The sequence below is a fragment of the Zosterops lateralis genome, assembly GCF_965231275.1.
Source record: "Zosterops lateralis genome assembly, chromosome: 11".
NCBI lineage: Eukaryota > Metazoa > Chordata > Aves > Passeriformes > Zosteropidae > Zosterops > Zosterops lateralis.
Genome location: NC_139771.1, coordinates 19,085,004 through 19,229,182, shown reverse-complemented (window position 1 = coordinate 19,229,182; position 144,179 = coordinate 19,085,004). Strand labels below are relative to the sequence as shown.

Genomic DNA, 144,179 nt, shown 5'->3' with positions numbered 1-144,179 from the left:
CTCTGCTCATTAAATCCCTGTAATTCTATCATCTCTATGAGTCCTATTTGATCCCACTCTGCCAATTAAAAATGCATCTTGTTTTTCTGAGCTAATTTATTTTTTGACATCCCTTCCTCAGACCAGCCCCACATTTCATTACAGAAGTGGCTACACTTGTGTGCTGGACATTTCTTCATTATAGACCTGCACAAAAGGAAAAGGAAAGTAAGGACATCTCTTCAGGTCAGGGCTCCTGCACCAAGGCTGGGGCAACAGATGCTGTGTCAAGTCTCTGCTGTCCCCAGAGGAGATGTCATTGTTTCTCAGCCAGCACATTTCAATAATTCATGACACAACTGGACAGAAAGGGAAACGGAGGTGGCAGTGACTTAAATCTTACTTGCTGAAGAGGCAAATTGTTTTTTCCTCACGTCCTTCCTCCTTATGCCGTGACAGCAGAGCATCAGCACCTTGTCCAGAACTCCTCTGTGTACAAAAGGACAGACATCAAGTCCTTTCTCCCTTCTGAGAAGGTCCCAGCACAGGGAGGAGCTGGAGATGCTGGAGAGGGCCCAGAGGAGGCTCCAGGATGGGCAGAGGGATGGAGCAGCTCTGCTGGGAGGAAAGGCTGGCACAGCTGGGATTGTTCAGCCCAGAGAAGTTTTTAGGGTGACCCCACTGTGACCTTCCAGAGCCTCAAGGAGCTACAGGAAAGATGGAGAGAGGCTGTTTATAAAGGTGTGGAGTGACAGGACACAGGGAATGCATCCCACTGCCAGAGGGCAGGGATGGATGGGATATTGGAAATAAATTCCTTCCTGTGAGGGTGGGCAGGCCCTGGCGCAGGGTGCCCAGAGCAGCCCCTGGATCCCTGGCAGTGCCCCAGGCCAGGTTGGACGTTGGGGCTTGGAGCAGCCTGGGACAGTGGGAGGTGTCCCTGCCATGGCAGGGGTGGGTCTGGATGGGATTTAGGGTCCCTCCCAACCCAAACCAGTCTGGGATTCTTCCCTGAAGTGTCCAAGTTGTGGCTGCCCCTGGATCCCTGGATTGTCCAAGGCCAGGCTGGGCATTGGGGTTGGAGCAGCCTGGGATGGTGGAAAGTGTCCCTGCCATGGCAGGGGTGGCACTGGATGGGATTTAATGTCCCTTTCCACCCAAACCATCCTGTGGTGCTGTGACTGACTCTCTCTTACATCAACACTTCACTGTGGCTCTGAAGACAAAAGTCATCCCTGACAAAATTTGATTTCAACTGAGGCACAGGGGAGCTAATGCAGACTTTATTATAACGCACACTCCCCTGTGCTTTGGGACACTGAAAGATAATACAGATTTCAGGAAATTTAGCACTACTTGCTACCAAAGGATAAAAAATAAAGGACTTAAAGGAATTCTGCTCAGCCCTAATCACCGCACACAGCCCTAATGCTGCCATCGGCCAGAGCCACATCCAATAAACCCTCCACCCGGCTCCTACGTGAACCTGCTGACTCTTTCCCTGGGCTTCCAGCCCAGAATCGAGATGGAGTGAGTTTTTATTTAAGCCATAACGCCTCAACTTTCCCCGGCAGCGCCTCCATCCCCCGGGGCGGGGCGGGCGGGTCCAGCGGGGACCAGCGGAGCATCCCCGGCGCCAGCGGGGCCGGAGGGGCTGGGCAGGGCTGGGCAGGGCTGGGCAGCCCCGGGGCGGTGAGGAGCGCTGGGGAAAGGTGGGGATCAGTGAGAATCAGTGAGGAAAGGTGGGGATCGGTGGGCGGGAGATCGCTCCGGGCCCGCCCCGCTCCGCCAGCGCCGCTCCAGAAGATGCTCCGGGAGCCGCAGGATTAACGGCGCCGGCTCCGCGGGGAAAGGCAGCGCTGCAGAGGCTGGGAAAGCTCGGCTGCAGGTGGGGAACTCCGGGGAACTAAGTTGGGTAGCGGGTGAAACCCCCCGCATCCCTCCGGGGAGCGGTACCGGGGACACGGACACGGCGCTGCGGGGGATGCAGCGCCAGGCTCGGTACGAGCCGCTCCCCGCCTGCCTGGTCCCCTCTGGTGGCATCTCCTGCAGGGACCTGCTGTCCCCTCCCCACCCGCCTGTCCCCGGGGCCCGGGTCCCCCCAGGGCGGGGGATGCGCCCCGGTGATGCTGGAGCGAGCGGCTCTGCTGGTTTGAGTGTTTGTGCAGGGTTTGGGCTTTTTTCCTCTCTCCTAGAATTGTTTTGAGTTGCTCAAGTTGTAAAGCTGGGCGGTTTTAATTTGCTTTTAATGAAGCGTTAATTGTGTCGAAGGCGAGGAGGCGCTCACGGGGCTCAGCCCCGGCTCTGGCGGCGGGATTTGGTGTGTTTGGTGTGTTTGGTGTGGAACAGCCCCCGCACCGCGCCAGGGAACGCTGCTGGAAGAGCCTTTTCCCTTCTCCTCTCGAATGAGGGTTTTGCTGTTTGTGCGCATCCCCGGCAGCCGCTGGGGTTTGAGGGAATCCTGGCCATCGGGGAACTTTGCAGACCGAGCTGGGCGGTGAGTTCAGCGGTGGTTCTGCTGAGCAGCCGCTGCCTCCGCTCCCCGAGCAGCCTGGGCAGGGTTTGCCTGTTCTGCTGCTCCTTCCCTACCCATTGCTCCTTCCCTACCCACTGCTCTGCCTCTCCTTCTCTACCCATTGCTTTACTGCTCCTTCTCTTCCCACTGCTCTGCTCCTTCTTTACCCACTGCTTTTCTGCTCCTTCCTTACCCACTGCTCTACTGCTCCTTCTCTACCCATTGCTCCTTCCCTACCCACTGCTTTGCTCCTTATTTACCCACGGCTCTTCTGCTCTTTCTCTACCCACTGCTTTAGTGCTCCTTCCCTGCCCATTGCTCTGCTGCTCCTTCCTTACCCACTGCTCTGCTCCTTCTTTACCCACTGGCTCTGGTCCTTCCCTACTCACTGCCCTTCTGCTCCTTCTTTACCCACTGTTCTGCCTCTCCTTCTCTACCCACTGCTTTACTGCTCCTTTCCTTCCCACTGCTCTTCTGCTCCTTCCTTACCCACTGCTCTACTGCTCCTTCTCTATCCACTGGCTCTGGTCCTTCCCTGCCCACTGCTTCACTGCTCCTTCCTTACCCACTGCTCTACTGGTCCTTCTTTACCCACTGCTCTGCCTCTCCTTCTCTTCCCACTGTTCTGCTCCTTCTTTACCCATTGCTCTACTGCTCCTTCCCTACCCCACTGCTGTGCCTTCCCTACTCACTCCTCTGCTCCTTCCCTACCCACTGTTCTGCCTGTCCTGCCTTACCCACTGCTCTGCTCCTTCTCTACCCACTGCTCTGCCTTTCCCTCTTGCAACTTTATGGTCCATACCTGACTGGCTGTGAGCTGCTGGCATCCCCAGCATGGTGATATGTGTGTGAGTGACCTTGTTGCCAGCCCAGCGTGGTGCTGGCCGTGGTTCACCCAAATCCAAGCACTGTTTTGTTGGAGATCAGCCCGTTCCTGATGGGGAATGATCCAGCAATAGCCTGGGGTGGGATCTGGTTAGTCAGGGTTACCTTACTGATACACACATAGAATCAATCCTGATTTTTTAGCTGTCCTCAACGTGTTTTACACAATACAAATGTCAGTATTTTTATTGTGAGTGCAAAAATCAAAGCCAAGACCTTATGAATGACAAGAAACTTTCCAAAGTATTGACTGCTGTATTTTGCAAGGGAAACTTGGACTCCAGTTTAAGCTGCATGTCAGGCTTGTTCAGTGATGTATTTTTTTAAACATGTGTGAGAAATTATGAACAAAATACTAAAATCAGGAATGGAAATATTGAACTTGTAAGCGCTGAAAGTGTGTTACTACCCCATGTGGAATTGTTCCAGAAAGTTGTTTATTATGCAGGAGACTTCCCATAGTAATCTGGGAAATGCATTTGTGAAAGCATTTGAGGGGAGTGACTGGAGAAGGTGTTTAACTCTTGCCAAAATGCTGCCGGGTTGGTGCTGGGGCTGCAGCTGAAGGCACAGAGCGCTGTGAGCTCTGTCCTGCCACGCTGCCTCTTCCTGCTGCTCCTCAGGGCTCCTGCAGCATCCACGGTCCTTCTGCTTCTCTCTCTCACTCTGGCATTGCCTTGCACTGCAGGGGATGGGTGAAGTGCAGGTTTGGAGCTGGGAGCAGTGGTGTTTTCTGGGAATAAAGCACTGGGAGGTGCTGCTTGGAGCACAGGATATGGCAGTGGCTATGGGGATTTTCCTGAGTGGGGTTTGTGGATGGCACCTCAGTGAATAGAACAGGTAGGGATTGTCGAGCTGATCTGAAGTTTGGGGGTTTTTTTCTGTGTTAAGGGAGTTAAACTGGTGGATTTTGGGGGTTGGGGGTTTGGAGGTGCTGTGGGGTGATTCCTGTAGATCTGTCACTCATTCAGCTCCAGTGCTGGTGAGCAAAGTTGGGGTCTTGTCCAGAAATCCAAGCATTGCATCCAGCTGGCTGCAAATCCTTGAGCTGGATGTGATACGTGGACCTACTTAAAACCTTGCTCTTTAAATTCCTAAAGATCACATCAGTTAAACTACTTGATTTTGGGGAGTTTGGAGCTGCTGTGGGGTGGTGACAAGCTCTGGTTGGTGATTCCTGTAGCTCTGTCACTCCCTCAGCTCCAATGCTGGTGACCTCAGTTGGGGTTTTGTCCAGAAATCCATACATGCATCCTGCACATCCTGCAAATCCTTGAGCTGGACCTGCCTAAAATCTTGTTCTTTAAATTCCTGAAGATCACGTCACCGTAGCTAAGGAGCAGTGCCATATTTCCCTGTCACTTTTTTGCTTCTGTTGGAGTTTCCACCCACAAACAAATGCTTCCAACCACTCCTGCAGGGGCGGTGGTTTGGGTTGTTTGTTTGTTGTTTTTTTTCCTCCTGAGCAAGCCTGGCTGTCTTTGATGTTGTTTATGTTTATGTTGTTGTGGTGTTTCTTGTGGGAATTTTCCCATTGCAATACCACAAGAACATCTTAATGTTGTTGTGGTACAGCAACGGGAGCTTTCTGCAAATTAACTCAATCTTTTTTTTGCTGTTCTTCCTGGAAGAGGCTGAGTCTTACAAGTGACATAAGCCGGTGGTTTTATATGTATGGAAGTGATTATCAGGATTTACTTTGAGACCAGAAGACACAGACTAGCTGCAGTCTGCACACAGGATTTTTTTTTGTGTGAGGAGCCTGCAGGGACAGGGGAGTTATTAGTGATTGGCAATGAGTGGGGCTGGAGGTGAACATCCCTCCTGGCTTTGGGTGACTTGAGAAGTAGTTACAAGCCTGGTCTTGGTTTAGTAGAAAATCAAGGAAAATGGGAAGTTTGTTTATCTGTAAAGTAATTTTTCATCCTTCTTGGTGCTCAGCTTGGGGCTAGATCAGCTCCATAACCTCCCAGTTCCTGTGGGGAAACCAGGGAACATGGATTAGGGTCCTGTGGGATGGATGCATACATTGGACACTACTGGGGATACAAGAAATGACTTTTTCAAGGGATTTGTGTGATGCAAGCATTGCTTAATCTCCTGTCGTGCATGGGCGATGTCAAGATGGATTAAACATAAACAGCAGGATACTCTGAAATTGACTTTTGTTTGCAGAAGCTTAGAAACTTTATGTTTTGGTTCTTCAAAACTGAGCGGGCCACAGGAACTGGCTCTAGAAATGGACTTGCCTTGGTGCTCTGCTGTTGTTGTCCTTAAAACATATCTCCAGTGACAGCAATTCTTTTTTCATGTCTTTTAGTTTGTTTTGTTTTGCAGCTCCACAGCTGAAGTTTCTCTCTCTCAGCCAAACCAGGGATAGTTCAGTCAGTGTTTTTATCCCACTGAAAAAACAACTGGAATGCAGAAAAATGAAACTGGAAGAGCTGCAGTTCCCTCCTGTGCCAACATCTCCACCTTGGATTTATGGAAGCTGTTTAGAATTGTAGCCCAAAGTGTTCAGTGGAGATTTGATGGTGCAGGAAAATGAATTACATGAAAAAATTAAATAATTAGCAGTGACACTTTGTAATGTACCTTAACCAGGAAGGGATTAGGTTTGTGTAAGATGAGAGGGACTTTTCTAATTCAGAGCCCAAAAAGCCACACAGTTCCCTTGTCCACTGAGACAGATGAAAACCAGATCAGAGTTGATGCCCTTTCAAACAGAAATGTATCCAGGAGAGCATTGCTGGGGTAACAAAAGTGGGAAAAAAAACCCAAACCTTTGAGCTTTGACTACAGTCAACTGAAATTTACTGATTTTTTTTTTTTTTAATGTGCTGTCTAATGTAAAGAGAAGTTTTAATACAGAGTGAGGAGAAGTGGCAGGAGTTCAAAAATCTTATGGATTCTCATTCTCCTTGATTGAGTGAAGGTGATGGGCAGCTGATGAAATAATGGAGTTAGTTGGTATTTTTTATTAGTGTAAAGTTGAAATTTGGTATGAGAAAATACCAATTGAAATAGTGTTTATAGCATTGGCTTTAAAGAGCAGTTAATTTTATACCCCTAAAGTTTCACTTTTAAAATGTAATAAAGTATAATAATGTTCATTAAAATAATTAATACTTGCATTTGGCGTAGCTGATGTGCGATTTTTTTCCCCAATTGTAACATCCAGGTTTTTTTTTTTTCTCTTGAAAATTTTACCTGTTAATTAATGTAAAGAATAATTAATTAACTGGCAGAGATGTTGCACTTCCAGCTGGGGGAAGCAGCAGTGGGAACTTCTGAAGTTGTGCTCAGCCCTGGCCAATCCCCCCCTGCTGATGATGCTCTTCTGGAGAAACTCATTTAATGGGAACAGCCAGGATTTGAAACCTGGACGTGTATTTTAGTGTTTTCTTAATCCTGATTGCACACAGGAGGAACTTTACCTGTGTTTGACTGAACCATGGAGTGTTTCTAACAGAGCTGCCAGGCTGGGGGGGCTCCCAGAAAATGAGATTTGGGCTGTAAAAGGCTTTGGAGTGAGTGGAAATAGGAAGAGAAAAGCAGGGATGACCAGACTTCTTTCTGTCAGCTGGTTCTTGGTTGCTGGAAAATCCAAGTGATGCATTTCTGAGCTGCAGTTTGAGGGGGAAGCACTGACTGTGATGGCAAGGAGTGAATAGGTGGGAGCAGGAAGGAGCTGAGAAAAAATAAAAAATCTTTGTGCAAATGAAATCTGACTTACAAGACAGTGGCACCAGCCTCCCTGGGGAACCTTGTGCTCCCTGATCTGCTGCAATTCCTGCAGCTGAGGATGGAGCAGGGCTCCATCACCAGGACTGTGAGCAGCTGTCTCTGCTTTCCTCATCCTGATCAGATTATTTGAGTCCAGAATGGCTCAAGTGGTTCAGCTGTTACAGATCAGGACCTCCACACTGGGTTTAAATGAAAAAAAATTCTAAATAAGCAGTTTTTAGCCCTAGGAAGTCACTTGTAGTGCACAAAGGAGGCTGTGGAGTGCAGAGCTGGGAGAGGTGATGGACACAGCACTGCAAGAGGCACCAGGTATGGGCAGCTCTGTAGATTTATTTCATTCCTGTAGATTTATTCCTATGTCCTGTTACTTTGGTTTTGAGATACATGGCTGAGGAAAGACACGCTTGTACACTGAATTTTAACAGAGAAGTGAGAAATCTTGAATTTGACTCAAGTTTTGAAACAGTGGTTTGAGCCTCGTTGAAAATTTGTGGTTAAATCCCGATTCCTTTTCCACCAACATTATTGAGCTACCCTGGTATTAACTATTCTAAAAACACTCCTCTCACTAGTCCTGGGTTGTGTTTTTTTTGTGACTGACTCTTTAAAAAAAAAAAAGATAAAAATCCTATTGCTTTTCTAGCAGTGCTGAAATCACAGTGCCATGTTCCTGATGTGGGAAGCATATTTCACTTCAATAGGCCTTGACAATTCTGAAGAGTATTACTGCTCAACATGTTCAGGCCTTTTGTGAAATGTAAAATACAATAAATTACAGCTGTTTGTGGCTGTAAACCTCTCACTGGAGCAAACTGGTGAGGAAAATCAACTGGGTTTTCCACAGCCTGGCTTAATGTGAAGCATGTCCAGCCTCCCTTTGGCTTGTGCTGAGGTCAGGACAGTAATTTCCAGTGCACTGCAGTACTTGACTGCATAAGGAGCAATTCCTGTCTAATCCAATCCAGGGTGGATCAGTAAATGATAAATTCTGTTCAGCTCGCAAGCATACAGATTTTCATAGTTCATTTGCAGAAGGATCACGCGTCTCTGCATTTGAAGACATTCCATTTGTTGAGGTTGGCATCTCTGAGCATTCCTGGTGAAAGTGTGCAAGATGAAAAATCCTGTTCTAATGACATGTTACCCTGGAGTGTTTTACAGGGAGGAAGCAGCAAATCCAGCTGGTGGGGTTGTTGCAGAAACCACCAGTTATTTCCCTGAGTATTGCAAAATATTTGGATTTTATCCTGACTTCTTAAAGCAGTCACCTGGATGTGTCTGTCCCACCTGTCCATCTGCTTGGCTTCTAAAAGCCGTGAAAACAGGGTCTGTTTTTGTCAGAGTTGTTTCCAGGGGGAGCTTGATTTTTATGAGGTGCTGGAGCAGGTAATAACCCTTGGTGTGGTCCTGGCTGGTGCATTTTTCACATCAAAAGCTCATGACTAAAATATCAGCATTGCTGTGATGACTTTTCCTTTGTTTAACAGGGGATTTTCGGTGCCTGCTGCTGCGAGTGTGGTGCAGATTGTTGTGTGGGCAAAGCAGAGTGGGAGGAGAGCTCCCTGCAGCACCCTGGGTTATTTATTTAACATCTCAGCCCAGCGTGTTGGTGTAGGTTGTAAATGACAATAAAAAAGCAGAGGCTGTAGATGCACGTTTGCTTTGCCAGGGTAATTTACAAAGCAGGGTGTAATTGGGAACATTTCTGCCAGGTCACTGCTGACCACCAGCTCCTCTTCACCTCTGAAGTTTGTGTGCTCTAAGAACAGGCTGGTGGGCAATTAAATAATAACAGTGACCTTGCTTTCACTTTTTAAAATCAAATGCTCTAAAGGAACAGGATGAAGAACCATTAGCATCTCCTCTGGCATGGATTCATCCCTTTCCACTGCTCAGATCAGTAGAAGACCCCAGGTTTCCATGGTTTGTGCTCCTTCAGCTGCATCAGTTGAGCATTTAAAGTGCATGTTTTTAGCAGTGTGCTCCCCCTTTGGATAAAGATTTCTGGATGCTGCAGAGCTTTGTGTTTGTGTCAGTGGTGTGTGAAAAGCTGTTTGCACACTGAGCTTTCCACCCCACAGAAAATGTTTTGTTGTTTTAGACTCAGGATTGCATTGATCCTGAAAGAAGGAAGATGTTCCTCGATTTGCTTGCCCTAATGTCTTCCTGCTAAAAGTGGTGGAAGTTGCCTGGTAAATTCATGCTGAAAAATTTAGTTTTGTGTTTAGTTGGAGTGGAATTTCTGTTTTCCTGGACCTGTCTTAGCCCAGGGCTGCATTCCCAGCCCCCAGGAGCTGTGTGCCATCCCTGCCTGCCTGCAGGGGAAATGCACTAAAATGGGTTTTTATCCTTCTGGACGAGATGAGGGGCAGCTGCTCATGTGTAACCCTTCCCATTCTTGGGCATTGACTTGTTTGTTTTCTACTCTTGACTAAACAAGAATTGTTAGCTTTTGTCCTAGAAAGAGCTAAATTAATATAAACCAGAGTTTTTTCCCTCTTCTCCCCCATTTTTGAAGGGCTGCATTCTCACCCAGCATTATTCCTCTCATTGACTGTGTCACGTCTTTCCTGGTCTAAAATTCCTGCTGAAATCATAGTGGAAAAAAAGCAAAGAAGCCTCAGAGAGGACTGGCAGAGTGTTTGTAAAATCAAATGCAATCCCTGAAGTCATTGCATACACATGGTAGTTTTCCTTTTATTTGTGGAGCTTAATCTGTTTATAGATCTTGCAGCGTTTCAATTTCTCACTCTAATTTTTGTAGCTGTTTGATTTCTGAATCGCACATTGACTGTTTTTGCTGTTGCTGAAGAAAATAAAAAAATCACTGTGGCCCTGGTGAAGAGCAGTGTTGGTAATGCTTTAAAAGCTGTTTTAGCTGGTTTATAGTCTCCTCGAGCATCTCTTTTCCTCGATAAGCTTCAAATGTAAACAGAGGAGGTGTTACATCTAACAGTGCTGTTCTTCTCTGACTGGTAAATGAAGGATAAGTAGAGTTTCGTGCCCTCTCCTCCAGGAATAAGAGATTTGTGGATTTTGCTCAGTGCTTTTTTTTTCTGTAGAAGATTCTTCCCTGCCACAGAAATCCCGAGATTGGGAAGTTCCAGTGTTTCATCAGGTGCACTTGGGGACTGGGGAGTTGTTCTGCAGGTCTGTCCTCCTACCAAACAGCTGAAATGAGGGTGACCTTGATGAGGAAATGTCCCATCCTCTTCCAAAAAGCCCTGGCTGGGCAGGGGAGTGGTGCCAGCTCCTGTGGTGTTTGCTGAGCCCTGACCTGGTGAGTGACACCACTGGAAATGGTCCTCGTGACATTTGGTGCCTCTCCAGGAGACACTGAGGTGAAAAAAAGGACTTTCCAAACTTTTTTTTATGCATTCTTCAACACCAAGAGGACTGGAGTGTCTCTTTCCTGTTTGTTACTCACTCAATTCCTTGGATGGAACTTAATCAAGCCTCTTGTAAGTCCTTAAGGCTTTGCCCTGTCCCTATCCTGTCCCATAAATACCCTTGTCGAGGCCCATTGTGGGTTGATAGTTTTACTTCCAGGTTTATTTTCCTGGAGAATCTGAACAGCCCTGGGTAGGTGTGAATGGCTGAAGTGTTTACTCTCCTTTCTGAAACTCTTCTTCTTGGAAAAGGGAAATAATCTCTGGCTCAGAAGCTTCTTGCTCTGATTTTTTCAGCCTTCTGATGTTTACATTCTTGTACTGGAGTTTCTCACCATTGTAACATAAACAAAGGGAATTGTTTTCGCATTCCTCTCTGTGATGGACTCCTGGTTTGACCAGTGGGGTCAGAGAGGTGTTGACCTCATGGCCCAATTGCTGCTCAAACCCCAAAACCTGTTTAAACCCTAAACTCAAAATACCCTAAACTCAACTTCTTTCTTGTCTCACAACCCAATGGTGTGAGTGTGATCTTTTTGTGTCCATCTGGCGACAGAAGCTGAGTTTACTGTGCCACTCCCCAAGCCATGCAAGGGAAACATCAAGGAAAACAAACATGGAACTCATCTCCTCTGCTAAACTGTACCTGACTTTTCCTGGACAGTTTTTGGGGGTTTTTTGGGTTTTTTTTTGGGACGAGACTTGGAGTTTTTTCTTCTTTTCTTGGTCAGAGGGCTCAGAATGACTCCTGAAGTGTCTGTCCCAAGTGTAACTCAACCTGAGCACTGTTTGCCATCATTTGCTGGGTGTTCTCCAGAGTTAAGGAAGTTGCATAAGCTCCTTATCTGGAGCTAAGCAGCTTAAGGAAGGTGCAAAGCTCCAGCATCTCATCCTTCCTCCTCTTGAGCTGTTTTTACAGAGTCCTCTCCTCCCCCAGCATCTGAACATCCTGATCTTACAGATTTCCATGACCTGCCCAGGTACCTCCTCCTGCCTCTGTGTCACCCTGAAAGAACAGAAAGCTCCCAGACCTTTCATGGTTGTGGATACAGAATGAAAACACAACAGTAAAATGTGTGAAACTGATAGGAAACAGTGCTGAGGCCTGGGATTAACTCTGATTTCTCCAGCCTGTTCTCATTCTGAGATGGATTCTTGATTAGTTAATGAAGAACAGGCATCAGTTCTGGTCTGGGTCATTGAATCCCTTTAATTCCTCACCTGGAGATACCTGCTGCCTTTTTGGGAACCTTGGGCATTGTCACATTGGGTGTTTCCATGAAAAAAAATTATATCTATGTCTCAGACTTAAAAATCCCTAATGACATCAACATACTTCCCTTTGGTGTCTGAGGATGTTCCCTGTCCAGCAGATCATAGTTTGGAGTGACATTTTTGAGAGAACCAGGCTTGGAATTTTTATTTGAAACATACAACATGTGGAACTTAAAAATTACTTTATTATTATTATTCCAGTGCAGGTAACAGGAAAATCAGGAGAACGAAAATAAATAACCTCCTCTGTCCTGATGCACCTTGATAATATTGGAACAAAGGCCATCTTCTCCCAGGCCTTGGCTCCCTGCAGCAGGAGAGAGGAATCAGCAGTTCCTCTGTATTTTCAGAAAAATTGGAAGTGCATTATTCCCCAGAATAAGCCCTGCAAGACAGTTAAGTGCCTGTAATTCTAATGCAAATTTCTTTTAATTCTAGATTGGTAAAGATCCACATTTTTCTTTTCCAAAAGCCTCAGCAGCTTGTCCAATAAGCCTAATTAAAGGTGCTAATGGACGTTCCATTCTCAGATTGATTTATTCCTATGCAAAGTGATTTGAACTGGTTAAATGGCACCTGTGAAAAGGGGCTGAGATACAGGCAGGGATGGCAGCAGAGAGCTGATGTGGTTTGCTTAACTTTTCACAAAAGAAATGTTAAAGCTGCACTGATGGAAAAGCCATTTTCTCTTTCCTTTTGTCAAGTTTAACTCATAATGAACTTACAGAGAATCCCAGAGTGGAAGAGACCTTGAAGATCATTCCACACCTTGCCATGGGCAGGGACCTTCCACCATCCCAGGCTGTTCCAAGCCCCAAATTCCAACCTGACACTTCCAGGGATCCAGGGGCAGCCTCAGCTGCTCAGGGACTCTCTCCAGATGCAGAAAATTGCAATTCTGGGCACACTTGTTATTTGTTATTTATTTGGTTCCTTGCAAACTCTCCTGAGGAATGCATTATTCTGATAAATTCCACGAGTTGTCTTTGCATTGTGGTGGAGGATTTCTGAAAAAACCCAGCTCTTTGTTTCACTGGGAGATGTTTTACATACCTGAGACTTTCCTGGCTAAAAGGGGTTGGTACTTCTAGAAACAAAATCCCAGCAAGGCTTTATCTTCAGTTGGCAAAGCTCTGTGGTTGTGTTCCTCCTCTCCACAATGTCCAATATATGGAGATCCAATTAACAATACAGGAAAGTGAAAGAAGTCTTGAAAGTCTCCTTTAATATTAGGCTTTGAAAAATCCTGATTCACTGTGGTCAGGTGAATTTAATGGTCTGCTTAGTCAAATAAAAAAAAAAAAAAAAAAAAAAAAAAAAAAAAAGGCAGAAAAAAAAAGCTAAAGGCTCCGAAAGCCTTTGTAGAATTAAAATTCTTTTTTTATGAGTTAAAAACACGCATTGCAGGCACAGCTTCAAGTGCTCTTGTGCAGGGTTTTTTCTGTGGATGAGTTTATACTTTGTTCTTGCATTAATGGCACCACTTCAAGCCAGGCACAATGTGTTCTCCAAGGCTCTGATTTCACTCTCCTGTACAATGGAGGATGCAGAGGTGCCCCAAATATTTCAGCAGAGCTGCAGCATCTTTCAGGCCATGTGCAACAGATGTGGCTGCTCAAATTCTATATTTAGCTTGGAATAACTTTTCCCTGTGAGGAAGATGAGAACCCATCCAACATATGCATTGACACACACAAATATCCATTTTTGAGAGAGCATCTTCCCTCCTGATGATGGTAACTCCAGCAAAATGAAATGCAGGAGGTCTGGAGTTCTCTGGGAACATCTGGAAAGAGTTAAGGGGTGCTGCCCCTAAATCTGAGAGGTTTAAGAAGAAACATTTAGAAGAGAGGTTTGGGTAGGACTGTGCTCCAGCACAGAAAAATACAGATTTAGTGGCAGGTTGAATTTATGTAGCACACCTCTAGTCTCTGTTTATAAAGGACCTCTGGTGTCTCCTGGCCTCTTCCTTCCTTTCCTGGCTCAAAACACAGGGCTGCTGTTAAACCACATAAACACTTTCCACTCTGTGCTTTAAATCAAGGTGCTAGTGGATCTTGCTAAAGGGAATAAAGCAGCTCTGTGTGCCTGGAGCCCACTGCAGAAGGGCTGAGCCTCTCTGGTTCAGTGGGTTTATTGGTTTTTAAAGAATTATGAATTTAGTTTGAGGTCATTTCTGGAAAAGCACTTTCTCTTGGTCTGCAGTCCAGGATTAATGGCGAGAGCAACGCCAAGTGCATTAAGACATGAAGTGAACCTTGGAGATCTGAAAGAAAAACAGCATCTTCTCAGGCCTGGGGCTTGCTGCTGCTTTCCTGTTAGACATGGTGCAAAAGAATTGTTACTCTCTGAAGGAAAGTGATATTTGGAGCTTTTTGGCTGGTAAAGCTCCCAGTGTAGCTTTTCTGGAGTTGTACCTCAAATTCACTTTGGTGCCATAATTAACCTCATGACAATATTATTATCATCATGATGAAATAAAGCTGCTGAACCTCAGAATTTAAGTTTGTGCTTGTTTTTCCATCCCCTTCCATGGGCTCTCTGTGCATCACCCTTGTGCAGATTTGTTTTCCTGCCAGGGCAGGATGCCAGGGCATTTTGTGTCTTGGTACTTTCAGTACAAACCAATTAACCTCTCTCCCCATCTTCTTTTCCTTCCATGTTTTTCAGACCTTGTCAGACAGAGATTTCCTAATTTGAATTTAGTCGCTAAGTCAAGAAATTGATTTTTTTTTTTTTTTTTTTTTTTTTTTTTTTTTTTTTTTTTTTTTAGTTCTTTAGATACTCTTAGGTTCATCACCACTGAATGTCATCTGGGTGTAGCTCTCTGCTCCTTCCAGGTTTGTTTGGGTTTTTGGTGGGTTTTTTTTTTTTTTAAACCAAAGCTGTCAAACTTGGCCAGCAAAGCCAGTGGAGTCGTTATCACATCTAACCTTGTGCTGATATTTAAAGAGATCTTGTTAAGTAATTTAAATACTTGTTTGGTTTGGGTTTTTTTCCTCCCTCAAAGTGACGCCTCATTCCATGGGAAGGATAAAAGAGGTGTTCATTCCACTGTTGTTTGGCTGAAAAATCTGGTTCTTTCTTTACTGCTTTTGGTGGATCAGCCATGTTTGCATGGATTAATCTTGGGATGGGCTGTGACACTCATCTTTTAGTGTCAGTGGAAGAAAACTCAGTGGGATTTAATCTCCAATCTCTGCTTTTTCCAAATTATGGTCTTATGGTGAGACTCATTTTCCTGAAGACACAAGGAACAAAGATACCCAGACCATTGTCGTGGTTTGAAAGCAAAACGAGTGAGAGGCTCCAAGTCAGAGATATAATTTAATAAGAAGAAAGGTAAAAAGGTAAAATTAAAATAAATGCAATAATGCAAAAGAGCAGTGACAGAGTCAGAACACACCCTGAGCAGGGTGGGGGGAGCAGTCCAGGTGAGGGGCTCTTCCTGAAGCAGTGATCCCACAGAAAGGTCTGGGAGCTCTGCTCCTCTGGGAACCCAGTGGCTCAGGGCTGCTTGTCCTGTCCCAAATCCCAGATTCTCTCCAGGTGGGAATGCTTGGCTCCTCCCCCTGGGCATTGGGAGCATCTCCCAATGGGATGAGGAGTCGTGCAGTGGCTCCTTGATGGCCCATTAAACAGAGAGAGCTCCTGGAGGGAGTTCCCTGTGAGTCCTGGGCAAGGCATTGATGGGCCATGAGCAGAAGAGCCCAAAGGAGGGGCCTGGGAAAACACTGCCCCACCTGGTTCCAACAGCTCATGGAGATGGGGATGGGATAAATACTGTGTGCACATCCCACACTGCAACCCAAGACAACCATAATGATTATAATATCTGAATTGTACCAAACTGAGATGAACTTTCCATCACAGGGCTCTGGGTACTGGCCCCCTCCAGCAGTGAGTTAATGAAGCAAATGTGTGTCTAAACTAATGCTGGAATTAGGTGCATTAATGAGGGGGAGGAGGGATGTGGACAGCAAAACACAGAGAAAGTGAGGAGTGGGAGGAGGTGGAGAAATGTTCGTTAAAATGAAAATAATCACTGAAAAGAACAGATTCTGTGTTGTTAATAATACTCATGAAATGGTTTGATTCTCTTGCTCTCTCACAAATCAGCCACACTCATCCCCTGAACATCTCCAGGGGTTTTCTCGTGGTCTCCTGTGGATTTTGTTCTGCCTCCTGGTTGGGTGTTTTTTTTTCTCTTACAATCTCAGTTTTTGATTAATATCTCTGCTACTGGTTGGAAATTTGGCTGAAATGCAGTATTCGAGTTCTCAGGCAATATCTCATCGTTTCCTTTGTTAAAAAGAAAAAAAGAAAAGAAACTTTTTCATAAAAATATTTGAGCATTTTACTCCTATTCATAAGAGAGGAAACTCTCTCAGACTGAAGAACTTTTCAAGTGAAACTTCATAGACATCAATGCAGATTAAGCTGCCTTGGTCTCAAGTAAGAAGTAGAAGGGGAAAAAAAAAGAAAAAAAAGTGCTGAAATGGGTTCAGCTCTAACCATTCAGCTGTGACTTTGAGCTTTTCTTTCCTTTCACATCAGTGCTCTGTGCTGCAGGGGATTATTTTCCTGCATGTGACTGGGAGGGAGATAATCACAGACAGGATAGATTAAGGGTACCTGTGCCCATATCTCCCAAAGCTCAGTTCCTTCCTGAAATTGGTGAATATTTCTATCAAGCTCCTCCATTCCCAGGCTACATATATATATATATATATATATATATATATTTGAAAAGAATAAGAAAAAGCTGGCAAAGCTGTAGATGAAATGTAAATTTCACTCTTTTTTCCCCTCTTATTTGCTTCCCTGCTTGAAGCATCTATCCCATTTTTCTCTCTCTTGCTTTATTGCTGCTTGGGAATTAATTCTTCTTTTGTGATTGAACAGAGATGAAACATCTCCCTTACCTGTTGCATGTTGGGCTGTAAACAAATGTGGTGCTGGAGCATCAATTTTATGTCAGCTTTGGTCTGGGGAGTTCCCCTGATGTTGGTCAGGAGGAAACAAATGTGAAATATAATAATAAAATATCAAATTCACACCATGTGTGGGATCCATTTAGAGGACAATCATCTGCCTTAGTGTCATGTAATACATTTATTTGTTTGAGTTTTTGATGGATTAGGCTCTCTAATGTTCAAAACCCTGAATAAAACCACCTCAGACATCTGCAGGGCAGTGAGGAGAAGCTGTCCTGTCTTGCTCCAAGTAAATTGGCCAGAAAAGTCTGCATTAAAATGCATTATTAAAGAGTTTAAAATCTGCAATCTTGGAGGCTTTTTCCATTTAAAAGCTGATTTGAGGCCAGGGCTTTGTGGGAAGCCCCAGTGGTGGCATTTGGGTGGAAGAGGTGCAGGTTCTCACCTTCATATCTGTCAGGAATTCTTCTGAATTTCTGTTGGGACAAAGAAGTGTCTGTGCTGCTTTTTCTGGAAAATTCCTGCCTAATGCAGCACACAGGTCATGTTTTAAGGTTGGTTTGGGTGTTTTAAAGATGTGGTTGTATGTGCTGGATTTCTTCCTCTGTTGGGTTGGTCATAGGACAAAAACACCATTTAAATGGGATAAATTTTCTTGTGGGCACTTGAGCATTAATGAGACTCGGAAGGAGGAAAGAGAAGGTGAGAAAGAAGAGATTTTTCTGCCATTCTCTCTTTAGTTTTACCTTATCAGACTGATCTCTATATCTCTCTGTAAATACATGTGTGTGCATGTGTAGGTGGCAACACATTTTACTGTTTAACCTAAAAAAAATCTCTGGAGTTTTTCAATCCCAGAGAGTCTGACTGTTTAATTTGTCAGCTCTAAAGGTATTCAGCGCAGAATGATTTTTCTCACGTGTTGCAGTTTAAATTGTCAGTGTAAGGGGAGTTTAGTGAGTTGGAAATATTGTTTCTGCTGCTCTGATGGAGTTTGAGTTTCTCCTGCAGTGAGAGGGACCAGGCACAGGCTGGAGGGCTCATTTTGGTTTTTGGGACTAAGAGCACCAATAAGGAGCTCTGAAAATCAAAATAACTTCTTAGGAGAAGTGAAACCCATGGCCTTGCTGGTGTAAATTTTGGTACATTTGGATGTTGGGAGTATTTTTGTGTTGAATTTTACATTCTTTTTTAAGTTGCAGGGTAATATTGCCAGCACTTTTTAAGTGGAGTGTCTGTGGCGCTGTTTTGTGGTGTTTAATGGGCTGTCTATGGTTGGGTTTTGTTTTTGTTGTTTCATTTTTAATTGGTTTTAAATCTTTGTGTTGGGAGGGAGTTGAGGACAGGCTTCAGGGGTTTTTTTGCTCCCTTTATTCACGTGTTTTCTGGCCTGTTGTCACTTTGCTCCTTGGATGCCTCAGTTCAGGATCTGCCTGAAATTCACTTCCTGAGATTTGTAGCCCATCTCAGATGTAGGATTTTGTCCTACCCTCTGATTTTGAGTAGAGATATGAAGGAGAACGGCACATTCTGGTTAAAAAATAATACTTGATGTAGCCAGTTCTGTAACATCATTGGCAATTCAGCAGCCTGTAAATTTTTGATGAAGAGGGAACTGCTGACAAATTGCTGCAGGTGACCCTTGGAGCTGGGGCAGGCAGTGAGGATCAGCATTCCTGGGGATCCCTGGGGGATGTGGGTGTTAATTCCAGCCAGGACACCACGAGGGGCGTGGATCAACTTTGTTCTGGCCAAAGAATATCAAAGTGGAATTATGTATGCACTGGGGAGTGATGAGGTTTTTATTGGGGAAACCAGGCAGGATGAAAGAGGCTTTTGAAGCTGTGATTTGTAGTGGATGGACCCGAAGGTGCTGGGAGGGAAATGCTGATGGTTGTGCCTCGCCAGGGACGGCTCTGGGTGTGTTGATAAAGGACTTGGGAATGTGAATGGATCATAAAAGTGTCCTGGGCTGATCCCAGCTGGAAATGGGGGATTCTGCCCCTCTCAGGTGAGGCCCCACCTGCAGAGCTGCCCCAGCCCTGGGCCCAGCACAGGGAGCACCTGGAGCTGCTGCAGAGAGCCCAGAGGAGGCTCCAGGATGAGCAGAGGGATGGAGCAGCTCTGCTGGGAGGAAAGGCTGGCACAGCTGGGATTGTTCACCTGGACAGGAGAAGCTTTGGGGTCACCTCAGTGTGGCCTTGCAGGGCCTGAAGGAGCTACAAGAAACGTGGAGAGAGACAACTGACCAGGGATGGAGAAATGGGACAAGGGGGAATGGCTTCAGACTACAGACTTTTCCCAATACCCCATCTAAACCCCACAGAGAGTGTATTGGGGTATTGGGAATAAAACGTTTTCTTTGAAGGCTCTGAGGTGTCCAGAGCAGCTGTGGCTGCCCCTGGATCCCTGGCAGTGTCCAAGGCCAGGTTGGACATTGGGCTTGGAGCAGCCTGGGACAATGGGAGGTGTCCCTGCCCATGGATGGGGTGAAATGAGATGATCTTTAGGGTCCCTTCCAGCCCAAACCATTCTGATTGCAGTGGTCACCCTTCTTTTCAGGGACTAAGAATTGACCCAGCAGCAGCATCTCCTCCATCCCAAGGCTCCCTGTGCTGCTGGCAATGAGCCCTGGCAGCCCTGGAGAGTTTGGAACACAAATCCCAACACTGGAGTCGTTCCTCTTATGGAAATCAAAATCAGCTCTCACCCTTTCCCCCAATGCAGCTTCACAAGCCACAGTTCACTCAACTTCCTATTTGATTTTTTAAAAAATCCAACCACTCTGATTTATTTATCATAATTCTCCAGCCCTACCTTATTTTGAAGTGTTTTGTGACATGTGGGTTCACAGAATTCCTGACCTCTGGAAGTACCTGTCTTGGGCTGCCTGGTTGAAGGTGATGACCCATAAATGTTATCAAAAGGGTGTCTGGAATTGCTGGGTCACAGGGGGAAATAAATTATGACAACAGAGGTCTGAAAATAACAGAGGAAATAATTGACTTGTGACAGGTCACTGTTTTGGAAAAAAAAAAAAAAGAACTTTTTAAGTTGATTATTGGTGTAAAATATTGTTATTCCAAGAAAGGAAGAATTAATGGACAGAGCATCAAGGGTGCATTGCAGTTTTAATGTTTTTGTGTTAATCAGCCTGGGTTTAAATGCACAGGTTTGTGCTGTCATTGGTTGGGAAGGCATTTAATAATTGCTGAAGTATAGAGGAATGGATCTGTACAGAGTAATAAGTGGAAATATTTAAATAGCAGCTGAAGTTGGCTTTTGACAGTGAGTGGTAAATATGAATATCTGGTTTTATTTTTAGTAACACAGAATCTCGAACTTTTTTTTGTGCTAAACATGCAGAATTCTGGGTTACCACAAGTAAATAATTCTTCCCAAGACATTGAAAATATTTGGTTTTTAACAACTTTCCCTCCTGTGTGTTTGGGAAATACAATTTTTTCACAGAATGAAGGTTTTGCTTGGAGCCTGGGAGTGAGTTTGGTGTTAAGCAAGGCTCACAAAGTCTGTGCAGATGAGATAAAGGAGATTTCCACAGCAGTTCAGTGTGTGGATATTTCACTAAGTAAGGCAGAAAAGGGCAATAAAATAATTATTTAATTTAGTAGCTGCATTTTGAATTTGAAAAATTAACCTGCTCTATCAGTGTAACACCTTCACTGCACCAACACCAAAAATAATTTCCAGGAGCTACACCTGGCATGAGGTTTGGGTCTTCAATAAAGAGAATTGGTCTTCAATAAACTCTGTTGAGTTTTGAGTTGCTGTTCCTCCAGACTTAGTAATTTTAAATTTATCTCCTAACTGATGAAATGGCAAAGAGTTTACAGAGATTCTGGTAAACATTTCCCAGAGAACTTTGGGAAGGATGCAGAGCTGGTTCTCCTGTGCAGTGCTCCCAGGGGTGTCCCAGGATTGATGGAGCTGAGCTGTCTCCACTGCAAGATGAAGATGCAAAGAGGCTCTGGAGTGGCTGATGGTCCTAAATCAGTACAGGAATCCTGAGGGCTTCAGGATAAATGTCACTCCTTAATTATTTTCCTTTTGCAGCCGTGCTGCTTTTGTTGAGGTGGAATAACTGCCTGTGGTAAGTGAGCTGAGCTGGAGGATTTTGGTGAGATGGCAGAAGTGCAGGTAGGGAGCTGAGAAAAGGCTGCTGGTGTGTGCAGGGGCTGGGCTGTCGAGAGGAATGAGAGATAAAAAGCAGAAATGTTCTGTGACACTCGGTGTGCAGGGATGAGGATGTGGGGAGAGGGGGGCATTCAATCACTACAAATGCTCTTTGCTGCACTGGGAGAAGAAGGAGGGACTGAAATAAGTTCCAGGCCAGGGAGGATGCTCTGCGGAGCACAGCCACCTGTGTGATCTGTGTTTCAGGGAAAATCACATCAAGTGCAGAGGATGGATGGGCTAGGGAGGCAGGGGACCCTTCCTGACAATCCACAAATGCAGCCAGACAGCAGAAGTTGTAATAAAACTCTCCACAGAACAGTTGCTGCTTCTTCCATATTAAACCGTTGTAAATTAATTTTGTATAAAACGATGCTTTTAACTAAGCCCCTGCTAATGGCACACTGGAGAGAGCTGGAATCCTGCTCGGTGCTGGGTAATGGAGGAGTTTCTGTGTCAGTCCTGGCTGGTTTTGGTGCCTGCAGCTGGGTCAGGAGGATTTGTGTGCTGGCAGTGCCCCTGCAGGGACAGGAGGAGGCTGAGGAACAGCCACAGGCTCCTCATAGGGTTTGCAGCTTCCTAATGAGTGCTGCTGTTTGGAGCAGGGATCTAATGAGACCCCAAAGGAGCTGGAGCAAAATCACATTTTTTTCCCTCGGAGCACCTTTTTAAACTTATCTCAGGAACAGGGCACAGCGTTGCTGAGCAGGTTTTTTAAACTCTGTTCCTTGTCTCACTGCTGTAGCTTTTAGCTGGTCAATCCTTTTTGATTTGCAGCCTTTTCAGGTGTAGTGGATGCATTTGTGTTCCTTTCAGAAGTGCTGCTGCCACTGCTGCCTCTGTGCTGGTCAATATTGCCTCTGTGTTTTGTTTTCCAAAGCCTTTCCAATCTCTAACATGAAATTACTCTGATATCTTACTCTCCATGTCAAATTGAATTAACTCTTCCCTTTCCACTGACAAAAAAAAATAAAAAATAATCCTTTTTAAGTTTTCTTAAACTGGCACCATCTCAGCTTCAGTGCAACAAAAAGCAGATAGCAGTTTGATTAATTAATAATTAATTAGTGGCCAGCTGTGGCATTGGGCAGTCTGACCTTGCCTGGATATTTGCAGGTACCTTTAGCACTTTTGGGTTGGATTAATTTCAGAAAAGCCAGATCCAAGTGTTTTGGTATCAAAGCAAAATCTGGAGATTACCTGGTGTTAGAGAAAGATTGGCTTGATAAATCAGGTACAAATGGAGAACCACCACAGGGGTTTAGTTCTTTTTCTTTTGGGGCTTTCAAAAGCCTGTCGATTGTAGTATTTTTCTAATTATTTTTTTATTGACTGTGGAGAGGTAAGTGTGGAGTTCCTATGCAAAACTTGGAGTATTTTCATCATTTCAGGCTTGGAGGGGAGGGACTGTAGGAGGCACAGGTTTGATTTAAGGTCCCTCTCAATCCAAACCAGTCTGGAATTCTTCCCTGGAAATGTCCAAGCTGTGGCTGCCCCTGGATCCCTGGATTGTCCAAAGCCAGGCTGGACATTGGGGTTTGGAACACCCTGAGATGGTGGAAAGTGTCCCTGCCATGGCAGAATTGGAATTAAATAATCTTTAAGGTCCTTTCCAACCCAAATAATGCCATGATTTTATGAGATTTTAATAATTTCCCCGCCTCAGCAAAGATCTGCTGACCTCTAGTGTCAGGACATCACTTGATTTTCTGTGCTGGGCTTGGTGATCGATACAGAAAAAATAAGTTCAGGGTCTCCACAGCTCTCCTGAGTTCCAGGAGTTTCTGATTAATTTAGACTCGATGACTCTACAAATTCCTCCTGCTCAAACTCCTGAGTTTAAAATGGACTTGCCAGCCAGCCCTGACAAGTTCCAGTTCTATTTATAGAAATAAAAATTCCACCTCTGGGGAACTGCTGCTTTTTATGTTTGACTCTGTGTAGTAAAAATTAAGGTCACTGCATAAAATTACTGACTCTTGAACCTTTCCCAAACTTTTTATTCCTTTCAGACATTCACGGGCATCACTTGCTGTATTATATGATCTGAAAGCTCAGAGGTTATGGAAGGCTAATTTTAAAGGAAAAAAAAAATCAAGCTGATTTTTTTTTTTAATGTGTGTGTGTGCTCCCATCCTACTTAATTTGTTTGGCTGGTAGTTTGTTTGGGTTGTTTTTGGTTTTTTTTTCTGGATAAGCAGTTGTTTCCATCAAAAAAATGATTGGAGCAACTCATGAGAATTAACTTTCCTCTGAAAGCTAAAGAAATAAATAAAAAAGAAATGTAATCCATTAATTTTTCCTGGTGTTTTTTCACACCACTTTACAACTTTGCTTTTTTTTTTTTACTGCCTTGAAATAACTTTGGCTCCTGAAAACAGAGCAATGCCTGATAATAGGGAGCTTTCTGATTTAAAAGATAAATTTCTATTTCCTTTTCCATATTCTGTGGCTGTTACTTTATTTCTTTACAATCTTTCCCAACCACACCAGGTGCTGTTTATCTTTATTTTTTCTGGCCTTTACATACAAAGTGCAGAATTTTGGGGGAGCCAGTTTAAATCTTATTTCCAAACCCCCCCCAGATGACGTTGTGGATCTGCCCCTTTGCTTCTGTAAAGGGGAACATGAAATGACTCTTAATATTGAGAGTAATTTTATTATAATTGATATTTTAATATTATTAATATTAAAATATGGATATTTTAATAATTCTGATTTAGTTTTGTTTTGAAAACAAAATCCAGAGGCAAGGGGCTGGGGACTGTGGAGGTGACAGAGATGCTCAGCCTTGTCCTTTGGATTTGGATCCACTGGCAGTGGATTCCTTTGATGCAGGTTATTTCCATGTGAGGAATAATTGGAGTATTATATTATTATATTATAAAAATTATGTATTATCTATATTCTTGTTATACAGATATAACATATATAAAATTATATATATTATCTATATTATTGTTATATTGATACTGATATTGTTATCAGTAAATTATATATAATATACACTGTATATTATATATTGTATATTATACATTATATACTATACATTATGTATTGTATACTATACATTATGTATTGTATGTTATACATTATATATTATATATTAGATTATAAAATATTAGATATTAGATGATAATAATATTATATATGAGATTATAATAATATATCATTATAAAAAGCAACTCACTGCAGCCTTTCTAATACAATATTTTGGGGATTTTAATACCTTAAATTTTAGATCATTGCAGTAAGAAAGAAAATGTTACAGTGGATCTGAGCTGCTGTGCTGTCCAATATTTGATTTTTTTTCTTTCTTTTTGGAGCAATTTCCAAGGCAGGAGCTTTCTCCAGTGCCAGGCATTGACCAAGGGTCTATAAACAGCCTGATCCCACTGACTTGGCCAGGGGCAGCTTTGCTTTGTAGCCCTTCGTTCACCTCAGTGCAGAGAAAAAGGACTTTGGGCTCCTTTTCTTTATAGGAAAGCAATGAACTGAGGAGGAACTTCAATAAGTTCATGCTTTGGGTGCACGCCTGGGTTTGCATCTTTGTAAAGAGCAGACACTATTGAGGATGCATTTATCTGGCTTGGAGCTGGAAATCTGAGCACTCCTGAGTGTGGGGGGCTTTTTAAAATGAATCAGTGGCGTTCAGGAATAGATCCTGGATTAGCAAAACCTCACAGAACGCAGGGAATATGAAGTGTTTAAAGTCATTTAAGTCTTGCAGTGTTGGCTGGTAGCTACTGTTCTCTAGATATTAAAATTTATTAAAATGTAATGCAGCCAGAGGTTGGGATGTATTTTTATGATTTTATACCCACATACAAAGCTTTCAATTTTAATTTTTTTTTGTTTTAGCTTCTACCAAAGTAGTTTTTTTTTTCTGGCCTGAAATGGATCTATCATGTTCTGCTCTTTGCCCAGAGCACTTAGAGAACAAAACCAAATTAATTTAGCTTCTCCATATTTTCCTTTTTTTTTTCATCCTTGCAAGACTGCAAGAGATCTGACACACAAGAGTGACCTACTTTAATATTCCTGCTTCACCTCCTCCCCTCCCTGCCCCTCTGGCTGCTCTCAGTGCTCCAAGGAGCTGAGGAATTCCTGCATTCCAGGGGCTGGGATGGTGATGCTCCAGCAGATTTATCTCTGCAGCCCCAAGCTGGGCTGTTCTGGGATGTTTTTGTAGTGTCTGGCTGTCTATGGATAATGTTCCCTCTTTTATTTCTTTGCTGGTGCCCCTTGGAAACACAGTTTGAATGACCAACTCTTCAACCAAAAGTGGGGGTTTTTTGTTGTTGTTCTTTGATTTTTTTTTTTTTTTTTTTTTTTTTTTTTTTTTTGTTGTTGTTGTTGTTGTTTCAGTTTCGTGGGGTTTTTGTTTTGGTTTGGTTTTGTTAGTTTGTGATTTTTTTTTTTTTTTTTTTTGGTGGGTTTGCTTTGCTGAGGAAGGAAAAAAGCAAAAACCAAACAGAAAAGGAGGAAAGCAAAGCCTTGAACTGCAGGTCCCACAGAACAGGTTTCTTTGCCATCTCATTTTTTCTGGCTCTAAAGAAAAGTTTGGGGAATGTTCCCAGGCACAGGGTGTGACCCTCAGGGTGTCCCGTGCTGGGATAAGAGTTGGATTTATGATCTTTGTGGGTCCCTTGCAGCTCAGGACATTCTGTGCAGAATTACACCATTGCCAAAGCACTATTCTGATGTTTTTACCATGCAAAATTAACAGAATTTATTGTGCTCCCATCACTCCTTTTGGAAAACATTTTAGTTCCGTGTCACAAACATTTTTCGATGTGAGATCTGTGAGAACCTGGGTGAGGCTCCTAAAATTGTACCCAGGGCTGGGACATTTTCCCCTTATCCCAGGGCTGGGACATTTTCCCCTTATCCCAGGGCTGGGACATTTTCCCCTTATCCCAGGGCTGGGACATTTTCCCCTTATCCCAGGGCTGGGACATTTTCCCCTTATCCCAGGGCTGGGACATTTTCCCCTTATCCCAGGACTGGGATATTTTCCTGTCCCAGGGATGAGATATTCCCTCAAAATTGCCCTGGGGTGGGATATTCCCCTTCCCCTTTGAGGTGCCTGGGGGTTGCTGCATCCCTGCAGTGAGCAGCTCCCTGCTGGGGGATCAATAGCTGTTATTGATAGAGAAGTGAGGGGTTGGGTTTATTTATTTTGTGGTTTATAAGAACGTGGGGACAAAGGAGAAAGCAAAACTTGAGCACTGGATGGAGGATGGCACTGCCAGCCCTGTGTGGAGGTGACAGTGGCTCCCACAGGGACAGCAGGATGAGTAAAAAATACTCACCTTGTGGCAAAGGGTGATGTGTTTTGGAAGAGAATAAATTTTCCTGGCTGATCACAGCTTGGGGATGTATCACAGAGGACCCTCTGTTTGAATTCTTTTTCTGGGGAGCTTAGCTAGAAATTCAAACACTTGTTCGACAGCAATATTAAACCCTTAATTCTAATGTTATTAAAAAAAAAAAAAAAAAAAAGGTAGTTTACATGGAAGCATCAAGGTCAGATCTGGCTCCTCAGAATTAGTAGTTGCTTTCTTGACTTTAATGTTGCCATGCAGTGATCTGTGGACTAATTCCAAAAGGAATCATTCAGTCTGGGCTGTGTCCTGCCTCTCTCCCCTTCCCCTGAAGAAGGAGGCTGCTGTGGGAAGTGACATCCAGGAAATACAAAAGGCAGAGTTGTCCTACAACTAAAGAAAATTATTGTAAAGCTTCTTTAGGGGAAAAAAAAAAAAAAAAAAAAAAAAAAAAAAGGTAAAATAATGTTATAGCCAGGTTGGTGGGCCTTGGCACAGAGTTTATCATCTGGCCAGTGACACAGGTAAAAGTGGCAGTAAATTGGTTCATTGCACCTGGTCCAGAAGTCCAAAGAGGAATTAAAAACTAAAAAAAGCCATCAGGGAGCACATCACACTCCTGTGCATTCAGAAAAGGATGTGTTGGACATGGCTTTAATTAAATCAGTTACTGGTTTGTGCTGCTCCTCCCAGATGTGTCCAGCTGCTGAGCTGTGTATGGTGGCACCTCCTGCACTCCCTTCCTTTAAACTCATTGTATCTCACAAATAAATCTGTGTTGGAGCTCGGTGGGAAGTGGGAACTGCAAAATCAACTGAGCTGTCAGCTCTGCTCCTGCTGGAGAATAAAACTTGCAGCACCTCATGTACATGAGAAAATGTGAAATATGAATGCACACTTCTGTTGGGGGATTAAGTCCTTGGAAAAAAAGAGAGGAACATCAAAAGATCCGTCAACTTTGTATTTATTTAAAAGTGCCTTAACAAGGAAGTCAGTTCTTAAGGACCATCCAGGGGATTCAGTTTTATGTCTGTTCTTTTAACAGGTTAAACCTTGCCCTCTGGAAGAGTTAAACACACAGTTCCTCTGAGACAAGTGGAATTACAGAATTCAGGAGGCTGAAGATGCTGCTGCTGCTGCTGCTGTGGGAGCAGCTGTTCCTGGTGTCGTTTGTTGGCTGCCTTGCAGGTAACAACAATCTCTAACTTCTCTTTCAGGGCTGTGCATAAGTTCCCACAGCCAAGGTTTCAGCTGCACTGGAGGAGGAGAACCCAGAGGCTTTGAAATGCACAAGTGATGTAGAGTTTAGAAACCCAAGTGTGCGATAGACGTGTTAAATAATGCAAAATATCAAAAGTGAGTGAATTAAAAGGAACTTTGCTACGTAGGGATGTGCTTTCCAAGCAAGCAGGAGAGCTTTGAATGCAGTAAGGATGCTGCTGATGGAAGAGCTGCAGTGTGTGTTTGTCTTTAACTGGACATTCCAGAGCCTTGCTGTGGCTGATTGCTGCAGCTTCTCTCAAAACTCTGCTTTAGAATGAGCTTTATTCCTGAGGAGCAGCACTGTCTTGTTGCTGAATTGGTGCAGAGATTTTGCTTTTCTTGCTGTGCCAGGCAGCTCTCAGAGTCTGGAGCTGGTGCTGCTGTTGAGGTCTCCTCTCTGCTGCCACATCAGCTCTGCAGAGTCATTTTTCTTTACCTGGTGGAGCTCAGTGCTCGCTCCCAGCAGCACAGGGCTGTGCTGTGGTGATCCTTTTGCTCAGCTCGCTCTGCTCCAGCATCCCCAGTGCTGCCAGGGCTGTGAGGGGAGAGGAGAAACTCCTGTCCTGTCCTCAGGGCTTGGCTCTGGTGAATTCTGTGCCCCTGGGCTTTGCCAGGCCTGCAAAAGTGGAGCAGTGCCCAAATACTCCCTGTGCATCCTCCCCAGGGTGGTCAGCACAGCTCTGGGGAGGAGGGCAGTGCCTGAACTCCATGGAGTAAGCAAATGGAGTGGGTTTTTTTGTTGTGGATGGATGAGTTTTCTTTCTAAGAACTCCAGTTCAGGAGGGAAGGAGGGAAATGCTGTGGCTGCCCTGGGCAGTCCCCTGGCTGTGATTTCCTCCTGGTCCTGTGCTGTGCCAGCCTCTCCTTCCATCCCCTTCCTCCTGTGCCCAGTGTTTGTGTCCTGGCTGTGCTCAGGGGGGCTGGAGTGCTGCACGCAGCTCCAAGGTGGATGGATTTAGCTTTTCACGGAGGCTCAGGAGGTCAGGATTTGTTTGTGGCTTAGTCAGGAGCTGTAAAGAAAGGGAGGTGACATTGTTAAACCGGTTTCCATCCTCCCAATCCTCCTTTGCACCTATTTCAGGTCCCTCCCTGCAGCTGGGCACTTGCCAAATGTCACTTTTGTGGCCACAGGGAGTTGGTAGATTGGAGGGACCAGCAAGAACTCAAGCAAAAAAATGCTTTTCCTATTTCCAAATCCAGCTGGTCTGGTGTGGCAGAGCTGCTGGGGAGCTTGGAGCACCCACCACAGCTGTGCAGCCCTGATTGAATGTGGAATTGCTGGCACTGAGGAGATTGTGGGGAGTCCCAGTCAGCACCTGTAGAGACCAGAGTTGAGCCAGATACAATTTGAGCATTTCCAGCTGCCTGACCCATCTCCCTCCAAACTCTGCAAGAAGGGCTGACATCAATCCTGACATTAAAATCTGCTCTTTGGGGCCTGGGTGTGTGTTCCAGTCTAACATTTACCTGTTTGCTTCCATTGTCTGACTCTTCAGTGGACTTTTGGAACAGCAGGCTGCCAAAATCCACTTGGGAATCCTGGAGCTGAATTGATTTCAAAGCAGATTTTTAGTAAGAGCCCGCTGTAAATGTAAAAAACAAGTTGTCAAACAGTTGGGAGAATGTTATTTTAACCTCTTATTAAGACAGATCAGCAGGTATTCTGCCTCCCCATAGAAAACCATTTTTCTTTTGCTTTGCCTATAAGCAAAAAGACAGTTCCTGCAAGAGCTGTCTGCAGTTCAGTGTATGAAATAACATCAGAGCTGCAGAAAAGGAGATGATGCTGATCTTGGCTTATAAACCCTGACATTCTCTGTCTTTGCAGATAATGTATTTCAAACTGGGCCCCTTATTGCAGTGTCCTGTATTGAATTGCTTTTCCTTTATCCCTTGTGAATCTTCAGAGTTCATCAAAGAGGGGAATGTGAGAGGATCTAATGAAAGAAAGCAAGTGGCCCTTGGGGTTTTTGTTTATTGAAGTGTGATTACAGCTGTGTGACTAATGATCCCGTGGTCCTTTTGTCCATTTACCTTGGGGAGCAAAAAGCTGATTACTGAGTATTAAATATATATATTTATATGTGTGGGGTTTCCAAATGTCTGTCTTGTTAGGAGAGGGATTTCAAAACACACATTTTTTAGCATTATTTTGCTTAAATTACTCCAAAGAGCGACTTCAGAGATAAAAATTAGTAAAATACTCAAAACAGCATCAAGAAAAAGTGCCAAACTGAGCTGTGGTGAAGTCATGAATTAATTCCAGGTGTAACTTCTGACTCTTGCAGGGCCTTCACCCCTCCTGAGTGCCCTGACTGCACTTGGCCCTTTGGGGAACTGGGGTGGCAATTCCTGTCTGGAATGTCTGGGGACCAATTTGCTGAACAATTTGATGAATTTGTGAACCCCCATCACACAAATGTGTAAAAACTCCCTGCAGTTCCATTTTCTGGTGGCTTTTGGGCATTTTAGCTTCATTTTCCTGCAGCACTGTTGAGCAGGAGAAGGTTCCTTGGAGCCCTGCAGAGCACAGGCTCTTCTTCCCTTTCTCAGAACGTTCTGCTGTTTTCTGCTGCTCAGATCAGCTGCTCCCTCCTCCCCAGAAAGATTTGTCCTTAAAGCATCACCTGAGAATTAACAGGGAAAAACAACTTTTGAAGGATGGTTGAAGGGGAAGGAAAGCTGTGAATGGAAAGAGTTCAGAGAAATGAAACAAGGAGGGCTCTGTGTGTAAATGCATAAAAATTTTTTCTCCTTCAGGATATGAAAGGGCACATTTCAAACACCGTGTCCAGGGTGAGACCTGGAGACGCCACTTGGATTAAAAATCCTAAAATTCTGACTCCTTTGCCATCACAAACACTGTGTCCTAACACTGTCTTTGCTGCACTTTATTTAAATTGAGAAAGCCAAAAATAATTTTTAGGTTTTTTTCCTCCAACCATTGCGAGCTTGGCAGAAAACCCAACAAAACAAAACAAAAACCACTACAAAACCAAAAAAACCACACCAAAACCACAAAGCCACAAACAAAAAAACCATCCAATGGACTCCTGTAATATGTAGAAACTATTTAGACATTTAAGCCTGGTTCCTGTTCTGTCACTTTATACTAAAATTTGCCAATAGGGAAGTTTTTCTTCTAATTCCTTATTCAGCAGTCTATTTGAGTTTAAAACTAGATCATATTCTGTGTATTTCTTTATGTCAATTCAGGTGTTTTTATTGCTTTCATTTTCATTTTTTTTCCATTTTGTTTTCTCAGTCTAATACAGAAATAAACTGTTAAACCCTCAGGCACATCAGTGTCATGTATCAGATTCACAGTTCTCCTCTTTTTTAGCATCAATTTTAGGAGACTTATGAAATTGCAAAGCATGATTCTTTCTTTATTTTCCAAAGAGCAGGAAAGCAAACTTTGTGTGTTCTTACTGCTCTGATGTTGTGATTAAATCATGCCACAAGGAAAGCAGAAATAAATCCAGATTTACTCTTTGGTGGGGAGTGTCTTTATGGGTAAGAGTCCATTTGTAAGAGGTAAAAAAAAAAAAAAATAGCATCATTCACTACTCTTGTTCAAATTCAGTTTTCATTAAGAGTTACAGCCTTCAGACAGAGCCAGCCTGGCTTTTGATGCATAATGCTTTTGAATATTAATAGTAATCTTCCTTTTTGTGCATTATACATGTCCAGCCATCGTGTTCAAGTGCAGCAATGCCAGCAGTGACTGTCAGAATTGTTTAGCTGGGATTGTGCAGCACTGCCAGCATTCATTGCACTGGCAGAGAGTTTAGGTTCAGTCAGTTACAGAATGAGAAACCAGTCCTTGGGAGTTCTGCTTTTTTTCTGAAGTTTGGGGAGCAAAAAGTGATTAATGAGCATTAAATATATATATATAAATATATATATATATATGTGTGTGTGTGTGTGTGAGAGTGTATATATATATGTGCATGTGTATATATATGTGTGTATATATATTTATATGGAGTTTCTGCCTGCCTTGTTCAATATTTCAAAGCACACACTTCAGCAGCATTATTGTGTTTAAATTACTCTGAAGAGCAACTTCAAGGTTGGAAAGGAGTAGAATACACAGAATAACATCCACAGGGGAAGGTGCAGAACTCGTCTGTGAGCTGTGGTGAAGGGATGAGTTAATTCCAGGTGTAAGTTCTTGTAGGGTCTTCACCCTGATTGCACTTTGGGGAATGGGGTGATTTTTGCCAGATGGACACAAAAAGATCACACTCACACCATCAGGCTGTGAGACAAGAAAGAAGTTGTTTGTTTTGGGTTTAAATAGGTTTGGGGTTTAATCAGCAATTGGGCCATGAGGTTGACACCTCTGTGACCCCACTGATCAAACCAGGAGTCCATCACAGAGAGGAATGTGAAGACAATTCACTTTGTTTATGTTACAATGGTGAGAAACTCCAGTACAAGAATGTGAACATCAGAAGGCTGAAAAAATCAGAGTGACAGGGTGGCAGCTCCTGCCTGGAGCTCCAGGATGTGGTGACACCAAATGGGATGGATGCTGTAAATCCTGTGCTGGATTGCCCTTGGCACTGAGCCCTGACCTCATCCTGTGGTGGGCACAGGAGCCAGGCTGGTGTCCAGGCTCAGGAGGGAGGGATTTATCCTGCTGGGGGTGTTTGTGATCTGGCAGACGGTGGGAGCTCAGAGCAGACCCAGTTTCACCTCTTGCTGTGCCCCAGGGTAAATCTTGCCTTCCTCTGCAGCTCCTTTATTCCTCCTGGGGCAGCCTTGGGCATCCTGGGTGAGGTGACCACATTTAATCCATTCACTCAGAATTAGGTGAGGGGAAACAAGAGTTTCCTTTTCTGGTCAGCTATAAATATAAATAGTTTATATTTATAAACATAAACTTGGGCCTGGATATAAACTGAAGTCCAAAGCCCATGAAAAGACCTTTGTTGAGATCCCAACCTTTCTCCAAGTTCCTGGATTTCCAGCAGTCTGGATTTCCGTGGTGAGCAGCTCTTACCGGTTAGAATATTTAATTCCATAAGTGCAGAAAATGCTGTTCTATTCAAATTCTTTTTGGAGAGAGCCCTTTAATAGCTTTTGAAGAGTCTCCTTGGTTTCTGCTTTATCTTTCAAGCTGGAGAAAGGCTCCTCTTGAAAAGCAGCTCCCTGGTGCTGCAGATACTGTCTAACCTTACAGCTGAATCCTCACCTTCAGACAATTAATGCTTCATTCCAGCAAGACAAATGCTGCCTTTATCTTCATTAATTAAGCTGACTGCAGGTTTGATGGCATTTGAATGGAGAAATTTTGGCTCGTGGCAATTCTGATTTTCACATAAATTACCGAGAAGGAATTTCGGAGCGGTTTATCCCGCAATAAAATTTTGTTACTGCAAACGTTACTGAGCATGAAGTGAAGGCTGTACATTTGTACTTCTGCAGTTTCTTCTGCCTGCTGCAGTTTGAAGTGCAGTACAATAGAGCAAGTAATTCCAATATATTTCTTGTAAAATGTTATGGGCACTTTGAATAGCAATCCCTACTGGAATTACTTACTCCAATCCACCCAGCTAAATATTGATTTAATAGGAATTGTGGTAAATCCCAGTGCCTTAGGACTTCTATATGTTGATACTTTTTTTTTTTTTTTTTTTTTTTTTTTTTTTTTTTTTGTAGATAGATCACTGCCTGGTATTTTGTTTATGGCTACTTATTTGCTGTGTGACTTCAGCCTTTTTTTCCCAGACCCCTTGGAAGAAATGACTTCTGAAAATTCCCTGATTTCTCTGATTTCCCTTAGTGTGAAGCCAGCCTGCTCCTCGGCTGTTTTTGGGTTTTAGTGTGGCCCAACACTGTCAAAGTTTCATAAGAAGTGAAGCCCTAGAAGTTGTTGCAAGACCCTTGGCTTCCAATCCTTCCACCCTCTCACTTGAGAAGCTCAGGACACATTGGAGTTAAAAAAATCAGATTAAAGAGGCTGTGCCTGACAGTTGAAAAACAGGGAAGGTACACTGGGTTGAAATCTAAAGCTGAATAATTTGGCAGATGTTCAGCAAAACAGCAGAACTGAGAAAAAAAAATGCAGTTTGGATTTGGAAAAAAAAGCACTTCAGCAGAAACTGTTCTGATTTTTCTTGTTGTTCTTAATGATGATGTTCAAAATGAATGCTTTAGGTTTTTAATTTTTTTGGTGATTTGAAATATGGGGCTGTTGGTGCCTTGGACAAAAGCTGTATTTGTGCCATAATTAACCTCTCAGTTTTTTGTGTAATAACAAATGTGTTAATAGTAGCCTTTAGCTCCCTCAATACAGGATGTACATATCAGCAGTGGGATTTCAGGGCTCAGTGTTTGTCAGGGATTAGAACACAATTTACACACTGTTTTTTTTCAGTGACAAAACAACACAACATTGCAAAGTTATAAAGCTTAACCTCAGCCATATTTACCAAACGTGTGTGAAAACCTAAGCGAATAAAAGCTCATTTATATTCCTGTCTGATTAGCACAATCAGAACTTATTGATGCTAAAACCAGCCAAATTTCCATAACTATAAACAGAATATTAAAATACAGTTGTCTGGCAGAGCAGGCTGTTTTTCCCCTCCTTGGATGGAACACAGAGTTACGACTTTCTTGGTGACTTTTTTTAGGGATCTTTCAAGGAAATCAAAGACATTTCAAAGCCAGGCCTTTGGGGCAGGGGAGCAGAAATTTTTGTAGGCAAGTGTTTTCTGTCTTGGAATAGAAAGCAGAAGTTGACATGTAGGTAAATGTGTTTGTGCTTGGCTGTTCTTTATTTCTGCATTTAGGGGTCAGGAATATTTGTAGAAACTACTTTATTTGAAGCAGCCACTACAAATATTTGTATATTCACTCAGTAGATGGGACCAGAAAACCTTAGTGAAGAAGAGGAGGTACAGAGTTTATGCAGTGATATAAATGAAGGAATTCCATACTGGGTGTTTCCCTGTGGTGTTAAATGAGAGTGACAGGATGGTTTGGGGTGGAAGAGACCTAAAAGATTATTTAGTTGCACCTCCTGTCACAGGGATATGGAATAACAGCGCAATGTAAAGAGTTTTGAGGAGACCTGGGTTTGAGTGTGATGGCTGTGAGCTTGTGCAGGTCACCCAAGTCTCCATTCAAATTGCCAGGGAAAAGCTTTAATGACACTCTGGAAGTTTTTGTGTGGTCTCAAAGGTCTTGGTGAAAAGAGTCCCAAAGCTGAGACTTGCCACATTTATCCTAAACACACATCAGGGTTTGTTCTTGTCTCTGCAGTATCATTTTGTTAAAAGTACCATGAGAGGAGTGAGCATCACTTTTATCCAGCAGAGACAGCAGAGTGTGTCAGGATCCTGTCTGAAACAATCAGGAAATTTTGCATCTCTAGTGCTGCCACTGCACCCTCACAGGCTGTGCCCCAGTGAGCTGCAGAGTCACACCCTGCATTGCACCTGCTTTGCAAAATAATCTGGTGCAACTCGAGGTGCTCTGCAGGCAGCAAGAGGCAGAGGGCTGCAAAGGGAAGTGCAGCATCCCCTTGCCTTTGGCTGTTGTTGTGCAATGGAAATGGTTTAAACCTGAATTAAAAATAGCTCCATTTGCATAGTCAAGGGTAATTCGTGTATTTTTTTTTTTATCCTGATTCCTTGTCTGGCTATTTATAACTCTGAAAGCAATAAAGAGAATCCTCAGGTAAGTTTGATGTTTGATTCAGTGGAGGATTCTCCTGTAGCTCAGAGGTGGCACATGAAGATCTCACTGTTGGTAAACAGCTGAATGGCAAATTTTCATATTGGAGATAACAGGTATAACTTGGGGAGAGATAAAGTGTGAATAAGAATTCCCCTTCCAAAGCTGTGCTACATGTCCAGGAAAAGTTTTTAGCTTGATTATTCCAGATTATTCCCAGTCTTTATGTTGCCAGAGATCATCTACTCACTGGAAGAGACTTTATGAATTGGGTGTTTTAAGGTTTCATCCCGTTTCTCATTTTTAAGGTCTGCTGTGTGGGGAGCTCATATGGCCCTGGATTTATTGAGCCAGGGCAGCTCTGGGGGTATGGGATGGAAGGAAAAAACACATTTTCCCTGCGCTTCTCAAAAGGAGAAGAAACATTTGTCCTGTATCAACAACTTGAAAATAGGACAGATTCATTCCTTGCCAGGATGTTTTGTGCTGGCTGGGCAGCGATTCCAGCCAGCACTGATAAGAGATAGTGTTTGCTGAGATAAGCTGCTGGCAGTAATGGTGCCTTGACTTTTTGGGGAGAGGGGGGTGTGTGTGACAGTTCTTTCTGCCTTCAGAGTTTGTAAGAATTGCCTTTGATTGCAGCTGTAGAAAAACCCTAAATCTGAATCTACTCGCTAGCCTGTGTAAAACTTTATTGTAGGCCACAGACTGTAGTTAAAAGTAAGACAATTGCATGGCTGGATCTGTGTTTTATACATAATTTATATATAAAATCTGAAGATTCATCTCCAATTTCCCATCTCCGTCCGTAGCATTGCTGCAGAGGGGACATATTTCAGGTCTTGCCAGAGTTTGCCTGGTGAGTGACAGCAGTGAGCAACACATTGGAAAATATTACTTCTAATTCATTTTTTAAAGTTTTTTAGAATCTGAACATGAAATACTGTATTCTGCAAAGAGATTCTGACGAGAAAATGAAATTACATGAAAGCATAGAGGAAATGAGGGAGAAAAGGCAGTTGTTTCAGATCATAACCTCATTGGTTGAGGTGACAGTTTCAATTCCATCTGAGTTCTCTCCAGTTCTCATCCTTTTTATGTTGGATTAAGTAACAGTTTTTGTCTTCTTATTCCCATAGCAACCTTATCTCTCTTTATTTTTTTTGATGTAAATCTGCTTGTCTCTTACTATCTTTCAAAGCTTGTGCATGAATAGCTTGTGAAGGAGAGGAGTGTGGCAAGGAGAAAGCAGAGACTTTCTGGCATAGAAAAATAAGGGAAAGAATATTTTGCAGCAAGAAACAGAGAGCTAAAAGATGTTTTTCTTTCCTCCCAAAGCTATTTATTCCATCATTTTCCCCGTGTTGTTTTTTTCACCAAGGCTGAAGCTTTAGTGCTGTTTTAGGATGTTGCATGAGCTTAACTCCTCCAAAAAGTTTAGACCAGCCAAAAATACAGATTTAATGATGTGTAGTGTTATGGTTTCTATAACTTGGGAAAAATGCCACCACTCTGAGCAAAGATAATCTTGCCTTGCCATGATTTTGCTGCTGATGGAACTTGGAATTTCTCAGGAGAAGGTTGAGTTTTGGAGCCCCAGTTTTGTGTCCAGCCCTTCTCCCTGTTGGTCCATACTGAGAGAATCCTGGTGCTTGAATGTTTAGAATCCCTGGGATGAGGCTCCAAATCATAAATAAAACCTGTTCAGGCAAAAGGCTGCACATCCTCAGTGAGGGGCAGCTGCTGGTTGGTCTCAGGCATTAAATGAAGTTGGAAAATGCAGCTGTTGCTTTGTCTCCCTGCATCTTTTTCCCATATTAAATACTTCCCTTGTTGGACTGGCTTAATGTGTGTCTGAAGTGCAAGGGAGACAATGGACACCAATATGATTTTAGGTTTTTAGATTTTATGCCTAAAATCTGATTTTATTTTTTTCAACAGGAGCCTTTTGAAATGTTGTCTTCATTTCTGTAAAAAATATCTCTAAATAACTAAAAATTTCAGCATTTCCTGCACAGCTCCCCTCACCTGGTAAAGCTCTACAACAGCAATACTTTAATTCTTTTCTGTGTGTGTGCTTGGTTTCTTTGCTTAAGAAAACCAGTGACATTCCTCAGGATTTTTGCATTGCAGGACTGTTCTTAAAAATTCTGAAACGTGGATTATTTTGGGAAAACAGAGCTTATATTCACTGAAAAAAATCAAAGCAACTCCTTGCTAAGGAAAGTATTTCAGCTCTTGATTTGTTTGTCAGAATTACCTTAATGGGGTCTTGTTAGCCCATTTAACATGTTACTGATAATATTAAGATAATGCTTAAAAATGTTTACATTACATTAATACCCCATTAAGGCCCTGATCTAAAGCCCATTGAAGTTAATAGGAACGTTCAGTAGGAATTGAAAGCTTTGATCTTTCAACTGTAGTTTTTTGCAAGTTTAAAGAAAAAAATTAAAAAAAATCAAACATGAAAATTGTTCCAGTCAACAGAAACACGACTGCGCTGTGACCTACCCCACCCTTCATGGCTCATAAAGCTGTTGGACAAACTGAAATAAAGATTTAGAATGTCCATTTGGAATGGGTTTTTTACAGCACTGAGCTGTGATGTAGGAAAAAAAGGGTGTTGCTAAAAGGCTTTTGATGAGGATTTGAAATAAGGGGAAGCTTGGCTTGGGTGGTTCAGAGGGTTTGACTTCATCATTTAGTAGATGGAGGGATTGGTTTGTTTATTTTTTTGTTTTGTTGTGGGTCTTTTTGTTTGGGTTTTGGGTTTTTTGTGATTTTGGGGGGGGGTTTGTTTGTTTGGGGTTTTTGGGAGGTTTTTTTTAGGGGACTTTTCCATGGTCTGTCTCCTAGAGATAAAGTTCTAATTTTCATTTTTGCATTTTTTATGTGAATTGGGCAAATTATTATTGGGGTTTTTTTGGTGGTTTTGTGGAGTTTTTTTTTGGGGGGGGGGGTTTGAGATGTAGAGTGTCCTGGCTTGGTTTTAGACAACATTATCTTATTGAAGGTGTTCTTCAAATAGAGCAGATGTCCTTTTCTTCAGGTCACCTGAAGAGGTGTAGAGGGGGATTTAGGGATGTGGTTTAGTGGGACTCGGCAGTGCTGGGGGATGGTTGGACCGAGAGGATCTTGGAGGTCTTTCCCACCCCAAATGATGCTGTCATCCTGTAACATCTTGTGTTTTGTGGTGTACAGGATCACTCTGACATCCAGTGAATTTATAAGACATTCACAGTAAAGTTGGACTGAATTAACCCCTGGCTGCAGCCCAATAAATGTGGACAGGTTGCAAAAATCAAATTCAGAGCCTTCACTGGGTATCACTTTACTTCAAATATACTTTCTCAGAGCTCCAGTTTGCTGCCAACCTGTGTATTTTCCTTTCTGATGTTCATTGCAAAGTAAAGCAGGCGTCTCAAAACTGAGGCAATGGAAGTTAGAGAGCTGCTCCTATTTCACTGCATTGCTTGTGTCTTTATTCTTGTATTGATTATGTATTTATGTCTTGTTCCTCATCCAGTGTGGCACTGAGTAGTTACAGAGAGCACAGGCTGGGGCTTGTGGGGAGTCTCATTTAATAACCAAGGAAATTCTCTGTGCTTTATGAGAAGAGATGCAGTACCTGATTTTATTTTCCTGTTATTGCCTCTCTCAGCCCTGTGCAGCGAGACGTCTTCTCTCTTTTTTCTTTTTTTTTTCTTTTTTTTTCTTTTTTTTTTTTTTTTTTTTATGAAACTGTGTTTTTTCAGCCCATGACTTTTTATTAAATTGCAGTTAATGATATATTTGTGAGGATTACATCACCCTGCAAGGAGCAATTTGGCTGAGGCTGGGGGATCAGCCTGCACACGGAACATCTGTTATAGAACCATTCTGCTCGGATCCCAGCAAAAAAACATTTGAGGTCCCCCTGTGTTTTGGGGGGTTTTCTCCTTATGTGCATGTCTCAATCTATTCAACTCTCCTCAGCAACACTGGAATTGTATTTGTTTCTATAATCAGAGTAGCAGAACTCAGCTATTTCTCAGGAGTTGTTTGGGGTTTTTTTTCCCACGCCTGCAGCCTCTGTTGTTGAATTTATTAATCTATGCCGTTGCTTGCTCAGGTGTAATCCCTTGTTCAGCCACATTTATTCATCCACTGAAGGATGTGCACATTGGTCCATCATGGCATATTAAAGGTTTGCCTCCTCCTGCCACAGCTGTCATCTCTTTGACCCCTCAGTAAACTAACAGTCTTCCACATAATTTTGCTTTCATTCAAGTGTAATGCCATTACTGTGGAGGCAGACAGAATGCAATTCTCTAAAGATCTTGTCTCATTCCCTTCTCTTCCAGGGAGGTTAATGTGCTCAGATGATTCCTGCATTTTCTTCTTGCTCTCTTGCTGCAAGAAGAGCAAAAAAAAAAAAAAAAAATAGAGTGTTCCTGGATAATCTGTTTGGACTGGCTTTTGGGGGATGGAGAGACTGGGAAGATGAACTCACCAGCTGGGTAGAAGCCTCTCTTCACCACTTGTGCTTCAAATGCCTTCATTTGTTCCCTTAGCACTTTATATTTCTACAGCTTTTTACAGAAATGTTAACACAGATGTTTTCCTGAAAGGGAAGTAACTGAGTCAAAACCTCTTTACCCCAAACAAGCTAAGCCAGGTTTAAATATTAATGATGCTGGGAATCGCTTCAGTCTGAAGTTGAAAGCCGTGTTTTGTCCACAGCCATTTGTCACTTACAAGTGGTGAATTCCAGAAAAGCATCCCAGAAAACCCTCAGCCTGCAGGGGATGTCTGCAGTGTCGTGGCCACAGTGATTCCTGATTTTGGGAATTCCAGCTGGGAGAGGATGGTCAGCAATGAGCTTGGGGACATCAATTCCAGCCCCAGCAGGAATCCTGTCCCTGAGTGCAGGATCCCTGGATGAACTTACTGTCATTGTCACATCTAATGACTTGGGATTGCATTGATTGCCCCTACTGTACACGCTGCTGTTTTACCCACTAATTAAGTTAAAAAATCAAATGAGGCAGTGAGTTGTTGAGTGTAGGGGCTGGTTCTGCTCTGCCACAGCTTCTCCTCTGCTGGCTGAACTCGAGTGTGATTTGCCAGAGGTTTCCCTGGGCGTGTGATATGATGCTTTTGGTTTTTAATAATCTGATATTAATAGTGGTATTTTGTGTTTCCTTATCTGTTGTTAATATTCCTTTGCATTCAGCTGCTTTGGAGCCTCTGATTTCTTACTGCATCTCTCTTCCTGATTTTATTTCAGATTCTTTTCAGAAGAGTTTTTATGCTGCTTTGGTTAGCAAAATGTACCATTTTTCTCCTTGATGTTTTGTAACTTCAGCTCTTAATAACACATGTCTTACTTAGTCTTTCATTTTTTTGTGTATCTTTTTTTGCTTCCATTTAAAAGTCACTTTAGCATCTCTTTTAAGCCAACTGCATCTTATCCATCCCTTATTTTTCTCCTGTCTTTCCTGATGGGGATTCAGTGGAATTACTGTCTTATTTCTTCAAGAAACCTTATTGCCTCATAATAAATCCTTCTTTAGTGAAGGAAAAAAAAAATAAAATCAACTTGTCTTGTGATGGCAGGTTTGAGCTTTGCATCTAAACTTGTGGGACCTTAACATCCTTCCAGGTCCTGGTGTTTACTGACTCCATGGCAAGGGTAGAATTGGTTTCTCACATCCTGGAGGCTGGGAAAGGGCTGCTCTTGGTGCCTTGGGAAGGCTGAGCTGGAACAGAGACTGGACAGAGCAGGAGAATAAAGTAGAGATTTATTCAAATAAATCCAGGCTCCACCTTGGGCAGGACAAGAGCCTGGCCAGGGCTACACCCAAGGTGGACCCAAAATGGGCACAAAATGGACAAACAGTCACCAGGTCTCACACTTTGATAAGTTTTGGTCCATTTGCACCTTGGGGTTGAATTGTCCAATCCCAGCTCCAGGCTGGGAGGTCCCATCCTTCTTGTTCCTCCCTCCAGCCCAGCCTTGTTTGTGCTTTTGGGGCTGAGAGTTGTCCTTGGTGTGCAGCAGGAAAAGGATTTGTTTTGTGAAAGGAGCTTACTAGCACTTAATATGAGGCTCAGAACTACATCCTTATGTAGCACAGAACCTGCAAATATGAAAGCTCAAGCTTTAAGGCATCACTGTGGTCCCAGCTGAAGGCAGACATGTGGGCACAGCGAGGTCCTGGGGTGCCACACATTGATCTGTCACTGTAGAAGGTGACTGAGTAGGTCAAGGCTCTGAGTCCTCACCACAAAACCTTTGTGTGATGAACTTAATTTATTCCAAGCCACGCTTGCAAGGGTCTCCTGCTCTTCCTGCAGACACTGCAGGTCCCAGTTCAGTCTGAGCCAGGCCAAGTGCAGTTTTGTCATCTGTTTGCCCCTTTGTTTAATTGTGTAACGATTATCGTTGCTGCCTCCATAAAGCAGAACATGGGATTTGTTATCTGCGTGGGGATTACTCTGATTGGGTTTTCAACGTGTCTCTGTTACATCTGGGTCAGAGCAATGATTAATATTGAAAGGGAGGTTTTGTAACCAGGCTGAAAAGGCTGCTGTGATTTTGAGAGAGGTGGATGTGTGGCAGAGCAAGTGGAGTTTGGGCTTTAATTCCAGGCAGGTGGAATTTGTCACCCTCCTTGGGCTGCTCAGCCTGGGCTTGTCCCTGGCAGGAGGAGCAGAGCTCTGCTGGGATGGCAGGGAGTGCTTGCAGCACTTAGAGTGGAGAAAAGCTGTGCCAGGGGTTATTCCTGTCTCTCTCTGCTGAGAGATCAGAGCTGTGGTGTGTCTGTGCTGCTCTCACAGCCATCACAGCACATCACTATTTTACTGTGTGACCCCTGTGTTAGCCCTTCCCTGCTCTGCAGCCACTGACCTGGGGCTGGCATTCTGACTTCAATTTGTCTGGCTGCAGCCTTGGGCTCTGTCCTGCCTCAGAAATGCCACCAGGATCAAGTGCTTTGACCTTGTGATGGGCAGGGGAGCAGGAACATCCTGCAAAGAGCCGCTCTGGGCGTCTCCTGGAGTTCTCACCCCACACCAAGGAGCCTTTGCTGCCTGCTGGGAGCTGCTGATGGGAAGTTACAAGCCTGACAAAGTTGCTTACACAGCTCCAGCTCAGTAGAACAGCAGCCACAGGCCCAGCTCTGTGTTTTGGAGCAGCCACAGGTGGTCACTGCTCCTCTGGTGTCCCCAAACATCCCACCAGGAGCACAGAGCTGGTACCCAGCCAGAGCTCAGTGCCTGCTGCAGCTCAACAACTTCACACCTTCCACTGAGCACTCAGGCTCTTGAAAACTAATTAAACACACTCAGCAGCACTGAAGAGGTTTGCAGGTAAGACAGAAAAGTGGCTGCTTGAATAGCAGGAGGCTCTGGTGTGAGCATCAGTGAAATCACACTTATGGGGCTTTTGGTTTGTTCCTCTGCCAATATTTGTGGTCTTGGCCAACCTTAATTCTGGGATTTTTTGCCTCCAAATAATTGAGTTTGCAGCCTCAGTGTTTTCTTTTAATTTTATTAGGGACTAGAGAGCAATGGGTTTGCACAGGACTGAATTAGGTTATGCAGTGGTTTTCTGCTTTTCATTAAATAATTAATTAGCAGCTCGTGCTTGTGCACAGGTTGGAGATGTGACTTCACTGGGAATCTTCACCATTTGACTTTCACCTTCAGCACTGAAGAAATGATTCTGCCTCATGGACTCTTCCATGGTCTGTCTCCTAGAGATAAAGTTCTAATTTTCATTTTTGCATTTTTGCATGAATCAGGCAAATTATTATTGTTTTGAACCTCTCTGCTGTCCACATCACAGTAACACGGGGTTTCTTTCCATTTTTCTGCCTTATCTGCCACAGAAAATACCTGTTTGCTTGTCAGCTGCAAATGACATCAGGGTAAGAAATGCCTTTCCCTGCATTCCCTGAAGTCTGTGAGGAAATCACTCCAGACCTTCAGCTTTAGCCACTTTTTGCTGCTGCGAAGGAAGTGAACAAAATCTCTTCTGGTTTGCTTTGATGTGCTCCTGAACATCCATTAAGGTACAACTCCAGTGTTGCTGTAAGGTGCTGGGATAGAAATAGATCATTTTTCTTATCTCTGCTGTCCTTCTGAGCCTGTTAATGTAGTCTAATCCCAGCAAGATTTATAGTCAGGAATGTTTGCAGCAATTTCGCAGAAACCTGTTTTGTGCTGTGGTGACACCTTGGTGCTCACTGAGAATCCTGCAGGGCTCGGAGTGGAGCTCAGGGAAGAGCAGCACATCATATCCCTGATTCAGAAATGGAGGGTTTGAACTTCACAGGAACAATTAATGTCACTGCCAAGTGCTGCATTCAGGATACTGACTCTGAGGTGCTGCGTTTGTCAAACGTGGAAATTCGCCCACCTCTTCCTTCAAATGGTGATGTGAATGGTTAATACAGTGAAATAACTGTTCTCCCTCTGCATGAGCCAGGCAAATGTGCTCTGAAAATGTCTTAGTTTTATTGCTGCCTCTTCTTCATCTTCAGGAACAGAATTAAAAGTTGTAATTTCTCCTAAATTCCTCTGCAAATATTATTTTTGTTACAGTGTGAAACTATCCTTGCCAGCCTATCCTCTCTACAGCTTGGCTCAAGTGGGTTATTGAATTCCGTTATGAGGGAAGGGAAGAGAAGAGAAGAGAAGAGAAGAGAAGAGAAGAGAAGAGAAGAGAAGAGAAGAGAAGAGAAGAGAGAAGAGAACCTTCTCCAGGTTCCCTTGTATTTCTTTCATTAAAGAGTTGAGGCATAACATACCTGAAGTTGAGAACAACTAAACAGGAGAATTATTAAAATAAATATAAAAAATATAAAAGTCTATTAGTGTTTAACATGTCCAGTTGAAAATACTGAACAGCAGCTGGGACTGGAAATAAAACCCAGCTGATTTTGGAACAGAAAATGGCCCAGGTGATTCTGGCAGGGTAAATAATGGGTTAAGGTTGGATCTCTTACTGTTGGCACATTATTTCACTGTTGTGGCCGATGGATGGGGAGATGATTTGTTTTAAAACAAAATATCTCATATTATTTTGCTCATCCCAGGTAAGGCCACACGTTTGGATGAGAACACACCTGTGAATGTTGGGTTTTTCTGCTGACTCCCAGGTTGGTGGTTTGGAGGTGTGGAAAGCAGCTGGGGTGAGACATCTATGGGCAGGACACTTCTCCATCTGTCTTTTGTCACTGTCACATCTGCCCTGGCCCAGGTGGCCCCATCAAAGCTGGGATCTATTTCTGGTGCTCCACAGGAAATGACAGATCCTGCTTACCCAGATCCCAGGAATCCTTTCTGGTGATGAAATATTTGATAATACTTGGGACAGAATCTGTCCATTTATGGAAAGGTGACATCTCTGCAAACATAAAGGACTGAAGTCAATGGCAGGAAAAAAAAAATAAATAAAATCCCACTGTCATCAGCATGTTCCCTGTGCTTTAAAACTGAGCTGTGGTAGGATGGTTTTCATTGGTTTATTTATTGAGGAAAGGCTTTTTTGGGAGCACTGCTGCATATTTAATAAATAAACAAACCTTCAGATAATTAGAGCTCGATCTGGCAGGGCTTTAACCATCTGTTTAACTATTAAAATGTGAATAGCCTGGTGTTCTTCAGCACTAAACCTGCTTTGTGCTTACCAGGGCTGGTGCTTAGTAGGGTGTCAGGATCTTCTTAGGGCTTGTTTTGGGAAAGTGTTTGAGGGGAAAAAAAAATAAAATCTGTGTTGCTTCTGAGAAGTCGACTGTAGGATAATTTCCTTGAGCAAACATCCTTGCCTCCTGAGATATTCCTCAAATTGCCTGAATTGCTTTGTTCAGTGCCGTGTTTGCCTGGAGTTGAGTGGTAATTCCCAGATAATAGGAATTTATGAAAGGCATATTTTTGGAAATACCTATTGGAGAACATTTTTTCTTTCAAAACATGCATTTCCCTAGTAACGCTGTGAGGGTTTGCTTTGGGTTTTTTTCCAGTTCTTGCAGTTCTTTCTTATTTTTTTTTTTTTTTGCCAGTGCAAAGCATGTTTTTAAAAAAAATACTCCCTGCTTATCGGATGTTGACTCAACTTTTATGCTATTAATATTCTTTTACTGCATTTTTTTTTTTTTAATCTCTGCAGTCTCTGGTCCCTTCCTGCAGTTCCACAGAGCCCATAAATCACCTCATCCCTCTCTCTGTCCATTTTTCCCCTCATTATTGCAAATTCTTCCATCTCTTCCCATGGTGGCATCTCCTGTTCACTACACTCTGATACATCTGTGCCAATTTATTTTTTTTAGCTTTTTTTGGGTTTCTATCACACGGACTTTTGGATTATTCTCCTTTAATTGGTGTAAGAGCATTTAATTTTTCTCTTGTTTTGTATTTTCTTGGCACCTTGAGTTGATTCAAGGGAAGGGGAAGAGTTTCTAAGATTTGTAAGGTTGTTTTTTGGGTTTTTTTTTTTTTTTTTGCTGTTGGGAAGTTGTTTTTTGCTTGCCCTGCAGTGCAGTTTTCAGGGTGTCGCCCTAAATTTTCTTGGTTTTGAGTCTTTGAATCCCTGCAGTGAAAATTCTCATGCAACTTAATGTAAAGTATGTGTATTTTTAGAACTTATCTGTTTGTTTGCATATTTCTTCTCTGAGAGAAGAAATGTGATTGCTGGTAACGTTCACCAACAAGGTCAAAGAAGTGGCAACCTGTGGTAGCCAATCCTTTACCCTCTGACCAAAGTATATATAAAAGGAAGTCAAAAAATAAAAATAAAACTTTCCTACTTAGCTTTCTAGCACCTGCCTCATTCATTGTGTGTTCCTTCAGTTTTGGGTGCCTGTGTAAAGAAATACAAAATTGATGACCACAGAAATGTCCTGGTAGAGCAAATTTTGGGGTATAGGGTGGTACGTATAGGGTGGGGAAGAGGGTTTATTCATGCACCAAATATCCTGGTAGAAATTAATTATGTAAAATGTACTTTCAGGTTTGGGTGCCCGTGTAAAGAAATACAAAATTGATGACCACAGAAATGCCCGAGTATAACAAATTTTGGGGTATAGGGTAGTGGGGAAGAGGGTTCGTTCATGCACCAAATATCCTGGTGGAAATTAATTATGCAAAATGCACTTTCAGTTTTGGGTGCCTGTCTAAAGAAATAGGAGGTTCATGACCACAGAATTGCCCTGGTATAGCAAATTTGGGGTTATAGAGTGTTGGAGAAGAGGGTTTGTCCATGCACACAGGTAAGTCAGGGCCTGGTGGTGAAGTTTGTTTGCTTTTGTTGTTGTTTGTTTTTTGTTTTTTTCTTTTTAAATACACAAATTGGCGTTAGTGTGTTTTCTCCGGCAGTTCTCATTACCAACACAGCTATTACAACGTGCTGAGACTGTTATTTGCCCTCGAGAGCTGAGAGAGTGGAATTTCCGATCTTCTTAATAATGTGACTTTTTTAGCAGGGCGAGTGGGCTGTGAATTAGTGCTTCATTATGGGCTGACATCAAACAGAGTCCTCACTTCAGAATTACCCACTCAAGAAAACAGCTTAGGTTTGGTTGTCTGACTCATTTAGGCACTTGAACATCCTACCAATGCAGAATTATACCTAAAGTACATTGAACAAGTTCTGCTCCTTTGGAAAACAGTGAGTCTGATGCAGCAATACAATAAATACTTTCATGGCTATTAAGGGACAATTATGTTTGTAGAGTTCAAATCCTTGTTCTGCAGTTTTCAAAACGGGGTGGAATTGCTGATAAACAAGTGTTGACAATAAAGAGCAATTGATACGAGTGTGGTGAGATGCTTGGGTGATGCTGGACTTGGAGCTGGAAACCTGAATTAAAAAAAAAAAAAAAAAGAAAAAAAAAATTGGAAAGCTGAATCCTGCTCCTCTCACAGTGAATGTGTTCTGTGTATGACTTAAAAAAAAAATAATAATAAATAGGATTTGGTGTAAGTTCTAGCAGTGCCTGCAAATCTTACAGAGTTCCTGTGTACAGAATTGGTGTCTGGGGGTGAAATATCACACAGGTTTCTTGACAAAATACGGCATAACTCAGCCCTGGCACACGCCAGCAGTTGTGTGTGTGGAGCAGCTTTGTCATCAGAAACGCTCTGAATTTTTCATGGCAGGATTGCTCTGTGTCTTTTCAAAGCGTGGCTGTGGTGTTTGATGTGACCTTGCCCCATTCCTCTGCTTCCCTTCCTGGTTACAGGTACCAGGAACATCTCGGAGTGTGGTCAGCCAGCTCTGCAGATGAGTTCTGATTTTTTCTTTTATAGAAATGTCACTGTTTTCAGTCTCATTGACCTTACAGAGATGCTCCAGGTTGTGTTTCCCCCGCCATGAATCCACAAATCCATATTTTTTAATTGTCCTGGGTATCACAGGAGTGTTCAAATGCAGCTGTTGCAGGTTTGATGCTCACATTACTGTCGCTCCACATTTTGGAATCTTTCTCAGCAACTTTGGGTCTCAGTGCTCGAGACTGAAAACTTGCCTTGTCAAACAGAGGGAGAGAACCCAGTGGAATTTGCAGTTTTCACATCCTTTTGTATGGGCAGGAACTCGTTTTGTTGTTCTCACTTTGGGCAGAATCAAAGACTTCTCAACAAAGCTGAATTGCAGATTTTTTTTCTTCCGTTTTATTGCAATGGCATGTGGATTTCAGTTGGTACAACTTTATGGACTGGGTGCTAAAGCAGTGAGGCAAATACGTATATTATTAGCAGAGGAAAGGAGGAGAAAATGCTGTTTCAGGAGTCAGAAAGCCTCAGTTGCTAATTTTAAATTTCCTTCTATATGGCAAACTATAAACAGGCAATAAAGGCATTTAATTCGCAAATTACAGTTCTAGCTTGGTTTTTACGTTGGATTTCTTTTTCCCTTGTCGTCAGGATTTTTGTAACATTTTTCCCAAAATATTGTCAGTGTCAGGATTAGAGCCTTTGCCTGGTAGGGTTGAATAATTAACTTGTTAATTTTGTCCATGAATAGTTGCATTTCAGATGAAAGGAGATTAGAAGTGAGGTCTAATAAATGCAAGGAAGAAGTGAAAAGATTAAGGCAAGAACAAATAATGAAAGCACTTCAATTTGGTGACAAGTTTGGGAGAGTTTTAAAAATCTGCTGGTGAATAAACCAGCCTTTAGTCCAGCAGATAAAACGCAGAAATACTTCAGGTGTTTCTGGCTTTTTCTTTCACTGAACAGGGGGAAATTGTCGTCCCATGGGTGCTGAAGAGTGAGTCCTGTTGTGACTCAGCACTCCTCAAAACCATCTTCTGTCCTGATCTCTGCTCTTTGCTTCCAGTTACGTTTTATCTATTGAGACATTTCAGCGAGAAAAGAGCCTCAGATTTCAGGGATACAATTCAATCTGTAAAAATAAACAAGCTTTGCCATTATTAGTCCACCTTTTAAAGCGTTTTATTTACCCTGAGGACATTAAGTCCCTTCCCAATGAGTTCATGTAATAATAAGTTTTGTTAGAAGACACAGCTCTGCTCCCTTGTGTTATTGTGCTTGGAATAGTGACTTTATTAAAAAAACCAAACAAAAACCTAACAAAGAAGCTCAAGGATATAAACAATCACTCTTGATGTACTTCCAAACATGCCTGGATTTGACCTTCAGTCCTCTGAATCTGCTGCAGCAACACCTGGAAATCAGAGCAGCCTCGTGTTGAGGAGCAGCCAGAGCTCTCCAAGGCCAGAGGTTGGGACTTCACTGTGGGATGCTAATAAAGATCCTGCTCCTGGTTTGCACGTTGATTTTTCATGATGCTCAAAGCCGTGCCAGACAAGAGAAATACAGGAGTTTGTAGGGAAATGAAGGGTGATGGTGTTTTGGCAGTCTGGTGGTTGAGCTGCTCTGGGAGGTGGATGAGGAACTTCCTGCTAATTTGTGGGAAATGATTCTTTTATTGTAGCACAGCTCATATTCTCCATTTTTGGATGGATGTGCGTTGCTTCTTGTTCCCCCAAAAGCTCTTTTTCTGGGACAACAGTCTTCACCTGCCATCAGTGATGAATAATTCCAATTTTTACAGCATTGGTGGGTCCCCTCTGGGTACCTCTGGGATGATTTGCCTCCCCAATCCTCATGTCCAACATCCTTCCCAAGGTGCTCCCAGCCCAATCCCACCCTGCCCATAGGATTTGTTGGACAACACAAAGACAAAGAATGTTCTGAAGGTGTGCAGTTGCAATAAACAAACACAAGGGCTTAAAAACCCATTTCAGGTATGGAAATTGTATTATTTAAGATTTAAAACTTGTGGTGGTTGTGATGTAAGAGGGAAAAATGTGGTCTAAATTAATTTTACATGTAAAGTGATAATTTTTTGGGTGTGATTCATCCTGAAACAGAGCAGTGTGTGTTCTCTGTCAGCTCCTGGTTTTTCCTTCCATTGCTCTGGGGAATGGTGCTGGGGCAGCTGATGAATGGATCATGTTATGGAAGAAAGACCTGAAATAATAATTTAAAGCTGTGCTGGTTTGATCCTTGAGTGAAATCAGTTTGGCTGGGGTTGGGTGTGACTTCCACATCACGTCCAGCAAAAGGATCTGAGTTTATTCTGAGCATACACCTGCGTGGAGATTCACTTGGAAAGCTGAGCACAGCCCTTCTGAGAAACATCCCTGTGAACTTCACGTGCACTAACAAAGGATTGTACAACACTCTCCTACTGCAGCGTTTTTTAAAGGCAGCATTGAAATTCTAATGGCTCTTATTCAGTGTTCTCACTGTAACAGCTGTTGCTTTGCAGTAATAAAAAACACTGTATTTTGGGGAAATAGCTACTGTTGGTCAACTCACTGCTCCTATTATGCTTGGTTGTAAAGACAGCCTTATTTAAAGACTGTGTTAGTTTAGTATCCTATACAAGGTTATAAACAGAATTTTTTTTATTATTTTTTTAAAATCGCCTGCTTTTCTGTTATGGAAAAATACATGGTTTATTTATGGAGATGCATTTGTTAGTGTGGGACTTTGATTTTGGTGTGTATTACATGTTGTATTTAGCTTAGTTTAAGGGTATAATGAGGCCCAGCTTTCTTGGGTCTTGATTTATCAGATAGAGGGAAAGCCAATCTAAATTTATGATAAAATATTTACATTTATGGAAACTGAAGCGTTTACTTCCCCCCACCCCAAGAAATGCTGGGCAACGCTGTGTGTGATTTTTGGGGTGTCCTGTGCAAGGCCAGGAGATGGACTCAATAATCCTTGTGGATCATTTCCACCTCAGGGTGTCCTGCGGTCCTTACACAGCTTAAAATAATCCCAGAGAGCCCAGGCCAGGCAGAGCAGAGCCCTGGGTCAGCACAGCCAGGTGCAAAGCTCTGGCATAGCCATGCTCCAGGGCATTCTCCTGCAGGAATATGGTCCAGGAGGTCCCTTTCTCTTGGGAAGGATCCATATCTGTTTTCTGAAGAGCTGTTATTAGTGTGATTTTACATTGGACACGGGAGCTTAGCAGGATCTCGATGCTGAGTTCATCATTGCCTTCATTTCCAAAGAAACAGTGGCTTAAGAACCTATTTTTAAGCCATTGGCTCCTTTTTGGTTATCAAAGCCAGGCACAGGGACAAAATTAGCCACAGGATCTGTTCAATTACCTCTCTGCAGATTATTCCTTTCAGCCCTAATTCTGCCATCATCCTTTGTGCTGAGTATTTCCTTCTTCAGCTGCTGCCCTGAGTCTGCTGGATTAATCACAGCCCAGGAGCTGTGAGGTCGGGATCTCAGGGTGTCACTCTCCTGTCTGTTGGTGTTCCTGATGTCCTGCTCTCTGTTGTTCCCCTGGCAGATGTGGAGAGCTCCAGGACGAAGATGAGGAGCGCGGTGTCGGTGCGCGAGGGCCAGGGGGTCGTGCTGCTCTGCGGGACCCCGCCCCGGGCTGGAGGTGAGGGGGGACCCTCAGGGCTGGGAAACATCCCTGGGAATGCTAAACAACAGAATTAGAACAAAATAGGACTGCTGGAGTAAATGCAAGGAGAGAGAAACCAAAAACAAGGGAGGAGGGGGGGGAGGTATTTAAGAGGATTTACTTTTATCTTGAAATGCCTTTGCGGTTCCCGGTAATTTCTGTGCACTTAATGTGTCTGATTTTTATGAGATTTCCTGTAATTAATGGAGTATCTTCTGGAGTTGCATTCTGCCCAATTTCACAATTGCTGAGCCTCCATGAATCCAGTTTTCCCTGCGAGCAGAGAATTGCAGAGAGGAGATGGTTGTCATTAACCATACTGGTGTAGCCGTGGGTTTGTGCCTGAGATGTTTTGGTTTTCTGAAATGCTTTTCCCAGGGAATTTTCTGTAAACAAGAGAAATGTTTTTGTAAACTGTACTTGGTTTTCATTCATTTTCCTAAGAGGGACTTCTCTGTGTCCCTCTGCTCTGACCAATGGGAGTGAAGAGGTTTGTCTCTGTTTCACCAATCAAATTGGTCTGTGTAGAATAGTATAAAAGGGAGACACATCCCAAAAATAAAGGAGACATTTTCAGCCTTCTGAAGTCAGTGTTGTTGTAGTGTAAAACAGAGTCACCTGTGTTTTTGCAATCAAGACATCCTGTGGTGGGAAGGGATGATGCTGTGTAATTTAAACCACTGCTGCACTGAGGGGGTGAGAAAAGTGGATTCTTGGTGGACCAAAAGTTGAAAGTGCATTTCATCCCTCACTCTGCACCTTCAGTCTTTGACTAATTGCTATTGAGCCTCTAGTAATATCTGAGAGGAACTGGTTTTATTGTTTTTAATTGATACGGGGTGTCGTTATTGAAGGGCTGGGATGTTAAACATTGGATTTGATTGCAAAGACAAGGTAATAGAAGCTAGACATTATATTCAATAATATAGGTGTTGTGGCCTCATAAATTTGGCAGAGTCCAAGCAGACACAGCCATAAAGTGGCAATTTTACAACTGTCTGAGCTTGCAGAATTTTTTCCCCCTCTAAACTGATACATACCCTTAAATCATCTTTATAGCCTTGCAACAGCTTTGTCTTTCAGCAGCTGAGAAAATGGGTCATTCTCCCAGCTATCTGTAAGAATTAGAATGATTAAATTTTCCTTCTAGACGCAATCCAAAGTCTGAACTGCCCCAGCTGCTGTTACAGCTGTGTCCTTGTGTGTGGGTTTGCACCCAGAGGTGATGGCCAAGCTGAGACAACTCTGCCCGACTCTGGCAAGGTTTAAGTTTGAGGTGTGGAACAGGAGGTGATGCCAGACGTGCTCATGGTGCTGAGAACTGGGGTTGGAAGAGGTGAGAACTCCTCTTGCAGTCAGCAGATGGGAGATGATTGACACCCCCACACTAATTGTGGTATTCGTGCAAAAAAACAGAGCTGAGCGCTCCCAGAGTTACCAAATGGGGTGGAGAACTGCTACCAGGATTATTTCAGACCCTTAAATCTGTCTGAGAGATGGAGGATTCACTGCTAAAGTATTCAGGAGATGTGGAGCAAGGTGGAAAAAAAATCCTCCCTGAAATGAAGCTGTAGCAAGGTGACATCAGCCACGCAGTGCCCCTGACTGGGGGGGATGCAGGGCAGGAAGTCTGGGATAAAACATCCAGCCAGGAAGCAGAAGTGGTTTGTTAGGAAAAGCAAGGATGGTTTAGGACCAGCTAACCTGGCCTGAGGGATGTTCAGCCCTTTCCAGATCAGTGAGCTGACTTTTATTTTTTACTTGGAGTCTGTATTTATTGCGCTGAGCTATCAAATAATTCCAGACAACACTAATTCTAAAAACCTTCTCCACCAGCTTGTTTCCTCTCCCCCTGTAGCCCCCAAAATACTCTGCTTTTGTTTTCTGGCGTGTTGTGCAGTTTCTGAGAGCTCGCTAAACTTAATTGCACTTATTTCTTGCATTCTCTGTAAAGAGTTTGCAAGAAGAGACTTGATTAAATAGTGATTATTCCTCCATGTACAGCATCCCAGTTACAATAGGAACCAACGTTCCTCCCCAAAGAAATGCCAGTTCGTAGTGTGGAAAAAGAAAATTGCTTCCCTTCTACAATTCATCATATTTTTCTCCTTGCTTATCTGAGGCACAGATATTTACATAAGTCATACGAAAGTTCCTTTTCAGCGGGGAGGAAATTATTCCTGCAGTTAGCAGTGGTTTTGTCCTTTTGAGTGTGCAGTTCCAGCTCCACTGGGGTGTGGACATCCAGCACTAAACCAACAATGAAACTCCATTTACGAGTCACAAACCGCTCCAATACTTTCCTTAGAGTTACCACATTTCCCCTTCCTGGAAATTAAATCAAATTCCCATTTTTAGCAGTCTTGTTTGGGATTTACTGAGTGGGGAAGATTTGGTAAATGACTGGTTTGAGTGTGAAAATTTTCCCTCCCCAAATATTTTTCTGATCCAGGCTGGTTTTATGTTAAATACTCTGAGCTGTATCATAATTGAGCAGTGATGTTTGGATAATTAAGATGCTCATCTGTCATCATTCTCACGGCCATACTTCTTGATCTTTGAATTCTATTGAAGGGAACCTGTTAAAATACCCTTTTTTTTTGCCACCAAAAATCAGTAAATCACCTCACCCACATCCTCAACATCAAAAATGGATTTGTGTGCCTCTCCTGCTACTTTTCCAGTTGTTGCAACCTTTAAATTGCACTGAAATCTTCACAGCTATTTTGACTTTTTTTTTCCTGTGTTATGTCTTTAATGGTTTTAAAGGGCTGTCAATCCAACAAACATCTCAATATCCCAAACTTAATGTTGGACGCAGTTAACGTGCAGCTGGCTAAAAAACATTTGTGTGATGCTAATTTCTGCCCCTTCTGCCAAGAAAGGGAAAAGCTAGACATATGGAGATCTAAAAATGATTTTTCTCTGCTATTGATTTTGTTCCAGAATTGGTATCTAACGAGTGACAAAGCCCTCAGTTAAAGCAAATCTGAGTTCCTGCAGGGTTTTACCTCCTGTTACTACTCTACTGTATTGTGATCGTTGTGTTATTTCTGTTTCTGTATATTGTGATTTATATTTGTTTAGTACAGTTTTCCTAACGTGACGTTGATTTTGGATTTTTGAGGTATTCCTGCTCTTAGGGAGAGGAGGAAATGATGATTTTTAATGGTAGAAGTGAGGATTTGCTCGATGGTTATTTGAACATTTCAACAAATTTTAGTTTGTCTGGAAAAACTAAAATTAGTTTTATATTGGTGTGCTGCATTATTCCCATGGGGAATGTGACCATATTCCATTTATTTATTCCATAAATAAATAAGAATTTTGTGGAGAATTTTTTTTTCCAAGCTATTGCTTGGAAGGAAAGGATTTGGAAAGGAAAGGGTTTGTCCTCCCTCTTCATATAACTCCCTGATAAATGTAGATTTAATCCATAAATGAGGCTGGATGTGAAGGACAGGGATCAATTCAGCTCACGGCATATTGTGGCAGAGCTGTGACATGTTGGTAGGAAATAATATTAGATCATGGAAAAATAGATCCCAATTTATTGCTCAGTGTTTGCTGTGACAAATCCTTCACTGAATAATGTCATGTCTGTTCCAAATGAGTGTTTAGACTTGCAAATTTTTTTGTTCGTGTCTCTTGTGTTGCCATTTGGAGACCTGCAAGTTCCAGCAGGGCTCTGCTTCATGAATAACATGGCATGGAAGGAGTCTCAGATGCCAGAAATATTTGGATGCTCTGATGGTTTCTCTCCTGCAACTCCTGAATAGCAATGTGCTGTTTTTCGGGGAACTATAAGTTGAATTAATTTTACATATTTGGCTTTGGAAATGTTTTATACCTTCAAAGCAAAGTCAGACAGGTGGAAGTCCAGAATATGATTTCTTCCCTGGTGCACATCAGTGTTTTGTGGGAAGGTTTGGGTTGGAAGAGACCTGAAAAGATCTGATTCCACCTTCCAAAATCCCAATGTCCAACCTTGGACACTTCCAGGGATCCAGGGGCAGCCACAGCTGCTCTGGGAATTCCATCTCAGGGTCTCCCACCCTCATGGGGAACAATTCCTGCCCAATATCCCACCTAAACTCCCCTTTCACCATCCTGGTTTTGCACCTTTGCTTCCCTTGCAGGTTGTGGATGACTCACGTCTGGGCATCAGCCATAAATCACACTTGCAGAGCTTCTTGCACAAAAAATATATTTTAGGGAGAGCGGTGCCTTGAATATTGTAAGAGCATTGGCCTTACAAACGGCTCCACAGTGTTCCTGCGCTCTTTCAATCTGCCAAGGAAGAATGGCATTTTTATTTAAAAACATATTTTTCCAATAGTCCTGCTGGTGTCATCATCATCATCATCTGCACAAATTTCAGCTGACAGTTTGAAATCAAATGGTACCTGAGAGACACTTGTGTTTGTCCATGTGAGGGGGAATAATGCATGTTCACAGCTGGATCTTCCAATGATTTCTGTCTGCCAGAGCATTATTTTCATCACCAGCACCAAACCAACACTCTGCTCTGCACTTTGTCAAATTCAGTCTTCCTGAGGCACTTTTTTTTTTTCTTTTGATAAACCTGTGCTCCAGGCTGAAATTAATATCTCTTATTTATGTATTTGTGCACCATTCTCACCAGTTGCTTTTCAGCTGACACAGAGGTGTTTTTTAAGGAGTTTTTTAGCAGTTTCTTACCCCAAAATCTTACAGAACTCTTTAACTCCACGTTCCATTGTGGGAAGAATGGGGAGGTGGAAAGAAAAAGGAAGAAGTAGATTAGGAAGAACCAAATTTCAAGAAAAAAATTCAGGTTTGAACCTTTTCAGTTACCCAGTCCCAAATATCTCAGTTGTGCCTTGGGGAAAAGAGGAGAAAAGTGGAGACAATAACTGCATTTGGCTCTCCAGCAAGTTTATTTTTATCCCTAAATTGTGACTGTGGGGGGTTTGTCCTCCGGCTCTTCATTATCTTCTCAACTCAAATATTTGGGTTTTTCTTTGGAAACAGGGTAATTGATTAGGAAGAGGCAGGAGGGAGGTGGCTGCAGTCCCAGCACACAGTCCCAGCTGCTCCAGCACTCAGAACAAGAATGCTGAAAGGAATTTTTTGCTTTTCACAAGGGTTTTATCAAGTACCTTCTCCTAAAAGACTGCACGAGTACCAAATGAAAGTGTCACTAATTACTGCTTCCACATATAAATATTGGTGCTTTGCTTTGAAAGTTGACTCCTGGGTATTTCCATTAGCTTCCCTTGGTTTATGCCCCTAATATTTAACATTCACAAGAAATCAGATTTATTTTAGTTCAGCAATAAACTAAACTATCGCCTTTTTTATCCACAAAATTATTATAGGCAGGAAGCAATTTAAAATACTTCCAGCTATTGAAAAAAAAAAGCACAACAGAGTTCTGGAAATGCTCTCAGCAATTAAATGTAAAGTTCTGGGGAGGTGATTAAGAGAACAATTTGTCACTTGAAATGGATATGGCTAATGGGGATGTATTTACATATTGCTTCCTCAAGCACTTTCTGACTTTTCTGCCTGTTTCCAGAGTGGGAGCAGTGTGTGCTGAGAGCCAGGGCTCTGGGAATGGCACAGCCAGTCTGGAACAATTAGTGCAGAAAAGTGATGAAGAGAGACCAATCCGTCTCCTGCACCGCTCCAGGGGAAGGGAAATGGGTTGGGGTTTTTTTATTATTATTATTTTATTCAGCACTGGAACCCAAGTGCAGCAGAGCTGTTCTGTCAGGCTCTCATTAACATCTGGGCTTCCCTGGGAGCTGGCAGGGATGTTTGAACCTGGCTGTGAGGAGCACTTGGGGATGGAAAAGGAAAAGGCGTGTTCAGGCTCCTGGCTAATGGTGCCTGTCCAGCAGAAAGGGCCGCGTGCTGAGCCCTTCTCCAGGGAATGTGCTCTCTGCACTTGGGCTCACCAGGAGCTGGTGTTAATAAAGAAATCAGCTGCCAGTCTGGAACATCTGTTTCCCAAGGAGGAGCTGGGAAATGTTGGTGCTTTAATTACGGTGGTGAGCGTTGCTTGTGACGCTGCTTTGACTGAGGCAGAAAAGCTCCAGGAATTATTAAAGTGTAGGGAACAAAGGACCTTTAGTGACTGTTTGATGTCCCTGAGCACAGGGGACCTCTTGGGCACTTCTGTGGCTGTGCTCTAGGCTGGGGGACAGCAGGAAAAAAAAGTACATTTTACTATTTTTGAAGAATTGCATCTGTTTTTACATCAAACTAAAGCTCATTCCAGAATCGAAAAAACAAGTGGACTCTTACCTTGTTTCATTTAGAAATGAAAATCAGCTTTTAGCCCCAAGTAGGAACCTTGCAACTCCAGCTGAAACATTTCAATGTTCTCATTAAAGGAGGAGATTGGAATTGCAGGATATTTTGTGTGTGTGGTGTCTCAGTGCTCCCATTGTTCTGGGCTGTTCCATACACACAAGTTGCATGCCTGATTACCTGCACAGCAGGCTGAAAATTGATCTGGTATATTTTAGCTATAAAATAATTCACCTTCTATGCCAAAACAATTAATGTTATACATTAGTCTCAAACCAGAGTGCTGCCATTATACTCTGGAATAAAACTAATTTCTGGAGATACGTTCTTCACTTTTTGTAGCTGGACTTGCATTCCCATCACGCAGTTTATATTTTGCATTAAAAAAAAAATTAAGCCAAAAGAGTTCCTGTGCAGAGTTCAGGTGAAATTTCAGTGTTTGGGAAAACTCTGCAGCTGTTTGAGGCAGATCTCACTGTCTCGTGTCACTCCTGGAGGCCACAATTCAAGCCCTGCTCTAGAGGTTTTGTAATTGTCATTATTTTTGTACAGAGAACATGAACAAAAAGTAAATCACCAACCCAGGTTGTTCTCTGAAGTGTGACTGCAGCTAAAGACTTTTTCATTATCAGTGACAGAGCTACTTGAATGCCATCAGCCCAAGATCCCCCTTGGAATTGAACTCTGAGCGTTGGTTTGGTTTGTTTTTCCCAGCTGGACACACCTAGGCTAGTTTTTAATTACTGGGCATTGAATGTGTGCAAGAATAGCCCCTAAACCTTTGAAATTGTGCACAATTTTTAATTTTTAATTAGTTTTTAGGCTAGTTTTTAATTACTGGGCATTGCATTTGTTCAAGAATATCCCCTAAACCTTTGAAATTGTGCACAATTTTTAATTTTTAATTAGTTTTTAGGCTCATTTTTAATTACTAGGCATTGAATTTGTGCAAGAATTGCCCCTAAACCCTTGAAATTGTGCACAATTTTTAATTCGTTTTTAGGCTAGTTTTTAATTACTGGGCATTGAACGTGTGCAAGAATAGCCCCTAAACCCTTGAAATTGTGCACGATTTTTAATTTTTAATTAGTTTTTAGGCTCATTTTTAATTACTGGGCATTGCATTTGTTCAAGAATATCCCCTAAACCTTTGAAATTGTGCACAATTTTTAATTTTGGGCTCGTTTTTAATTACTGGACATTGCATTTGTTCAAGAATATCCCCTAAACCTTTGAAATTGTGCACAATTGATCTCCAACAATATTCCAAACTGTTTTATCATTGCCAAAATGCTGCCGTTTCTGACGGTGGCACCTCGTGGCATTTTAAGCTCCAGTTTACACATATGTGACGGGAGCACATAAACACCTTGTCCCACGCCTCCAGTGCAGGAGGTTTTTTATTTGGAGAGCAACCTTTAACGTTTGCCAGGAGAAACGAGGGAGATGTCACTTGTTTTATGGCACAGAGAGAGAATCACCAAGAGCAGCTGCTGGTGGGGAGCTCAAGGTGGTGAACTAAGAACAGGAAAATTGGCCCCAGTGAGAAAAGGAAAAGTATTAAGAAGTTTTAGTAATTGATGTAAAATCAAACAAATGATAGCCCTGGGAGCACTCACATTCCAGAATCCCAATCCCACAGCAAGGACTTGCCTGCAGGGAGCTGAGGACAGTTTGCACCCAAGAGCATCCTCTGGGACCTTAATGCACTTTTACCTTATTAATTTATTTCCCATTTTTAAATAATTTGTTTGCACTGTCCCAGGAGTTCCTGTGCAGGCAACCAGGGTACAGCAGTGCTGATAAATGGACTTTTTTGTGGGTGGTTGTCCACAAAACCCAACCTGAGTGCTCAATGTGGGTGGTGGTGGAGGGCATGGGGTGCTCAAGGTGATGAACTAAATGCAGGAAAATTGGCCCAAGTGAGAAGAAAAGTGTTAAGGAGAAGTTTGGAGTAATTGATGTAAAATAAAACAAATTGGGAGCATCACATTCCAGAATCCCAATCCCTCAGCAGTGCAATCCAAGGATTTGCCTGCAGGGAGGTGAGGACAATTTGCACCCAAGAGCGTCCTCTGGGACCTTAATGCACTTTTACCTCATTAATTCATTTCCTGTTATTAAATAATCTGTTTGCACTGTCCCAGGGGTTCCTGTGCAGGCAACCAGGGTTCAGCAGTACTGATAAATGGACTTTTTGTGGGTGGTTGTCCCACAAAACCCAACCTGAGTGCTCAATGTGGGTGGTGGTGGAGGGCATGGGGTGCTCAAGGTGATGAAATAAGAGCAGGAAAATTGACCCAAGTGAGAAAAGGGAAAAGTATTGAGAAGTTGGAAGTAATTGATGTAAAAACAAACAAATGATAGCCCTGGGAGCATTCATATTCCAGAATCCCAATCCCACAGCAAGGATTTGCCTGCAGGGAGGTGAGAACAGTTTGCACCCAAGAGCGTCCTCTGGAACCTTCATGCACTTTTACCTCATTAATTAATTTCCTGGTTTTAAATAATCTGTTTCCACTGTCCCAGGGGTTCCTGTGCAGGCAACCAGGGTTCAGCAGTGCTGATAAATGTGATTTTTGTGGGTGGTTGTCCACAAAACCCAACCTGAGTGCTCAATGTGGGTGATAGTGGGGAGCGTGGGGTGCTCAAGGTGGTGAACTAAGGGCAGGAAAATTGACCCAAGTGACAAAGGAAAAGTACTAAGGAGAAGTTTGAAGTAATTGATGTAAAATCAAACTAATGATAGCCCTGGGAGCACTCACATTCCAGAATCCCAATCCCACAGCAAGGATTTTCTTGCAGAGAGGTGAGAACAGTTTGCACCCAAGAGCGTCCTCTGGGACCTTAATGCACTTTTACCTCATTAATTGATTTCTTGTTTTTAATAATTTGTTTGCACTGTCCAAGCCAGAGTGCAGCAGTGCTGATAAATGGACTTTTTTGTGAGTGGTTGTCCCACGAAACCCAACCTGAGTGCTCAATGTGAGTTCTGGGAGCTCCTCCCTCCTCAGTAGGTGATGCTCACCCACAAACAATAGATTTTGCTCCCTTTTCTGCCATTTCATCACACTTTGAGCTGAAATGGGGCCAAATGATGAACTAATTGCTTTCTGCTTTAATTAGAGAGTCTGTTATTATCCTCTCAAAATCAGTGTTACTTTTGCATTTTTTTTTTTTTTTAACCTGAGGTAGATCATTCAAAAATCGCTGTTTGCTGCAGATTCCCATCAGTTTAATTGCAGTTTCTGCCAGTGCTAAATTCTTGAAGTATTGTTCAGTCATCTCCATTCTCCCCAAAAATCAAGAATTTTAATTTCTTACCACCTTTATTTCTGGAAACACCCACTTGGCTAATTCATATCCAGTCAGTTTGAAATTTTTAAAATCTGTTTCAGAAGATTGTTCACATCACTCACTCCTGGCTATTTTAGAAGTCTCAATTAGGTGTGAATTATGGGGCTGGCAGGTAAATATTGAGCAGGTGCAAAGCAGTGATGTCCCAGAAGAGAAGGAGTAAGAGCTGACATTATCTATGCAAATAGTGGATAAATGAACTTTATGAATTATCCTTCTCCTTTTGATCATAGCTCTGTGTGCCTTTTTTTTTTTTTTTTTTTTTTTTCTGTCCCCCCTAAACTTCTACTTTTCCAACTTCCTGAATTTAATTAATTACAGTTTGGGATTTCCACCACTGCTGTTGTCACTTAAATTCTGTTTACAAGAAGTAAAATCACTCTGGTTCTGTAAATTACTTCCCAGTGAAGTCTTCCAGTCTCACTTAAATGTGTCATTTCTTTAAATTCTGTATTTCTAGAATTCTATAAATATAATTTAAAGCCATATTTTTACAAGGATGTTCATAAACTTAAGGCTTGACTTTGAACATAGTTAAAAACCAATAAATATATGGGGTTTACCCCATTATGTTCCTTTAGTAACAATAATTTGGGGTTTTTTAAGGTTCATAAATAGCAGGAAATGACCCTGGCAAACCTCAAAGGCCTTGGTGATTTAATTGTTGAATTTCATAAAGAATTCGGGTTTAAAAATGACAGGTAAATTTATAAGTATTTTTTTAATTGAGCACTTAGGTGCACAAAAAGGAACAGCGTGAACATGCTGAGTGTGTTGGAGACTGCAGAGTAAATAATAATCAAATAATGCAAAATAAAGAGAAGCCGCCAAGCAAGATGTAGTAAACAAATAAAAATTGAGTAATAACTGTAATTTCCAATACCTCATCCATGTATGGTCACCAAATAAGGGAAAAAATGCATTGGAAAGCAAAGGCTCCAAACTCAGGGGAAGCCCAGGAGAGACATATTACTCCCATTTATAACAGAAAATCAACTGAAAACTTGTAATTGACAGAACGGGAGTGAGTTTGTGTCCCTGGAGGTGCCCCAAGATCAGCAACAGACAAATGGTGTAAACATAATAAATCACACACAAGTTGTTTAATATGATTTTTTTTTTTCCTGGGGTTTTCATTTATTTATTTATTTATGTTGTAAAATAAGAATGCAATTTTTTCAAGGACAATAAATATAAAATGAGGTGGTGGTGGGGGCGGGGCATGAGGATAGAAATGCCCCAGCCTTTTTTAACAGAGTCAGTGAAAATATGTGTTGAATGGGGAATTAGTTTTCCTGGGTGTTTTTTCATAATTCCAATTAAACTGGGATCCACTTTGCATGGCTGCCATAATCTCAGTGACTGATTTCACTGGGTTTACTCTTGGCTTAACCCAATATCATAGGAATGAAATGAAAATTCTGCTTTTCCTGCTGCATCTCCAGATCTCTCACACTGCTCTGGACATCTTTTTTTTTATTATTATTTTTATTTTCTCCTGTTTTTAAAGCATGAAATAATATTTTGAGCAAAGAGACACAAGTGGTTCACCAAATACCAGAACCAGTCGAGCCTGGTGTCACCCACTGCTGCCTTGTTGGTGTCTGAGCTTGGTGTGGGGCTGAAAATGGGATTTTTTGGTCCCTGACTTGGTGTCCCTCAGCCTTGTGAGGCCCAACTCTTCAGTAGAAAGAGTTTTCCTCTATTTTCTGCCTTTCCCATTTAGAAAGACCACTCATCCTTGCTACCTAAGACCACGTAGTCCCCTCCAAACTCCTCAGTTATATTCTCTCTCTCTTTTTTTTTTTTTTTTTTTTTTTTTTTTTTAAATAATTTAATACTTCCCACTTCGCTCATTCTCCCTGCTTTTTTCCTGACAAATCCTTGCTGCCTTCCTTTCCATGAATGAATTTCACCTCTGGAGTTCTGGAGGAGGGAATTGTGCTGAGATCCACTGTTGCTCCTGAGTAGATGCTGCAGGTCCACAGGGGTGATGGTCTCACAGGTCTTTTTCCTCCTTATGGTGCTGGTTTTGACCATGGATATTTCTAAATATGACAAAAGTTTAACTCCCGAGCCTGTTAAAGGTTGGCACACGCTGCTGCTGCAAAATTATCATAAATGGGAGAGGTTTAAATATTGATGGAAGAAAATGAAATGCAGTTTAATGATCAACCCTTCCATTTGATGCCTTTTTTTTTTAGCATTAAGCAGCCCATAAATATCTTAATAATTTCATTTATTGAGTGGGGTTTTTCACCTGCAGAGTTTTACCTTGTGTTGAATTGTCCTTTTGGCTTTGGCAGCCTGGGGGAGGCATTGAGGGTTCAGGATGTGCCAAATTCTCATTCCATAGTGCACCCAAATTTGTGCACCTTGAAATTAAACCTGTGCAGGAAAGGGCTGATCTCCATTTCTTGGGGGCAGTGCCAACGCTGCAGACACAGCAGCACCAGGAGAGGTCAATCAAGCTGTAATCATTGCTAATTAGCCCTTCCAGAAGCTGTAATCTTTGTGTAAGTGGCACATGGGTGAAAAAAAAAATATATATTCCTTGCCTGGAACGCCATTAAAAATTTATTTTCCTTTTAATCCTGTAGGAAATGAACGAGACAAACACGTGGCCTTGCACAAGAAGGGGATTTTGCCAATTAAAATTGGGCACACAAAGCTCAGAAATGATGCTCAGAAAAGTGAACAGATTCAGTGGATTTTTTTGCCAAATCTCTTAGTTTATCTTTTGGCATGTGAGGTTTATTTTTTTTCCTTTCAAATAATCATAATGAATGGTAGAGAAGGCTACTTTGCCACGTCATACAGGAATGGTTTTAATGGAGTTTTTATGGATTTTTATATGAAAAAAAGATAGTTCTGCTGTGTGATGAGCCCCACTGGGAATTGAGGATTCTTCTGACATTCTTCTCACGTGGATACTCCTGTCCTGTCTCTACCTGCCAAATATCTGCCTGAGGAGTTAAGTAGCTACTGAATGAATAATCTTCCCGTTTTAGCAAAGTTTGCTCTCGTTTTTGCTGTCTGCTCCTATTTCCTTGAATATTAAATTAAAAAAAAAAAAAAAAAAAAAAAGATTTAAACAAACCCCCTGACATCCTGGATTACTTCTGCCTTTTTTTTTTTTTCCTTCTACTGGAGGAGATGAGGAGAAAAAAGAAGTAGGGGCTTGCTAGTTTCTAGGTACTAGTTGCTAGTCCTTTTTAAAGTGTGTACTAGTACTAGTACATTTTTAAATGTGTACTTGTGCTTTTTAAAAATTTAAAATTTTTCTCTGTCATTGGCTGTGTTTGTTACACAGTAAAGTGCTGTAAATAATGAAAATTATTTACAGTAAATAATTTACTGTAAATACGGTGATGCTGTTTTACTCCACAATGACACAGACTCTGACTTCAGAAGGCTGAAAATGACTCCTTTATTTTTGGGATGTGTCTCCCTTTTATACCATTTTATACAGACCAATTTGTTTGGTGACACAAAGACAAACCTCTTCACTCCCATTGGTCAGAGCAGAGGGACATCAAGAAATCCCTCCTAGGAAAAGAATTAATAACAATTTGCAGTTACAAAAGCATTTCTCTTGTTTACAGAAAATTCTTTGAGAAAGGAATTCCAGAAAACCAAAACTCTCAGGCACAAACCAGGGCTACAATAAGACTGTCAAATACAGTAATAAAGTAGGAAAAAAAGGAAAAAGTGGAAAAAATCCAATCAAACATCTTGACTTGTGTTTTTTTTATCCCCACCCAGACTTATCCTTTGCCTGGATCTTCAACGAGTACCCGTCCTTTGTGCAGGAGGACAGTCGGCGCTTCGTGTCCCAGGAGACGGGACACCTGTACATCGCCAAGGTGGAGCCCTCAGACGTGGGCAACTACAGCTGTGTGGTGACCACCAAGGCCACCAAGAGCCCCGTGCTGGGCTCCCCCACGCCCCTGGTGCTGCGCACGGACGGTACGGCCACACCCCTGCTGCCTGCAGGTTTATCTCTCATGTATTTCATGTTCTGTGGTGCCCAGGGCTGCAGCTCTGAGCTCACAGTCAGTGTCACTCAGCTCTGCACACAGCAGGGACACAAAACAAACCCTTTTCCTGCTGCACACCAAGGACAACTCTCAGCCCCAAAAGCACAAACAAGGCTGGGCTGGAGGGAGGAACAAGAAGGATGGGACCTCCCAGCCTGGAGCTGGGATTGGACAATTCAACCCCAAGGTGCAAATGGACCAAAACTTATCAAAGTGTGAGACCTGGTGACTGTTTGTCCATTTTGTGACCATTTTGGGTCCACCTTGGGTGTAGCCCTGGCCAGGCTCTTGTCCCACCCAAGGTACATCCTTAAAGGCCCTTTAATAAATCTCTACTTTATTCTCCAGCTCTGTCCAGTCTCTGTTCCAGCTCAGCCTCCCCTGGCCATCGCCACAATCAGGGAATCACCAGAAATCCAGGAAAATTCCCAGCACCTCTCAGAGCTTTTGGCTATTGCTCCAGGCTAAAAGGCTTTTGATGAGGACTTGAAATAAGGGGAAGCTTGGCTGGGTGGCTGAGAGAATTTGGCTTCATTATTTAGTAGATGTAGAGTTTGGTTTGGGGTTTTTTGGGTTTTGTTGGGGGTTTTTTTGGGGGGGTGGGGGTGTTGTTTGAGTGGTGTCGTTGTTTGGGGGGTTTTTTTGATATGTAGAGTACCCTGACATGGTTTTAGACAATATTATGTTATTGAAGATGTTCAATAACGTAGAGCAGATGTCCTTTTCTTTTGAGGTCACCTGGAAGATGTGTAGAGGGGGATTTAGGAATGTGGTTTAGTGGGACTTGGCAGTGCTGGGGAATGGTTTGATCCCAGGATCTTGAGGATCTTGCAGGTCTTTCCCAACCTAAATGATGCTGTCACAAATTCTCATGTGCTGTCCCAACATTGGTTGCTTTCTGCAGTGATAAACTCTGTTACACCCTAACTGTGTCCCTGATCTCATGTTACACCCTAACTCTGTCCCTGATCTCACTGTTCTTCCCTTTCTAAGAAGATTGTCATAGAAATAAACTTGATTTTGAATTGCAAGACAGAGAAAGAAAGTCCTTCAAAAATCACCTTAGAAAATTGACTTTCTCCATTGTCTCCCCCAGGTGTGATGGGAGAATACGAGCCCAAAATAGAAGTTCAGTTCCCTGAGACTCTGGCTGCAGCCAAAGGCTCCACTGTGAAGCTGGAGTGCTTTGCACTAGGAAAGTAAGTTTTCATCCTCACTGAGAATTGAAGAATCTTGGGGTTCACCTGCACAAGGGGTGAGGGGTTCTGGCACTTGCTCTTATGTTCTTGTTGTTCTTGTTCTTCTCCTGCCTTGAAATCAGAGGGCAAAGACTCCTGGAGTGTATTTGGATTTTGTTTAGAATTAAGATGTGTTTGTTGGCAGCACAGGAATTTAGATTTCATTTCAAATTAACTTAAGTAGACTTAGTGTGGCTTTGCATATGGCCTTTGAACTGAGTCTCTCTTCCCCGTGCAAGGAAATGGTGCTGAAGTCTGTGAGAATGTTGTCTGAATTTTCCCCTTAAATGTACTTGATGCTTTCATAATATTGTTCTTTCTTTACAGCCAAAATAAAGATTGAAATGCATTTCTCCTCTGAATGATACTTCACTCACAGCTGATCCCTCTCCTCTTTCACAGATGATCTGAGAATGCATTTATGTTTCTGGGGATGTATTTACTCACCAGTGTGGGGTTTGTTTGCAGGCAGCTTTGTCAGGTGTGCCCTTATCAAATTGATAACTTGATCACACACTATTGCTTTGCCTCCCCAGAGAGGGGAGGGAAAGTTTGCAAATCAGAGAATAAAAAAAAGGCTCTTAGAGGATGGAAATTCCAAAAGACTTGTCTGAATTCTTCCTCCACTGGTAAATCTCACCCGTCCTCAGGGGAGGCCAGTGCTGATTTACAATAAATGTTGCAATTATTGGGCATTCCTGACAAATTTGGTACCAGGAATGCAGCGTAGGAATCAGCAGTGAATGCAAATCAGGTGCCAGAGTGTCTGACCATCTGTCATGTACAGTGTGCTTGCAGCTTTTAACGCAGCCTGTAAGTCACTGCTGAATTTAGTTTGCTTTAAGTATCTCATTATGACAATCAAGGACTTCAAGCAAAACTGTTTAAAATCTCATTACTCTCTCTTTAGCCCTGTGCCTCAGATTAACTGGAGAAGAACTGACGGGCTGCCGTTTCCAAGTAAAATAAAGCTGAGGAAATCCAATGGCATGATTGAAATCCCTAATTTCCAGCAGGAGGATGCAGGGCTCTACGAATGCATTACTGAAAACTCCAGAGGCAAAAACATTGCAAGAGGACGTCTCACTTACTATGGTAGGAAACCTCAGTTCTGCCTCCCTTCCACTTTTTTTTACTCACGAAACACAGGCTGCTCTGGGGTGCCCTGGAATTTCCACTTTCTGCAGTTCCATCAGGCATTTGGGCTTAAAAACCCGAGGTATTTTAAGTGCTCCCACAAAATGAGAACTTCTGCAGCAGTTTCTTGCAAAGATCTCCAAGAAATGGCTTAAAAGCTCACAAGGATTGCTGAGAGTGAAGCAGAGTGTGCTTGTGCTTGGGTTTTTTTGATTTTTTTCTATGATGGAAAGACTTTTTTTAAAAAACCCATTTCTTCTTGGTCCATTGGTGAAACCTTCAATTTTCAGTCAATTGGATTTATTTGGGGGATCATTTAGGCCTCCCGTTTATGTGAAGTACAAATTTTGTCTCGCTTTGTGAAAAGATTACTGGCGGATATTCTCAATCCTGTGCTTTCAAAACAGCCAATTTTTATTTTAAAATGAGTAAATAAATGGGAGGATATAATCCAGTATAGGAAATGAAATAATATGAAATTTTATAGCTGGAAAAAAGGCAGTCTCTTGTGCTTTTAGGGCTATAGAGTGAAATGAGTATCAGCAAAGCACACTGGTGGTGGTGTAAAGCAAGAGTGATTTGCAACAAAGTGGTAATTGACAATTTTTGTTAAAGCCAGATCTCAGCAAATATAATTTTCTTTACTTCAATGGCAATTTAAACAGTGCTTCTGACTCTGCCTTGGAATGTTTCCCTCATGGAGGAATATTTGAGCAAAGAGATGGGTTTTTAGTGGGATAAAGGCTCAGAGCACAGCTCCTCTGCCACTGGGAGCAAATTCTTTACTGCCTCTTCATGGGGAGCTGCTGGATGGTAGAGCACACAGATTTTGGTCCATGAAGATTTTAGTTTAAGGCACGATAGATTTTATAAGGAGGAAGGAAAAGAGATTTCTCTCCTTTCCAGCTTCCAAATTAATCTTTGCATGGAATGAGTTGTTGGGAATGTTCAAGGTCAGGTTGGACAGGGGAATTGAGGCAACACAGATTTTCCATGCACTGATTGTAATTATGACTTTTTGAGAAATTCTGTGATTAACAGAGGGCAATAAATCCAACCTGCTTCACCTGCCAGTGTCCTCTGCCATTCCAAACATGGCACTGTGTATTTGGTTTTATTAAATGACCTTATTTGCTGTTTGAAAGTTCCACAGTTATGGTTCATACATTGTTTTGGCTCAGCATTCCTGTGGCAGTGTTAAATCAGGACAGTTGTGAGATATATCAGTGTAAATTAAATATAAAATAGAGTAGATTTGTTCATCAGTCCTGGTAATCCCAGCAGTGGCCATTCCTGGGGAACCTGCCCTGGTGCCTTGGGAAGGCTGAGCTGGAACAGAGACTGGAGAACAAAGTAGAGATTTATTGAAAGGCTTTTAAGGACACATCTTGGGCAGGACAAGAGCCTGGCCAGGGCTACACCCAAGGTGGACCCAAAATGGGCACAAAATGGACAAACAGTCACCAGGTCTCACACTTTGATAAGTTTTGGTCCATTTGCACCTTGGGGTTGAATTGTCCAATCCCAGCTCCAGGCTGGGAGGTCCCATCCTTCTTGTTCCTCCCTCCAGCCCAGCCTTGTTTGTGCTTTTGGGGCTGAGAGTTGTCCTTGGTGTGCAGCAGGAAAAGGATTTGTTTTGTGTCCCTGCTGTGTGCAGAGCTGAGTGACACTGACTGTGAGCTCAGAGCTGCAGCCCTGGGCACCACAGAACCTGAAATACAGGAAAGATAAAACTCAAGGTATCATCTCTGCTTCCCAAATTCTTCTTTGCTCATTAAAAGGCCACAGAGCTGAAATAAAGGATGTTGCTAATGAACAAAAGCAGCCCAGCTGCAGTCCTGTAACAATTGAATCAGAGTGAACGTTTTCATTGCAGATCTAGACAGGGATTTGAACCCTCAGATGGAGTTCATATTCCAGTAGGAATGGCTGCCCATGGTAAGACTCATCCTTGATGTGGATGTTTATCTTAAAAAGAATAATGAGAGCTGTAATGGCAGTAATGGCACTCCAACTGTTTCATTTCATTTGTTCTGCTTCATGGAACCCATTCTGCAGAATTAAATAGATTTAAGTAATCTTTCTTATTTTGGTACTTGCTTTGTTGTTGCAGTTAGAATTCCAACAAGGCTGGGTTCAAGATAAGAGCATTTAACTATTTTTGATAATTGGAAGTTTTGTTGCTAAAGATAATATCTTCTGATGGATTGCCACCTCAGCTGGTGCCAAAGCCCAGAAATCTGTCTGGTGAGGAAATCTAACCACATCCCACTCAGCCTTCCAATAAAAGATCATTATTTAAAGAAGTTATTCTAAAAGGAGATGAGGATTTGGGAGAAATTAATGCCATGAACAGAAGACATGGATTAAAAAATTACCCATCTGCCAGAAAGTAGCAACGTTGTCAAAAATCCACAAATCTGGTGTTTTTAGGGAGTGGTGGCTGCTCTTAAAACAACTTCACTGGTAGAAGTTTAGGGCATGTCTGCTTATCAAACACAAAAAAAAATGAACATTACAAAAGTAAAAATGTTTTTTTATTTCAATGGTGACAACATTGATTTTCCTCTTGGCAGAACAAAGCACGTTCCTGCCTGACCCAAAAATACCAGTGTGAGAAGCATTGGGGTTAACATTTTGCAAGTCCTCGTAGTGAAATAATGTGAGAAAGAAATCTTTAGGATGAAAAAGTATTGATAAAAATCTTTCATGTTCCGGAAAAATAGAAAAAATAGCTTTTCCTTTCTTTTGCAAACTTTAAGGATTCTTTGGAAGTGTAACATAAAGCTGGTCCTAAACAAAAGCTCTGCCATGAGGAGAAACCCTCCTATTCTGATTTGTTTCATGAGCTGAAACTAGAAAGTTTAAAATCTGGAAATCAGGTTTTCCAGTGCATAAATAGTTTGGTCAAAGCTTTACTTTTTCATCCAGTAATGAATTTTAGCCTTGAAAAGCCACAAAGCCCTTGAACAGAGGCTCAACTTTATTCCTGTCCATAGAATTCCTGTAAATCTGTCACAGCTGTAACTGTCCTGAAAAATCTCCAGAAAAATTCTCCTGAAAAATTTCTCCTGAAAAAAATTAAATTAGTTTGTTTTGTATTATCATTATGGTGTGTTTTAAATATAGCTCTCAAGCCATAGTTGGCGTTGATAATTAAAATAGATACTCCAAACCAGATAGTCTGGGTTCATTACAATACTCACAGACTATTAATCTTCCTTTTTTCTCCTGAAGGATTTTATCAAGAAAAGCCTGACATCAAATGTTCAGGGGGGTTTTTTTGTCCTTTTTACAGTTCCAACATTTGTTAAATGCCAGTTTTCTACTCAGGGGAGTACAGATTGTGCTAAAAATAGGACAAGATTATCCAACTTTGATTGAATGTGGAACCTGAATATATAAATAATTTGCTTTTCCTTTATTAGCATGTTCATTTGTCGTCGCTTTTAGCTTCCCCATAAAGAGATAAGAGGAAAAAAAAAAAATAAAGAATCCACGGTGATGTTTCATGGCAGAGAAAAAATGAGAGGAGATGAAACAATTACATTTTTGTGTTGTAGGGCGCAATTAAACATGAAGCGCGGTAAAGATACGTAAAGCAATTAATTTAAAGTATAATTGAAGAAAATATATTCTTAATTAGCCCATGCTGATAGACCAGAAGTCCTGCTTTGGCAGTACCAAGGTAAAATGTTTGACAGGGAGAAAAAAATTATTCTTTTCTCTTTTTGCTCTGCAAAATTCTGGGCCGTGATAACAAAGGCAAAATCCCGCAGGAATTAATAGAATCTACATTATTTTTTTGATGTATTAAAAAATATTGGTATTAAAAAATGTATTAAAAAATGCTGGTATATTTTGTTGGGTTTTGAGGTGGTTTTTTTGGTGGTTTTTTTTTTGTTTGTTTGTTTTTTTGGGTTTGTGTTTTGGGTTTTTTGGGATTTTTTTGGGGGGGGTTTTGGGTAGATTTTTTTTTTAATAATCTACCAGCAAAACTAAACTGAAACTGTGTTATTTGCGTCTGTGGAAGAACATCTCTGTTTAAGGTTTTATCTCAGAGCTTCACTCTGTCTTGTGCATGGAAACGTCTTGAAAACATCAACAACAAAGCTGTAAATGCCTAAATAATATCAATGAGTTGCTGAGTTTGATCAACCTAAAGTTAAATTGTTAATGCTGCCTAAAAATATGATTTTCTTGCTGTCCAGACAAACAGTTTGAGTTTTTTTCACATCCTAAAGCTTTTCCCAATGGTTTGGAATTACCTGTTGCTTGAGGATGTTGTTATTTTCGAATGGAAGCCCAAAAATGGGCATTTTCAGGGATGTATCAGCTGTTTGAGCAGAACAAAAGTGATTCATGCTTGAAGTCCCTTGGAGTTTGGAGATGAAATGAGGGTTCATCCCTGCTGCAGGCATCAGTGTGAGTGTCAGACTTTGGAACAGACTGCCTGGAAAACTGCAGGGTGCACTTTTGGGGTGGGTTTTTTCCTCCCTCTTTGCTCCACAGCTGCTTCCTCTTGTGCCCTGGGAAGTTCTTTCTGCTCTGATTTCAAACACACCCCAAAGGTGTTTGAGAGGTTTCCAGCCCAGGTGGAAATGTCAGAGTGTTAGAAGGAAATATCTTGTGTGAATTCCTGTTCTGGAGGAGTTTCCCAGAGGTTTTGGCTCCCAGGAGAGCACAGAACCCCCTGGAAGAGTCATGGCCCTGAAGTTCTGCCTTTCCTTCGCTCTATTCCCCTGGCCTAGAGAATTAAAAACAGATTTTTGGTTGGATTCTCTTACTCTGAAGGAAATGATACATAAAAATGTGTGTTTTGATGCATCATGTGAGGTTAGCCTGCAAATAATCTACAAATCCCTTTTCTTCAGCTCTTCTTCAGCCATTACTTCACTGCAGTTGGTCTTCCTTCAAATCAACCTCCAGAATGCCCCAAAGGATTTTGTAAAATCTGGAAAATTTTTGTAAAATCTGGGGGGGAAAAAATGCTTCTTCCTTCCCTTTGTGCCTACAGGGAAGGCCTGGAGTGTAATGAAGCAACAGTTGTTTCCTGCAGGCCCAACTGCCTGGAAGAGAAGGGTCATCATAACCACCAGAAATAAAATAAAAGAGATGAGAGAGGCCTCTCACTGGGATATTTTTTATGAAGTTACACACTTGTTCTCTCCTTGCCTCTGGGACCACGAGCACTGTGAGGAATATTTTAGGCTAAAAGAGCTGAAAGCAAAAATCCAGGCTGGTGCTTTTTCCAAGTGACTGGCCATGGAGCTGACGGCCAACCTGCTTTAGAAAATCACTTACCTACAAGCATCTCGTCCTGGGGGAGCTCCAGATGAATCTTTCATGAAGATTGCACAGCAAGTTCTGAAAAATTCTTAATGTTATCCCAAAATATGGATTCCTGTCACAGTCTCAAGCCCTGCACTGTGAACTCCTTTAAAATTAACTTCCAACTTCTCAGCTTACAGGACAATGTTATTTTTTTATTATTATTCTCAGCGAGGATGTGCTGCCTGCTTGCCTGTTCCTTGCTTTAGGAAGAAGTGGCTCCTTCCTCTCTCCTCAGGAAGATCCAGGTTTTGAAATAACTCTGCAGCAATTCCAGGTGAAAATGAGGCTTTGTTACCAAGCCTCCCCTTCAGTGGTGGTGGGATCAGATATTTTGGGCAATAAAATTTGCCTGGCAGTGACTAAACCTGGAGAGGAATGAAGCTGTTTATTCAGAGTCTTTCAGGTATCCTCAGGCAGAGCTAAACAAAAAGGGGAGTCTGGGCTTGGTGAGTCCTTCTCGTGTTTTGAGAGGATGTCAAAGTATCAGAGCTACTGATACCTGACTTCATTTACTGATACCTGAATTCATTTCTGCACATGAAGCACCTTTATCCTGGCCAGGAGTCAGAGTATTCCCAGCTGGGATTGCCCCTGTTGAGCTGCTTTTTCAATTCTGAGCTGGTTGGTTGAATTGTTCTCTTTCAAAGAATTCTCCACTTTCAAGTGGGTCTTTCCTTCCTGCTCAACTGCTCCATCAGTAACTGGAAGAGAACTGGAGCCTTCCTGCAGGAAATCACTGGAGTCTTCATCAGAATTCTCTTGTGGATGGACAAGCATTGGGAATTTCTCACCCTGTGCCTTGAGAAGCTGTTCTGTGCATTTCAGCTTTATTGTATCCTGTGGGAATTTGGGAAACCCTCCTATGGAGACTGCCTGACACAGATTAGCCAGACAATGTTTTGGGTTTTTTTTAATTGGTATAATTGAATCCAAGATCTTTAGACTTGAAAATAGATTATATTTAACCCACTTTCAAGTGGAGACAGGCAGCAGGTGTTAAATATTCCACGTGTATGGATCCATCAGTAATTCAGGCACTGCTGAACGTTGCATAAATATTTAGGTGTGCAAAGTGCAGGGAGCTCATTCCCTGGAGCCCTGAGCTTTCACTCCCTTGGCAAGTGGGGCAAGTGATAATGTGAGATGAAGCAAGGGCTGAACTCCAGCGTTGTGATGTGAACTTTGAAGATTTAACCCCAGTTCATAGCAGTGAAATTGCACATCCATGTCACACAAAGATCAGGTCACCCTGTCTTTTGTAGCTGGCCTTGATAAAGAGGGTGCAAAAAATGAAATTATCCCCAAATCAGTGGAAGGTGTTAATCCTCATGGGGATATGGGGGGGAAAAAAGTAATATTCAGAGGGTTTCACTGCCAGCAAATATTGGTTGAATTCCAGTATTTATTAGTAGTTAAAACCTCAAGTGAATGCATTTTAGGAAGTTCCTCTGTAAGAAGTTAACCCTAAATACGGATACATAAATCATAACTAGATCAATAATCATTATCATAAAAGCCTGGTGCTGCACCATGGTCGTGTTGAGGTCTTTTCTCACTGCATTGCAGAACCTGGGTTTGAGAGGAAATTTCCATGCTGGGAAACAAGGAATCTTTAAAAATTAAATTAGTGCCAACCCTCATCTAGATCTGGCTTGGCTGGTGCTGTGCCCGTGGCAGTGGAAGGTTCAGCTCTCAGCTCTGCCCATGGGCACATCATTAATCACCCTGGCCCCAGTTAATTGCTGCTGGAGCTCCATTGTAGTGGGAAGTTCAGTGGGAATTCATCTGACCTTCTGTGCTTCCTAAACTCGTGTATTTAATAATGTTTTCCTGCATCACCAGGGATTTGTTTTCTCATAGTTGTTTTCATACCAGGGTGGTATGAGATTTTTCCTGAATTACTGATTTAAGATAAGCAAATTGAGTCTGGAAATTTCTTTGCCCATAGCTAAGAGTTTGCAGCCAAGTTTCATCCTGCTCTGTCATCTGTTCTTTCCATAAGCAATGTCCAGAATTTTTATTTTCTTGGGGAAATAGCATAGGCAGAGATTATGAACTTCCTGGTAACTTAAATAAAGTCAAAGAAAATTCACAAATTACCTATGAAACAGTGTTGAAGTGATGTGTGAAACAGCACTAAAGGAATAAAAATAAATTACTGCTGTCTTTCATGCCTTGGTGTTCATTTGCCAAGTGAGCCTTCTCCTTCCTGTGAAATCTGTTACAGATGTTTTAAATATCTTCACAGTTTTAACTGTATTTTGGGTAATTCTGAAGGATGTATGGTATTACTGCATCAAATTCTGGCTTAAAAAATAGCGATTTTTATGGACTTCATTCTACTGGTTTGCGTTACCCAAATTCTGTGCCAAGACTTCTGCTTTCAAAAACAATCTCATATATCCATGTTTTCATCCAGTTAAGTGCTGCCTTGCATTAGAAAACAATTTAAATGGTATTTAGCACTAAGGCTGGCATACCATTATTTTTTTTTTTACGACTTAAAGGATTCTCTTCAGCATTAATTTGATGATTTAGCCACATCACTTATTTAATTTCAGTCTTGCCATTAATGTCTTTCTCTTACATTTGCCTTGATTGCAAAATGATGTTGTTTAATCATTAGTGATTTTAATATTGGTTTCACTAGTCCGGCTTTAGTGATCTGCACTCTCAATTTTCTTCTGGTTTAGTGCTCATAATAAAAATGTGTAAGAGGAATAATAAGTTAATTTTTTTATCTGGGGGCTTGGAGCAGGAGCAGTGAAAGGCTTTGTTGGTACAGATGGGTCTGGGCAGAAAATTCATGAGTTCTCTGCCTATTAACCCTTTGATTCTGCTCTGGAGCAATAACCTGGGAGGGTTTTGTTGTGTTTTTTATCTGCAGCAAAGCCTCACTGGGTCCAGACCATAAAGGATGTGGAAGTTGCTGTGGAGGACACCTTGTACTGGGACTGCAGAGCGAGTGGGAAACCCAAACCATCCTACAGGTGGCTGAAGAACGGAGAGCAGCTGGCAATAGAGGTAACATTCTGCTTGGGAAAAGTGGTGCTGTGTGAAATTAATAATATCCCTGCCAAACTGGAGAATCCAAAAGTTCCTGGTGTTAATCAAAAGAAATTTTTGATATTGGGTTTGTGTTTTTTGAGGGCATCCTGATGAAGCCTCAAAAGCTGCAAAGACAAATTACGTTGTACAAAAATATTCCAGCTAAAAGCAGATTCAAAAGCAATAGAACCAGAGAAAGAAACGTGTAAGGAATGACTGGAAAAGGAAGCTTGAGACTAGAAAAGGAAGTTTAATAATGTTCTAAATAAAGAACTATAAATAAGGGATGGAGAGCTCGAATTATTTTACTGTATTTGCAGCTGGCATTTCATTAAAGGTAGTAGGAAAAGATTTTCCAACTTCTTGAAAAAACCCTTGAAGATTCCTGGGTTTACCACTAGTTGTTCCAAAGAACAGAATACAAACAGCAACATAATACAGATATTTGCTTTAATGCAGTTATCATAGTAAATTAATTGGAAGTCTTGCGTTTGGTGACAGGGAAAAGAGGTTGAACTTAGAAGGTGAAAGATCAGAAATGCAGAACAGGATGTGATACCCCTTATTTATTGATTTTTAATCTCACTGCTTCATTGGAAAGCAGTTCAGGTTGTCAGGAATATGAACTCCAGGCACTTTTGCCCTTGGCCAGTCCTTGTGTCAGCCCTGGCTTTTGGGGAAGAAAGGGATTGCTCAGGTGAATTCCCTGGATGGTTCTGAGAAAGGAGCAGAGCACTGGAAAGCATTTCTTCCATCCGTGCTGGCTGAAAGGAATGGTGGTGTTTGTGGACAGGTTAAATGAGGGAGCACAGAATCTCCCCTGGGTGATTTAAGAGCATTGCTGCTGTGTCATACAGAGTCACTGAGGTAATGGGCTTTTTTCACCTCAGGAAGGACAAAAATACCTTGGAATTGTTCAGTCTCCCAATTTCTCCACTTTGGAGTGTCCCTGTCCAGCCTTTTGATGTGATGTCAGGGCAGGAATGTGACTTCTCTGGAAATAGTGAAGGAACTCTTGGAGAACCAGCCCTGAGGAGACCCCAGAGGAGTTCTCTGTGTGCAGGGATCAGGGGTCTTCTGCTCCTTGACTGCAGTAATTCCTTGTGCTGGGATTCCTCCTTCACAAACCTCTCTTGGGCTTGTTCCACTCAGCTCTCCCCTGCTCCATGAACAAATCTTTTCTACAAGCAGCAGCTTGGGATGCTGGAGAGGAGACCAGGACATGGAGACTCAGCTTTTTTCCTCTTTGGGGTTGTTTTCTGTGTGTCTGGATGAGCCCCTCTCACTCAGCTGGGACAGGACCTGGCAGGGAAGGAGCTGAGCTGTCCTGGAGTCTCCCTGTGCTGCCCTTGGCACGAGGCAGGAGGGGAGTGATTGCACTGGGCTTCCTAAGCCGGGTCCAGATCCAAAAAACAGCCCTTAGCAAACACTTTTGGGCAGGTTTTGGGGTTTTGTCCCTTACTGTGTCTCTGGTTTTCCCCAAAGCTGTTGCTCCTTTGGTTTTGTCTTTCTCCCTGGTTCCTTTTCTCGCCGGTTCTGCCACTCAGATTAGTCACATTTGGCTGTAATTGAGTTTTCCAAGAATAAGCAAGGTGAGGAGACCCAGTGCCTTGCTGGCTCCAAGGCACTTCAGTTTGTGCCTTTGGTTTAATGGCTGATGGAGTTTTTTCTGCACAGTGTTAGGAGAGAGCTCATTAGCAATGGCACATGCAAAATCTCTAAATAGTGTGAAATGCCAATGCCATCTGCACAGTTTGGATACTCTGGTCTGTCTGAGGGGGCTGGTAGGGAGAAATAAAAGGGCATTTGGGATTGCAACTGGGCAAATTTGAAGAATGACTTCATACCCTGCATTGATCTCCATATCTGATCACCATTGCTGTGCCATGATGCAGTCATGTCACTTCTTTCAGAGCTGTTTTCATGATGATGATTTTGCATTTTCCCTATTCATTGTGTTTATGCTGTCCTGTCTCTGTTCCTTACTTATTTTAAATTTTTCACAGGAAATATATCATCAATAAAGATATTTTTCTTAATATTCAGGGAAGGATCCAAATTGAAAATGGTGCACTTACAATATCAAATCTAAATCTGACAGATTCTGGCAGATACCAGTGCATAGCTGAAAATAAACATGGTGTCATCTCTTCGAGTGCAGAGCTCAGGGTTGTAGGTAAGATGTTCCTTTTTTCACTAAAACATAAACCTCATTATCTCTCTCCACACCCCCTCAGGTTTAACTCACTCATCTGCTGTCACTGAAATAAAACGGTTTTTTTGTCAACCTGATGTCTTTATCTGCAGAGCTGAGGAGTTGAGTCATCTGCTGCCAGAGGATTTACAGGCCAATCATTCATTTAAAGCAGAGCAGGATAAATTATTCACGAGGGGAAGAGCAGGGATGGGGTTTGGGCAGAAGGATTGAAACCTCTTGAGGGGCATCAGCTGATCTCAGCTCTGTGTGGGGCTCAGGACACCATGGGGTTAAAAACCTCTGTGTGAGGCTCAGGACACCATGGGGTTAGAAACCTCTGTGTGGGGCTCAGGACACCATGGGGTTAGAAACCTCTGTGTGGGGCTCAGGACACCAAGGAGTTAAAAACTTCTGTGTGCAGCCCTTCAGGAGCCAGGGACAGCAGTGACATTCAGCCCTCCACCCAACCTGCCTGTGCTGAGGGCTGACACACTCACACTTGTGCAGTTTCTCCCTCCAGCACAGTCCAGACTAAGCTGTAACACTTCTGTGTGTTGGGACACAGGTTTTTCCCTTTGTGGTGTTGATTAGCACACTCTCCTTCAGCCCTGCTCTCCTCAAACACTGAACTTCCTTTCCAAGTTCAGTGTTACTGCAGGGAGAAGCCACCAGCCTTTTCCAAACTTAGTTCATGAAAACTTCACTCAGAGTGTGCTGCACTGTCATTTCCTGTTGTCTGACATGCATTGGCACATGAAACTGGGAACCTTGAAGTTCCCTGAGGTTCAGTGAGACTCCTGGTGTGGTGTTGATGAGATTGATGAGATAAATCTGCTGCTTTCAGCAGAGCATCCTCTTGGGCAGGTGCTGAGCACTCATTGAATCCATTGGGCTTCTGTCACTGGGATCTTCTGTGCTTGGTTGTTGGGTGCTCACCTGCACAGCTGAATCCTCTGGTAGCAGGATGAGGTACAAAAAAGGAGGAGAAAATGCCTAATTGCCCAATAAAGGATCTGTCTGCACTAATTAATGGTGTTAATTATGTTTGGAGTCTGAGAAGTGCTCCTGTAAGTGCTGAGTAGTAGCATCATTAATATCCTTAAAAGTGCTTTATTTCACTGCTGCTGCCCCTTCTGTTTTAGCTTCTGCTCCAGATTTTTCCAAGAGTCCAATGAAGAGGCTGATCCAGGTTCAGATAGGCAGCACAGTTGACTTTGAGTGCAAACCCAAGGCTTTCCCTAAGGCCAAATGCTCCTGGAAGAAGGGAGGTGAGCAGCTGCGCGAAAACGAAAGGTATCACGTCACCTTGGTTTATTTGTTTTAATCTTACAAGAAGCTTTTGTGTGTCATTTTATGCAGCAATGTCAGCTGAAGACCCAAACACTTGTAAAGTCTCTCTGAAGTCTGGCTGGGGATTTTTTTGCTTGTTGTTGTTGTGGGTTTTTTTGGTTTTTTTTTTTTTTTTTTTTTTTTTTTTTTTTTTTTTTTTTTTTTTTTTGTGATGGTATGAGAGCACTGAGAGTGCAAGTGTGGTGTTTTCTCTAAGATCAAGGGTCAGATTTTGTTTTTCAGTTTCATGCAGAGTTGGGCCTGATTTAGACAGAGCCAGGTACTGATAGAAAACTGGGAATGCAAAGCCTGTACCAAAGCATTAAAAGGCTTCAGCAAAATGCTCTGAAAATGTTGGCGAAGGAGCAGCTGAGGTGTGTTACAGCCATGGGGATGATACAGCTGAGAAAAGAAAGAAAAGTTAATTGGGAGGTCAGGAATAGCAGGTGGAAACATGAAAAGAATAAGAAAAAGGCACTTCCAGGTTCTTTTCAAGCAGCCATGATCCTACCAGGGATAACAGATGTCATCATTGTTTACGTGGCAGTGGATGTGTTTGGGGATTGTAATTCCCTGGGGAGAGTTTGTGATTCACCCAGGCCCCCAGCTCTTGATTTCCAACAACATGCAAATGGGTTTTTTTCCCAGCAATACCCATTAAAGCATTATTGAATTAGTCATAAACTGAGACTGCACACGTGTGCTGATTAAATTGTATAAAAAGGGAATGCAGGGCTGTCCCTCTGTGCTCTGGAGCAGCTTTTGGGTTTGCATCTCTCCCACTGTGGGCATTGCTGACATTCCAGCCTTTGTTCTCCATTTCAGTATTTACACAAACTGGGAGTTGGGGGTAAACTGGGGCAGCAGAGAAGCTCCTTGGAGGAAAGGTGTGATGGAGATGGTTACAGGTCTGATTTGGCATGGATACAGTCAGTGAGCACACTTCAGTGCTCAGGACAGGCTCAGAGGAGCCTCAGCTGGTTTTTGGGGAGTTCACTCTGGCCCCAGGTCAGCTCCTCTGTCTGAGCTAGACCCAGCAGCAGCTCTGGAGGCTCCCAGTGTTTGCTGGGAGCAGTGGGGCAGGCTGTGCCTGTTCCTCATGGAACACTCTGGGGTCACATCACATCATTCATGGACAGAGAATGTCCAGAAGGTCAGACATGAGACTGGGGAAACAACAATGTGTGTTGTGAGTGAGGATTGCCAGGGCACTGTGGGGTGGTTTAAGGGTTGTGTCCCTGCTCCTCTAGGACTGGGTGCTGATTTGTACAAAGCTTAGCCTGGCATCAGGAACCTGCTTCCAAATCAGACAAAATTCTGGTCCTATTCTTGTAAAACACCACATTGTGATTTTCTTTGTAATTTCTATACACAGAAGTTTCTCCCAGATAGATAAAACCTGGAGAGAGTGCAGTGGAGACTTTTATTTGTCCCATCATGAGGCTGGAGCTGTCTCCTTGTACCCAGAATCTCTGGGCAGTCACCTTTGCCCTTTGCTCACAGGGGTTTTCATGTGTTCTGGTGTTAAGTGTTGTCAAATGTGACAATTTGGCACAAGTTGGGGCATCTGTTGTTGCAGGGCTGGACATGGTGCCACAGCCTCCCTGGCTGCAAGCAGGCGAGCAAAATCCCTTTCAAAACAGCACCACTTGGTTATTGAATGCTTCCAGCCTTTAATTAAACAATACTAATGTATTAAATTAAATTACGACCTCTAAAATTTATGTGAAACTTGTTGCCTTTTGATGGATCTCAATCTTTTTTTTTTTTTATTTCATGATTGCTTTTTATGAAGCTCCTGATTTTATCCATTTAGGAAAATTCCTAAATAATTTTGTCCCTGTTCCATTTCCATAAAAAGCAGAATGGTGCCAGTTTCATTTGGGGTGATAGTACCAGGCTGAAGAGATTGAAATGAAAAATCCCAAAAATGAATTGAATGTGATGCTGCCTGCTTAGGTTTATGAACATAAATTACAGCTGTGACTTCTGCCAAGTGCAGGTAATTCCAAAATATGACCCAGAGTGTGTATTTTTGACAACATGCTGTAAATGGCTTCCAGAGGAAGCACAATAAGCAGGCAGTAATCCTGAATTAATCTGAGTGAAGTGAAGTTGCCTTCGGAGAAGAGCAGAGTGTGTCTCTCTGCAGAAAACCCCGGAGTTCATTACTGTCTGCTGTGAATAATTGCAATCCGTGGATTTCATGCAGCTCCTCAATTCCTGCAATTCAGGAAAGGGTTTTAAATTAGCAGCACATTTTTTTTTCTCAGCCATTAACTAACTCCCTTTCCAGTGGAGAAATCTGGTGGGGAGGATTTTCTCTTTTTTAATTGCAGCAGAGAGGAAGAACAAGTTCCTCCCACAAGGAAAGTCCAGCATGGACAACACCTGGGAGAGGTGGTGGGGAGGCAGAAGTTTTAATTTTAATTACATTTCTTAATGTCTTAAGAAAACTCCTATTCGAATAATGAAAATAAAGCAAAAATACATGAATTTCTTGTCATCAGAGCACTGACCACAATGCTTTAGTGAAGCCTCAGAGAGTTTCATTTTGATGGCACTGTTGCTCGTGTTCTTAATTTATTTTTAAATGCTGCTGCTTTTTCCTTATGTAGAAGATTTGGATAATGACTCAGTAAATTTTAATTAAATGAGCTGAATATAGTGTGTCTCGTGGAGGGGAGGAAATATAATTCAAAATGGATTCATGAGCTCTGGGCTGAGAAATCGCTCAGCATTGAAGAAAGCAATCTTGTTTCTTGTTAATTTTGCAAAATACGTGATTCATTTTTTATTTTTTTTTCCCCTGGAATATCTTTAATAAAGAGAACTAAACATTAAAGAGCAATGGAGTGCAGAGAGAAGGGAAAGCATAGGCCAACATGCAGAGGGAAAGACAGAAAATGGGAATTAAATTTATTGGGTGCCTGAGACAGCTCCAACCTCCAGCTGGATGAATTTTTGTTGTCTTTTTATCCTCCAGAAAAGGAGGATTAGATGTTTTCACCAAGGTTAAATGCTCCTGATGCTGGTTTAACTCACCAAAACCAGAATAAATACTAAAATAGCTGCGACCCAGACATCACCCCTCCCAAGATTTCCCTAATGTTTTATATATGAACATGACTTTTAATTTTCAATTCCTACTTGACAGTCGCTGCCTGTGGGCTCTGGTGGGTCTGAACTCCTCAATACCTGACCAGAAGAGGGTTAAAAAACCAGGATTTTGTGAAAATGCAGAGCAGAATTTCACCTTTAAACAAACTCACCTTTATACCAAGATGTTTCTAAATTTACCAAGACTGGAAAAAGATGAGAAGTTGCTGTAAAAACTTGACTAAAAGACTTCCCAGTGCAATTCCCTCAGGAAAACTCCAGTTTTAGCAGCTTTTCCTTGTGGCCAAGTGATGGCAAATTAAAGGAGGAAGGAAATAATTCCTGACAAAAAATTGCACTGTGCTTAGAAGAATTAGTTAATGATTTTAGCTTCCCTGCAGTTTGAATTAGATATTTTTATTCATTTTATGTAACAATTTGAAATGCTGTGATGTGAAAAGTAATGCATTTACTTACCAGGACTTGCATAGGATTTCTTTTTTTTTTTTTTTTTTGCTGACTTGCCTGTTAATTAATCTGCTTTAATTGAGTTGGAGTTTGATTGATACATTAAAAGGCAGTTTTGACCCACTTTTCCACCGTTCCTTTTGCACTGAAGTGTTATGGACTGGAAAGGAACATGTTTGTGTTTATTACCATATCAATAGGGCTCTAAAATAGTTGCTTTTTTTATAAATTCTGAATAATCTGACAAATGGATCAGGCAGTGATTCCTGAGTTTGGTGATGTCTGATAATTCAGTAATAAAGCTCTGCCTTGGGAGGATGGAGAGTTTGCGGTCGTTAACAGCTGCATTAATGATTTCAGTGGATCCTGAGGCACGTTCTGTGTTCCCTCTCCAAATATCAATATATAAAGAGGTGTCATTTTTAAATAAGTCCATAAAGAGGTAAAATTTCTTTCACTCCAATCAGGAACCCCAAAGTCCTGAAGTTGTTTAATCTTTGTCCCCATCCTGCTGAGCTCAGTGTCAGGGTGTGGATGGGAGTCAAGGGGGTTTTATTTGACTGTAGAGAAAAAAAATTCTCCCCAAACACCAATTTCCCCCCAGTTTTGCTCAGGAATTAGTGAGAGATGATGAGTTTGGCAATGATACTTTGAGCTGATGACCAAACAGATCCTAAATTCATCCCCAGCTGGAATTGAGGTGGATTTAGGACCATCACTCCCCCCATGGTTATTTTAAGGGGATAAAGGTTTTGTGCCATTCAGGATGTCAGAAAGGTGCAGAAAATGGAATTTCCATGGAAAATTGCTGGCCTTCATCAAAATATTTTGGAGAAGCAGCTGTAGGGGATGGCAAAGGCTGGATTGTTATTTTTGTGTGTCACAGGTCTGGGTCTCTCCCTGGCAGAGTTCCAGCACCGTGTGTGAATGATGAATAATTCTAAAATATAAATAGAAATAAACTAAAAGCAGAGCTAATTTGGGGTTTAGGTTTATCCATAGGCTCTTGAGCTGCATTTACTGTTTTGTAATTGGAAAAAGCGGAGCATTGCTCTTTTTCTAATTTACCAGTAAAGATTTTATTTCGACTATAATATTTTTCTGAAATTTATTTTTATTTTTGGTGTATTGTTTGCTTTTTGTTTTTAATTCTAGAAAAAAAAAAAAAAGAGATTCTTAATTATATCTGGGTTTTAATAAGCTTTCTGTTTAATTATTTCAGGCAAGCCAGGCTTGCAGGTAGCTCAGAGCACTCTAAAAGTGATTCATTTTAATTAAACAATAGACATTTTCAGGTTTATTCCCTGATCCTGCTTTTTCCTTTGTTTGATCTTCGCCTTTGTCGACACTTGGGGTTTCTTTAGTTTTCTATTTTTTTCTGTTGGAAACTGCATCAAAGTAGATGAAGCCTCATCCAGAAAGTGCAACAGCACTTGCTTGTAACCATAATTGATATATTTTAACACCCTTTTTTGATGTCATCCTAATTACCTATAAAATGTATCACTCATGTCTTTAACACATTTAAAATACCTATAAACCATATGGCGCGGTTTAATTAATTTTAAATGTTCCCTCTAACATGAAGTGCAGCCAAATATGACTTTAGGAATTTTTTTTTGCAAAAACAAGTTAATGAACCTCAGGGAAGTCACTGGTGAGGCACATCCTCCCTTGAAAAAAATAATAAATAACAGCCTGAAATGCCACCACATCAGCTGAGGTACCTGAGGATGCTGTTGTGGTTATAAATGGATTAAACTGCCTGTTTACAGCTCTCTTTTCTCACCCCAATAAGGTGCTTTTGTCTGTTGTTCTAACAGGGTGACTTGTTATCTCTGGTAATTTGCATCTGCTAATTTTATTATTGCAGCACCTATGCCCAGAGGAAGAGCAGCTCAGCTGCAGCACCGAGAGCTGGAACACCCTTTTTAAGGAAATACAAAATGCAATTTGAGCTAATTAAGGGAAAAAAGCGTTTAAGAGTTGTGTATACATTTCTGTACTGTAATTCCAAAAACTCTGTTTCCTTGTACAGAGCAGTGCAGGAGTCCAGATTCCTCCTTCCACAGGTTCAGAACAGCCTCCATGGGGCTTTGAGGATGAATTTGCTGTCCAGGGAGTGGGGCAGTGCAATTCCAGAGCCCTGGGGGACTCCCACTGCTGGGGTTTGCATTTAGGGAATGTGGGTTTGGGTGTGCAGGGTAAGATCTCTGAACCCTTGATGCCCATTTCATGAAGAAGTTTTCTCCAAAATCCAATCTGAGCCTCCCTGGCTTTTCCTCTGGTCCTTGTCACTTGTCACCTGGAGAGGACACTGAGCCACCCCAGCCTGGGGTCAGGGTTGTGCAGAGTTTATCCCAACACAGCAGAATTCAGAGCTCAGCTGGGATGAGTGACAGGGATCCAGTGACATCATTTTGCCTCGAAAGAACATTGAAAATAGAGCAGCAGAGGTGTGTAATGAATTCATTCCTTTTATACTGAATAAAGCAGCAGGTTAATAACGAGGCAGGTGCAAGTGGGCAGGAAAAACCCTCCCAGCTCTTCTCAGGGAGGGGAGGTGGCAGTGATGCCACTGAGGGTGAAGTTTGATGACATTTTCTGCCTTTTCAGCTGGTTTTTCCCCTGAAAACCGAGCAAGACTCCAGCTGGTGCAGGCACAGCTTGGCCTGGAGAGGGTTTTGTTTGCTGCTCTGTTCATCCTGTAGCTCAGTTCAGGGCATTTCCAAACCACCACCCAGCCAAGGTGCTGTGCTCCAGCTTGGGGCCTCTCAGATGGGTTAATGGGATGTGAGAGAAAAGCTCTGAAGCTCTTTTGACTTGGGCATTATCAGAAAAATCAACTTTTTGTTAATTACTGGGGACGTTTTTGTGTATATTCAGTTATTTTGCTGCTGCAGGTTGTCTTGGGGTCGAAATCCCTGCAGCTGTGGATAGAACAGATGGGAGGACAAGAAATAGGGAAAGAGGGAGTCAAATCCACCTTAGATCCCCCCAGAGCTGCTGTCTGGGATGTCACCTCTGCTGTGGGGACATTCTCTGTCCTCTGTCCCTGTCACTGCTGTGGGTTTTCTTCTGTCCCCATCTCTTATAAGCACCTTCCTGCTTTTCCATGCTCTGAAAACTTGTGTGAGGTGAAGGGAATTTTCTGTCCTGGAGGTCCTTCCACAAAGGAAGTTGATGAACAATCCCATGGAGTTGTCATGGTAATCACAGTTATTTCAAAGTTGCTCCGCAAGATTGCTTGAGGTAAACAACAAAGGAGCTGAAAATTATTCCAGTTTCAATTGGAGCAGCTAAAAATGATGGAGCTCATGTGGGATTTCTCTCTTTCACACACACACACATGTGCCCACATCTCTTAAAAAAACTGGTTCTGCTGGTGTCCAAAATGATATGTCTGAATAAGTGGTTGTGTTCAGGTTTGTTGTGTGTTGTCAGTGGATGATCACACAATTTCCAAATTTTGGTTGTCCTGGTTTCAGCTGGGGTAGAGCTCACTTTCCTCTTAATTGTCAATACAGTTTAACATATCTGAGATAACAGTAAAGCATTGAAACATTCTGTCTGTAAATTCTGCCACTTTTAAAACCTCCTGGTGACTTTTTTTTAGGATCACACTGTTGAAGGATGGAGGACTGAGGATCGCCAACGTCACCAAGGGGGACGCTGGCAGCTACACCTGCCTGGCCACAAACCAGTTTGGAACAGCCAAGGGCTCCACCAGCTTGATAGTCACAGGTGGGTGAGCTGGGACACAGGAGCTGGAATTGCAGCCTCAGGAGTGACGTGGTAAAACATAAAGACTATGAGGAGTTATTTATTTAATGTATAAAGATAAAAGGATAGCTGTTACAGCTCTTTTTTATTAGTTGAAAAGACGCTGAGGGAGTTTTCTGTCTTTGACAAAGATATTTCTCAGATGTGAGGGAGTTCTGAATGTTTCCCTCCCTCCTCTCACTTCTCCAAACACTAAATAGTGCAATTATGCTTTTAAGTTCGTGGGGGTTTTTAATTTGTTATGAAAAAAACATGTCAATCAAAAAAAAAAAAAAAAAATCTTCGAGGTAATTTTATATGCCAGTTGAAAATCTGTTTTGCCCAAAAGAGGTTTAAATGCTGTTTGCTTATGGAAAAAGATGTGGTGGAAATTCCAGCTGCAGGGGAGCATTCAGAGACTCCATGGGCAGCAGAGCACAGCCTTTCAAAAGCAAATTTTATACAGAAGTGTTGTTCAGAGGGATCCTTCCTCCAAGTCATCCATTCCTGGCTGCTGGTTGAGATACTGGATTAAAAGAGCCAGGAGTTTGTGAAGTTTATCTGAAAAAATGTCTTCTCTCATCATGTTTTTTTTTTTTTCAAACATTTTAATACCTGAAAGATTTCCCAAACTCAGAATTATCTAATCTCCCAGTGCATTACAGATCCTGTATATCTCATAGGTCCAAACAGAATTATTTTGTTCAGTGAATTAACAGCTTCATGTTTCCAGCCAGTGCTCCTAAATGATTCATGTCCCTTTATATACAAATAATAGAATTATAGACAGAGAATTCCTAGAATTAAATTTTATTTTAAAAATATTTACAGTAGCTGAAATTTTTCCTCCGTTAATGTGATTCTGGAATAACAAACAGCTGCTCTTAATGACACTATTTATGTTCTGTGTGATGCATGGACCCAGATAATCCAGTGTGCTCTTCCTTAAGGGGATTTCCTCCAGTTTCTGGGGTTTATTAGGGGATTATTTCTGGGGGCTTTCTCTTACTCCCACCCCTTCATCTGCCCAGTGGCTGCTGCTGCTTCAAAGCACAGTGGGATTGCTGAGAGCCACCTGACGTTGTTTTACACCACAACGACACAAACTCCAATTTCAGAAGGCTGAAAATGACTCCTTTATTTTTGGGATGTGTCTCCCTTTTATACTATTTCACACAGACCAATCTGATTGGTGACACAAAGACAAACCTCTTCACTCCCATTGGTCAGAGCAGAGGGACAGCAAGAAGTCCCTCCTACGGACAGAATGTAAACACAGTTACATTTACAAAAACACTTCTCTTGTTTACAGAAAACCCTTTGGGAAAAGAATTTCAGAAAACTAAAACATTTCAGGCACAGAACCAGGGCTACACCCCCAGCTGTGGGATGGCAATTCCTGCCTGTGGGTTCAGCTGCTGGAGTGACTTGGCTGCACCCAGAAGGCTCAAATTCACCTTCCCAGTGCCCAGCAGCTCCTGCTGGGAAATGCAAGGACACAAAGCTCCAGGCAGCATTCCCAGCCCTGGGAATGCATCTTTGCTGTCACTGATCCCATCCCAGGAATACAGGGGGGGGGATATCAGGGGCAGGCAAAGTTCAGCAATGCAGAAAAACCCAATAACCCATGTCTGTGCTCCCTGCAGAGCCCACCAGGATCACCATGGCACCTTCCAACATGGATGTGATGGTGGGGGAGAGCGTGGTGCTGCCCTGCCAGGTACAGCACGATCCCCTGCTGGACATCAGCTTCACCTGGTACTTCAACGGGACCCGCACAGACTTCCAGAGGGACGCCTCGCACTTCGAGAGGGTTGGAGGGGTGAGCTGCAAACCTTCCCTTCCCTTCCCTTCCCTTCCCTTCCCTTCCCTTCCCTTCCCTTCCCTTCCCTTCCCTTCCCTTGCCTTCCCTTCCCTTCCCTTCCCTTCCCTTCCCTTCCCTTCCCTTCCCTTCCCTTCCCTTCCCTTCCCTTCCCTTCCCTTCCCTTCCCTTCCCTTCCCTTCCCTTCCCTTCCCTTCCCTTCCCTTCCCTTCCCTTCCCTTCCCTTCCCTTCCCTTCCCTTCCCTTCCCTTCCCTTCCCTTCCCTTCCCTTCCCTTCCCTTCCCTTCCCTTCCCTTCCCTTCCCTTCCCTTCCCTTCCCTTCCCTTCCCTTCCCTGTCAACATTTTCCTGGGGTTTATTTCAAGTCAAACTGTTCTGTTTGGAGCCCCCCTCCCCTCTGTTGAGACGTCTCAAATTGAGTTTGCTGAAATCACTTTGTGTAGGACGTGATTTGCTCGGTGTTGGGCATTCCCGGAATATCCACTTCCAATCAAGGAGATGGATTTTAGATTGCTTTTGACTCAACTTTTTAATTTATTGTAAGCAATCAGCGCTGAATTGTCCTGCAAACAACTTCCATCTGTGCTTTCACAGAAGACCAGGCACACACACATGGAAGGGAGTCAGGCAGAATTGGCTTCAGCTCGTGTTGAATAAAGAACTGAGACATTGTAATGCTGAAACAAAGAAAAATTAACCAAATGTTTTGAAAGGTTCATGGTTTTTTCCAAGACTAAAATAAACTTTGTGTCTTTGCCTCTGTCCTAAAATACTGTTTGCCCATCAAATCAGTGAATCAGTGGCCAAAGTAGCTGAAAAACCCCACAAATTAGAGTTCTGCCCTTGAAGGAAATGCTGCTTCTCCAGAAAATTAAAATTTAAAAATTAAAATCTGACCGAGGCGTTTTTCACCTGGAAAATTCAACTGGAACTGAGTTAAGGCAGTAATTCAGCTGACACAAAGAGGAGATTTTTTTTTTTTTTAAGGGAAAGTATCTAGCAAAGATTTAATATCAAGTTCTCTGTTCAGTGGAGTAGAAAACAAACAGTGCACGAGGAGCCCTAATGTGATAGGAAGTTACAGTTTTATTCAAGTTTTATTTCTGTTTCCCATGATCTAGGAAATAACCAAATGCTGCGATCTGAGGGGGAACAACAGGAAAAAAAGACTAAAGATAAAATACTCAGTGAATAGCAAAGAATAGAACTTGGGCTTGTAAAATGGGAAATTCAGCCTAGAATATACAACTTTTAAATGAAAGTGCTCACAATAACCTGGAGAATGGACCGAATTCAGTTTTGTCTTTGACACACTTGAACTCCTTAAAAATCTGTCATGACTTGACTTAAAACTTTTAGATAAAAACTCCATGAATTCTGTCTAGAAATCAAATTGGTAATTACCATCAAAACCACATTTTTCTCTTTTTAGGGCTTTGAGACAAATGGGCCCTGGGATTACTGGGGGTTCCAGGCAGGAGATGCCTTCTCAGTATGAGCTCTCCATGCTGGAGCTCATTTCTCCCCAAAAAGGAACATCACCTCATGTTTTTTGGGAAAACACTCCCAGACAAGAAGCATGGAGCTGCAGATGGACAGTAATTTGCTGCCCTACAACGTGGTTTTTGAGCAACTTCACGTTTTTGGTGGATTTCTTTTCCCTCTGCAAAGAGAACATTAGACTTTGGGGAGGGGTATTTGCACTAATGAGTGCTGTGTGTTCCGCCAGAGTGCCTCGGGGGATTTGATGATCAGGAACATCCAGCTGAAGCACAGTGGGAAATACGTGTGCATGGTGAAGACAGAGGTGGACAGCGTGGCCTCTGCTGCTGATCTCATCGTCAGAGGTACAGCCCAACCCCAGCATCACATTTTCCACCTTATTTTATATTTCAGGCTCTAGAAATAACTGGAGTTTGATGTTCCAGAACCAATCCATTGGCTTGAAGAGTGTGATGAATGGCTGGGAGTTGGATGGTGTCATTCTGACTCGCAGCTAGGGAGGATTGCAGCTCAGGTTTTGGGTGAAGTCTGATTTTTCCCGGAGAAACGAGGAGCTGGAGGTTGTAATAGTGACTGTGCATCTTTTTTCACTGCCAGTTCTTCAGGTCACTGCCAAGAGGGAGCTCACTGGCAGCTCTGAGGCAGTGGGAGTTGCTGCAGGCTGAAGTTTAGGGACTCCAGAATCCTTCCTGTGAAATGGGCAATTCTGCCAGAGCCCAGGAGAGGCTTTGTCCTGGGGTTTAAAGCCTATAATGGAGGATTATTCCTTTTCATTCCAAGCTGGAATGTTCACAGTTGAGCCAGAATTGTGGCTTTCTTTGCTGATGTTACAGCTACATTTATTGCAAGGTAAAAAAGCTTTGATCTAGAAAAGCACATTATGTGATCAGCACTTACTCAGTGTATTTTAAAATATGTCAGATATTTTCTCACTGTTAATGCACTGTTACTCATTTCAACCCCCTTTGCTGGTGCAGGTGAGACAAACCCCAACATTCTGGGCAGGAAATGCCCAAAATGAGGATTTTTCCAGGAGGCAGCAGGAAGTTTGTCTGAGTGAATTGCTGCTTGGGGTGCTGAAAAATTGTTCCAGTGCCTTATATATTAAAGAAGTTGTAGGTAAAAAAAAAAATCCAGACTACAGAGATGTATCTGTAGATTAAAGAGGGCATTTAGGACTAAAGGAAAAGACATTGGAAAGACAGAGGGATGTGCTGAACAAAGGTTCTTGGTGTAAAAACCAAAACCCTGTTCTGCCCTTGAGAATATTTCAGGTTGAAATTATCAGTTAAGTTTAGTGGATGTAAAACCAGAATTACAAGTGGTTCTTATTCCAGTCTGAATTGTTTTCCTCCTCCCTGAGGAAATAAAAAGGGGAATCCATCCTGCTGGAAGTGATTCCCAGGCTGCTTCAGGGCTTTACCTGGTTTCCCATCTGTTTCCAGGCTCTCCTGGGCCCCCTGAGCACGTGAAGGTGGACGAGATCACGGACACCACTGCCCAGATCTCCTGGCAGGAGGGCACAGACAACCACAGCCCCGTGACCACCTACACCATCCAGGCCAGGACCCCCTTCTCCGTGGGCTGGCAGAGAGCCACCACCGGTGAGCACAATTCCCAGCCCAGGGAGTGTTTCCGTGTCTTGGTTTGGAAAGAGGTGTCTGCAAGGGAAAGCTGGAGCTTCCCTTGGAATGGAGAATGTAAACACTCTCCCTCTGAATTATTGTAATTTTGTAGTTAAGGGGCTTTCGGGCAAAGATATGGGAACAGGAATAACAGTTCTTTACTGGGAATATTAGAAATAAAAATGTAATAGTACAAAAAAAACAACGAACAAAAGAAAAAACAACTGACAGAGTCAGAACATGACCTAACACCCTGTTGGTCAGGATGTCGGGAGCAGTCTAAATAAATTCTCCTGCAGTGCCAGATGTGGTTCTGTTGGAGCAGAGATGATCCTGTAGAAGGGTCCAGTGGTGGTGGGATGGTCTGGTTTTCCTCTGAGAATCCAGTGCAAACAGGCTGTGCTGGGGTTCTGAATTCCAGGTTTGATCCAGGTGGGAATTCCGGGCTCCTCCCCCTGGGTGGAGCATCTCCCCATGGGCTGATGGAATTGTCTCAGCCCTGCAGTGAGCCTGGATGGCCCATGGACAGCAGAGAGAGGATGGGGCCTGGAAGGGATAAAAAACTCTGCCCCACCTGGTTTAACAGCTGGCCCAGTAACAGAAAGACACCCACCCCCTCTCCCCCTGGAGTTATGAGGAATGGGTTGTAGAAGAAGAAAAAAAACACTTCCCCAACCAGTTTGAAGAAATGATATTATAATACCTACTTTTCGTTACGTTTTGCATATGGCACCATATTCCTGAGTTTCCTTTCCCCTTTCTCTTCCCCAGTTCCGGATGTGATCGACGGGAAAACCTTCACAAGCACAGTAGTGGATTTAAATCCTTGGGTTGAATATGAATTTCGTGTAGTTGCCACTAACAAAATAGGAGGTGGAGAGCCTAGTTTGCCCTCAGAAAAAGTAAGAACTGAAGAGGCAGGTTAGTGGGTCCTTCTATTTGTTTTTAATTCAAGAATCTTGAATATTAACAAAGAAAAGGAGTGTTCGTATCTTTAGCTCTTGGCAAACAAACTTGGAATTGCCATTGGGTATAAAAGCCTGTCACAAGTTTGTTCATATTTTTCCATTTAGCTGTGGGATAGTTTGTGTTGCATTACTGAACATCACAAAAGCATAGCATCTAAATCCATTTAAACTGCATTTACTGTGCCAAAATCTGCCAGTTCAGGCAGAACTGCAGAGTCTGAAGGTTTTGATGGATGGAAAGAAGTTAATTTTGACAGGGATTTTTCATTCCTGGTGTTTGATCAGTGAAACCCTTCCATGTAACAAGCACGTGGCTCAGAAGAGCACATCAATTATAACCCCAGGTCTCTTGGAATGAGGCCATTTCCCAATTTATCTGCATAACATCCCTGGAAGTGTCCAAGGACATGGAATTCTGAGCAACATGGTCTACTGGAAGATGTCCTGGAACAAGATGATCTTTGGGGTCTCTTCCAATGCAGGTCATCCACTTGAGTTCACTCTAGAAAAAGTAAACAGTTGTCTCCAGTTTTCTGGAGTTCCTAAACCCAGCAGACATGGTGTGACCTGTGAGCTGCTGAGGTTCTCCAGGTGCTCAGAGAAACCCCAGCCTGGCCCAGGGAGAGATCAATGTGGGTCAGGGCTGGGGCTTTCCAGTTCTGCCTCTCCTACTCCAAAAAACATTTATTTTACCCTGATTGCAAAAGGAGTGTGAATGTGGGTTAAACTCAGAGCGTGAGGGTGATGTGGTGTGTTCTCTTGTCTCTACTCTGTGCAGACATCTCTGCCTTTCCTTCCCACAGTTCCCGAAATTCCCCCGTCTGAGGTCAGCGGGGGAGGAGGCAGCAGATCTGAGCTGGTCATAACGTGGGATGTAAGTTTGCTGGGGACAGCTTTTCTTTACAGAAACTTCTTTCTCTCTTTTCTCTCTGCTCTCTCTGAGTGTCCCTGGCTGCAGCAGCTCCTCCCCTGGGATGTGCCCGTGCTCTGTAGGGCTGTGTGTGGTGTCAGCCCTGCACACTGGCCTTGGTCTTTCACTCCCTGTGCTGGATGGAAATCCCCTGGGAGTTCAGATTGGCTGGGATTGCTGCTCTTCTCAAACAAATGTTAATGCTGAAAAGGAGTCAGGATGACAGGGCAAGAGGGATGGTAAAGCCAAAGAATTGGGCTTTGCAGTGCAGATCTGCAGTTCTTGCTTTCCCACCATTAAATCTGGATGCTAACCAATACACTTTATATGATGTATCCCTTTTTTAATGATTTAAAGAACTGTTAATATTCTCTTCCTAGCATTGACTGCTCTGTGTGGTTATCTAATCATAATCACATCAGAAGGAGGTTTAAGCCACTGTATGAAGCTGGTATTGGATTCTCTAATAGCTGACCAAGCAATTATTCATTTTTTATGAACTGTGGATTGATGAAAGAAAAGTTGTATTTACTGAAGAGTGTCTTGAAGCAGAATACTTAGTGAAAACCAGAGATCATACTTGAAAGTTGCTCTCTTCTCAAAATACAAACCTTAAAAAAGGTTGAAGGGAGCACATTTTGCTCTGCTGTGCTGTGGGATTATACCTTTTTCAGACCCAGAGATGGGGCAGCTGAGAGGCAATTTAAAAACTTTTATTCCATTTTCAGACTCATATGAAGGGTGAGACAGTACAGATGTTACAATTCACTCCATAAGAATCAGAAGCTAAACTGTTTCCTAATTAAAATACATTATAAGCATTTTTTGGCCTATCAGCTTTTGCCACACAATGCTGTAAATACCTTAAGGTAAATCATCTAAAATTATCCCTGGTGGGTCCTACAACAACGCACCTTTCACAGTTCTACTTCTCCAAAGTATCCAGTCTTGTTTCCTTTGAGAATCCTCTCCAAATCCATTTCCCACATTGTACCAGAGATTCGGGTTTGATGATAGGGGTTGATGACAGGGTTGAGCTGAGGGTTTGATGCCAAGCTCACTGCCGACATCACGCCCATGAGTCACATCCATGAGTTTCTCCCTGCCCAGTGTCCTGACAGCCCTGTGCTGTTGTGTCCCAGCCCGTCCCTGAGGAGCTGCAGAACGGGGAAGGGTTTGGGTACGTGGTTGCCTTCCGGCCCTCGGGCACCACGACGTGGATCCAGACGGTGGTGACGTCCCCCGACACGCCCAGATACGTCTTCAGGAACGAGAGCATCCTGCCCTTCTCGCCCTACGAGGTCAAGGTCGGCGTCTACAACAACAAGGGAGAGGGGCCCTTCAGCGCCGTCACCACCGTGTTCTCGGCTGAGGAAGGTACAGCCTCCAGCCTCTGGGGTTTTTGTCTTCTTTTCTTCCTGTCAGAGCTGGGATTGACACATGGGAGATGCAGTGTTGGTGTTTGGGCTCGGTGTTTATTAGTTCTTACCTATAGCACAGTCATGAGTTGTGAGCTCTAACTAACAAGGTAGAAAATGGAGGAATGGATGGCTCTAATTCTTTCCAAAGTCTTCACAAGCCTAAACTATCCAATAATGAGGTGATAACTATATTATTTATACTTCTAACCCAATAACTGACCATCTGAGGTCTGCTATATTGACGCTTTCACCCAATTAGAAAAACCTACATAAACCCATGAAAAAAAAGGTGAAAAAAGGACTTAGCCAAAGCTCTAAATCCTCCATATTGCTTTATATAAATTACTGTGTATTAAAATCTTAAACTCTTAAGTTTTTCACCCTGTGGTATCACACAATTCTGTTTAAACCATACACCCACAACCCCAGTGCTGTCACTCAATTTTGGGAGCCTGTTCCACGACCTCAAGTCAAATGCAGTGTTTGCTTGAGGGTCAGTGCCTTTTAGCCCAGAAAGCCTGAAATTCTCAGCCTCCAGGGTTCCAACAGAGCCACCCCAAACCCTTCCAGCAGCAGCTCAGGGGGGTGAGGTGGGTTGGGATGAGGAGCCAGGTTCAGTCCCACAGTCACCCCAAACCCTTCCAGCAGCTGCTCAGGGGGGTGAGGTGGGTTGGGATGAGGACACAGGTTCAGTCCCACAGTCACCCCAAACCCTTCCAGCAGCTGCTCAGGGGGGTGAGGTGGGTTGGGATGAGGAGCCAGGTTCAGTCCCACAGTCACCCCAAACCCTTCCAGCAGCTGCTCAGGGGGGTGAGGTGGGTTGGGATGAGGAGCCAGGTTCAGTCCCACAGTCACCCCAAACCCTTCCAGCAGCAGCTCAGGGGGGTGAGGTGGGTTGGGATGAGGAGCCAGGTTCATTCCCACAGTCACCTCTCCCTGGTTGTTTTCCCCACGCAGAGCCCAGCACGGCCCCCTCAGGAGTGTCTGCCACCAGCCTGTCCTCCTCGGCCATCCAGGTCTCCTGGACAGCCATTCCCTGGAAGATGAGCAATGGAAGGCTGCTGGGCTATGAGGTGAGTCTGTGGAAATCAAAATGTTTTGATGAATCAACCCTGTTTGTTAACTAAAACCCCACTCCTCTTTGTAAAGGGCCATGGGGCAGGAGGGTTGTTCAGTCTGCAGCACAACCACAGAGAATCTCCCCAAATTTTGCTCTTCCTGTCCCACCTACAGCCAGAAGGAAAATTTTTTTCTTTGTTAAGAAAACCCCACAGAACAAAATTATTTTTTGCTTCTTATGCTGATAGATAGTCATGTGCCTGATGTAACTCTAAACTGACAGTTTTTCAGAATTGCATTTACTTTCAGAGAAACTTCTTTGTAAGGTACATTTTTTCTGAGCTTAGCTTGTTTCCTTCTTAATGAAGTAATGGTTTTCCTCTTGTCATTCTTCAGTTCAAGCAAGGTCTAATATTTCAATTGCCTTTTTCCTGCAGTCACACTGAAAAGAGCAGCAAGCGTGAGAAGCAGATGGATAAGAATAATTTATTTTTGCACAGTAAACATATTCCTGAAACTTTAATGTATTTCTACCTTTCTCAGCTGAAGTAAAAAAAAAAAAAAAAAAAAAAATGCACTTAAAAGAGTTGAGTGGGTCAACAGCCCATTCCAGGCAAGATTTAAATGGTTTTGGTTTTTATCTCCTAGGTCAGGTACTGGAATAACGGCCAGAAAGAAGAATCTTCAAACAGAGTAAAAGCAGCAGGGAATGAAACATCAATAAAAATCACGGGGTTGAGGAGCAACTTGGCTTATTTCACAGCTGTGCGTGCCTACAACAGCGCCGGGGCTGGGCCCTTCAGTGCCACTGTCAATGCCACCACCAAAAAGCCACGTGAGTACCTGTCGTGGTTTGAAAGCAAAACGAGTGAGAAGCTCTAACTCAGAAATACAATTTAATAAGAAGAAAGGTAAAAAGGTAAAAATAAAATCAATGCAATAACACAAAAGAGCACTGACAGAGTCAGAACACACCCTGAGCAGGGTGGGGGGAGCAGTCCAGGTGAGGGGCTCTTCCTGAAGCAGTGATCCCACAGAAAGGTCTGGGAGCTCTGCTCCTCTGGGAATCCAGTGGCTCAGGGCTGCTTGTCCTGTCCCAAATCCCAGATTCTCTCCAGGTGGGAATGCTTGGCTCCTCCCCCTGGGCATTGGGAGCATCTCCCAATGGGATGAGGAGTCGTGCAGTGGCTCCTTGATGGCCCATTAAACAGAGAGAGCTCCTGGAGGGAGTTCCCTGTGAGTCCTGGGCAAGGCATTGATGGGCCATGAGCAGAAGAGCCCAAAGGAGGGGCCTGGGAAAACACTGCCCCACCTGGTTCCAACAGCTCATGGGGATGGGGATGGAATAAATACTGTGTGCACATCCTACACTGCAACCCAGGACAGTACCTCAGTTTGAAGTGGGGACAGCCACAAATGGGTGGCAGCACTTTGGAGGGGAGAGAAAAAAACAAAAACCAGTGGCATTCCTGGGAGTCACAGTTTTGAGTGGCATGAATTTTTATGTGGTCAGATAAATCAAGCACAGAGCTTCAGCAGGGTGAGTAAAACACAGCCATTCCAGGGGAGCCCAGGGAAGGTCTGTAATTTCTGCACAGAGAATTTCTGATGCTGCTAATGACTGGGAGAAATTGAAAAGAAAAATCTCCATTTAGAAGGGAAAAAAAAAAAGGAGAGAGACTTGTTGAATTTTTCAGTGTTCCATAACATATTTATAACCTCTCTGGGGCATGGCTTTTGAAATGCAATGAACCTCATGGAGTTCATGCAAAACAATCCTTCATGTCCACTGTTTCCCCCTGAACAAATTGCACACGAGGCCACTCTGCTGCTGCAGAGGAGAAATTAAGCTGGAGAACTGATTGTCAGAGGCTGCACTAATTTCTCTACAAGTGGAAATATTTTTAGTGTGCTCCTCCATTGTAGTGCAGCTTGGAAATCAGGGTCATCAGTCTTGAAGTGTTTCTGTCAGAGGCACAAGAACAGACAATTAAATCTGTCTGAAGGGTCAAATTCCTTGCAATAGTCATTAACATCCCCTGAGCAGACGGAGTTGCAGCATTAATATTATGAAAGGAGCTAGTTTATCAGAAATTATTGTATGCAAAAATGAATGTCAGTCTGCCACTGAGGACTAAACCAACTCAGATTTGCCAGGGTTTAAATGTATTATGTGCACAATTACCATGAACTGGCTGATCTGGAGTGACTCACTGCCTGCAGCCTGGACAGGACATGGGAAAAGGAATTTTTTTTCTAATTAATCAATTTTGTGGCTGCTCCATCAAAGGTGGTGGTGCCAGGCTGGTCAGCTCAGGGATTTTCTGTCCTTTTTTAGTGTGCCCCCCACTTTTGGGGTGTGTGACAGAGAGCTGGACAAGCCCCTGATGTGTGAACAGGATCTGCATCAGGCCCTTGGGCAAGTCACTGCTATTTGGAATAATTAAAAAGGAAAATTAAATGCATTATGTCCATAGATCTTTCTGCTGAATATGGAGAGCAAAACCATGTAATGTCAGTCTGAAGATTTTGATAAATTAGTTGAATGGCTGAGAGAAATAATTCTCCGTACTACCGCAGCAGAAAGTGATTTTTCATTCAAATGTGTGATTTTTAATCAATCCCGATTTGTAATTTAATTTGAGTATTTGTGATTGGTGTGAAGGATTTGCATTCCCCCACAGGACCTGCCAGGTACATCTCAGAAACTCTTGCCATATCAAGAAATACAAATAGTTCGGTTCAACTGGCAGGGTATTTCAAAATGGAAATTGAGCCTTTGACAATTAAAATATCTTTACTTTTAAATTTGAAATATGCATGTTTACAGCCCAGAATAACAAGTGGAGGTTTAAATATTGCTATGCAAAACGCCAGGTGGGTGGGGAAGACTTGCCTAAGTCGTTACAATTATTTCATCTTTAGGAAGTCTTGAAATAAAACCCAGAGTTGTGTCCATCAGCTGTTAATTCTGAGCAGTGCTGCAGTGTGAGAGCAGCTTTAGCACCTGAGAAATCCCTGCAGCTCCTTGGACGTGACTCAACGGATCAGGACCTGCCACAAATGAAGTCCTGAGCACTGATTGCTGGAGATTTTGGTGTCTGCAGCAAACTGAGCCTTCTGAATCCCACAGACAAAGGCTTAGAATTTTTATAGATAATTACTCTTCTTTTTTTTTTTTTTTTTTTTTTTTTTTTTTTTTTTTTTTTTTTTTTTTTTTTCTATGTCATCTTAATATTTTGTTGTGGATTTCAGGGATGACTCATTTCCTTTGAAATTCAGCTGTAATATCCCAGTGTGAAAACGATTCATACATGCTGTAACACTTCATTCTCAGGAGTGAAACTCTTTCCTCTTGCATTTACAAGAAGTGGTTATTATTAGAACATCAGGTTAAATCTTCCTCAGTACATAGAACAAGACAAATAGTGGGGGAAAAAAAATAGCTGTGGGTGGTTGGTTGACTTTAGAATATATATTTTTTTAAGTCTCACAGGGTTTTTTTTTCTATTTTTTGAGTATAACCAGGTGGATTTTGATCTGACTGCTTATGGGAAGAAGGCAGGGAACTTCTTGTGTAAAATAATTGAAAAAAAGGAGGAAAAAAACCCTCATAAGCACATGGAAACAAGTGTTCAAAACCACTCTCAGTGCTAAAAGCTGGAGCCTCCAGTCTCAAAGCACAGCTCAGTCCACCTAAGCAGCAGTTGCCTCCACTAGGTGACAGCAACAGTAAATTGTTTTCCTTAACTCATTTAGAAAAGATTTTAATCATTGATTTGTGTCACTGCAGGACCCATTTTCTGGGAAACCAACCTGAGGTATTTGAAGAGGTTTGTACTTCCCTGAAAGCTTGGCAGCTCCAAGGTCCAGGAGCAGGGCAGAGCCCAAAGTGTGCAGCTGCTTTGCAAATAACAGCCTTGGGTTGCTAAATGAACAAAAAAATCCTTGGCCGAAGCCCACTTTTGGCACAGGCTCAGCTCAGAGCCACAACTCAAGTTGGAGGAACCAACAAAAAAAAACACCCTTAAAATATTTTGCATAACAAACATCTTAAAGTAAATCAATATAGTGGGTAAATTTGAACATTCGCTGAGACTAAATTTGTCTAACGATCTATTGTGAAGAATTTTCTTGTTCTTGGCACTGTACTAAAACTAGAAATTGTCTGTTACCATCATTAGAGTTTGTTCTAATTAATCACCCGTGTCCTAAGGCACATGCTTCTGTCTGCCTGTATTGAGTGAAGGACCAGCAACAGATATTTCAGCTTCAGAAACAACATTTCTGTGCCATTCTGGCTTTTTCCTTCCTTCTGTTTCTCGAATTTAGCCTCTGAACCATGATGCGCACAGAGAGGAGCTGCCTGTGCATCCCCAATGTAATGGCAGGCAATTACCTGAGCTGCTGAATCAATCACCAGTGCCAATGAAATTAAAGTCGTGCTTTTGTTGGTGTGTTTGCAGCGCCCAGCCAACCTCCGGGAAACGTGGTGTGGAATGTCACAGACTCCAGGGTGATCCTGAGCTGGGAGGAGGTCAGAGCCATGGACAACGAGTCCGAGGTCACGGGCTACAAGGTCAGTGGGGGCAGAGCTGGGAACAGTCCACAGCTGGTATTTCTTTGTCTCTTTGCAGTGTCAGCCCTAAACCATTTCACTGGGGTCTCCTTTTTAGGGATTTTAAATTATATTCTAACAGTGTCTCACCATTAGCATCCCCTAATCCCTTTTCCTCCCCATGCTGGGCTTGCTCAGCTCTTGGGATCCCACCCACACCTGGAATTTAGAACTTAACCACATCCATAACACTTATTTTAAATGTGTAACAACCCAAATGGATAAAACTTTGAAATAAACCAAAAATATTTAGCCTGGTGGATGTAGCTTCCATTGCTGGCCAGGTGTGTTTATTATATTTATTATATCTATTATGTATAATATTATATATATATATGTGTGTGTGTGTGTGTGTATGTGTGCATATATATATATAATGTATAATATATATAATTTTTATATATATTATATATATAAATAATATAATTGTATCTATATATTATACAATAACAATATATTATTATTATTATATTATATATGATCACACCTATTAAACTGATATTTTTAAGCCTTTTCTCCTCTTGCCTGCTGTGGGACATGCTCATTTCCCTGATAGAAATTACACTGCTGCATCTGCTCTAAATCTGATCAGCACATGAATATAGAAGTGTTTAAATATAAGTGTGTATAAAAGAATAGCTGGGGATGGTCCTGATAAGCTCTGTACTGCTGGATCCCACATGATATATTCCTGAGTAAAAGATTTAGGGTGATAAAATGATTATTCACTGAGTTATATTGGCAAGAAGTACATGTTTGGAGCTTGTTCCAGTGTCCCACCACACATTATTTCATATTACTACAGTAAAAATAATATATAATATGCATTATCATCCATTGTGCCATTTTAAATTAAATCTGGAATAAAAGGCGTTGACTGATCAGAATAACCAGGTTGGACGAGACCTCCAGGATCATTGAGTCCAACCCAACCCAAACTTCAACTAAACCCTGACACCGAGTGCCACATCCAGTCTGTCCTTAAACACATCCAGGGATGGTGACTCCACCACCTCCCTGGGCAGACCATTCCAATACTTTATCACCCTTTTTGTGAAAAGCTTTTCCCTGATTCCCAGCCTATATTTCCCTTGGTGCAGCCTAAGGCTGTGTCCTCTCCTTCTGTCAGGGCTGCCTGGAGAAAGAGACCAACCCCACCTGAGCACAGGCACCTTTCAGGAGTTGTAGAGAGTGATCAGGTCACCCCTGAGTCTCCTTTTCTCCAGGATAAACAACCCCAGCTCCCTCAGCTGTTCCTCACAGGGTTTGTGTTCCCAGCCCCTCACCAGCCTCGTTCCCTCCTCTGGATGGACTCAAGCTTGATGTTTCCTTCTTCCTTTAAATGTAATTCCACCCTGGAATATTAACCAAAAATCAGCTCTTTTATCCCATCACTTCTAAAAGCTGGAACCTCGTGTGTTAGAGGCAGAGCAAGGGCAGGGCAGGTGCTGAAATCAAAAATCAACTCCTATCTCTCATCTCATCACTTTGAAAAAGCTGAAACCTGGTGTGTTTGAGACAGAGCAGTGGCAGGGCAGGTGAGGAAACCAAAAATCAGCTCTTTTCTTTAATCCCATCACTTTAAAAAGCTGGAACCTCATGTGTTGGAGGCAGAGCAGTGCAGGGCAGGTACTGGATCCAAAAATCAACTCTTCTCTCTCATCCCATCAGTTTAAAATAGCTGAAACCTGGAGTGTCAGACACAGAACACAGTGGCAGGGCAGGTAGGAAACCAAAAATCAGCTCTTTTCTTTAATCCCATCACTTCTAACAGCTGAAATCCAGTGTGTTGGAGGCAGAGCAGTGCAGGGCAGGTGCTGATATCAAAAATCAACTCTTATCTCATCCCATCACTTCTAAAAGCCAGAACCTCGTGTGTCAGAGACAGAGCAGTGCAGGGCAGGTGCGAGAACCAAAAATCAGCTCTTTTCTTTAATCCCATCACTTTAAAAAGCTGGAACCTCATATGTTGGATGCAGAGCAGTGCAGGGCAGGTGCTGAGGTGTGCTGTGTTGCAGGTGCTGTACAGGACCAGCAGGCAGAGCAGGATGGACGTGCTGACCACGGCGGGCACCACGGCCGAGCTGTGGCTGCGCCTGCAGGACGATTATCTCATCGAGGTCAGGGCCACCACCGAGGGGGGAGATGGCAGCAGCAGCGAGCAGATCCTCATTCCCAGGCTAGCCAGTAAGTCCAGACACTTTGTTTTCTCCCAGCTTGGCTTTGCTGCCTTTGTTGGTGCGGGGAAAAAAGCTAAAATTAATGGTTAGATGTTGTGTAATAATGTAATAAAAGGGAAAGCAATTAAAAGTCTTCATGCCCTTATGCATGGCAAGCTCCATTCTACTGAACTGGTAAATTACCATGTGAGTTGGTATTAAAAATGTTAAGTTTTTTACTTTTTTTCTCCTGTTATTTTATTTTTTTTAAACCATTACCTTGAAAGTAGACTCACAAGATCATTGAGGTTGAAAAAGACCTCTAAGATCATTGAGCCCAACCTTTGATCAAACACCACCTTATCAGCTAAACCAGAGCACTAAAACCATCCACGATCACTGCATTTTGCAAGACATCTCTGTAATTTTTAAATATTGCCTGTATTTTTTTTGTAGATCTCTAGATGCTTGTAAGAAAAAGAAATTACAGTAATTTTTTGCTTAGCATCTGGGAAGAGTAATAATGTAGCACAGCACATACTTATGCTTTCATTTAATCCTGAATTCATTTTTTTTCCTTTGTTACAGGTATGGATGCAAGAGGTTCTGGCCCATCAGTCTTGAGTACCTTCACTGTCTCCAGCTTCTTAGCAACAATATTTTCCTTGACCCTTAATTCCATGTTGTGCTGATACATTTGCGTTTGCTGGGGGAAGAGAAAAAAAAAAAAAAAAACTGGTTACTAAAGTGCTTTTTTTAAAAAGAAAACTGCAGTGGTTAATGCATGTTTTTTTCTTCTATCCTGACGTGTTTTTAAATTCTTTCTATTTCACTGTAAGTTGAAGTAAAAATACCATGTAAAGTTTAGCAAATCCTTTAAAAAGGAATCTAAAAATGCCTTAATACTTGAACCAAAGGAGTTTACATGTTCCATACTTCAGATACAGTGTAAGGGAGAGGGGGAAGGATGGCGCTGTGAGGTCAGGGCTGTGAGGGAGAGGGAAAAACTCCCATTTTTGCAGCAACCCTGAGTTGTTCTGGATCTGTTAAAAATCACATTTGGCAGGGGCAGGATGATATCAGAGCTGTGGCTGTTCCCAGTCCGAGGGTGACACAAGCACCCTGTGGCTGTTCCCAAGGCAGTGCCATCACCCAGGACTTGGGGTCATTTTCCTGCTGCCCTTTGTGGGAGTTGCTCTAAATGGAAAGAAAATCTCAAAATAAATCACAGAAATCCCATCTGGAGCAGGGCAGAGGCAGGGCCTCCACTGGTGCTCCTCCCAGCTGTGTTTGGAGGAGCTGAATTCTGGAATTCATTTCCTCATCTCCCCACCTCACCTTTCCTCACTAGATTCTCTGCTCATAACCAAACTCTCCCACCCCTGAGGCTGATGGGGTTTGCCCTCCTGCCAGTGTTCCAGGAGCTGCAGCCCCAAATTCTCCTGCTCATCTCTGCCACACTGCCCTGCAAACACCCTGAATTCAGACTGACAGTCAGACCTCTCCTTCCTGCTGCTCTTGAACCAGTTCGGAACTCTCCCACCTGCACCTCACTGCTGTCACACGAGGCTGGGAACTTCATGGCAATATTAGGATATAAAAAAATGATTCAACACCACTTCAGACTTGCTGTTGCAGAGAAATCTGTGCATTCCATTGTAGTAAAGATATATAAAGCCTGGTCCATTTGACTTCCAGGTGTGGCTTCAGTCAAATCAGCCTTTCAGAGACCTTTTAGAGCATCCCAGCACATGTTCACTTGACAAAGCATCTCCTCTTCAAAACTGGGTTTTCTTTAATTCCACAATACTTATACAACACATAGAACTACAAAGGGAGAACCAGGATTAACAAAATTATGGTGGCACTGTAGAAAAAAAAAAATACCTTGATATGCATTCAGCTGGCAGATGAGCTGCTGAACTCCAGGTGAGACAACGTGCTGCTGAGGAAAGCAGGAGCTGTATATACTGTACATAGAGAGCTATAAATGAGTTAAAAATTAGTTGCTTTTCCATGTGGCTGACCAGTGTTGTTTTCAGACACTTGCAAACAATGGTGGGGGGGGGGGGGTGGGTCATGGCAATCCAGGTGTTCCTAGTGAGTAAATAGTTAATATTTCATGCAACAAAGGGTGACTCTTTTCTCTTGTTTCACAAAATTCTAGTCCAGGTTCCTGTACTGCCCGTTTTTCATGCGCTCACGTTGTATTATCACTTGATTTCTAGTTCTATATCTCCATGAGATATGTACCCAGTACTTTGTTTCATATTGAAAAGGTTGAAATTTATCCTTGAACTTCCAGTTGTGTGTGTATCCTATGGTTATCTGTATGCATTCTTTTCTATGGCTCTAATAAAATATTTATTACATTGAGGGATAATAGAATATCTCCAAGTGTTATTGCTTGTTCCTGTCATATATTTGCACACGTTGGGGGTTTAATACACCTAAAAAATGGTTGTGCTCAAGCTCCTGAGCTCCACCTCTGCCTGCAGCAGGATGGGAAAAAATCCACCTCCATTTCTCTTGTTTCATTTCCCAGTCAGGCTGTTTCCTCTTCCCTAAAGTGAGAAAAAAACCCTCAATGTATTTATACTAAAGAAGAGTTAGGTTTTTTTATAATAAAATTTTAGTTTAGTTTTTTGGGGGGTTTTTATAATAATTTATTCAGTGTATCACTATTTAGCATTAAATTGCAAGTCCTGATGGCTGCTGGAGCTGCCTATTCCTTACCTGCTGCAGCTTCCCATAAAACCTGAGATTTTCCAGCTCTAAAACCTTTTCCTTGGGAGCAAAGGCACAGCACAATATTTATTTTAAAGTTCTTAAAGTGTGGATTCTACCTGCCTAATGGGGAGCTGATCCAGGTGCTGCAGGAAGAGTTAATAATGCTCCCAAAAAAATCACAAGTGTGTACACAAGACTGAAAGTATTTTTTTCTTGAGTAAATGAGGGTTTTTTTCTCTTTCAGATGGTTGTAGGTGGGCACTCCTGCCTTACTCTGCCACCCCCAGTGTCCAGATTAGTCTTCCTTTAAACTGATCTCTCTTTCTTCCTCATATGTTAATTCAGCTCAGAGTTATCTGCATTAATAGAAGTGTCCTGGTTCTCCAGTGAGTTGATAAAAACAAGCTGGCACTGGGAAAGTGCAGGAGGAAAAGGTGGAGAAGCAGTAAGGGATAATCCTACCTCTTGCAGCCATTTCCTGTGACCATCCAAAATTAGCAACTTAGTCCTGGGGTGAAAAAAAAAATAAATTAGTAACAATAATAATGAAAAATGTGAATAGAATTGCTTATAAAACAAGAACTGCAGGTGGTGGGGAAGGTGGTTCTGCCATTCCATTGGACCTGGACTTCTCCAAAATAACCAGCACATTGTCACAACTAATATTTGAAATCTCATAAGGAGAGGCTTCAATTACATTTTTAAAAATTGCATTATTTTCAATTCCCTGCCCAACACCAGAGCTGTATTCTAAAGCCTGAATTTCTCAGAGGTACTTGGAGTAAAAATCTCTTTTAAAACCCCAACTTCTCCTTTGAACAGTTTACTGTGGGATATTTTACAAAACATGCAGGATCCTTTATGAATACAAAACGAGTTAAAAAACCTAATATCACTTCAGGCCAAAGAAATATTGGAGATCTCCATTTTTCCACTTAATTTGCCTTTCAGTGGTGGCAGGCAGACGTGGGCAGTGCCTGCCAGGTTCTATCTGTTATGTCTTAATAACAGGCAATAAAGCAAGCTGTCCAGCATGAGGGAGTGCATTCATCTGACAGCTCTGAGATAAACAACAATGGAAATATTGTGAAAATAAAATGAGTTTGTAAACAGGGCCCGGGCTCTCTTAGGGGAAACAACCGCCTGGATTGTTTAATGCTAATGCTGTGAACTCCTGCAGAGCAATAAAAAGGGATGTGTTTAGCAGAGACAGCCCTGAGTGCACCTTGCTGCTGCTTTATCAGGGCTGATGGATAAAAAGAGGCACCTGAAACCTGGGAGCCGCCAGGGGTGGGGGATGTGGGGCACCTGCAGCAGCTCTGGGATCAGCCTTGTCCTCTGAGAAAAGGGATTTCCTGACAGTCCCACAGGTATTTGGGTCTCTGAGGAGGAGAGAGCAGCCTAGGGAAGAAACCAGGATGTCTCTTTCTTCAGGCTGAACCCCCACTCAGCTCTATTATAGTTATTAAAGCCTTACCTTGGTTTTGGAAGTTTTTCCCGAGGTGGCTGAGTGTTGTGGTTTGAAAGCAAAACGAGTGAGAGGCTCCATGTCAGAAATACAATTTCATAAGAAGAGAGGAAAAAAAGTAAAATAAAATAAAAATGCAATAACACAAAGGAGCACTGACAGAGTCAGAACACACCCTGAGCAGGGTGGGGGGAGCAGTCCAGGGGAGGGGCTCTTCCTGAAGCAGTGATCCCACAGAAAGGTCTGGGAGCTCTGCTCCTCTGGGAATCCAGTGGCTCAGGGCTGCTTGTCCTGTCCCAAATCCCAGATTCTCTCCAGGTGGGAATGCTTGGCTCCTCCCCCTGGGCATTGGGAGCATCTCCCAATGGGATGAGGAGTCGTGCAGTGGCTCCTTGATGGCCCATTAAACAGAGAGAGCTCCTGGAGGGAGTTCCCTGTGAGTCCTGGGCAAGGCATTGATGGGCCATGAGCAGAAGAGCCCAAAGGAGGGGCCTGGGAAAACACTGCCCCACCTGGTTCCAACAGCTCATGGGGATGGGGATGGAATAAATACTTTGTGCACATCCTACACTGCAACCCAGGACACTGAGGGTGTGAGCACCTTGTGGGCATCCCCTCCAGGACAGTCCTGTGCCAGCTCTGCCACTCTCTCCTGCTGGCAGGTGGTGCCAAACAGGCTCCTGTGCCCAGGATTTGCCCTCAGAGGGCACCAGTGTGTCTGTGCACAAGTTCTTCATCACAAACACAGCCCACTGTCCCTCTCAAACAACCCTGGCACTATCCTGGGATCTATTTCCCTCTTTGTGCCAGTAGCTGTGACTGCCTGTCCTCTGTCCTGCCTCCCAGATACACCACAGAGCTGCCCCCAGAAGTTTGGTGTTTGAATAAACACTCACCTTTCCTTCTGTTCCTCTTGCAGAGGCTGAGCTGCCACGTTGGAGCGTCTGCTCTGCCCTCGTTGGAATTCACACCCTGCTCTTGCTTTGGGTTTGAACTCTCTGTTTGCAGCCTTCACAGTTTGTGCGTGAGAGTGTTTTAGTATTAGAATTTCACAGGACCTTCATGTGCATCCTTCCTTTGCTTTTTCCATCCTTAAGGGTCGGGAAAACTTGATAAACTCGCTTGGAATTAAATTTCTTTTCTTGAACTGCTCACTGATCTTTCTGAGGTCAAGAAGAGTCTTTGAAACTCCATATTTTTTTTTTTTCCCTCAGATGCACAAATAGAGGAGACGTGCCTGTAACCCCGTGCAGCATTACTGAGACACTTTCTTCCCAATGTACCCGAGATTATTTTCTTCCCCTTTAAGACATAATTAGTCCTGTGAGGTCTGGACCATGCCTGCTCTCTGTGCTGTGCTCTTCATCCCTTCCCAGCCATTAATTCCCTTTGGGGGAGACAACATCAAGGCGCTGGCAGAGGCTGAGAGAGGAAGAATCAAAAGCATCCCATTAGGAGCCTGTGAAAGGATGCAACTCCGGGATGTTCATTAACTCAGCCCATGATAATTTAAACTCAAAACAGCTCCTAGGATGGTGGGACAGCTAAAATTGTCCATCAGGGAAGAGAAAGTTTTGAGGGCTCCTTGCTGCCTGCTCAGCCCTGATCCTCCCAAATCCTGCAGAGCTGCATGGAGAGGGACAGGGATTGATTCCTGGCTCCATTATGAGCCAAGGGTGCAGTGCTGGACTCTCCAGCAGCACACAGGGAGGGGTTGTGCTGGATTTTAAATATTTCTAAATAATGGGAGAGGACTGTTGGGAGACATTCCTTAAGCTTTAATTGCAACATCAGCTTCAGTACAGGGTGAGACAATTGAGAGATGCCAACAGCAGCCAGAATTCTGTGTTACAAGAGAGAATTCTCTGTATTCCAAGGCCTTTTAAAAGTTTTCTAACCAACAGCAAATTGTTAAGAGCTTAGAGGCATCTACATAAACCAATCATTAAAACTACACTTATACCTTGTATCTAACAATAGGTGCTTGTTTCATGTTTTTTGCTATTCAGGAACTTTTCATACCCTTCTATAAACAAAGCACAGAGCCTCATTATTGAACTTTTCTATTATATTGCTTAGCATATTTTTCTACTTGCTAAGGCCTACTCTGCACAGCACAAAAACACTCTTATTGTTCTATTGTCCTTATTCTTGTATGCTTTTAACTCTAGGACTTACATCTGCACTGCAGGGAAAGCTTTCTGCTTTTTCTGTTTCCCACAGGTGTGCATGCCCTTGGTCAAAGGTGGGACCTAAACCCGCTGCCAGAGTGTGTGGCCATTAATGAAAATGCACAATATAAGTGATTCCTTTGAACAAAAGCCATGGGCAGCTCCAGAAGGACTCCCTGCTTTCACAACATCCTCCTGCTCAGGGACACGAGGCCTTGGGAGTCTCCTTGATGCCCTGGGAAGGCTGAGCTGGAACAGAGCTGGAGAATAAAGTAGAGATTTATGGAAAGGCCACCAGGATCCACCTTGGGCGGGACAAGAGCCTGGCCAGGGCTACACCCAAGGTGGACCCAAAATGGGCACAAAATGGACAAACAGTCACCAGGTCTCACACTTTGATAAGTTTTGGTCCATTTGCACCTTGGGGTTGAATTGTCCAATCCCAGCTCCAGGCTGGGAGGTCCCATCCTTCTTGTTCCTCCCTCCAGCCCAGCCTTGTTTGTGCTTTTGGGGCTGAAAGTTGTCCTTGGTGTGCAGCAGGAAAAGGATTTGTTTTGTGTCCCTGCTGTGTGCAGAGCTGAGTGACACTGACTGTGAGCTCAGAGCTGCAGCCCTGGGCACCACAGAACATGAAATACAGGAAAGATAAAACTGAAGGCACCACCCTGATCCTGCAAAGTGAGGCAGGGACTTCCAGGAACTCGTGGGGACAACCCTGAATGCTGCAGCCCCAGAGAGAACCACAGGTGGATTTTTGTCACCTCCAGGGAAGGTGCTGTGAATGTTCCCCCGAGACTGGAGCACCCAAAGGCTCTCCCTGGGCTAATTCCTTCTAAGGATGGGATATGGATGGGCATAAAACGTTTCCTTTAGGATTGCTGTCCCTGGGGGGGGGATCTCTCTCTGTGCTGGAACACCAGCAATGGTCTGTCACATCAGGTACAAACACAAAAAAGAGTCAGAGAAAACCTGGGAAAGCCCTGTCTTTGCTGCCTCTGATGATACAAAGAATAAATCATTTTCCCAGGACCTGTAAAGGAGTCAGAACAGGACACGTGTTTAACAAGAGTTTCCCTCATTAGCAATCCAAGGAGGGCCACGCTTAAGGCAGACAAATAATTTAATTTTTGTCACACTTCCTAACGTTGCCACCAAACGGAGGCATTTACAGTCACCCTTGTCACAACACTAATTATCTATTTGAATAGCAGAGCTCTCTGCTGATTGAATGAGTTCTGCACTGAGAGCAGATCATTCCAGCAGCACCATCTGATCACCATTACTTTTTGGATATAGGATGTAAATAGACTATAATGACAAAAAAAAATGGCTTTGGTACCTTTTCAGCAGCTCCAGACGAGATGGGGGAGATTCTGCAGCAGCCAAAAGCATCAGCCCATGGTCTGGAAAAAAACGTCTTGGGGGTTTGTGTTGCCTTGGAAACGTGAAAAATAAAGCACCATTAATTACCTATTTTGGAGCAAGCAGTGTATCCAGTGCTGAGGGCCTGATCCCAGGCTAATGAATCCCTCACCCCAATTCCAGCAGCCCTGGGCTGATCAATCAGCCCTGCTGAACCAGGGGAGGGATGAGGCTCAGCAAAGCCCTGCCAGGTTTTCCTGCTGGCCGTGATTCCAGAGGGGCACCAGGAGGCTCCAGGCACACACTCTCAGGGCACTGGATCCTCTTCCCTTCACATACATGACCTCGATAACACCTTCAGTTGGTTGGTTTTTATAATAAATGGACTTTTTCTTTGAGGAGGTACCAGCAGCTGACCTGATAAACGTCCAGGAAAACACAAGTGCAAGGCCTATATAAATCCCACAAATATATATCTATATGTGTGTGTGTATATATATTTATATATGTATATTTTATATTTTTTATATTTATTTTATATTACATATATATCTTTATATATTATATATCTATATCTATTATATATCTACATCTATTTTATATCATATATATATATTTATATGCATATCTCTATATTCTGTAGCTATTTATATATATTTATATCTATATCTGTTTATATATTTTAATATTAATATATTTTGGGTTTTTAGATAGATATTATTTATTTATTTTAATTTTTTTCCCTCCAGATAGAAACCATTCTGGTAGTCCTGGCCGCTGGCACAGAACCAGGAGTTTAGCCAGACCTTTTGCTATCATTCTACCCAAAATACTGCCAAAATCTTTACTGGTTTTTCCTCAGTATAATAACTTTTCAAGTGTAATCAAACATTTTTATCTACAGGCTGCACGGGCTGGTTTTCCTCCCTCCAGTACAGGAGCTTTGGTGCCAATTTTGCAATGAGGAAATAGAACTCTATGTGATAACTCTGTGAAATAACTCTAATAATAAGTAACGCTGTGAAATCAGTTAAACTGGAATCAGCTTCTTGTAGGAGTTTGAAATTGTCATAAAAGTTTCTTTTGGGAATGTTACCCACACACCCCCCTGCCAGCACAGCCTAAAGCCATCAGTGAAAATTTCAGACACAAAAAGTTATGGAAGGATAAAAATAACTCCAGTAATTCTGAGATCTTGCCCAGAGCACAAGTCTGGGGCACAGCCACCTCCTGGGCTGCTGGAGACCAGCACCACTTTCATCTTGGATCACACCAAGAAAATGCTATTTTTATATTGGTCCCAGCTATTTTAAGTGAAAATTTGCTTAAAAAGGATACTGAAAGACAACTTTTCCCTTTGGTGAGCATCCACTTCTAAATGAGCTGTTTACAGGCAGTAATTGGGAGTTTTCTTTTCTCTCTCCAGTTTTCCTCAGGACTGATGCCAGTGGCAATCTCTGTGAATCTCCTGCCTCTTTCTGGAGGTTAAACTGGCTACAAGAGAAAGCCAGATCAAAGGGAAAGAAAAACTTTGTTTGGGAAGCACAAAAAATATTTACATAACACAAGGATAAGCCAGAACTCCTCATTTCTACCATGTGGACACGCTTGTAAAAAGGATGTTGAAAAAATTGCCCATTTTTAGTTCAGCTGGGGAGGAGAGAAGGGATTTTATAGCTCATGTAAGAGAAGAGAGACAAAGCTGGAAATCAGTTTGTGATGCAGCTAATTGAAAAGATCCAGAGCTTCCAGGGTTTCCTGCCTGGAGGAGAAGAATCTCTTGAAGCCATTTTTGATGCACAGGAGGAAAAGAGAATAAAGTTTCCTACCACAGACAATGGACAGGGAAATGGCAGCCAGAAACAACTGGGCTGGAGCAGGAAAGCAAGAAAAGGACTTTGTTTCTACCTCCTCTGAGCTCCTCAGCTGAAACCACCAATTCTGGCAGCAGATTATTAATAGAATTTAAGAGAGATATCAGAGATTGAATTGGGGTTGGCCACTGCAGTGAAAAAATCAGAGATTTTTTTTTTCCCCACAAGATATTTCTCAATAATTCACCTCTTCCTGGCCAGCTCTGGGAAACAGACAAAATGGGGAGTTCCAAACACTTATTGGTATTTATTCTAACGAGTTCATCACCTCTCCTCAGTGATGTGCTGGAAACAAACCAAACCATAAATGTTTTGATATCAGACACCCAACTTTTGTGCCTGCCCTGGGAGGAGCAGAGCTGTCCATTCTGCACTTCATTAGCAGAAGGGACATTGCTCATTTCTTCTCTGGGAAGAAATGAGAAAGGCCATGCTTGAAGTGGGACCCATTTGGGGAAGGCTTTCCTCAGAAGGTGAGAGTTCTGTGATGTTCTGGAGCTGGCAGAGGGTACCTGTCCTGGGTGAACTCAGGAGAGGTCCCTGATGGTTGTTTAGATGGAAAAGGTGACTGAGGGGTCAGAGTGCTGCCATCTGAACATGAACACTGTGGTGGAACCTGAGAAAAGCCCAGATGAGAGCCAGGAATTGCTTCCAGCACCTCCTTTTCCTACAAGGAAGTCACTCCTGGCTCCTGGAGTCCAAGCAAAGAGATTCTGCTGCTTGGGGATTCCCTTCTTCATTAGAGTTTGTGCTAGAAAATGTGGGTGAGGCCTCTTCTCAAGGGGTTTTAACCAAATATCTCTTGGTTTTCTTGAAGCCGATCAAACTTCTCCCTTCCGCCTGGGGAGCACAAACACCCACCTGCATGTTTGGGATGAAAGCCCAGATTTTAAATCAATAGTTTGATTTCCAGGCCTAGATCATCTGCTGTTGGCCTCTGTTCCACACAGCCACAACTTCAAGACTGAATTGCCAAAAATCAGGTTTAAATCTCATTTTTTACCTCAGTTCTATGAAGTTTCAATTAATTTCCAGTATTCCATGAGCTCTTTTTTCTGGTCCAACCCAGCTGAGGTGCAGCTGATGTGAGTCCTGCCATTCCCAAAGCTGCTCCTGACTCCCTGCTCTTATTGGGGCAGCAGAGGGCTGGCACCAGCTCCCAAGGAGGGGAATTGCTGATGGAATTCATGATGTCTCCTGTGGCCAAAATAACCAGACATATATGAGCAATATAAGACATAAATATAAGCAGAGATATATATATATATAAGATATAAATATAAGTTGACACTATGAAGGACAATATGCTTAAAATGTTGGATTATATGGGAGTGGCATAGAATGGGGAAAAAATTGAAATTAAAAGAGAATAAAAAGCAAATTAGAGAAACATCAAACATTTTGTCTATTTCACCTGTCAATAATGCCTCGTGTGTTGCTTTAAGGATTCAAGGAAGGTTCAGGGGAGATTTTTGAAGTGCCAAGAAAACATTATTTGTTGGTGAGTGGCACCTGCCCAGCAGCTGCTGTACCTGGGCTTGAGGGGCATTTTTCATTGGTGATAAGGAAAAAAAAGCATTTGAACAGAGAACCACAGAATCATTTAGGGTAGAAAAGACTTTTAAGATCACCAAGTCCAACCATTAACCCAGCACTGCCAAGGTCACCACTAAACCAGGTCCCCAAGCACCACGTCTACCCCTCCTTAAATCCCTCCACACTTGGTGACCCCACCACTGCCCTGGGCAGTTCCAGAGCTTAACAACCCTTTCAGGGAAGAAATTCTTGGTAATATCCAATCTAAACCTCCCCTGGCACTACTTGAGGCCATTTTCTCCTCTCTTAGGGCTCATTACCTGGGACAAGAGACATCCATTTCCCTCTCTGTGTCAGATTTTGTGAGCACAGGAACTCGGCCGCAGAGATGCTCAGATGAACCCACCAAAGGGCACTGGAGCATCACTGCTCCAGGGGGAAAACCTTCCCCTGCACACCTGTGGCTCACAAATTCAGCACTTCCTCACTTAAACATGAGGACAAATATATAAAATACACACCCAGAAAGCTGAGGCAGTGAGGGGCTGGTTCCATCCCACTCCAGCAGCAGAGACATTTCTGATTGCCAGGCTGCAGATGGACGCTGCATTTAGAAATTAAACTACAAGCGACTGCTCGTCAGGGCTTTTTTTTTTCAGGATTTGGAGTCTGTGGGAAACTTTTCCTCAGAGAGGCTCTTTTCACAGACACAGCAGGGATGGAGGTAACAGCATGAAATGAGAGAGCTTGAAAAGCAGCGGCGTGCTGCAGGAAGCCCAGCATTTGCATGTTAAGCTACATCTATTCCCTGAATGCTCAGACACATGAAAGCAAGCCTGGGTTTTTTTGGTTAGCAGCAGCAGATCTGTTCGCTGCAGCCTGAATTTAAAGGTCAGGGATGTTTAGAGCTGGGGTTGGGTTGTTTTTTTCTTTTTTCACTTAGCTGGAGCAGAGTTGCAGGGCTCTGCTGGGGAGGAGACACTGTGCTGGGACAGCAGGTCACAGTCTGGTCTGCAGCACAGTGCCTCGACATCAGTCCCTGTCCCCCAGTGCCAGCGGCCCTGATTCACTGGGATGTTGTAGGAGAGACACTACTCTGATACCAGTGACCTTAACAAGAGCTTTTCAGCACTTGTCAGCCTGTGACAGCTGAATCCTTTCAGGCACGTAAACGCCGCCTGAGCGGAAAGCGGCGGAACGAAACCTTTTTTCCCCAAAAAACGCAGCCCTGAGGGAAGGACGAGACGTTCAAACTCAATTCAAACCTGTCTCATCTTCAGGAATTACACTGATTTTTGACCAGGCTGAAGATTTCCTACCTGACAGGGCAATTCTGCCCTTTGGCTGAAGGGGCTGGCACCATCATCTCCCTCCCACCTGAGCATCCAGGGCTGCGGGTAGGGATGCTCAGCTCTGCCTCCCGCTGCTCCTCATCCTCCTGTCACAGCCTGATGAACAGCCAGGCATGGCAGGGTTGTCATCCACACCCCCGAGCTCCCCGGGATGCTGTTCCCTGCCTTGCTTTGGCATTCAGGAGCAGGTGAAGCGGGAGATAAAGAATGAAATGATGACCCTTGTCATCGCCTTCCAAACGAGCAGCACTGATGTGGCTGCGTGTTTGAACAGTCAGGGCAGGGGCAGACACACATGCTGGATTTACTGAGATAAATGTTGGTCTCAGCTGTTGAATTCCTGCTGCTGATGAAGCTGCAGAAAAATTGTGTGTATGCAGAGTGGATAAGAGATGAGGGCTTTGCTGTTGCTTGCCAATAGATAAAGGACTCGAGTGACTGCTGCTTTGTTTGGGTTTGTGATTAGGTTGATACTGCTCATGTCTGCTGATACAGGTGAGCAATTACACAGCAATACAAGCCAAGATCCTTGGATTCACCTGAAATGCACTGGGGAGCTGGTAGGGAAAGGCTCCTGGAGGGACTGATCTGACCCCAAAAGCCATGCATACCCTGCAGGGGGTTTCATTTCAGCTCTTCTGGACTGGTCATTTATCTCATGCTGGGGAGGTGGCACAGGGTTCCATCTCCTCTGGAGAGGGAGTGCATGGTTTCATCTCCTCGGGAGAGAGGACACAATTTCAGAAGCCACAAGGGAGGGCGAGGTGGGGACAGATTTGTCTCACATACACCCAGGTAGTGCCACTCCAGCATTGAGAGCGGAGGCAAAACCCTCTCAGATTTCCCAGCACAACTGCACATGGTGGAATTTAAAAAGACCAATTTCAAGTTTCCTGCCTTCCCATCCCAGCAGAGAGACAATTTCCCACAGAACTGAGGGAAAGCAGCAAGCCCAGCAGCATCCCTGGAAAGATGAGCTTGCCTTTCTCAGAAACCCTCTTGGCTGGCTGTGAGCTCGGGTGTGACAGTCACAGCTCTCGGGTGCCACCAGTGCCACAGGGACAGTGGGGACAGGCAGCTGCTGCCACCGAGCCACCAGGCTGCCTCAGCAAGGCAGAACACCCACCTGAGGCTCTGCCAGACTTGGGTTCATACCCGAATATGGTATTTTCAAATACAGAAAAAAAAAAATCTGAAATTGCTATGAATGAAAATATTGGTTATGTTTAAATGCATTATTCCATGAAAAATGGGGTCATACTCCATTTAAACCTGTGACTATCTCAGGATTTAGTGCATCTGCTGAAGTTTTCATTGCAAAAACAACAAAAAAATATATAAAGGCTTTTAATCATAGTTGCTCACCTGTAACACCCTCTTTTGGGCTGTGCTCAGGATCTCAGGCACCAACAGCTCCATGTCCTCCAACACTTGAACACGACGACAGGGAAGGTTTCCTTTGGGAAGAGTTGAGAGGAACAAGCTGAACCACAGGCATGGTTGGGTTAGGAGCTCTAATGTCTGCTTGAATTTGGGCACATTTGTAATTCATGTTCAGAATTCAATTATTTACATAAATGACAGAGATGTAAAAACAAATAAGATAATGGAGTGAAAATATTTGTGGTTTCTTATGACAGTAAAAGACAACTTCAAAACAGCTTTAAAAGTGAAGGCCAACATTGTTTCCAGATTTGGAGCTTTTAATGGTCTCTAAAACACACACTCACAACTAAATCAATGATAAGGGAGTGTTGGAGGTACAACACATAACAGACATGCAGGACCACAGTCTGAACTGGGAATTCTTGCCCTGACACCACGTTGCCTCTGGGTGGTCACAAGAGGTAAGAAAATGTGTCTGACTCCTTTCCCAACACCTGCCACAGGCCATGGAAACCCCAGCCCACACAGGGCCCTGCAGTGATGTCGTGGTTTGAAAGCAAAACGAGCGAGAAGCTCTAACTCAGAAATACAATTTAATAAGAAGAAAGGAAAAAAAAGTAAAGTAAAATAAAATCAATGCAATAACACAAAGGAGCACTGACAGAGTCAGAACACACCCTGAGCAGGGGGGTGGGAGCAGTCCAGGTGAGGGGCTCTTCCTGAAGCAGTGATCCCACAGAAAGGTCTGGGAGCTCTGCTCCTCTGGGAATCCAGTGGCTCAGGGCTGCTTGTCCTGTCCCAAATCCCAGATTCTCTCCGGGTGGGAATGCTTGGCTCCTCCCCCTGGGCATTGGGAGCATCTCCCAATGGGATGAGGAGTCGTGCAGTGGCTCCTTGATGGCCCATTAAACAGAGAGAGCTCCTGGAGGGAGTTCCCTGTGAGTCCTGGGCAAGGCATTGATGGGCCATGAGCAGAAGAGCCCAAAGGAGGGGCCTGGGAAAACACTGCCCCACCTGGTTCCAACAGCTCATGGGGATGGGGATGGAATAAATACTTTGTGCACATCCTACACTGCAACCAGGACAGTGACCACCCATATGGTCCTTTTCTCAAAGATACAAGGAGCAGGGCAAACAAAAGCCAGGACGGGAGGCTGATGTGTGCTCTGTTTCCTGTTTCAGTGTTACCTCAGTCCTCCCTGCTCTGGTGAATGGAGGAGCGTGTGGGGCTGAGAATCACCAAGCAGGTGTTTAAAAGACATCTGTAAGCAGTTCTGCTATAGCCTAATTAGTTCTCTAATACATATTACAGTGCACAGTCATCATTATTTCCTCTTCATTAGCTGCTGAAATTTAATGCATCTTTAAAAAATAAAAAAAAACCAACCCAACACGTTTTCCTTTTTTTTTAATTAAAAAAAACCCAAGAGCCTGTTTCTGCCATTACCATAACAAAGGCAATAGGAATATGATTAATGCATCCATTCAGGCTGTGTGCATTGTACATTAAACACTGAGGCACCACCTCAGCCTGATGTGAGCTCCCACACTCAAAGACACACTCAGAAATATTCACACTCACACCAAAGGAAATGTTTGGCAAGGAAAACAACAGGAGAATGACTCTTTTTCTCCTGGCAAATGCAGAATCCTGTTCTTTGCAAAGAGGGAAGCCACAAGCCCAGCAGAATGCACCCAGATTATTCAAGCTTTGGTCTGAGACAGGAGATCTCTGTGCTGTGGTCACACCTGTGAGGGTGATGGGTCCCAGCTCTGCAGAGTTTGGGATGGTTTTGACTGGTGATGGCTCTGTCTCTGCCCCAGCAGGCAGCTGCAGGAGGCAGAAATTGCTGAAATGTTATTATTGCTCCTCAGAGGGACTCTGCAAGAGCTGCAGGATCCTGGCCAGTCCCACACATCCCAACCCCAGCAGCACAGACACAGCCTGGGAACTGCTCTGCCCAAATCCTCAGGATCTCCTCCTTCCTTGGGCCATTCCTGACACAGATCCCCACTGGGATCACCAGGAAAGGCACTTCGCCAAGCCCATGGGCCAGGATTTCATTAGTGGAGCAGCAGATTTTGTTCTAATCAGACAGCTGGGGGACAGCACATTCCCTGCAGAGCCTTTGGGATAATTTGGGGGATTGGTTGGTAGAACAGGGACCCAGCCCCTTCCCTCCATGCCTGTGCACACTGGACACCCTCATGAGCAGCATCCCAAAGGTGAGACATTCCCTCTTCCACTTCCCAGTTCAGTTCTCCACCAAAGGTTGGATGAGCTCACCAAGGGCACAGCAGCTGAGGACAGAACATTTCCCTGCCTGCCTGGCCTCTGACAGCAGCCCTTTAATTACAGCACATGCCAAGTCTCCAGCAAGTCCCTGATCATGCCCAATCCCCCAAATTCAACTTAAAGCTTCTCTGCAGCTCCACTCTCCACCTTGTGTGACAGAGCAGTGACAGATGTTCCCAAACTGATCCCTCATGAAGCATCACACCACGTCTATAATGAGGCTTTACTGCAACAACAGATTTTACTCTTCCTCTAGAGATCTACAGAAATCTGGCCAACTTTTGGACTAATTCAAGCTCTGGGGAGCAGGAAAACCCCAAAGTCGATGCTGCTCATGAAGCTGATGGAGCAGCAGAGACATCAGTGCTGTGGGGCAGTGCCCTGTGAGCTGCCAGGCAGGTGGGGATTCACACCTTCAGCTAAAGGGACTGAATTTGTTAGCCGAGGGAAGAACACACAATCACAAAATTGTATGTGGTGCTTTATTTCAGAGCTCTGGGAGCCAAGCATCCAGTTCGGACGACCCAAAATTTCAGCTCACCAACATGCTAAAATGAATACAATTTTATACCTTTCTTGTTACGTAAGGATTCATGTTAATCATTAAACCTCATTGTTCCATTTTTTCTATCCCAAGGAAAAATGGTCTGTGTGATTCTTGCTCAAGATTCTGGTTGGAGAAAATAATCATATTTAATTACCAAACTGATATTATAATTGACAATTCTAACATGCACCATACTAATGATTATATCGGCACAGATCCTCCTGACCTAACTTTATTCTTCTTAGAGCTTGTGTGTTCTACCAGGGTTCCCCCTTTCTCTCCCCCCACCATCTGAGCAAAGTTTTATACTTGGTTTAGTTAAAACAATAGCATGGAATAACATCCTGGTTACAGGTGGAGCCGATCCCTGTTCTTGGGCCCTTGCTATTTCAGAAATCAATTTAACCCTGTGCTATCAAATTCACACCCAGCTGGGGCTCAGGGAGGTCTCACCTGTGCCTTGGCACTGTGGGGACACACAGCCTGATCCCTGTCACATCCATCACCAGCTGGATGAAATTCCAAAAGCCCCCAAACAAAAATCCAACACCCCCAGTGATGGATGCCAGGGCAGGGAAACTTTCATGGGCTTTCACTTTAAAGACAGGCCAGCAGCAGCAGCAGCAAACAGGTGAAACAATTTAGCCCAGGTTGTTCAATCAGTGCTTTGCAGAGCCTGGCCTGGGATCTGGAGATCTTGTCTCCTGTTATCGACTTGATTTAACATTGCTGGGAACACCTTAATTATTGTGTTTTGTTGTTCCAAAGAGCTGAGCATAGGAAATGGTCTAAAGCCTGTTCAGGGCTGAAAAGAAAGCTTGATGAGATTTTGTTTCTTTTGCCAAGAATACAAAGAGCAAAAGGTTGAAAGTAGATGGGCCACTGAGTTCCGCTGGTTTGCTTTTTACAGGTTGTTTTTCCTTATTTTCATTATTAATCAAGGCCACTCTGAAGTTTCCTCAGGAAAAGGGTAATGGTGTCAAGAAAATTTAACATGTGCTCGAGATGAATTCAATGCAGCTCTATTACCTGTAGGTCAGCTTGGTTTTTTTTTTTTTTTCTTTTAGAGACAAGTTTACATCTCAGCTTAAGGAAACTATTGAACCACACACAACAGGAGCTCCGTGCTGCTCCTGCAGCCCCGTTAGAGCAGCACAGGAGTTTGATAATGTTTTAATGCAGAGCATTTGATTTCATATATTGATCACTCTCTATGCAATTAGTGGAGGATAGTGCAAGTTTACAGCTGGTGCAGCTCCTTGCTCTTGTTTTTTGGAGTGAATAAAACTGGCTGGAGCTGAAGGGAGGGGAAGAAATCACATTTCCCTGACCTCAGCAGCAGTCACAAAGCATAAAGGCTTTTTAAAATCATGCAGGAGCTCCAAGTCCCTTGGAGTTATGCTGACAGCTCTCTCACCTGTGATTTAAAATTGTTTTAAAGAGATGCTTAAAAAAACATGATTTTAAAATATTTTTTTTAATTGAGGTTAACCTCCAGCTTTAAAAAGCCAGAGGAAGAGGACTACTTGCTGAATTTCAGTTCCAGGCACTTTTATATTTGACAGGTAAAAATTGCAAAAAAAAAATATTTCACACATTTAAAAGCTTTTCTTCCTCTTGCTCAGATGAAAATGTTCAGATATTTATATTGTATTCTAATTGCTGATTACTCAACACACAGAGGTAAATGTCTTTCACCCCTGAGACTTTTGAAGATGTTATTTTGACACGTCCACGCAGACCAACACCCACTCAGCACATCAGGATGTAACTGCAAAATCAATTAATTCAACAGCTATTTCTGCAGCCTGAAGTGTAATTACCCATGAAATGTTGATGGCTTTCAGGATAGCAGAAATTCATCATTTATGCTTAACCTGGGTTGTTTTCCCCTCCCTCCGTGCCAGAAGCAGCGCTTGGGTGTTCAGGGAGGAGTGATGGATGCAGGTGAGTTGGGTCTCACCCACTCTGGACCAATTCAAGCCTTTTTAACCCCTCAGGAGAGTGAGGTGGAGCACGGGCAGCTCCTCCAAACCCAAACTGCACCAACTCCCAGGAAAACACTTTGACAAATCCTTCTCCTTTCCTCTCTGCTTCTCCTGCCACTGCTGAGGGCTCTGCCTGTGGATGAGGAGTTTCCTGATTCTGATGACTTCAGTTTTACCTTTCATATTTTCAGGTTCTGTGGTGCCCAGGGCTGCAGCTCTGAGCTCACAGTCAGTGTCACTCAGCTCTGCACACAGCAGGGACACAAAACAAATCCTTTTCCTGCTGCACACCAAGGACAACTCTCAACCCCAAAAGCACAAACAAGGCTGGGCTGGAGGGAGGAACAAGAAGGATGGGACCTCCCAGCCTGGAGCTGGGATTGGACAATTCAACCCCAAGGTGCAAATGGACCAAAACTTATCAAAGTGTGAGACCTGGTGACTGTTTGTCCATTTTGTGACCATTTTGGGTCCACCTTGGGTGTAGCCCTGGCCAGGCTCTTGTCCTGCCCAAGGTGGATCCTAAAGGCCTTTGAATAAATCTCTACTTTATTCTCCAGCTCTGTCCAGTCTCTGTTCCAGCTCAGCCTTCCAAGGCTCAGTTCCCCTGCAGAGCCCTCTCCTCCTCCATGAACACATCCCTGCCCAGCAGCAGCTCCAGCACTGCCACTTCCCACCTGCAGCACTTCAAGGGCACAGCCTGGGATGAGCCTTTCAAAATTCCTGCATGGAGCTGCAGCAAGGACTTGGCTCCTGTTATGGATGCTGGATATTCACAGCAACTCTAAACACAATAATTAATTCATTTATCTCCAACTTACAGTAGCCTTCATGGGAAAAAAGTGTTTTAGGGTTGAATAATTTTAATTTTTTTTTTTAGCTCTATGTAAAACAGGCATCATCAGTATAATCCTTACAATCTAATAATGATTCCATCAGTGTAAAATCATTATCCTTAGGCAAGAAGGGAACCAATTCAATTACGATGTTGGTTGAAAAATGGAGGGTGAGAAGTTGTAGTACATATTAAACTTGAGGCTGGAAAAGTTGTAGTACATATTAAAACGGTTACTACAAAATTTGTGCATCCAGGCTAACAAATGCTAATATGTTCTTTTGTTACCTCCTAATTTATATGATTCATGTGAGCCCGCAGCAAGGGAAACTTGTTTTAAAATTCATCTACATTAAAAAATAGCAATGCAATGAATTGTAAAGTTATTAGCATTCACGTCTAGTTGTGTTATTAAGCTGTACACATCAAATCGGGTACTACAAGTACAGAAATGTCATAATGAAGTAGAACAGCATTTAATCAGAAGAATTTCTAAAGGTCATCAGAGCATCATATAAATTCATCCATGCATGACAGCAATAGGAAATAAATAACTGCAAGAACACTGTAAGAATAAACTTCATTCTGGGAGCTTTGTTTCCAACAGTAGAAGAATTAGCTGAATTTCATGCTGAGAGAACAGCTAACAAAAAAAAAAAAAAAAAAAAAAAAAAAAAAAAAAAAAAAAAACCTCAGAATTCTGGAGCTTTAATTAATGAAAGACTAATAAGAGGCAGCTAAGGAGTTTTCCAGGAGGGAACTAACGAGGTGTTGGCTCCCTGATCGTTTCCTACCACAGCTGATCTCAGACATCTCCCTACAACTCAGAGCAAGTGTTCAGCTCTGCTTTTTCTTCCTCATTAGCCAGATGAGCCCGAAATGATTCCCTTTAAATAACCGACTTTTTGTTAATATTTCTGCACTCATGACAACACTTTAACTGCTTTAGGACGTGTATCACAGGCCTGGCAGGTGGCAGCTCCAAGAAATTGGAGCAGTTTTGATGTTCTGTGGCACTGCAGTGACTGGGATGCTCCAGCATGGTCAGGGCAGATGCTGTGCTCACCCAGAGCCAGCTCAGCTACCTGAAATCGTGTTCAGGTGCACCTTGATCTGCACAAAACCTGATGGATTTCACTGGGAACCATCCCAGAACAAAGCTCAACCCTCAGGGGTGAAAGGCACTGGGCTCTGGCTTGGAAGGTGCATTTCCACAGTCCTGAGAGGTGATTCCATGCAGGGGCAGTTTCAGCCCTGAACAGGGCTTTAGACCATTTCCTATGCTCAGCTCTTTGGAACAACAAAACACAATAATTAAGGTGTTCCCAGCAATGTTAAATCAAGTCGATAACAGGAGACAAGATCTCCAGATCCCAATCCAGGCTCTGCAAAGCACTGATGGAACAACCTGGGCTAAATTGTTTCACCTGTTTGTGGTTCTGCTGCTGGCCTGTCTTTAAAGTAAAAGCCCATGAAAGTTTCCCTGCCCTGGCATCCATCACTGGGGGTGTTGGATTTTTTTTTTTTTTGGGAGCTTTTGGAAGTCCAGGGCCAGAAACATCCCTGCAAAATCTCAGGGCTGTTTCCATCTGCTGATGGAGCTGACAAGGAGCAGGCTGTGTGTCCCCACAGTGCCAAGGCATAGGTGAGACCTCCCTGAGCCTCAGCTGGGTGTGAATTCAGTCCCTTTAGCTGGAGGTGTAAATCCCCAGCTGCCTGGCTGCTGGGAGCAGAGCAGCTCACAGGTGTGATGAGACAGGCTCAATAATAATTCATCAAAGGCAGTTTCTAGGCCCTGCATGGATCAGTGGCTTTCACCTCATTAGGTGGCCTGGCAGAAGAAGGAGCCCTGTGTTTCCTGCTGCTCCCAAGCCCTGGGGGATGAGGAACTTCCCTTCTTGCAGTGGCCACTCCTGGGCAGGACCAGGAGCCCTGCACATGGGACCCCATCCTTTATTCTGTTTGAACAGGATCCCCTGTACTTTTTGAAGATAAGGATTGGGGAGAGTTATAATTTTAGTTCTGTGTTAGGATTCAAGCAAACTCTCTTGCTCCTGCTGCAGTATCTGTGCTGCCGAGGAGAGAAAACAGATAAAACACTTTTCTACTTCATGGATTTCAGCTGCACAAGGCCCCAAGCACAGAGCAGCCCTTAAAATGGATGTCTCAGCTTTCCCAGGCTAATTGCAAATGGGAATTTCTCACAGAGCAGCCACTCCTCTCCTGCTGGGCCTGCTGGTCCTCCGAGTTCCTGTGCGTGCCTGGATCTGTTGTTGGCCCTTTCCCTCTGAAAGGAGCTCTGCAGCCATGGAGGAGAGAAAAAAACCACAGTGTCCATGTATTTCAAACCAGCTGGACTGTCTGTGTGATTTAGTGCAGCACCAAGAGGAAGAAGGAACATGCTTTTCTGCATGTCAAACTGATTTGGAGAATCTGCCACTGTCCCTGCAGAGAAGTGCTTGTTTGTTCCTGAGATCACAGAGAACGAGCTCGTTCAGCACTCCCTGCCCTCCTCCCTCCTCCCCATCTCTCCTGGTGCCCTGAACCCACAGCCCCAGATTGGAATTCCCTTCACCAGAGCAGTCCCTCCTCAGTTTCCTACCCAAACCTCACACCCTGAGTCATAACCTGCTAAGGCTCATGACACACACACAATTCCACTTTTCATCTCCTTATTTCACATCCTCCATCAAGAGAATAATTTCTTTTCATTCTACCAGATTACTGCAAAAAGCAACAGACAACTCCAGAGGCTGAGCACAAGCTCATGCATCATTTTCATATCTTTTTTTAATTCATTAATGTCTGCACTGAATGAAAGAATTTATGACCACGCTCAGGTTTCCCAAGAAATCATCCCAGCAGCGTGTTTACTGAATCAGCAGGAAAAACGAATAAACAAAATGAAATCAGAAAAGAAAAGCAGTTTCTAAATTAAAGCCAGAGGAGTTGAAAAGAACCATGAGATTATAATCTTAAATTAAAGCCTCAGAGAGGGCAATATAAAAGATATTCTAATCACTACATCCAATTAAATGGAGTAAATCACCAAAGCATGTTAAGTGCCTTAACTATTATAATAATTAAGAATCAAACCGAAATCAAGCATCTCTGGAAGACTGATGATGCACATTAGTGCACAGGGAATGCTCTTTCCATTTGAATGCAGAGCAGGAAACAGATTTCCTGGTGCCTCAGGCCAGCAAGGGTGAGGGTCCAGTGTGGGAATTCCCAGTGGGAGAGGGGGTGTCCCCAAGGGCAACAGCACCAGGATCCATCTCTCCTCCCTCAGGAGACAAACCGACAGGAATCTGATGAGAACTTCCACAAAAAACATTTTACTGAGACCTCAAGGCTGTGGGCAAACAGAGCTTTGTACCTTTTGTGTCTCACTGCTAGCAGCTCACAAATCAGAGAATCATTGAGTGGTTTGGGTTGGGAAGGAATTTAGAGGTGATTTAGTCCAATCTCCGTGCCATGGGCTGGGACAGCTTCAAGCAGATGAGGTTGCCCTATTCAACCTCATCTTCAACATCTCAGGGATGGGGCAGCTACCCCTGACAGAGGAGATGTGACTGACACCAAAGAAGGCTCCAAACAGCAGCATCTCATTGTCCAAAATTTTCTCATACCTTTTCTCTGTAGCCTCCCATGGGCAGCTCCACACAGCTCTGGCTCTTTCTCTCCTTCTCCATTCCTTCTGCAGTTCCAGTTCCTTCCTGTCCCTGGCTCAGCCATCTCACCCTGTCTTGTCCCTTACACAACACCTGACCCTTTCTGTCCCTCTCACACCCTCCTGTCCCTTCCCCTTCTTCCTCACAGCAGGATTAGCAGACCCCAACTGAATCCCATCCCAGGTAACTCACTCTTTATCACACCCAGAGCTGGGAGGGCAAGGCTGCTCCCACTCTGATAATTAACACAGCTGCAATATATTGGAGAGAAGGTTGCCATCAGTAATATCTCTGTCTGTCTTCCTACACAGCACCATTCTGGAAAACTGTCCCTATGCCTCACAACCCTCCTGGCAAAACAATTCTTCCTCAAACCCAGTTTAACCCTACCTTCTTTTAATTTAAAGCCATTATTACCCTTGTGCTGTTGCCATTGGTCCCTCCAGTGTAGAGCTGTGGCTTGGGGGTGACATCACCAAACCCTTCCATGAAAATGTGGATTATTGTCCAAACCCACCCAGCACACGTTCCACATCCTCAGCACAGGGATAAATTCCAGCCCAGGCAAGGATCATGTACAGCTCCTCATTAACTTACAGACAGTGATGCTCCTGTTTTAAATCCGTCTGAGGCCGTGCAGGGGTGATAGATATTTTAATTAGCAAAATTAGCAAGCAAGAAGTACAATTTAGACAAAAGATTTATCTGCAAGTGGTAATTCCCCAACTTTTTTTCTGCAGTAGCTGGGGCTGAGCCTTCTGAATGCAAAATGGAGACAGTGAACACACCACACAAACCTCATTGATGACTCCCCTACTTCATATTTTTTTTATTTTTCTTTTTCAATTCAGATCATCCCTGCTTAAACAAGAGCCATTTTAACTAAATCACACATAGCTGGGATTCCCCAGCCTTCAGAAAGACAGGCTTAATATTGCAGGGTAGCTGAAATTGGGTGAACTCTAATTTTAGAGTCAGAAGTGAGCTTTGTCTAGACAAAATGTACTCATATTTGGGGAGAATATGAATATAAATATGAATATATTGGGAGACACGATCCAGGGAGGAAAAATGGTCCTGCTGGAGTTCTCTGCTGCATGAAGGGACCCTGAAGGGCAGCAGGAGGTGTTCAGGGGATGCAGTGAGCACACCTAGGAGGGATCATTGCTCTATATTTTATCCTTTTTTCCTAATAATCTGGAGAGTTAATTCAGCCCCTTTGCCCTGCACTTCAGGGAGGAGGAACAGTATTTGAAGGCTCAAGACATGCTGAATTTTATTTTTAAACAGTTCTCTCTCTGCTTGCACTTTGCACACCCCTTTTGCTTGGTGAAAGTCAGTAGGTGAAAAACTCACCAAGAAAACGCAAAATCGAACAACTGGAACATGAATTTCTTTTTTACATTCTTCATATTTGTTTTCTCTGTAAGAAAAACACCTTGAAGAGCTCAGGGTGGGATTTCATGTCTATGTCTATGTCATTGTATGGGAGGGAAGAGAATCCAGCAGCAGTGGAGAGTTGCTCATTCCAATGTATTGCTGGCAAGGAAATAACAACTGCACATTGAGCACAACAATCTATACTAAAAACTATAAAATATCTGCAGTATATCTTAGTCTGTCTGAGAAAGAAAAGGGAAACTTGTCAGGGAGGGTTCCAGGCTGTTCTGGGAAGGGTTTGGAGAGGAATATGAACAACCTGCAGCCTGCAAAGACCAGGGCACCCTTTAGCCAGGACCAGAAGTTTAATTAACAGGTGTGACACTCCCAACTCTGCAGTTCTGTTTGCAATATCACTTTTAAAAAGCTCATTTTCCCCAAGTCTGGCTCATAATCACTTCTGTGTCTTCAACCATAGAACTATTAAAATCTCACAGTATTGGACCAAGTGCAGGTAATTTCGTTGGCAAAACTGGTGTTTGAATCCTTCCTGTACTCCCTGGATATTTCCTGTACTCCCCGGATACTTCCTGTACTCCCAAAGCATATTTGAAATAAATAAATGACAAATAAATATATTATAAAATATTTGAATACTTCCTGTATTCCCAAAGCATATCCTGCTCCAGTCCTGGTGCTGAGACATCCTGGCAACCTTCAGCTCTCTCAGAATTCAGAGGATTCTCCCCCAAACTGCTGGCACTATCCCCCATCACCGCCAAGGCACCAAAATCCATCACTCCCAGCCCAACCATCAGTGCTGAGCCCTGTCCCAGCACCAGTTTCTTGGTCCCTGCAGAAATACCAGGTTGGAAATGCTGTTCACACCAGGCTGGAGCCTCACTGAGAAGATTTACAGGATGATGCTGCATTAAAAACCTGCAAGTTAAAGACAAAAAGTAACAGCAAAAAAATGCCAGCATTAATCCAAATGGGCTTAGGAGAGGAATCCCTTCAAAACAGATACCCACAATCCAACTCAGACTTTCTCAGGTTTTTAACACACAAAAAATGGCAAACTGCAGTGGAGACAAAAATCCCAGAGCCCCTGGAGACAGCCTTGGCCTCCAGTGCTGGTGCCACACCTCGAGCCACACTGCAATTCTTGGGTTTTAGAGTTGTTTCTGGGGTTGTTATTCTCTACCAGGGCATTCTCCCATTTCCTGCTGTTCCTCCAGCTGGCCAGAGTGATGCTGCAGTCCCTGCTGAGCTCCCAGAGCCCCTGACCACTGTGGCAGGTGAGTTCAGCCCCCTCCCAACCCGCCTCCTGCATTATCTGGATCATGTAAGTCTTCAAACGCTCATCCCCAAGGATTTCTCCAGCCTCCCAGGCCCTTCAAACACTTCCTCTCTCAAGAGCCCTCACTTATCTGTGAGAATATTTTACCTTTCACCACATAAAGCTTAGATTTTTCTGTGTTTGAACTCCAGTCTGCTTTATTTTATCTTTTAATATATCTCTGTGTCTTTTTGCAGTTCCTGGTTATATTATTCTGCATTTGAGCAGGTCTCCCCTAAGGAATGACCTTATCTCTGGGTATTAAAGCCTGACAGCTTTCAGCTGTTCTTTTACTGCTGGATTTGTTCTTTGGGCTGGGGAAGGGGAAGGGGAAGGGCAGGTTCAGTGGAAAACCAGTAAATATCTGCTGAGATCTCCCTGCCCAGACTTAACTCCTTGCACAGGCTCTGACTACAAAGCCTTGGATAATTTCTCTGTCTTTTTCTTTCCCTAAATTAGCCCAAGAAAGAAAAAACTTGCATCTCCAGCAATATTTTGGAAGCCTGGCATTGCAGAAATGAGGAAAGCAGAGCAGGAGGATTTGGTGTTGTGTGATTACTGCCCCAGGTCAGACACACCAACCAACACTCCAAATACAGATGCCAACAGCAATGAGGCAGCACCCAGCCCCTAAATACGCTTCCATTAAAATCACAAAAATGTTATTTTACATTTAGCATTTCCACTAGTCAGAAGTCTATCCCCGTTAATGGGATTCCAGGCGCCCTCATTGCATATTCTACTTTTTAAGCCCCGTAAATTGCGATCCTGAGCGCTGCCTGCCTGGTGCTGGGGAGCTCTTTAGGGTTCCTGTGCACAGCACTGCTCTTCCCATTACATTTCCAATAAAGCATTTCCATTTTTATATCTGAAATCCCAGAAACTGTGCAGGAGAAACCCGGCGTTTAACTCTTGAATTTAACACAAACTCTTTTCGCTCGCCGTCGGAAGCATTTTAAAATTACTCCAGTGCAGATTGTGCTTCACTGTTGTACTTGGTGAGCTTAATATGTCCATGGCAACTGATGAATATTCCTGCTGCTCCTGCTATAAATAACAAACCTATTTGGCAAAGTCTGAGATGTAAATATTAAATCCAGCACAAAGGCAATTTTCTGTTCCTGCTTTTGCTCCCTTCTGAGTTGGGAGCAGGTTATTTCCAAGTAGATCACAATTATTGCAGAAACCACCAATTCTGACTGACGTTGCTTTCAGCACCAATCACACATTTGGGATCAGGGTGATGCTGTGTGAGACTGGGTGTAGCACCATTCCCAGGACATTTGGGATCAGGGTGATGCTGTATAAGGCCAGGCTGGCTGCAGAACAATTCCCAGGACATTTGGGATCAGGGTGATGCTGTGTAAGGCTGGGCTGGCTCCAGAACCATTCCCAGGACATTTGGGATCAGGGTGATGCTGTGTGTAGCACCATTCCCAGAACATTTGGGATCAGGGTGATGCTGTGTAAGGCTGGGCTGGCTGCAGCAGCATTACCAGAAGATTTGGGATCAGGGTGATGCTGTGTGTAGCACCATTCCCAGGACATTTGGGGTCAGGGTGATGCTGTGTGTAGCACCATTCCCAGGACATTTGGGATCAGGGTGATGCTGTGTAAGGCCAGGCTGGCTGCAGCAGCATTCCCAGAACCAGGAGTGCTCTGCAGTCTCCACACCGAGGTGGCACAATCAGAGCACAGCTTTTGGAGAGCCACCAGTATTTGTGGCTTTGCTTTCAGGAGTTTCAAGGCACAGTCTCACCTGCAGGACCATATGGGCAGCCTGGTCTCGATTTTTCATGTGCAAATGAGGCTTGAGGGCATGGAAAGGGAACCAGTGCCCTTCCCAACAGATGGTGGCTGCAGTGAGAGCCTGAATGGAGCTGGAGCTGTGGGGGCAGTGCCAGCGGCTGCTCACACCCCAGGACAGCCCAGCTCAGCCACAGCCCTGCTGCATCTGGAAGGTCACGTCCTGTCCAACCTCCACACATTCCCTGTTCAATCTCCACACATTCCCTGTTCAGTCTCCACACATTCCCTGCCCCTCCTGGCCACAGTCCCACTCCTGGTGCTGCTGGCATGGAGCAGGAGCAGGGCATGGTGCCACAGCTCCTCCTGGCCAGCCTGGAGCCAGCCTGAGGGGCAGGGACAGGCAGCAGAGCTGTCACCTCCCCTGCCCTGTGTGTCTCCTGCTTGGCTGTGGCCAATTGTGATGCCTTTGGATTTCAGCTTTTATATTTTTCATCTATTTCTAACCCTGCAGTTCTTTAGTGTAGAACTCCAAACTCCACACACACTGTGAGCTGCTCCTTCCCCATTTGGGGCAGACACAACAATTCCTCTCCAGGCCTGGCAATCAAGGACCCCTCACTGCCTCAGGCCCCAGAGATGGAAACAAAAGTGACTTTGGGGCAGCAAACTTGGGGTCAATGACTTCATTACCTGAAGCTGGAATTGGGAGATGAACCCCCAAAATGCAAATGGACCAAACTGATCAAAGTGGGAAAACCTGTGACCATTTTTGGGTGCAGCCCCTGGGGGGCTTTGTCTGCCCTAAATGTACCTGAAGGCCCTTCAATAAATAGAACAGCTTTTTATTCCCTTAATATCCCCAAAAGTCATCAATTGTTTTTGAAGGATCCAGATGAGCTGAACACCACAGAATCCACCTCAATGCCATCCCTGGCTCTGCTGGGACAGCACTGGCTGCTGCTGGTGGGAGCATCCCCCAGGGTCAGGGTGTTGTCCCAGCTGCACCATGGAGTGCTCAGAAGCAGCTTCCAAAATCCCCTCCTGGGCACTCTGCACCCCCTCCCATCAGGCTGGAGTGTCCCCACCCTGCCCCTGCCAGCTCTGCAGAGACACCCCACAGAGCCACCTGTGAAATGGGCACAAAAACGAGCCCAAACCCACATCCTAAACCTACAGCTTGAGCTGCAAAAACCGTGTTCTCATCCCTGACCCTGCTTCCCCTCATGCTGTGTTGATTTCTACCTTTTTCCTTTATATATTCTCTGCATTCTTTACACATACATTTGTAGCTCTGTAGTCTATTACTGTAACTTCAGTATTTTCCTGGGCAGAAAGACAAAACACATTCCAAGACCCCTACGCTGCCTTGGTTCTCCTTAGAAACCAAGGCTGAGACCAGCTCTTGGAGACACATTTCATCTGAACAAAGTTTAGTCCTCATTTGAGTGGGGGAGGATCTAGAAGGTACAGGATGGAGCTGGGGGTGAATTCACCAGGTTTGCTTCTAACTGGGGACTCTTGTCAGATATGTTAATTTGTGAAATCTATAAAAGTTGTATCCACATTACACGGCGTGTGCATCTTTGGCATTTTCCACCTCACCAATTGTGCTTTATATCACCCTAACTGTGTCTGGCTCGGGATTCTAGGACCAGAGGACCAGAGAAAAAGGCATCAGCCCCACCAATCCACTCTCCACAGCACTTAAAATAGGACCAGCTGTTGTGTCCCACCCAATGTCACCTTCCTGCCACTCCACCAATTCCCTGAGACCCTGCTCTGCCCCAAAAGCCACTCCAGAGTCCATGCCAAGGCACCAGATACAGCTGTTACTACACTGCTTGAGAGTAATGCCCTTATTTAAAGCCATTTTGAAATATCCTTTGGCAAGCATCAGAAAAATCAGGATTGAAACCGCTTGATTTAGAAGAAAAGCAGCAGAGCCCTCCCCTCCACCCACGAATTTGGGTTCAGTCATATTCCCCAACTCAGCCTGAGCTGAGGGGTGCAGCTGTGGGTAAATGAGGTAAACACAAGAGTAATAAGTGGGAGAAATAAATGGGAATGTTGGAGAATTTCTGCTCAGAGGCCTCTGGCAGCAAGTGCTCCAATCCTTGGTCACAAACACATCAATTACAGCGTTTCTATCAAAGCCCTCCATAGATTATACCATTAATATCAACCCGACAGCTGCCACGCAGCTCATACAGCAATGTCACCACTCCAGAGCCTGCCACAAAAATATGGGGTTGGATTCTGCAACACTCAGCTTTGAGCTCGGGCAAACCATTGATTATAGCCCAGGAAACTCCTCAGCTACATAAATACAGAGCTCAGAACCAGTGCCAAAGCCATGCTTGTAGCACAATTTCAGGGCATCATTCTCAAAGCAACTTGACTAATTCTTGACATCATAACAACAAGTAATTAAATTGTAAAGCAACTGTAGATTTCTGGCTGTGGGTGATGTAAGATTTACAGCACAGAATTGCTGGGGACTTCACTGGGCCCATCCATAACCTGGATTCAATGGATTAATTTTTTTAAAAAGGGTATTTTTTCCACAAAGGTAATTGGATGGACAGGGAAAATACCAACTTCTCTTGCAACAATACCTCTGTAAACCACCCCAAGAATGGATGGGATAGTTCAGGAATTCAGACTCTGTTCTGCAGGACTGAGGGTCACAAGGTCTGAGATATGCTTGGGCAGCTGGCCCTGGGAAATCAAACACAACTTCAGGTATTGGGGTGGAGAAGAGGTGGAAGTTTTCATTCTACAAAAGGGAACAGCAGTTAAAGACCATCCTGAAAAGTATATCCATAAAAACATTTGATTTGCACATTTGGTTGGTAATCTCTCCCCTACATAGCCTAAATAAGGATTTAAAAAAAAAAAAAAGATAATAATTCATCTACATTTAACACTAACTTAATTTCTGACATGATCTTTTATTAGAATAATTTTTTTTCATTTAAGATGTGCATGTAGGAACCTATTGACTACCAAAAGCTGAATAAAACTGTTCTTTAACTTCTTCTCCAAGATAAATCCTGGAACATTCTGAAGAAATAAAACTCTGAGCTGAAATGTCCCCCAGGAAAAGCTCCTGCAGGGCTGCTCCCACCAACAGGGGCTGTGTTGAAGGAGAGGTAATGCTGAACACTAAGTGGAATATTTCCATATTCCTGACTCTCTTCCACTGGGAGTGGCAGACTGGAGGTGGTTCTACAGTACAAGGAAAACACGAGATCTGCTCCTCCATTTAATGCCAATTACAGGTAATTAATCAAAGAAAACACTCACCCTGCACCCAGCAGACAGCTACAGGCTCAAGGTGAGGATGAGCTTCCCAAATTCTGCTGCTCTAAACAAAGCTGCAACACTTAAATCCTGTTCTGAATCTTGCCCTGGGCCATCTTAAATGCACAAACAGACTCAGAATGAGCCTTTCCACGGTGGAAACACCTCTCAGGAGCATTTCCCCCTTCCAAACAGCTTTGCATTTTGTTTACTGAGTTTTATTGTCCCTTCTTCCCAAGTGCCTGCTTTGGAAATCTCTGCTGCTTCCCCTACTGTTGCTAATTTCACCTGTTTGGGCTATTTTAAGTTTTCTTTCCATCAGCAACTGCCTTTGAATTCTCTATTAATGGCAGAATGTTCACATCATTACCCCACAGGCACTCCCAAATCAGGCATTTCCATTCTGCCACATCCACCCTTCCTCCTGGCCCCACCAGGGCCCATTCCCAACTGCTGGGGCTGGGGGTGCAGCTCTGAAACTCTGCTGAGTTATTTCTCTGAAAGTGTAAGAGACTATTCCAGAGAAAAGAGATTTTACTGCAACAGTCATGAAGAAAAAAGCAATTTATCTTTGTTCTTATCTACAGCCTTACCTGCTGTAGGAAAATACCAGTCCAATATTTCAATATACTGCTGCCAGTTCTCGTTGCCTGGATTAAACAGTCCCATTTTTCCTTAAATTGCCAGGCTTCAAATGTTTTCAAATATCATTATATTCAAATATCACTCACGTTGTTTAAAAAAGGGTTACCCATTACTGGGAGGAATCTTTGCTTTGTCAACTGAACCAAGACAAGCCAGAGAAATTCCCACTGTCCTGAACACCTGCAGCAGAGACCTCATCCCCCAAAGGCCAAACTCAAATCTTCTCCATTAGCTTTTAATTGATTTTCTCCCCTAAATTACCATGCCAGGAATGAATCTGAAAAGGCAAGAGCTGCTGCTGCCACCTCTGATTATTACAGTTCTGTTTTGTTTACCTGGTATTTCCATAGATGTGATTAAGCATTTGAACCCAATTAAAAGGTGCATCATCCACTGGAAAATTCACAGCCACTGACCAGGCTGCTCCACTTGGAGCACTGGGAATAGATTTAGATTGGATTTTAGAAAGAAATTCTTTACCATGAGGTGGACAGGGTGCCCAGAGCAGCTGTGGCTGCCCCTGGATCCTTGGATTGTCCAAGGCCAGGTTGGACACTGGGGCTTGGAGCAGCCTGGGACAGTGGGAGGTGCCCCTGTTCATGGAAATGGGATGAACTTTAAGGTCCTTCCCAAGCCAACCCATCCTATGATGATTTCATGACTGTCACCCTTTCTGCTTTCAGCTGGGGAAAGGACTGACAGCCCAACACCTCTCCCAGCACTAAACTCACCAATTGCTTTGCATTTCCAGATGCACAACAACGTTTTCTGATCTCTGCAATGTCAGTTCTGAAACTGCTTTACACCCCATAAATTCCGTGACGTGCCCAAGCAAAGATCCACAAACCCTCCTTATTTAGGACAACATACATTGAATTTCATGCAGTTAAGCTGCTGGCAGTTATTTCAGTGCTCTTCCTAGAAAACATCTCGGTGTCATTGGAGCAGCGTGGCTCCTGCCTGCAGCTCCCACCCAGCACGGGGCTGGGGCTGGGGCCTGAATTCTGAGCCCAGGAAAACACAAATTCTGTCAAAGCAGCTGCTCACGCTGAGCAGGAGCAGCACGGGGAGGGCTGGATCCCTGCAGGCTGCCCTGTGGAATACAGCAAAGTCAGGAAGGTCTGAGGCAAATGGCCAAGCCAGAGCTTTATTTTTAATTTTTTTTTTTTTTTTTTTTTTTTTTGGTCTGGATGAATGAATGTGCTGACAGCTCAGGGTGCAGCCCCAGCTCTGGCTGTCAGCCCTGCCTGAAGCAGGGAGAAAACTTGGGTACAGGAGATGTTCAGAGTTTTTATCTTCACAATCCAAAAGGCGCTCCCACTCTCCATTTCCCTGAGTGCCCTATGATCACTTCTATCTGCTGTCCTGACCAACAGTGGGCTCTGCAGGGTGAGCACAGCAGGTTTCTCCTCCTCCATGACACGGATGCTGCAAAGCCTGTGCCCTGTGCCAAGACATGGCAGATTGGAAAGCCAAGCACTCCAGCCCTGTGCACTCAAAAAACCTTGAAAGCTTCCCACATCCAGGACTTTCACAGGCAACAGATCCTCTCCCTGGATCTTTTCCATCTTGCTTGCTCTATAAACAGCACAGCAGGCAGGAGAGAGGGAAGGGTTACAGGAGGAAGAGCTGCAAGCACAAGTCAAGCTCCTGGTCCAGGCAGGAGTGGCACAGAGCTGGGGATTGGGGCTGCCAGGCCAGGAGAGAGACGTGAGACAGGGAAAAATAACAAGTCCAGCCGCTGCTGGATAAATGCACAACAATGCAATCCATGTCCTCATGCCCTGCTCTTCCTTCTCCTGCACAGCCGTTTCTTGCACTTCTCCTCTGACAAACCACTCCTTCCAGCACGCTTTTATACCTTCCAGACCTGACTTGCAGTCACATTTATTTCCATAAATCCACTGAAGTGTAGATTTCTTTGCAGTTAAATGTTTCCTTTGCTAACAGACATCTCCCATGTGTTTGAGCATTTAAAGCCACTTCCAGGCAAGCTCTGCTATCTCTCCTTAGCACGGGCAGCCAAATCCCAGCACGGGGTTTGTGGTGGGGAAGAGTCTAGCATGGAATGAGGCTGAACAGAGAAATACTGTCACCAAAGAGAGAAAAAAAAAAAAAAAAAAAAAAAAAAAAAAAAAAAAAAAAAAAAAAAAAAAAAAAAAAAGGAAAGAAAGAAGAGAAAAGCTGACAAGAAGAAAAACTGACACTGGAAAAATGCCAGCTCGGGACAGTCAATCTTCAGGCTGGCAGCAGAAATGTCACTAAAGGCAAAAGGAAGAGGGTCTCTGATATGCACAGGCTTACTCTGGGTTGATTAAAAAATAAACAACAATAAAGAAGTCACATTTCTCTCTACTTAGTGTTGGTAACAATTTATTGCAATCCACAGGCACAACTGAGCAGAGGTTTACAGCCTGCAGTGAGAGAGAGCCCTTCACCTGCCCCACAGCTCAGAAAAGTTGTAAAACTACCCAAACACCTGGGCTTTTTCTACTTGAGCATTTTCCCCTCCCAGGGGCTAATCCTTCTCTTGACACCAAACTCCAAAACAGCTTTTTGCAGGAGCAGGACCCTTTTGGCAGTGTCAGTGCCCTGTGGTTCTCCTCCACCACGAGCATCCCAAAGGGTACATCCCCCTTTTCCCAGCTGTGCCCATGGCAGCCCTGCAGGGATGGATCCAGTGGCACTGGAGACTCCTAAGAAAATTCAGACTTGAATTCCATTCAAAGAAATTCAAGTTTAGTGTCTTTTCACAGTGATTAGAATCACAGAATCACTGGGTTGGAAGAGACCTCCAAGATCATTGAGTCCAACCCAACCCCAACACCTCAACTAAACCCTGGCACTGAGTGCCACATCCAGTCTTTTCTTAAACACATCCAGGGATGGTGACTCCACCACCTCCATGGGCAGATCATTCCAGTACTTTATCACCCTTTCTGTAAGAAACTTTTCCCTGATATCCAACCTGTATTTCCCTTGGTGCAGCTCAAGGCTGTGTCCTCTCCTTCTGTCAGTTGGTGCCTGGAGAAAGAGACCAACCCCACCTGAGCACAGGCACCTTTCAGGGAGTTGTAGAGAGTGATGAAATTACTTAACCTTTTTTGCAAAAATATCTTTCTGAAATAAGATTTTCACTTGTTGAAAGCGATGTGGACTCATTAAATCATTTCAAACAAACGGGACTTGAAAATTAAGCCTTTAAATGTTAGATATACAGGAGAATTTAAAAGTTTAAGGATGCAGATAGTCACCTGGCAGGGTTTATATTCTGAGTGCTTCTGTCAGTATTTAAATATCTATGAAAACTGGCTCACTGCCACAATTTAGGAACAAGAATATTCAGCGAGGTCTGTAAATGAGCTCAGATACCCAACTCCCATACATTTTGCCCACAGCTCTTAAATCATTGTGTGCCAGTGGAAAGTTTATCTTCCAGCTAAACAGTATCAGTTGTCTGAAAACCATCAATGCAACAGCGACCTGCCATGGCAAATTACCCCCAGCCCAGCCTGTGCCCAGCCCTGTGATTGAGTTCCAGGGATTAACAAACAGCTCCATTTCACTAATCTGGCTGTACTCACCCTCATCCCCATGCAAATGAAGAAAAATTGTGTTCCCATAAGTGCATTTCACTGGGGTGTGAGCCTGTATTTGTCACAGGCAGGGGACACAGGCCATCACTCACTGCAGCTCAGCAGAGCCACGGCACTCCCTGAACTTGGCTTGGGAGCTCCAACAACTTCATCAGTGGGATCCAGAAACCAGAGAGGGGCAAGACTCTTCCAAGTGAACACAGGAAAGTCATTGTGTGTAGCCCTGGTTTGTGCCTGAGGCATTCTAGGTTTCTGAAATTCCTTTCCCAGGAAATTTTCTGTAAACAAGAGAAATGTTTTTGTAACTGCAAATTTGTTTACATTCTTTCCCCCTAGGAGGGACTTCTTCTTGCTGTCCCTCTGCTCTGACCAATGTGAGTGAAGAGGTTTGTCTTTGTTTCACCAATCAAATTGGTCTGTGTGAAATAGTATAAAAGAGAGACACATCCCAAAAATAAGGAGTCATTTTCAGCCTTCTGAAGTCAGAGTCTGTGTCATTGTGGTGTAAAACAGTGTCTATCGTGTGGCCTGAGAGATTTCAGCCTGCTGGCAGCTGCTGGCTTTTTCCCAAGGAAAAACTTCTCAAGAAAGTTTCTTCTCCAAACAATCTTGACAAACAACTCTCCTTTCTTAAAACAATCTTTCTCCAGTTGGTGTTTTGCTGTTTCTCTGGTTTAGCCAATGGGATCAGAGAGGTGTTGTTCTGACACTGTAGTACACTACAGTGACACAAAGACTGACTTTAGAAGGTTGAAAATGATTTTTTTTATTTTCAGGAAGTCTTTTTTTATATATATACTATTTTACACAGATTAATGTGATTGGTGACAAGAAGACAAACCTCTTCAATTACATTGGTCAAACTAGAGGGACACCAAGAAGTTCCTCCTAGGGAAAATATGTAAACATTTTTGCTGTTAGTAAAACATGTTTCTTGTTTACAGAAAATTCCTTAAGAAAGGAATTTCAGAAACTAAAACAGGTCAAACCAAAACTACATCGTTCCTATTCACCAACCATGTTAAGTCTGTCTGGGAACACCTTATAAAAGGTTGTAAGAATTAGACAATAAAGCCTTTTTTTCTATTCTCTTTGCTTTCTGAATTATTTGGAGTCTTTCTTTCGTGTCCTACAGTGACAATCATGGGTGCCTGATAATTGGGTTGGACTCAATCTGACCCTGAATATCTCTCCCAACCTAGAATTCTGTGATATCAGGCTCTGCAAAAGACAGGGAGATGGGTGATGCTCTTCCCATCCAGTCCAGCCTGCAGGGGGGACGAGGGAGTCGATACCACACATTAAATAATCCAAAGCAGCCCGGTAATAATGGGCTAAAAATAACTGAGTAAGCACAGAGCCTATAAAACTCCAAAGTGCCTGCCAAGCCTCGCAGGACACGCTCTCCTCCCCCTTCCCAGGCATCTAAATAGATATTGCAGAGGCTTGGGGGAAAAAAAAAAAAAAATTAAAAAAAAAAAAAAAAAAAAAAAAAAAAAAAAAAAACCAAATGAAGGAGAAAAATATAAATCCCCTATAAATTTCCCTGCTTTGTTTTATTTTTTTTCAGAAGCCACTGCTGCTGACCACTGTGAAGGAAGGGAGATCTTACCTGGCATTGCAATGGGTTTGCTCCTGGAAATATGTCAATATTCTGCCTTTGATTCATTTATTGCTTCTGGTATAAAACCCAGCCCCTGACCTGAGCACCACAGGGTGGCTGCTTTATTCTCGCCCTGTTTTCTGCACAGACATTTATAAATGAGGGACAGAAGCTTTTCTGCAGACAATTCCTTCTCTTGCTTTGTTTTCCTCCTCATCTAAGATAAAAGACGTTTTTGATAAAGTGCATTTGTACAGGTTTTGTCAACAGAGAGCCACAGTTAGAGCTGGCTGGGTGACAAAACCTGGGCTCTCCAAAACACACTCATGTTTTAATGACTGTGATTCTCCTCTGGGAAAGGACCTGGGAGTGCTGGTCAGCAATCACCTCAACAGACTTTCCTCTCACCCACAACCTTCTTAAAAAATTATTGTCATCCTTACAGTTTGAATCCCAGCCCTCCCTTTATCCTCCTCTTTTCCCTACAAGTTTTATCCAAGTGTTTCAGAACAGCTGGGGCTGCAATGGGGATCCCAAAACACAAAGAAAGTGTCAAGTCAATGAACTGCTGGAAGAGCTGACAGCACTTGTCCCAAGGGGGAAGAGAATCTCATCCCAAGTTATCCAAGTGGTGCAGGGGCAAAGCCAAAAGTTTTTATGTCAATCCTCAGCTTGGAAGTAACTCCAAGTACAATTCAGGCAACACAGAATTCAAGAGAAAAATTTTAAAAAAAGAAAGGGAAAGGAAAAGAGAAAGGGAAAGAAAGAAAAAGAAAAAGAAAAAGAAAAAAAAAAAAGAAAAAGAAAAAGAAAAAAAAAAGAAAAAGAAAAAGAAAAAGAAATAATAATAATAAAAAGAAAACTAAAAAACAGAAGGAAGATTTGGTTTGGGGAAAGAGATGGATCTTAAACCAAGAGACAGCTTGTTAGTTATGTCCATTCTGGAAACATCTCAAACGTGCCCAGAGGCAAAACAAACCAACCCAATTCTTTGCTGGCATTTGGGACACTTGAATGCTACTTGCCCTGGGTACTTAATTTCATAAAACAAATCACCCTGGAGCAACAAACAGAAAATTTGCTAGTAAACAAGACAGCTCTAATTATTTAACAGTGGAATCCAGAATAATTAAGCCACGGTATTCAGAGCAGCTAAAAGCTAATTATATAATCAAGTATCCAAAATATTTCAGCTCTCTTTTGAAAAAAACCAGAAAAACCAGGTTGTTTCACTTCAAGACTAGAGAGTAGGCAGCATCTCCAAGGACAAGCCTTCAAGGTGATGCATCTTTGTCTTTCCCAGTGGCTGTCTGGATTTGGACTCGTTCCCTGGAGGCACTGGCTGCCCAGTGGAGCAGCTGCTCTCCCTCCAGGCACGTTGCTGGCAGCTGGGGGGACTCTGCTCCCAATTCCCTGCCCTCGCTTTTTCCCTGGGATGCTGCAGCTCTGCTGCCAACTCTGCCTCACCACGGCAGCAATTCACTCTCCTGCCCAAATATCTGCTCGTGTGGAGTCCAGGTGCAGACACAGAGGGACCAGAGATTTCCCTGCACGTGGGTTTAGGAAGCTGCAGCTGTTTGGAGTGGAGGGGTTGGGATGGGGGAGTTGGCAGTTGATGCCTTTTTGGGGCTGCCTAAAAACAGAGGCAAAATTAAGGGAATAAAAATTTATTTCTATTATTCTATTTATTGAAGGCCCTTCAGGGACATTTAGGGCACAAAAAGCATCCCAGGGGCTGCACCCAAAAATGGTCACAGGTTTTCCCACTTTGATCAGTTTGGTCCATTTGCATTTTGGGGGTTCATCTCCCAATTCCAGCTCCAGGTAATGAAGTCATTGACCCCAAGTTTGCTGCCCCAAAGTCACTTTTGTTTCCATCTCTGGGGCCTGAGGCAGTGAGGGGTCCTTGATTGCCAGGCCTGGAGAAGAATTGTTGTGTCTGCCCAAAATGGGGAAGCAGCAGCTCACAGTGTGTGTGGAGTTTGGAGTTCTACACTAAAGAACTGAAGGATTACAAATAAATGAAAAATATAAAAGCTGAAATCCAAAGGCATCAGCAGCAGGAGGGCCAGCACAGCCTTGAGGCAGACACCTGGGAGCTGGCAACTCCTCTGCATGGCCCAGAGCCTGGAGCCAGCCTGGTGCCATCAGGCAATTCTGGCAGCTCCAGGAGGAGAGCTGGACTCTGCCAGGAACACGGGAGGTGCCAGGAAAGGGTGGGGGCTGCCTTCTGCAGCCCGGGATAAAGGAGCCCTTTCTCCTGGTGCAGTGTGGCAACCAAAGGTGCCAGAACTAAGGGATGGATTTGGGGGTTGAGCTCCCCCAGAGCCTCGTTTCTCTGCCACTTGAGCAGTGCTGAATGTCGTGTGCTCTTGAGAAAGGAACACTCAGGAGTTGGGACCTGCCTGGACTGAACCAGCTGGGGTCGGGTTTGGTCCTTCTGGGCTTGTCTTCCTAGCCAGCTCTGCTCTTCAGATACCATATAAACAGGTTATTCCTTTGGGTCCAGATTTCAGACAGAGATGTGACTTTGCCTGGAATAAAGGAGCACCTCGCACTTGGTGTTACTTAGGAAGGTGTTTATTCAGGGCAAAGCCCGAGGTGGTCAAAGTGTGAGTGTGTGAGTCAATCTTTTTGGTTCTTACTTGCCTTTAAGTACAAGGGCGTTACTGATGGAAATGCTTTGGGTACAGGGGGATTTGACATTGCCATTTAGGGGCAAAGGGGTGTGGAGATACCTGAAGCCTTGGCTGAGGCACCTGGCTCAGCCAGGGCCATCAAACACCAGGCTGTGTCAATAGGTAAGATATAATAGGGGTACCATACACTGGGACAGGGTTATTGAGGAGATACAATGGAGAGAACCAGGCCTGTTATGTGGATTAATGACAATGATTAAGGAAAGGGGTGGGGGTAGGAATGAACCATTACAGGAACTTAATAGCAAAAATCGTACAGAACTTTGGAAAACCCAAAATGCACACTGGAACAGCCGGAGGCCTGAATCTCTGAGGACATGGGGATCTGAGGATGTGGGACTCTGTTCCCCCACCAACACAACACCCTCACCACCAGTTCCAATTTCTACAGCAATTTCAGCTCTGCTCAGGCAGTGACACTGATTTTGTGCTAATGTCACTCCTGGGACATCCTGGAGCGCTGCAGGGAATGGCAAAGCTCTGGGAAACGCAGGCACTGGGGCAAAGCAGCTGCTAATGAGCACATCTGGCTCTGGTTCTCCACCTCCTCCTGTGCCCTGCTCATCAGCAGCCACCACAGCAGCTCTGCAGATGTTTTTAGGTAGCTGGGCCCGGTGCCAAATCCACGTCCTGACCTTTGAAAACAGATATTTTTTCCCCATGACCGTGCGCAGAGCATCAGCCTCTGCCGAAACCATCAGTCTCAGAAGTGATGATTCAGTCTCTGTTTCCCTTCAGACTTCATCATTACAAGGTCATCAAGCACAGCGTGGTTTAAAACACACATAAAACAGCCACCAGAGTTCTCAGGAATATCAAGCAGCTTCGCTATCTTTCTGCAATGCTTCAATCTGGCTGCTGATTAACTCTCGCTTTCTATTTAAAATCCCACTTGCCAAAAGAGTGTCTGAGGGGGTGTTTGAAAGCTGAATGACACGACTGTAATTACAGGCAAATGGATGCTGCATGGCTAAAACATGATGGCTGCAGGAAGACCGAAGGGTGAAATTAAATACTTGAGAGAAGGATTAAAAAAAAAAAAAAAAAAAAAAAAAAAATTAAAAAAAAATTAATGAAACCCCCAAATTATGAGGATTTTAACTAAAAGCTTTTCAATGTCTTTTGCCTCCTGGCTTTAGGCTGCCTCATTCAGGTTTTTGCTTATTAGGAGACTTAGAAATGTGGTTTAAAATGATACTGAGTTCCTCAGCAGATAACAGGAGACGGGGAACACGGGCAGAGAGGATGTGCAAGGTACCACATGGCTCAGATTTGCATTATGGAAATTGGCAGCACAGCCCTATGGACAAGGTGACAGGGTCCTCTCCTCCACAGAGATGTCACCGAGGGTGATCCCCACCTCTCCTCTGCTCACGTCCACTGCTATCTACACTTTGACCAAACCCACTGATTTTCTGCCAAAAGCCTTCCCTTCTTCCCTCTCCTCTTTTTTAAGCCCTTGCTTCAGATCACTGCGTCCTCTTTCTGCCAAACCTCGTGGCTTTTCATCTCCTGTTGGACTCGTGCCAACAAGAGTAGCCAGAGCACTTTTTGTTCATCTTAAAATTGAGAGCTTTTTGAGCAGGTTTTAAACTGTTTTCATGACACACAGCACGGAGAAGGCAGATGAAGGGGCAGATCCTACATGCTCATTGCTTTTCCCTCACCAAAACCAGTACTGTCCCATCCTTCTCCACATCCCACACAGGACTGGGGCCACACCTGTGCCATGGAATGTCTGCAAGGACCTCCTGCCTTTGCTCAGAGACCTCCAGCCCTTTCCTTGGACCTTCCTTTAGAGCTCACTCCGTCTCCACAGCTTCACAATCCACAAAATTCCCATCCCAGGACAGCAAGGCTCTGTGCAGCCCAGTGCAACACCCAATTCTGCCAAACCTTGTGGCTTTTCATCTCCCCTTGCAGGAACTCGTGCCAACAAGAGTAGCCAGAGCACTTTTTGTTCTCTTCTTGAATCTGAGACCTTTTTGAGCTGGTTTTAAGCTGTTTTTATGACACACAGCACGGAGAAGGCAGAGGAAGGGGCAGATCCTACATGCTCATTGTTTTTCCCTTACCAAAGCCAGCACTGTCCCATCCTTGCTCC

At 43.4% G+C, this 144,179-nt stretch overlaps 1 protein-coding gene across 1 annotated transcript; it reads left to right on the top strand.

Annotated features, from left to right (window-relative positions):
• Window positions 1-27,372: 27,372 nt before the first annotated feature.
• On the top strand, window positions 27,373-103,489 carry LOC310913676 (contactin-3-like; the record flags this gene model as incomplete). Its single annotated transcript, XM_083869291.1, has 20 exons — window positions 27,373-27,436; window positions 51,033-51,128; window positions 64,572-64,775; window positions 65,943-66,045; window positions 66,995-67,179; window positions 75,443-75,579; window positions 77,650-77,779; window positions 78,943-79,093; window positions 86,313-86,440; window positions 88,105-88,280; window positions 90,009-90,126; window positions 91,228-91,386; window positions 92,179-92,328; window positions 93,179-93,249; window positions 94,428-94,662; window positions 95,664-95,779; window positions 96,414-96,600; window positions 100,232-100,344; window positions 102,402-102,570; window positions 103,131-103,489. The coding sequence occupies 20 exons, from the start codon at window positions 27,373-27,375 to the stop codon at window positions 103,232-103,234; spliced, it is 2,796 nt and encodes a 931-aa protein (XP_083725417.1). The 3' UTR covers window positions 103,235-103,489.
• Window positions 103,490-144,179: the final 40,690 nt, after the last annotated feature.